This window comes from Coloeus monedula (genome assembly GCF_965178545.1).
Source record: "Coloeus monedula genome assembly, chromosome: 1".
NCBI lineage: Eukaryota > Metazoa > Chordata > Aves > Passeriformes > Corvidae > Coloeus > Coloeus monedula.
The window spans coordinates 104257231-104401409 of NC_138781.1; the positions used below are offsets into that span (position 1 = coordinate 104257231).

Here is a 144179-nt window from a genome sequence, read left to right on the forward strand (position 1 = left end):
CAAAATTAGATTTCTTAAAATTCTTGTTTGGGGAAATAAATTAATGAGCTCTTCATGTCTTTATTTCCTCCTAACCCAAATCTGCAGCTCTATACTCTCCAATTTTAATAAATTTTAGAAAGTAATACTAAATTGTGATTTATAGGTGGGTCACCAGAGAAGTCATCAATGTTCTTTAAGTATCTCTAGAGCTTCTAAAGACTTATGTGTTCAAGAGAGATTTGATTGCTTGGCAAAGATAATGATAAAAAGGAGTTGAAAAACTTGCAGAAAAATAAAGATCAAGGTATGAAAAAGGGAATTTGGTGTAAGACATCCCTGCTGCATTTTCTTCCTAGTTACAGTACCTTCAAAAGTATGAAGTTTCTATGTCTGTTGTGAAGAGAAAAGCACAAAAAAGATCAATAGTTTGTTAAGAAAATTCTTGGGATGTCAGTTAGCTTACAGAAGGATATTTCTTTATGAGGGATTTTGTGAATGACAGCTGTTCTTCTCACCAGTAACTGATGAAATGGTGGTGACCGCTCACAGAATAGCAATGGCAATATGAGGGGCAAAGGAAGAAATGTGACAAAATGTACAAGTAATACAATTATTGGCAATTAAAAGAAGAAAAAAGGGGTAAATATACTAATTATGGTTCAGATTTTATATTCTCATGTTACTTTATCAGCAAAATAAAGCAAAGTATTGAATTAAATACCGAGTAGAATTTCATTGAGCCATTCAAAACTTGATATAAAAATAAATTAAAAATTATCAAGGGTCATGAGGTTTTCAGAATAAACATTAAATTCACTACTGAACAGAGGCCTGTCCTCATCAAGTTCATTATAATTCATAGAAGCATAGATATCTTTAGGTTCAAACAGAACTCTGAAGTTTACTGAGCCGAGCCTTCTACTGAAAGCAGGGTTAAATTCAAACTGAGATCAAGTTGCTCATAATCTTGTCCACCTGAATTTTGAATAACTGTCAATAATCATAGCAGAGGGACTGGGAAATTCCAAACCTATAAACATGAATTTCAACAGCTTGAGCTAAAAACCAATCTTTTTGCAAGTCTTATGTACTTATATATATTCATATTTTTTGTGAATTGAGGAAGGTTGAGTGCTTAGCCCATATTCACCAGTCTGCTATACTGTAATTCATCTTTAAAAGAGATTAGGTTAGCTCCAGCCTGTACTGTGAAATAAAAAGTCTTGTGCTGTACAACTTGGGCTTGTAATGCTGAGAGTTATGCTGACGAGGGCAACTTTAAGTGTGTCTGTACCTGACAAAATATACAAAAGAAATAAAAGCCCGGCAGCATACCAGCTGATTGGACGAAATGCTCTGACTCAGAAGGAAATTTCAGAAATAAATTAAAGGAATCAAAGGAGAGCAGAAAGTAGTTTACATTTTAAAAGTGAGGAAGACCTGATGAGGCAGCAAATATCCACTAGAGAAAATTCATTGCTCAAACATCTCAACAAAAGCAAGACATAGAGGACAAGCTATTGCTAAGGAATGCTCCATATTCTGATCTCAACACAAGCATAACTTTAACATTAGCAGCTGGGAAAGATATTGTCTGTAGAAGGAAAAAAAAATATATCATTACTATTGAAAGTATTATTAAAAATAAAAGGCTCAATAGGGTCATTCTTTTCATGCTCCATGCATTTTTCCTCACCCTCCCTATAGCAGTTGTTAATGTTTCTTAGGTAAAAATCACTCTTCTTTTTTCTGCAGACCAAAACACCTTTCTTATTTCTCCCATACCTAACATTTTTTTCTGCTTGACAGAAATCAAGTCCAAAAGCCCTAAAAACAATAAACAGTAACAAAAGATAAATTCAGGATGCAATTTCATGTAGGTCTTTCCGTATTTGTTAGTTCCCAAGGATTGTCTTTATCCTGGATCATTTGCCTCATCTGGGATATACCAGTGGCTTACATGCATTTACTGTCACAGGTGAAACCCCCAGAAGTTGTATGAGGGACCACTCAGAAGGAAAAGCCAGGGACACAGGAAGCCAAGGGAAGGTGTATGAATGTTGACAGTCACTACCAGCCTCGCCATAGTCCGAATTCAGATGCAAAGAAGTGGGCTCAAAAGTTTACTTTTCACAAACACATTATTTTTTCTACATAAGAATATTAGTTGTCATTAAAGCCTTGTCTCACTTTCATCCACTAAGTGGTTTTTGTTTAGAATGTGCTGTGTTCTCGTCATACATTTTATTTTCAGAATAAATATTTTGATTTTCAGTTGCTAAAATCCTAGCTGGAAAACAGGAGAACTGAACAGTGGTTTCTGAAAGCAAGGAGGATAGATTTCTTTTATGGGTTTTTTTGCTTGTGTACTTGTAATAAGATAAAAATATGTTTGCTATCAAAACTTCATGAAATGCATCTTCCCAGAAAGCTTCTGCTTTTCTGTATGGGGCTTTTTTGGATGTGGGGATCCCAAGGCTGAGATGATGACCAAAAGCATCACTGTCCTTTTCTGTCTGCACCTGTCCCCACAGCCCTGCCTTGGGCTCCACCAAGATGGAGGTGTCCGATGCCAGGAGCTGGGGATGCCCCAGTGTCCTCCTGGCTGGGGGGTGGTGGGATGGGCCTGGCTGCCAGGCTCTGCTGTTTCATGACCCCCAAGCTGCCACAGAGCCCCGACACCCCTCTGCCAAGTAATCAGGAATGAAACTGCAGATCATTTTCAACATGTGTTCAGCCTGTGTATGAACCTGCTATAGTAGTGTTATAAAAATTAAATAAACACTGAACAGGAACAAGAAGATGAGAGGTCCTTAATTATTTTCAATTAATTTAAATTGCTGACATTTTAAGTAGCAATTTAGTTTCCTGAGTTCTTCCCTTCCCTCTCTCTGGATGACATTGTTACTTCTGCTAGTTTTTTATTGCTTTGGATTCCCTCAGTGCTGTTTAAAAAAGAAGAGCTTTAACAGGTGAAAAGTTTAAAATCCATTTTAGTCAAGTGACTACATGGAGACAAGATAGCTTTTGAAAGCTTAGCAGTTTATTCCAAGGAGGGAAAAGGGATAAAAGGAGGCAGCTCATCAGTAGTAGACTGAAAACCACCTTGCCAGTTTTGTGTATTTGTGTTATATATAGCCACTGCTGCCACAAACACATCATGCACTATACAAAAACAACCTTTGGAACCATTTGGACTAATAAAAAGAAAGAGGTTTCTCTGACATAAAAATGGGGTTGGTTGTTTTTTCTTCACTTTGGCTGGTGCTGCTGTTGTTAAAATAGGACAAACATTTTAAGGTAAATCTTATTAGACAAGATGGAAGAAGACCAGCAGCCCAAACTGACAATAAAAGGCATGTGGAATTTTAGATACCATAATCCATTTATAAGTATAGTTATTTTTCAGATGAATATTTCTTAAGATGCCACTTGCAAGCATTTGCAAAACTCCCTGCAGTTGTCAGCTAGATTTGTCCCACGTACTTTCTTATCCTTGACTGTGTAAAGGCTGACACCTTGCTCTTTTCTTAAATCCACAAGCCATTAATTTCTGACAACTTTCCTTCTGCCTCTGAGGTACCTTAGTGACTATAAGATCTATTCCAAGTTCAAAGTTAACCATCTTATGCTATGTCAGGGGTTTGCTGCTGCGGTTGTTTGCAGATAAATAATTGAAATGTTCCACCTATCTCATCTGAATCGATGTCTCTGTTTTATTCTACCTGTGCAGCTCCACACCACTGACAGACTTCTTGGTGCCAGTGTTTCCAGCATTATAGCCTCTATAGTCATTTATTATGCACATTAGCCATTATGATCGAAAACTTTGATAATCTGCTTGTTTCCTGTCAACACATACTGAAAAAAAAATCCCTCTGTAACCCTCATGGTCAAAAATCACTAAATGATCAGTGATGTGTTCCCTGAAAATGGGAATGAGTCAGATTGATTTTCCTGAAAGGCAGAATTTTTAAAATTATAAATAAATAATTAAAAATCCTATACCTTAATCCTACATTTTAACAATTAAAATATGCTTCCACCAAATGTCCATATTTATAGAAAATGGTTACATTTTGTACTTAGATAAAGGTACAGCTGGGTCTTTATGAGGCTTCAGTTTTCTATAAATATAGAAATTTGGTAATTATCACTGTTGTGCCATAGTAATAAGCACAGCTGGGGAATAGTCCTGCAGTTGTTTCTTTGGCTACAAAGCTAAATTTCAGACTTGCAGGTTGTCTCTGGTTTTCATCTGCTTTTTTATTCTACATGGAATAAAACAGCTTCAGCAAATCAGACTTAAATCTGTGCCTGGTCCTTACATCTGGTTGTCAATGACATGTTCCAAGAAGCAGTATGACTGCTTCTGTGCCTTTGGATCAAGCCACAGACATCATTCAGAACCGAATCACTGGCATGTATAAGCAAAAGATGAAACTGAAAACAACAGCACTTGACTCCCTCTGCACCCTCTCCTGTTGTAAATTTCCTAGTTGTTACAATAAAAAACTGGAATTATCTCTTAAGCCTTTCATGCTTTCTTCCTACTTTTGTCTCTCTCCTTTTCTCCTTCCCTCTTTTTTATTGAGTAATCAAATACGGGCAGTGTTTAAGCTAATGGGAAGTATGGAAGAATGCTAACTATGCAACGATAGACAGCTAAACTGATCTAATATTCAGGAGGCTCCAATTACTTTGAAATTATCCAGACACATAGGCACCTGTTGGCTAACATTCTGAATTGTCACCTGCTAATTAAATGTGAGACATTCATGTACAGACTTCATTTATAGCTTGGAGAGCTTGAACTACCTGACTTGGTAGAAATTGCAGTTGTTGTTTGGCTTTTTTAAGAAAAAAGGCATTTAATTGAGGTGTTTCTTTTTACTTCCTCTCACTTTGTATTCCCAGAACTAAAATGGATCTGTTGTCTTTCGTCTACTCCTTCCAGCATAAGAGGGTCAGACAGCCCTTTTTTGGAGTGCATCCTCCATGACCTGATATGATTTTTCTTAATATTAGAATTTACATTATCTATGCATCTTCCTTTGGAAACAAGATGTCCCCAAAAGCTGATTGGAAGAGTGTCCTTTGTTGCCCCTTTGCACTGGCCTTCCCAGCTGGCTGGCAACACAGAGGACAGCTGCATTTCATACTGTAAAAGCTATTGTAGATGTATTTCATTCCTTATCCTTTTCTGGTTTTACAACCAAGAAGTAAATATTACATCTTGAATCTGTGCCTTTGATACAGTTTAAATTTTTTGCGAACTACATTGATAGAGAAATCATGCAAAAACCATGTCAAACTAACCACTGAAACTTTACTGAATTCCACAGGATTTTCAAGAGTTCAAGGTCTATGAAGTACAAAAAGCCAGGCCAAACTGTACTGTCTTGACAGAAGGCATTTATTTAATTTCTGTTAAAGGAGATATTTTTGAAATTTGTTCATAGTCTGACTGTACTTCAGCTTTTGGCAATATTTCTTCTAAACCTCTATGGCTGTAAAGTACTGTCTGTGAAACAAATTTTAAGGACCACATCCTGATTAGCTATTTGGGTTTCTTGGCAGGGGGTTGTTTATTTTTTCTTGTTTTGTTTTCAGCTCACGCAGAAGGAGAATATGTGATAAAATAGAAAATAGAAACAAAATAAAAATAGAGAAGGTAGGAAGTAATGTCATAACTTAGTAGAAAAATTGTAGCGAAACTTAGTGCAGGCCCTGTAGGAGAAAAAGATTATTTTATTAAAAATGCAACGAAATGAAAATAAATAAACAAAAAACCCCAACCACATTAACTCACATTAACACCCATGCTCACATACTCACAGGCACCAAGATTTTTGTGGTTTAGCATCCTCTTCAGTGTGCAATGAGCAACAATCTTGTACAATAATGGGCCCAGGATGATACAATTTCCAAAGAACACCTCATTACCTCCTCAGTTTTTCTTAGGTGGGTGACTAGCTTGCCTGTTTTTCATGTGTCTGTTGGACTCTTCAGAGATTAATCTCTCCATTTTATTCAACCTCTACAGTCCTTCAGAATTTATTCAGTTATTTGTCTGTTGAATCAGATGTTTTGAAAATCAATGCATAAGTGTGAGTGTGTGTTGATGGTCAGCTGTTCATCTACATGCTATCAGGACATGTTATTCTCATAGGCTTAGTTTTCTGCTTTTTCTTCCATTACTTCTATAGCAGAAAAATACTGTTAATTATCCATTCACACCAATATTAATGATTTTACTGCAGTTCCATAGAAATGAAAGTTAGAGAATCAATTTCCCCTCAACTAATCATGTCACCTAATAGATTAAAGTCATCTCTCAAAATGCAATAACCTGTTTCTTGCATGGTTTGTAAGCAAACTGTGCCAATCAGTAAGTATTACTGCCTGGTCAGATGTGACAGCTGAGGAATTTTCATGAACTCATAATGGTCCTTGGTTCTCTGACTAGTAAACTGATCATTACCAAAGAATATGAAGTCTCTAAGTGAAGTATGTTTATACAGCAATGGGCAGATTTTTTTGAGAAAAACAAATAAATAATAAATAATAATAAATATCCCTGAGTGGGATAAAAGGCAGGAAGAACATATATGCCCAGAGATGTGAAAGCACTTTGCCTTCTCAGCTTTCATCTGGGTAGTACAGACTAGGACATACCATCTTCCTTGTGTCCTGGAAATACAATCCCCATCTCAAGCCTAGGAAAGTTTTTTTGAGGGCATTGCAGCACAGCCTCTACTTGCTATGTTTCCTCTAAACTAATTTTTCACTTTTGATTACGGGGCCTTTAGTCTGATTTATAGCCATTCTTAACATTTTGTGTCTATTAACTTTATATTATCTATGTCCTAACATAACAGAGTTTCAAGGTTTCCTTGAATGACATCATCCTCTTACCTAAAATGCTGATGCAGTATTAGAAATTATTCACATAAATATGTTGTCATTTCTCAAAATTACAGCAGAACCTGGATATTTTATATTTGCTGCAGTTTCATCCAAACTGCAGTTATTACCACATATGAGTAAGGCTGTGTGAAGGGGAAGGAGAACATAAATGATGGATGATTACTCTCCATTATAGTGCTGAAAAGCAGCCAGTCACATCTTTCTTAGCTGTAGATCTCTACTTTCAATCTGTGAATAAAAAATATAAGTATGAATGATCGCATCTTGTAAAAGATTTTGTGGGACCATATACAATAACAAGCACACAAATCCTGTTGCAATTGAAAATCTGTAGTCCTTCACTGTAAACCTCCCTTTGAGTACGTGACGAACTGATTAAGGTGCACCAAGATGTACTCAAAGACTATAAAAGACTAACAGGTAGATGTTTTATAGTCATTCCATGCATTGTTAGGTATTTTAGTCCCCTAGCACTCTGAAAAAAGTACTAAAGGTATATTACAGCACCCAAAAGTAATACAGAAGGAGTTTCGTTTTCTAAATATTTGCATTGGTTTTAAATAGGACTTCTGCAGACATGAGTAAGTAGGGTTTTATACAGGTATGCCACAAAAATGTAATTTTAAATGCATTTGAATGCATTGGTAATCCATTGGAAAATTTTATACAGTTTGAATATTTTAACACCTGTCTGAATTCATAATTAAAAAATGCTTAATGCTATTGCAAACACTGTGAAAAAAAAAAAAAAGGTGAATACTCATGAAAACTCATGTGTTACTTCTTATACTGTATTTTCTTACTTAAATATCGATCATAAGGAAAGAGTCCTCTTCCCTGTATTTCTTGGTCTGATTCCATACTGCCTTAGGTAATCACTATCTTGTGTGAGAAGAAGTGGGGGTATGATCAGAATAGTAGCATTTTACATGCAAACTGAAAAGCTACAAGAAATTACAGAGGCTTCAGGCAGTAAAAGATTGGATTCCCTGCCTATGTTGGATTGTACACTTCTGGCTAGTACCCAGTTTTGCAAAGGTAAAAGATGCACAGAAGATTTACAGACAGCTGTTCTGTCAGGCAGTGAAACTTTAACCCCGTACTTCCTCTTGCTCCTCCTGGTTTTCTTATCAACTTATTTTATTCTTGTTTTACAAACCACAGATCACCCTACAGTAAGCATATATAGAGATTGACAGAAGACTGCACTTATTTTCCTGGCAAACTTTTCCTAGTAATTATTAAAAAAACCTGTGTCAAGAAAAAATCACCTAAAATAACTAACTGCTGGTGTTAGAAATGTTATAGCTCGGAATGTCTTTCTGCACTGACTTATCCCTTGAAAGTTACACCTGCTTTGGGGAATTACTGTTCAGAAAGGCACATTGTGTTACCTCGGAAACAGCTGCGACTGCATGTGTATATTTAGATAGAAGGTATTTCACTTCCTTCACATTTCTGTCTGATATGCCATTTTCTTTGTATTTAAGCTGCTAATGCAGTCAGTCCTTAGCTGTCACATCTGCTCTCTTTTAGTCTTAAATCTCCCCAGCTGCAAAAGATGGTCCTGTAAGAATGCACGTCTGGTGACACTGCCACATTTCTGTTGTTTTCAAAATTTCTGCAGGAGAAAGAGTAAAACAATATTATTAACATATTTAGGACCAGAAAGATAAATTCTATGCACCATCTTTAGAGGATTCAATATTTCATTAAGACAGGTCATCTAATAAAATCACACAAGGTGACTTCATTTCCTTTCATTTCACTTCACAATTGAGAACAAGGGTACTTGTCTGTAAGACAGATGCTTGGCAGGAATGAGGTATAGCTAGGTACGAAGGAAACTAAAATTATGGAATCTTATTTTTGTTACTGGAATTGAATTGTTGTGTGGCCTTAGGTAGGTCATTTAAATTGTCAATGCCCCTATTCTTAGTTTCCCGTGTCAACAGAGTTTTGATGGTTGGCTAAATGCTACTGAGCTTCAAGAATACTTTGAATCCTTCACACACAGCACATAATATAAATCTGAATTTTTTCACTACCATTATTATTTTTATTCTGCACAGACCTTTCCCTAATTAGGGGAAACAGTTTCACTACTGATTTAAAGGCAGCATGTTTCTGCTGCGAGTGTATCTAATATTTCAAGTCATCCTACTTTCTGCATATGAATGGTACTTACTTCAAAAGTATGTATTTCATAAAGCTATTATGTAAAAATTAGTGCTTTAAAACAGACAACAAAAGAACTGAGAAGATATGTCCATCAATTTCCTGCTACTTTCTTGTCATAATAGACAAGAGAAAGCAGTGAAGAAGAAAAAGATTAAGAAGAAAAAACTATATATGGTCATACAAGTCTGTTTCCAAACTGGTCTACATTTATTTATTTTTTGCCTATAAAAATAGTAAAACTGTTGATTGAAATTATGCTTATTCCTTCAGTATTTGTGCTGGTTTGGCCAAATTTAGAAATATATCCTCTGAGAGAAGGCAGGCCACAAACCACCCCTCCCCCACCAGGTTCGGGAAGAAAAACTTTTTGCCTTGAAGGAAAGTGAAAGAGATAAAAACTATTTATTGAACAAACACACAGGAAAAGGATAATAATGCTAAATAATAAAACCTCTCACTCTGCTGAGAGAAACCTGGGAAAATTTCAGAGTCCTTCCATAGATCTCTCTCCTCCTCCTTGGAGCTGGGACGGGGCAGTGGGCACATCCTCCAGGGTGAAGGCCTTGGTGGATAGTCCTCCCAATGTATTCTGATGTTGAAACAGTCCAGCAGAGAAAAAAAGGAAAAACCCAAAATCCCAGGAAAACAAAAGTTCAACTCTCCGTCTCTCTATGGAGAAAGAAAATGGAGCTGAAAAAACTGGCCGAAAGCAAGCCGGGTGCCTTCCCCACTCCCCCTCTGCTGCCGCAGCTGAAAAAAAAGTCTCTATCTCTGTGTGACCTTGAATAAGCTGCAAACTGCTTTGAAGAACTTTTGCTCAGTTTTTCCTCCCCCCTCTCAGGCTCAATTTAACAGCACAGAAAGACACTAAATTAATTTCTGGGCATGGGGCAGCAATAGGGGATACACATCACAAAGTCACCCCAAGAAGCATTAAACATACCATTTTCTCCTTCCTTAATCTCAATTTACCTTTTTATTTTTATCTAACAAAATCTCTCTTTCTTTTTTCCTCATTTCTCTTTTAGAGTCCTGTGTAGAAAAATACTCCACGTCTTCTGAATTTCTTGCTCTTTTCTGCTCGGTGATATATATAGAGCAGAATCAGTTGTGATAACTCAGTGATGAAGATTCCTGCGTGCAAATATCATGAGGCTATTCCTGCTAGCCTGAGCTGTCTTTTCCCAATTAACTACTGGGAAAGTGGTCTTGAGTGACATACAGTATAGGAATGATAACAGGGAGTTTCAGATATTCAGCCAGAAATGAGAGAAACTGGAAAAGGTGAGATAAGTTTCAGTAAAGAGAAAAAAAAGAGAAGTCAGAGTAGCTTAACTAAAACCAGTGATTTTAGAGGTACATTTGCAGTGTTTAAGGCACTCTAACTTCTAGAATTTTGTTCCTTGCAATATCAAAATTGTAAATTTCAGACCCAGAATACTGCTTTAAGACCCCAACAAACAAGAATTACACAAAATGGGGTACTACTTCTGTTATCATGTAGGAAAAAGAAAGTCAATAACATAGCTTAAATGCATCAATAAATGCCAATAAATAAGGAAAAAGAGATTGCAAGAAAAAAAAGTTCTATGGCAATAGAGGTGGGCGCTCACCGGCTGTAGGTTGAATGCCTTGGATAAGCACTGGGAAACCTAAACTCACAAGTCACCATACAATGTTCTTTCAACAAATCAAAGATTTCAGTATTTCAACATCAGATCAAAAGCTGCAAAAATGCACAGAAATAAAGCTGAGTCCATCAAGGACATTGACAGTGTCCTAGATTACAGGAAGAATATGAGCATTTGTCAGATGAAACCATCTAGGTAAGAAAACTGAAAACAAATTAAAATAAATTTCCAATGTTTTCTGACAGTCAGTCTTTAATTACTTCCTGACTATCAATTTAATGATATGTGATGATAAGTTTTGTATCTAAGTATGAAATACCATGTAGGCACTTGAAAAATTATCAGTATTGCTAGAGCTACTTTTGAATCTGTACAGTAGTCAGTTATCAGTCTCCAAATGCTTTTTGGGAAGAAGAATGAAAGATGGAACACCAAAACAAGAGCAAATTTATTTGTCTAGGCAGTCTTGGTGACATGTAACTTCTGTGTAGTAACAAAAATCAGGGTTGTAATTTTTGACCAATGAAACATTTAATTCTAACAGTCTTTGAAAACTGAAATGAGTTGAATTCATACAATCTTTCATCGTGAGAATTAGGGTTTTTGTTTCATGTAATCTCTTTTTCTCTAATCTTTTAAACTTCAGTCTTAAATCCAAAATCAGTAGAAATGTGATCCCAGGACCTTTCTTAGAAACATTTTTCTGATTGTGATGACAACATTATTCATGAACATCTCATATCCCTACAGTCATGCATAAGCATTGTCTTCTAAAGCAAATCACTCTTGTCCTTATATTTTCACAAACAGAAAGTAATCTTCCTTCCTCCTTTGTTTTACTATCTCTTCTAACATGATTTCATAGGGATTTTTTCATTTTTACAGTCCTCCTTACCATCTTTTATGGTATCTAATTCAGGTAAATTTCATCATTATCAGCTGAGTAATATTGTATACAATATTTTGACTGAGATCCTGACAATATGTTACAAAATGGGAGCAATGTTTTCGTATCTGTAATGGGAGTTCCTTGTTTGATGCACTCCAGGATATTATTATTATTTTCACAGCCATGTCACAGTCATCTTATTATTTACCAATGTACTCAAATTTTCCTTTCCTTTCTTGCATACAATGAATGTAGTTTACATTTATAGGCTCCAATTCTCATTAATCATAAATTATTTATCTTTTAAATTTTTATTATTTTATTTTATTTCATTTCCATTGCTTTAGCTCCCAAGTTCATCCAAGTCTTCCACTTACTGATCAGGTCTGGATAATAATTTCCACTTTCTAACACTTCCACATTTCAGGGTGCCCACTTGCTTCCTGCATAAAATTCTCTAAAGAAAATATTAAACATATTTACCCCAAGAAAAATGACTGAAGGAAATCGTTATCTAATTTCTTCCCAGTCTGATCTGTTCAATGCAACTTTTGCCACATTCCTGTTGCCTATCTACTCCTAAGTTCTAATGAATGTAAGTCCACTCCTCTATAGGGAACTGTATGAAGTGTTTTGTAACTCTAAATAGATTGGAATGACTTGACTACATTGGTCTAATAGATCAGCGGTCATAAAATATGCATATATGTTTATTTCCAAAAAATATATATGGTGTGAATCTACTGTGCTAGAGAATAATTTTATAACTTACTCAAAGGTCCACAGATCTGCATGGATGTGGTAATTTTTTTCTCCAAAATATGTTCTAGGCCATTATACATCACTGAGGCCTGTTACATGCATATATCTGATGTACATACAGTGCTGTGTTTTCTTCATTCAGAGAGCTTTTCCATCATTCATTCATTCATTCATAGTACTGGACTTTCAATTTCAAATGATGATTCTTTTAAGGACTAGATTCTTCAAGACAGAGACTAAGGGATTATTCTGACTTTTTTATAATTTGAAATCTAAGTTTTGTTTACATTATAGATATCCTTACTTTTGCCATATACTTCTTTTTTTGTCATCGTTTTGTTGGTGTGGGGGTTTTTTATTACCATTGGTTACCATATTTTTTCTGTATAGCAGTTACATTTAAAAAAAGAAAATCTGAGGTAAAACTATTCCTTTGGCAACTGGAATAGATTAACCTTGATCTTTTCTCCTTTCTGAGCATGTATTAGTATCACTTTTCTTCTGTTTCCTATCCCTGCTGACCCTTTTCTATTTTTATCTTTGTCACTGACAGAGGTAATTTTCTTTAAAAGACTCAGCTTAACTGTATTTTGACTATTTTCACTTTGTTTCTGTACTTCCTTGCAACTTTGTCATAGGAAAATTTATTGGAGAGTCTTTTTCTATACTTTGTCATTGTTTTCCTAATAATTTTTTGGACATATATTATATTGTTTTGTGTCAGTTTTCTTTTCATTCAGTAAGGCTTGCACTTCTTCCATATGAGTGCCCTCCTGCTCAAATTTGCCCTTTTTACAGAAAATAATTCTTTGCTCATTCCATTCCAATACTTGTGTTCATCATTCAAGCCAATCAACATTGTCAATTAGAAGTAAGAAACTAAAAAGTCAGAGGCTAATTTTTGTCTTACATTTCAATATCTCAGATTACTTTCTGTGGCTAACTGTTTTATAAATATGCTTTCTGATCTAAAAGAATTTATTTCCCTGCTTCATTTCAGTATTTGGTAGAGATAACTGCCCTCTCCATGTGCAAGAATATTTTGTCCCTAAAGTTATTATGGTATCTATTTTAAAATATATGCCTAGAAAATTGTAGTGTTTCAGACTTATTTGAATTGTTACTTCCAGAATTTTACTGAGATTATTACATAGTGAACTTCTGCAATTTCTCGTAAGTGAAAGGGAAAAAAAAAGTGAGGAAAAAGGAAGAATTTGGAACTTTTTCAAGAACTGGATTTAAAGTCTGTCTAAACACATATATAATTTAATGATTACTTTTGACCTGATTTGAACATAACTGATAGAAGTTTTGAAAGTTGAGCACCGAAGGATGTTAAATATCAGAAAGGTTTTATGACTGACCTTAACTTGAATTATCTTTCCTTAGTCAACACTATTCTTTTGTTTCCAATGCTGTAAGAAAAATGCTGAATTAACAGTCCATTAACATCTAAAGCTTTCTTGTTCTTTCTCTGTTATGGCTAATACAGCTGATGTCACTTTAAAAAAAGGCCTGAAGGAAACATTTTGTAATCAGATGGACAGCAAAAGGGTATTTTACTCTGCGTGTTGTTTTAGTTCTTTTTGTCTTTATTGAGATTGCTGGAAAAGATGTTAAATTAATGGTCAGCAGTTATGTGAGGACTTACACTCTATGACCTAGTTTCAAAACACAATTCATTTGACATAGGCTCCCTGATTGCCACCTGAGTGTAATGTAATGTCTTTCAAATATTAAAGACTAGCAACTCCTTCTTACTCACAATTCACTTCATATAGGTATGAGGTTTTTCTTCCTGGTTCACTATTAACTTCCTGAGGCATGAAGTACCTTGTCTTACTCCATCCTTACTTTATACAGTGCCACAACTTCTTGAAAACTTTTCTTTTAGAATTCATAGAATACACATGCAGAAGAAAAAGACATAAGGCAGTCTATTGGTTTTATGTCTTTTGCCTGCCTTTTATAAAAAGAGGAAATATTCTGACCACATGTAAATAGCAGTAGAGAATTTTGTTGCAGATGGATCTAGAAGGCAACACTACCAAAAGCACTGATTACAAAATCCATTCCTTCAATCTAGTTTTGCAACTCAAATAGTGAGAGTGCCTGGTATATCTTGACCTTTTAGAGATTGAGATGTTGCATAACAAAACTGATTTATTAAAGGAGAAAATAAGTGAAGAGGAATAAGGAGAGGAGAACTAAAAGAAAATAGTGAAGGAGTAGGTTTTAACAGAAGTCTGTAAAATCATGTGAAAAGTCATTTATTTTTCAAGCTCCCAGTAAGGCTAACTTCCATAATACTGGTGTACTACCACTGCTAATTGACCTTTAAACTTTATGCTAATATTATATTTTATATAACTTTTAGAAATAGAAGAAGGTTAATTTTCTTGCAGACTTAATTTATACATCTATTCTTCCATGTTCAATTACATTTTCTGAAATGCTCTAAGTTTAATAATTCATGCTTAACAGCTCTCTGATGAATACACTCATTTGTAAACAAGATGCTCTTTTTCCAAGCTGGTTAAAGTTGCATCCTTTTAGTCTAACATAATGTCATCTTGTACACACTCACTCTTCTGCCTGTTAGGTGTAAATAACATGTCTCTGTGTCCTTGGACAACATGTATAACACCCGTTACATTTGCTGTCTGTCTTGTAATGCAGAAATCAGTAGGCTCTTACTTATAGAAAAAGCATTTAAAAAATAAAAACAATAAGTTGTTTCCAGAGCTATTACAGCTTTATCCTAAGCCCAGGTAATTTGCTAGTCTTCTAAACACAAGATACTCTGATTTATACTGCAGCTCATATTGTCAAAAAATTAGATTTTATAAAAGACTAAGTATTAAAAAGAAGAGCCTGATTGATGTATGGTTCTTCATCCAGCATGTGGAGTGCATTGGTTTAATGCTGTCTGGATTCCAGGTGCCCACCAAAGCCTCTCTATTACTCACCTCCAAAACTGGACAGAGGAGAGAAAATATAGGAAAAGGTTCATGAGTTAAGGACTGGGATTCGCTCACTGGTTACAGTCATGGGCAAAGCAGAATCGGCTTGGGGATATTAATGGAATTTATTACCAACAAAATCAGAGCAGGATAATGAGAAATAAAACAAATCTTAAACACACCTTTCCCACACCCCTCTTTCCTTCCCAGCTCTGCTTCCTCCCACCCAGGGGTGCAGGGAAACAGGGAATGGAGGTTATGGTCAGTTTATCAGTTTATCACATGTTGGTTTTGCCACTGCTTGGGGAGAGGAATTTTTCTCCATAAACTTGTCCAGTGTAAATCCTTCTCACAGGCTACAGTTCTTCATGAACTGATCAGGAGTGAGTCCCTTTCCACAGCCTGCAGGGCAAACTCCAGCACCTGGAGCACCTCCTTCCCCTCTTTCTCCAATGATCTCGGTGTCTACACAGTTGTTCCTCTCACATATTCTCAGCCTGTTCTCCTCTGGCCACAGTTACATCTGCACAATAACTTTTTTCCTTCTAAATATGTTATCACAGAGGCATCACCATTTCTGATTGGCTTGGCCTTAGGCAGTGGCACATCCATCTTGGAGCCAGCTGGCATTGGCTCTGACGGACATGGAAGAAGCTTCTGGCAGCTTCCCACAGAAGTAACCTCTGTAGGCCCCCTGCTACTAAAACCTGGCCAAGCAAACCCAATACATAGAGAAAGAAGGCATAGATAATCAGAAATTTTAAAAGACTTCCTTTTTAAATGCCAAAGATTCCCAAGAATAATTAAGGAGACTTTCTAAAGAATTAAGCTTACAGAATTTTAATGGGAATTGTGCAGATAAAGGTTCATACGATGCTTTGGTTATCTGTAGATAAAAGACTGGAAAGATCACTTTCAATACAATAAGAAAACACCGAAAGATGAAACTTATTTATGACTCTTTTTTTCTCCTATAGCTAGATTTCCTAAGGTAGAGACTTTTGTCACATTCCACTGTCTGAAGGATGTTGTCCTCAGACATCTGGTCTCTGGGGAATTTGGAAGATGAGGGTACAGCTCTGATCATCACCCTTAAGAGGTCTTTAGCTGCCACACTGTCATTGGTCATGTGCCTAAATACCTCTAAAATCCTGAACTGGCCTCATTCTCAGGCTGAATATGCTAAAAACCTTGTTGTCCTCTGAGTCAGTTCACTGCTGCTCTGGTACAAAATATAGTACCAAATAATTGTCACTATATTGCACAAATTCTGAGCTACTGGAAGGCAAATAAAACAACTACTGCAGTTACAAAAAATCCTCTTTGAGAACTTTGAACTCATGTCGTGCTTCTCTGTGTTTTGGTTTTCTTTTTCTCTAAAGCATGTTGAAAGCAAACAGTAGAACACATGTTCCACGAGATCTCATTTAGTTCAGAAAATAATTTTGCTGTCAGAATATTGGCATCCTTTATAATTCACTCAGAAAAAATATAAGCAGTCCAGATTTATTGGCCTGAATCTTGATGAATTATTTCACACATTAGTTTTGGACAGCATGGTCACCTTTAAATCTAATAATGTTTAAATTTTTTTCTGTATCAATTGGTTTATATAACTTCCATACACCAACAAATAACAGAGATAAAGTGATAGACAAAAACCGGTTTTTCTACTGAGGTTGATAAAAGCTTACCTGAACTGCCTCCACCTGGGTTTTCTAACAGAGCAGTGATTCTGGTTTCCTAACCTGATGATTCCTTAGGCACATGGCAGATTAATCTTAGAGATATCATTTGGCAAGGTAGTCTGTTCAAGGCCATTAGCTTTTCTCACACATTGCTTTGCCAATAAAACTTGTTAGTGAGAGAGCTTTTAATTTCTTTAATTTCTAGTTTCCAAAGAAAGGACAGACTTTCAAATTTACAAAGACATTGGGTTTTCTTATGATTGAATGGCAAGCAAGACAAATTAGTTATCCCTCCTCAGATGGAGCTTCAATGTCAATAAGGTTTTTATTTTTTAGTCTCATGTTAGTTAAACCATAAGGTTTTAAAGATAGATGTTTTACTTTAGGATTGGGTATTAACAAGCTTCAGCTGTTGAAGTAAGTTAGCTGAGGAGAAAATACATTCTCAAAACCTTTCTGGTTACTTGCAAGTATGTCTTCTTTCACATTAAAACATCAATAAAGTATTTGTCTTTGTCTCCTTGTATATACTCAATGGAAGGCTAGGAAGCTTCCTTTTACTTCAGTACAAAGTATACTAGGCCTCCAAAATATTTGCATGCCACTGTTTCATTGCAGATTTGAGAGAATGCTTACTTCAAAGACAGAATGGCTAAGAAAATTAATTTAATGTCTTTTTCTTTGAAACTATATGAATCATAAAATGTATGAAATTAAAGTATCGGAAGCCATTTTGTGGGTTTTGGCTTTTTTTCCTACAGCATTCCATCACACTGGTATGACTATCACATTTCATTTGTATGCCTTCTTAATGCCAACTAATTTTCAGGACTGCTTGTTGTTTTCTGAAGCTTCCTTGCCTTCCTACATACAGCATTGAAATGACATTGTTGCTGTCATTAGCTAGGGAATAGTTTACTCCAGATTTATGGCAGGAATGAAATAAACTAACAAAAACAAATCAAACTGTTACATGAACATCACCATATTATTTTCATTCTCCAAAGTATTGTTCCTGTTCCTCTTCAGGTCTTTTTATCAACAGATGACAAAGATGGATCAATCAGTGCCACAGATCAGATCACTGACAAACCTGGGCAGATAACTTGATATTCTGATTCCAAGACCAACAATGTCTGGTTTTGACAGTGTCACTGTGTTAGTAGTAAGAGTAACATTAGTATTGCTGTTCTGTTTTTAAGGTTTAATCAACATCTGTGATCAGTGGTATGAGTCCAGAGAAAATTCACTAAGTTACAACTCTCCTCTAGGAAATTCCAGCTAGAGAAAGCAATGAGCGGTGGAAGGATGAAGAGTGAGGCAGCAAGACATTGTCATTCATTGTAGGGAAAAGACTGAGGGTTAAAAATAAAGAAAACAGGGAAGTTATAACAGTGCGGAAATTATAGGGGGGAAAATGCAGTTGCTGTTCCTTGGATGGAATGTGGTCAACATGCCCAAGTTCCCACACACAATATATGCTAAAGGGGGGATGAAGCTGAGAGTGGAGCAGAGTGGAGAAACAATGACCAAGTTCTGTTGAAATCCTTGCAGAGGAGGGAACTCAGTGATACTTTTTAGCTGATAAGCCACATATTAGCTGCCTACCAAGGGAGATAAAAAGAGTTGTCTTGCTGTTGAACCAGAAACCAGGGTGAAATCACTCTCCTCAGATATAATACTGATGCCCATCCCCATCCCAAGGTTACCTCAGATGTAATACTGATCCACACCTCCATCCCAAAGCTACCTGCCTCCAAGGTATGGGCACCCTTCTCTGAGCATGACGTATGCCAAGAGTCACTCAAGCTCTACTAGACACAAGGAAGTATTATTATACAAGTAAGTTAAGAATGGGGAGAAGTTAGGGAAGACTCCATGATAACTTCGGGGATCAGTTGACAAGCTTAACATGTCTTCCCCCCATGGGGACATCTATCAGGTAAGAATCATACTCTATGCACACTGAATTATTATCTCTAGCTAACTTTTGCTAGGGATCAGAGCTTATCCATATATTGCTTTGAATAAGATTTTGCAGTTACTATCACCAGCAACCTTTGGACCTTAACCTGTCACAATTTTCTATTATACTAATAGTGTTATTCTGCAAATTGTTTGTGTGAGTCCTTCAAGGGTGCTGGCAGTCACCAGCAGTGGGTAACACACTCGACCACACACTGGGACCTGGGAGGGGGTCTCTCTTACACTATTGCTGTGTGTGCTTGAACAGTTGAACCGCCCTCCATTCCAGTGGACTGCTCCATGGAGAGTCCCCATAATGGGATACTGGCAAACTGATCGGGCACAAGTGTCTTGGCTTTCCTGAGGTCCTGACACACAAGTCAAGCACAAGGGGTTTAAGGAAATCTTCCCTTTCGTGTGACATTCAGCATGGCCTCCCCATACCATCAGTCTTATCTATATTTTAGGTGAGGCCAGACTGCCAGACAGCCAGTTGGCCACAGCTTTGGTCTGTATTTGCTTTACCTCTTCATGAATGCAAAATTGACCAGAAGGCAACGTAAACTTTTTCAGTTTCTGAAGTTGTGTTTTTTGTAGTACACCAAGCCCAAACTAAAGTAAGACAACTCTTAAAAGAGATGACGATAATTGGCTAAATTAGACTGATTAGAAAGAATGCCACTGACAGATGCCTCCTGTGCTTCTATCCTGCTTTCAGTAGTAGTCAATTGGATTTTCATGCATATTCACTACAGGTGTTAAATTTGAAGAGCTTGCCCTTTTGTCTTCTCTGAATATATCTATACATCCCCAGAAGGACAAGAATTATGGATTGTTGGTTACCTCTGCTTATTTCCAAGGAACAGTGGCTTTTGAATATTTAAATAACTCCACATTTCGTGGTAGCTATTTGAATTTAAATTTCTTCATGGGAGTGCTTTGTGCATGAGCCAAGTTGGCCTACATTAATCTCTGAGTCCCAATAAAGTATATTGACCTGTGCTAAGCTGCAGTAAAAAAAAATATGTCAAACATACTATATTAACCTATTTTTCATGATCAGCTGGTTTGAAGTATCAATTTTTCATATTATTTTATTATGTTATCATATACTAACTTACACTGAAAGATAAATCAAGTCACAAACTACTAGAAACGGAAGGGGAAAAAACATGAACAAATATCCAGACAGAATCAATAGCTGCATCAACAAGCTGTATGTCCTATGAGAGATCCATTCATGTGTTCCTCACATATAAAACAGGAAAACTTAATGTTTTGACTAACTGAAAATTTCTTATAAAGCTTATCACTTAGGTGTTTAATCTCTCCCCTTAATACCTCTTTCTTTTTATTTGAATGAGATGAGGCCAGGCTAAGCATTGCAGACTGTTGGAAGATATTGTTCCACAGGGTGGAAATATTATTAGCTCAGAGGAAATTGTATTCAGATAGCATCTGGTAAAACACTATTTTTCACATCATTAGATCATCTATGAAACACTAAAAACGCCAGAAAAAAGCTTGATACTTTTAACCTCTCTTTTTTTTGATACAGCCCTTTTCTATGTTAACAAAATCTCAAGAATCAACAAGACAACATATTTGAAAACAAGATTATAGTTAATTTGGATTGTACCTACAGTCATAGGAGTCAGTAAAGCTACATATGGTCCCACAGTCTGAGGAAAGTATAAGATATTTAATTTTGATAGCCTGGAAATTCTGAGTGTTTTTTATTTTAAGGAGAAACCGTTGTTTGTGTTTTGCTTTGGTTTTGGCTTCTTCTCCAGGCAGTATTTTACCATTGGTACTTCATCAAATGTAAACATTTCCTAACAGTCTCTCTATTTAGCATGTGGACAGAAATTATCTTTATAAGCAAGGGTACTATTCATTACAGCAAGATTATGTGTACTATGTTGATAGTAAGTAAGTAGCTTATGCCATTAAAAACATCCTATTAAGCTATTTACATTACCATTAAAAGAAAGAGATTGTGTCTTCCAAAATGGGAAAGTCAGTAGAAGAGATTGTGTAAAAAGAAAAGGTATCCAGCTCAAAGCAACAATCTCCCATCTTGATGTAAGTGATCGTTTATCTGTCTCCCCTACCAATCTATAAATCTTGACACCTCTTGAAAGCCATAGGGAGATCTGCCAAGTACTTCAACATGATCAAGATTTTGCCTAGCATTTTTTAGGTGAATCAGTAAACACTTCTTTTTCCATAAAATTTCAACACTCTGATGACAATAATAAAAAATGTTCTGATCATTAAGGAAATAGAAGGACATTAAAATTCAGACTGAATATTCTTGTTAGACTCAAAGGGTCTAATGTGGCTTGAATATCTGGCTCGAAATCACACTATCTTAATTTATCAGTAGTTAGCCTCAAAGAGAGGAAAAGCTATCAGCGTATGAGGAATACTAAGGCAGAGCAGTAATTAAAATGCTGCACTAAATGTCAGTGCACATAGGGGCATTTTGTACTTGGGCTGTTTTACTTCGTAATTTTTCCTTCTGTGCATCAAGATCATGATATAAATAATAATGACGAAACCTTGACAATTTTAAAATGTGATTTCATAAAATGTATAAAAATTGCTGATAGTAGTACCAGAACATTATAAAGATTTAAAATTAAATCAATGTCATGATTTGAATGGTGTTAATGGCAGCTCAACTATGCAATTTGTGAGCTTGTGTTTCAAGAAAATGACAGATTAGTTTCACTGCAGTCTGTTGATCCTATGTTTACCTTTTTCTTCATAGTTTCTTGACACCAAAGAGAGGGAACACCTCAGGACTTTCTATTGTGCTCTTAACAGTACAGAAAAAGGTGGGTTTGGAGTCAAAATAGAGGAAAAAGTCAGGATATACATGGCCAGTATGGTTTTGACCAAAGAAAAGGAAACCCAAAAAATTCAATGAAAAAGGTCAGCTCATTCAAACATAAGCAATTCAGCAAGAATACCAATTTTAACATTAACAAAAATATAAACAACCAAACCTCACCCCCACAAAACCCCCAAACCACATCAACTTCACAGGTCTCAGGTAGAATGACGTAGGCAGTCAAGACATTATCAGACAAAAATATTTGAATAGAATGACAAGGTAAATGGTCTTTTAGCCTATATGAAGAAGAGACAGGATTTAATTTCCTACTGTGTTCAGCTTAGACTCAGAATGATTTTACTTTGGTATACAATGAAAAGAGATTCTGACTTTGACCAAGATACTGGTGAATAGAAGGAGAAAGTAAAATCCTTGATTTTTTTTCAGTAGTGGTTCAGCATTCAGCTTGCTGTTATGCTGCACAAAAGGTTTATGACCTCAGTTAATCATCCAAATATTAAACTCAACTTTACACCATTTCTAGGAATAGGATTTCAATCTGATACCATCTCTTAAAAAAATTCATGGAAATCACAGTCCTTGCAACACTTCTAACAGCTTTTAAACTACTTTGGGTCAAAATATGAAACCAATTTGCTTTCATCATGGGGGCAATGTTAAAAGTTTTGCCTGAGCCTTAATTATATTTTTCTACCTCAGTCATTGATGGGGATAAACAAAGTTTTTGAGAGTAGGATTATTTTTTTCCAGATACCCTCTGATTAAATAAAGGTATTTTAAAAGAAATGGTTTAGGGGTGGAATGTTTAAATGTACATATAATTGTAGAAAATACATGTTCACATATGAGGACTGTATGCAACACACCACTGTGGCTTCAAAGGAGATTTTCTTCTGATTTCAGAAAATTTTTATGCTGATTTCTTCTTTCATTGTGTTTGATTAGATATATAAGGCTCCATATAAAGATTCCATTACAATCCTGTGTCATATAATGATGAGGTAAATCAAGTTTTTTCAACGAATATATTTCTGTATGCAATTGTGTGGTCTAATGTATGCAGATTTTATGTACCATAGGGAAAGATTTTTTATTTCTTTTGTGAGAAAATGTAAATTATAGTAACAAAGTATAGCCTATTATATGTAGATCTTTTTTTTCATTACCTTCTAGAAAATAGATCATATTGTATGCTGAGATTCCCCTAGTTCAAAGAACAACAGTTAAGGAAGAAATTTATAAAAATCAGTGAACAATTAAATACATTTTTAGCTGCATTAAAAATGAACTGAGAAAGAATTTTTGGTGTAGAAGAAATCATTCTAGGATGAAAATGTATCTTAGGATGTATCGGGCAAACTTAGATGTAGATCTGGTAAACTTAGGGATGCCATAGTTAAGACAGAAATTTGTAGAGCTCTTGGTGTCTTGTAGACTTTCCCATTTCTGTCAAACAAATAAAGCGAATTTCTATCTTTAGCAATTCACTTTTACAGTCAGAGACCAATAAAAATATAGTTGACCCCTTCTGTCACTAATGAGGTGAATACAATGATGTCTCAAAGCAGTATTACTCTACATAGATTCTAAAGTAGACAAAAATTCGATACATAAAAAATTAAAATCAGTTACATGACAGATTGCAATCAAGAATTTAATACTAGATTTGATATAGTTAATTGTGTTCACCTTTCAACTCTTTAAGGATCTTTAAAGTCAATGTAATTGTATGCTTTATAGTATATTTATTTCCTTTTCAGAATGACAAACTATGACTTTTCTTTATATCATACAAGAGTATTTGTCCATAAAAATAAGATGCTGCCATTTTATATTTCATAACGTGTTTTCATGCAGAATGTCTAAAAAGAAAAAAGGACAGGAAATATTTTTTATTAATTATTGCTAGCACCTGAAGGGTAAACAGGAAAAATAATTGAGAAGAGACCTTAACTGAAAAGGAACATTGTGATGAATCCTACCACTCACTTTCAAAACAACAAATAAAAGAAAGAGTAAAAACAAAGTTGGGGTTTTTTCTCTGTTAATTCTTAGAGAGTAGGAGAAGTTTGAGTTGGTAGCATCAAATTTCATGAGTCCTACAGTGACTATATTAAGCAGCTATCAGAACTAGAAGGCTTAGTAAGGCCTGTGCTATGTCTTAGTGGGAATATAACCTAAAGTACACTAAGTTTATTCATTTGAATAAGAAATGTAAGCCAGAATCTACATTGTTTGTTGAATTTAGTATATTTCATACTGGTCCAAACAGAGTAAAAAGTCTACCTTAAGTGTTCTTCAAACAGCTTAATTTTATGTAGGGGTATTTTAGTAGCACTCTTGAAGCTGAGCATTTTTCAAGATTCTTGGAAATCTCAATTTAAAATAAAACTATTCAACTGGCATATAGTGAAAGGAAAGACATGTTATTCCACTGCAAGATGGGAGTGATTGCAATGTTTGATATATTTTTTTATCTAGGATTTATGGCCTCTAGTTAGATACTGAAGCTTTTCAGAAAGTTAAATAAATAAATATGATTGGAAGTCTTTTTAAAGGGCTGTTTTAATTAATTTGCTCAAATAATTTCATTACCTTTCCAGGACAGAGAAAATATTTCTTACATTTAGTTAGTAGAATATACTTTATGCCATCTACCTATGCAACAAAAATAAGATTGAGAGAAAGAATTTGAATTAGATTACAAACTGCAAAACCTATAGTCGAGGTAATTTTTGGTGAGCATTATATAGTACATGTATTATGCACACCCTTATGCTATAGTAATGTCTGCCATCGAACCTAAGGGATTTCTACCTTTCCACCTTTCTTTCTTACTGCAAGCAGTAGGCAAGCAGGAGACAAGCATGTAGAGTGTAACAGCAAACTTCACTAAATTAGAACTGTGCAACAGAAAACATACATATGCAAGAGTTTCTATGGTAGCAGAATAAAGGATATTTTTTACCATAGAAAGCACACCAAAAAAGCCTCCACCGTAACATAGTTTCCGAATAGTGGAGCTTTTGGGGTTTTTTTACAGATACAGAAGGTGGAAAAGGAGTAATTTGGGCTGTTTACTCTAAACCACATTTAAATCTCCTGCGACTGTTATGTGCTAAAATCAGCATTTTTGACATCTTAATCCAGATGCATGAATTATCTTCCCACAAACAACAAGGAGATTAATGAAAAACTGTTCTCTCAGAACCTTGCTGATTTAATACCTGCTTAAATTCTGCAGCATATCTTGCTCTCATTAAACTGTATACACATGGCTCTTTTTTTTTGTATTTTTTAATTTTTATTGAAAATCTTACATGTATGACTAAAAGTCATGGACCATATCTTTCAGTTCCATTACAAAATCTGTCATATATATATATATGCCTATATATATATATTTAATACAACTAGAAGCAAATCTACTGAATTATGAAATAATGATTGTCTATTAAAATGTGACTCAAATTAAGTATGTTGTAGATGATTAAAATTATTTTTCTTCTCTGATGGAGCTGAAGGCCACTTTCACATAGTTAATTGATAATGCTGGGCTGCAAAAATTACGAAGCCTTAATGATAATTTCCCATCCCCCAGCCTCACATCAGTCATACACTAGGATTTCAGTACAAGGATCCTTCTCTCAGAAAGAAGTACTTTAAGAGTGAGCACCATCCTCTGTGGAGTACCTTCTGTTAACAAACAGCTCTGCAAACAATTCTGTGTACCTCTCAGTAAATGCAGGCAGGTCAAGTCATTTCAAGTTAAATACAAGCAAAAATTTTGCAGGAACAGACTCTAATTTAGAAACTCATCTACATTTTATCTAAAACAAACAAAAAAAAGTCTGAAATAATACTTAAATCCACTATTTTACTTGAATATATGCCTTATTATCTAGTAACAAATCATGAAAGATGAAGTATAAATATTGTCAGAATCATAAAAAAGTTGTCTTATTCTAAGAAATCCTACTTCAAAACCATACAGTATATTAACCAACAATAGTTGTCCTTCTGTTTTGGCACTCCTGAACCAGCATAGAAATTATGTGTAGTGAGTTAACACCTTGGGGAAAAAATACTTATGTGCAGCAAGATCTAAAGACGACTTCTGAAGTTAATAGTACTACATTGCTTAACACAAGAAAGAAATTTAAAAATCTTTTACTGTGATTCATCAGCAGCAAAAGAGAAGGGGAAGAAGAAAAGCAAGGTGTTTACAGTCTTTGAAGAATACAGCGTGTTTAACCTTGAAAACTAAATCTTGCCTTGAAGACACTCCTAGCTACCTCTGCAGTCTTCTTTCAAAAAATTCAATGTACAAATATTTTCTTTAAATGTCTCAGACTTTGTAATGGCTCAGAAGAACAACTGCACATCCTTGGAGCTGCTCTCCTTTCTGTGGGATGAATGGTGGGTGGCATTGTTTACTGTAATTTCTCCACTTCCATGCTTCATTTCCTACATTTATCTGAGAATGGAGAAAAATCAGCATGTTCTGACAAGTCTAAAACCATGAGGCAGTAAAATGGACCTGAATTTAGTGGAGATTGGAGCTCCAAAATAAATATACTTTATGTCAAACAATAATAAAAAAGGATAAATTCTCCTGTACAAATCAGAAGAGAGAATAAAAAAATAGCAAATAGATAGCAACACCTTTTCTATACCTACATGGGCATCACAAAACTTCCCAGGCATAAGACTACACCTCCGTATTTCTCATTTTATGTGGATTTTAAGCTACTTCATAAGTTGATGACAAACACTGTGGAATTTCTCAGTATAAACAATAATTTCTCAAAAACTACTCAGAAAATTACAGGCTTCTAATTAAATAGCTCTGAGAACAAATGGAGAAACACATAAAAAATACTTCCTGGATTTCTCTTGGTTTTCATCAGTCCTTCTGCTTTTGTTCTAGTAAGCTGTATGCCCACTGTAAAGAAAATTTGCTAAAAAAACCCTTGCATGTGTAAATACCATGTATTGTAATATTGTGTTGAGTTATATACTTGAAAGTTTATTTCTTCTTAAACAAGAGACTCTGTATTCTCAATATAGCAAAACTGTGAAGGCATCTACAGAGTATCACCAGCTCTCTGAAGTGACTGCACACTCTTAAAAGTGAGTTGCCTCTGCAGGTATTTGAGGGTTGCTATCTATTTGAACGTGGCTGAGCATTTCATTTTATCAAAAATGCCACCAAATGCTCATATTTTGTGTGGTCAGTGCAGTCCCTAGGACAAGTCTAATGAAGATATGTTCCACCAAGGCAAAAAAAAAACCAACCTAAAATTTTAAAAATGGAGAAATATTTACAACTTTCCTCAGTCTGTAAGGTTGAGTTTTCTGTTTTAATATTCTTCAGTGCATTTTCAGAGAAAGGTTCCAAGGCTAGGAGTATAAGCAGTCTGGTCCAGTCCCATACATATCTGCAAGCCTTTTAAAACGAGGGCCCCAGTCACTGAGGTAATCGTAGTTCTGGTCAGAGTTTGAGCTGATGGAATCTAAAGAACTGAGCGACTCTGCCACCGAGCCGTTCCCCTCAAATGCGTATGTCTGCAGGGAGTCGTAGGGTGGCGCGCAGGGGTCCACGTCAGCTTCCTTTAGTCTTTCCCAGATAAATTCCCTAAAAATGACATTATCTGGGATACTTTTAAAAGTTGGTCTGCTCAAGAACTGAATCTCAGGTGTCACATCCCTTCTGGTCTTGGTGTCTCGCATGATGTTGAGGTTCCTCAAGGCAGCCATATCAAAAGCCTCTGTGTCTTCTTCTCCACCACCCTCATCATCGTACCTGACAATGTTTTCTCTGATATCTCTCTCTTCATCAAAAATGAGGGGCTCTTTTTTCCGTCGCCTCATGGTGACAATCAGCAAGACAAGAACTGGAACAAAGAAAAGCTAGAGTTTTAGCTGTGCTGAAGTTTTCTCATATTCTTCCTAATATTGGAAGTACTCATTAATTTATATGGCAAATATATATGGAAATAGCAAGAAATTTATGCAGTTTGATGTGAAACCTAGCAGGTTCTGAAATAACTTTTAAACTGTAAGCTTTTTAGACCCTAAAGAATCTATTTCCCTAATCATTCAGGATTAGCATCTTCATCTCTAATTCTATAACCCACAATGTCTGCTAAACATAAATTTCAATACTGGTTCAGTCTGATTATGACAATCTAACAGCCAAGAAATGATAATAATAATAAAAAAATAAAGACCTTTTCCTGAACTCTTAAATGCCCAAGTGATAAAAGCACATTCGTAAATTAACGGAATAGAATTCAAAAACTATGGTTTGGGAAGTGACTGAATTAAAATGTATGACCAATACCTGCTGAACAAAAATAAAGTTAAAAAATTATAGATTGGAGAACAACAAATTGTTAAGCAATGTGTAAAATCAGACTGTTAGTTCATGGAATAAAACCACCCTTATATAAGATCTCTCTTTCCTGAAAAGTGCAAAGTACTACAGATTTATGACTTACATCTAATGAGAACTGCTAGGGCTGGAGTTTACTGGATGAACCAGTACTAGAAATGTAACTGGTTATTTAATTTTAGTCCTTAAAGTTTTTTTCCACTTGAAAGCTAATACTAAACTGCAGTGACAGTCAAAAGCACTGCAAGAAAGTAGCTCAAGGGTCCTCTTGCTCTAATACAATTTGGTAGAGAAACATCATTGCTGACAGAAAAAATATGGAACCAATACTATGGATATTGCATCCATCTGTGGGACATGATGGAGTCTGAATCATCCTCCTAGAAAATGTTTAATACTATATTGTAGCATCTGGATAACATTTGCTGAGTTAATGATACTCTTAGGAAATAACAGACATTCAATATGACTGTAAAAATAACAGTACTTTGAAAAGTGACATTCTACATTTAATTAATCTCTTCTGATTTTATGATTATTTTTAATGTTAAGAATATGTGAATATATGCATTCATAAGGTTTTCAATCTTTAATTACAATGCCAATTAAATGTTGTAGAAACATATGGAAAAGCAAAAGCTAAAAGGTGATATAGATAATATTAAGCTTGAGGTTCGCTAGGTAGTCTCAAAAGTGGCCTCCAAAAATTGCATGATGTAGGACTACTTTTCTTGAAAGCCTTTCTTTTCATGGAGGAATCTTAAAATCAGTATCAATCTAGCCATTGTGAGGAATGGTTTAATATTAGGATTTCTTGGCTAGAATAAACCATTAATTTGTACATGCAACAAAGCTGCATGTGTCTACAGATATTATGGCACTATTTGGAACTAAATAAAGCAGGACATGCATTTCTGCACAATTGTTATTTCCCTTTGGAGCCACACATGCCTAAAAATAAAACTGCACCTAGGTTTTTTTTTCCCCTAAACTTTTTGACAAATATATTAGGCAACAATTCTTTCCTCTTTTCTCAGTAGCTACCAAGCACACATCCAATAATCCATCTACTAATAGATGTCTCATGACTATATTACTTCGTAATCAGCATCACCCTTTCATGTTTTTTGCCCCTGGCATCTACCTGATTCATGCTTTATGTATTGAATTCAGAAGCCATTAGTTTGGGGCATTTTGCTTCAAACAATATTTACATAAGCAGTTTAATAATATGAAATATTGACCTTTAAAGTGACATTTGTGGAATTCCAAAACATTCTGATATTTGTATAATACAAATTAAGCTGTAAATTATACGGCAGAGAACATAAAATTGTCATCAGCGACAATTGCACTCCATTCTTAATGTTTTTCCTCATTGTAAAAGATATTTTAAAGTGAAAGGCAAATTAGCTTGCTGACAATACGAATATATATTTAAACCAAGATTTCTATTGACATAATTTTTTTAACTATTATTTTTAACATTTGCTGCCACATTTTTTTATTGCCATATAAGTAAGCAGATAATCATTTACTTTACACAAGTGTAAATGCATTTTCACTCTACTGTCCTTTTTAACATACTTCATGTTGAAAGTTAAAGACCTGCTAATAAGTGTAAAATACGAAGCTTAGTAGGAAGGTCTGCCTAAAGGTACAATAAAAATCAAGATACAATGAATGTTTTATATAGTGTTCTTTCTACCTCTCACACTTGCTTGAAGCCAAGAAAAATATGGAGCCTTTCTAAAGGTTAAATATTTTAGCATTTAGATGACTTTATAAGATTATTAATTTCTAGCCTTTCCAACAGCCATGAACAATAAAGTTTAACCTCTAAATGAACAAAGCTTTAGCTACATTGCAGCTGCAGAGATGAATACAAGCCCTAAACAACTTCCACTGATATCTAAATCAAATGCAAATTATTTCAAAGTTTTTTCATTTCTCATTAAGTCACGGCGGGCTTTTATTTCCTACATTTATGACAAAAGCAGAGATTAAGTTAGTAATTAGGGACTGGCCAAACTTCTAAAAACCTAATTTCATGATTCTTAGAAAAGAAATAATACGGTGGAAAACCTTTAGGCACATATGTATTGCACATTGAGGGCACTAGATTGGCTCCATGCTGATACACCCAACTCATACTAAAGAGATGAAGTGACAATGCAGATTTCATATGTGATGTAACAAATAAAGAAATCAATCAATATTTTAAGCAACTGATTATAAAGACTTAACAACCAGAATTAACAAAGACAGATTTAAACTAACCTTTTAATTCTTCTGATTTACCTGCATTGTTGGAAACATTGATTTCCTTTAATAGGTACAACAGCCGAGAAAAAAATTTTGTTTGTCTTTATATTAGCTGAGGTAATACACAGTTTAATCCTTGTGTCAGTATAGATTTAACACTAATGTTCATAGTTTCAGTATACCCAAATCAGTCTTTAAACAAACACCTTTGAATGCAAGAGTGGATTTTTGCTTTGCCATTTTGCAGTGCTCTTTCTAGAATTACCAGGAAATTTCCATTTTGGTATGATCTGGTAAAAAGTCAGGTTTAGGTCACCTGAACATATTTCCCTGGTTTAGTACTAATTTTTCCTTTTGTACTCAAGGCAATTGCAACATAATTGTAAGGAAGTCATAAAAGTTATGAGACACCCTGAGAGAGAAGACAACATGCAGAGCTATACAGTGAGGCACAGAGCTATACAGTAGGTCTCAGAGCTAAATCACAAGCATTACCATGCTTTGTATACACTACACCCCTAAGCCAGGAATTTACTATAGCAATAAGCCACATCAGCTGCAAGCAGATCAGCACACTGGTTTATGCCTTAGGTGTGTCATGATTCATAAAGCTGATGATTGGAGATCCTCAGCCATCTAAACAGCACACTAATAGCCTATTTAGTTATACCTACAGGTATAGGCAGTACAGGCAGATAAATTTTGGGGATTATAGAGGCCAAGACTCAAGAAACTCGAATTTAATTCCCACTTATACCTTCACTTAAACCTGTTGTTTAATCAGTTTGGACTGATATTTGCAAAGTGATGGTGACCTTTAAATGCTCACACTGAGTGACCCTAATCAGGTCCCTAACTTTCAGAAAACAGCTGCTGCATTTCTTATTCAACTACTTTCTGGAAGTGTTGTTAATCCCAGTTAAATGTTTTCCTCCAGTTACACATTTATCACTTTTAAAACTGCAAAGCCAAACTCCACACATATTACATAGTCACATTCTGTACACGTTATACCTATTTAGAGAATTAGATTCTTATGACTTGAACTGTTTCTTCTTGTTTACAAATCACAGTTATGTGTTCTGATTTAATTTGGGTTTTCCGGGTATTGTGATAATGATAAAAAATTTGCTGTCTTTCAACTGAAAAAATAATTATTTAAAGCTGTATTTTGAAGTTTTATCAATGTATTACTAATTTGTAAACTCTAGTGCCACACCAATAGGAAGCTTTCTTCAGTCTTTCCAAGAAAATAGGTGACACTAATAGATTACATTCAGAAGCATGAAAGACAAAAATCATGAGAAAGTATTGTTCCAATCTAACTTTCCATTGAATCAATACAAAGAAAATACTTAAGCTCTCAAATGCAATTAGGTTATCTACAGGTGAATATTCTGTGTGTGTGATTTTATGTAAACATTTTATGCTAAACAGTTGTTACAAAAGCAATTACTGTGTCTGGAAGATGCTAACTGAAAAACAAATTACCTTGAATTAAATTACCATATAATTTTCAGAACAGTTAAAAAATTCCTGCTTACTTTCCTCAAAATTATGTGCAATCCCAAATTAATCCAATTACTACTACTTTCATATGCTTTTTATGATTTTTTTAGATTTTTTTTTCTTTCTGTAAAACTTAGCCTTACTGCATAATTGGAAAGCCGTATTGAGTAATTAACAAAGTACTGGAACTTTCTTTTGAAATAAAATTTACCATTTAATCTCCATCAGTCAGTATGAAGATAGAAAGAGATTTTGTTTTTAAATGTTTTTAACTTCTAAAATTATTTTAGTTTGAAAAAGAAGTGTATACCATGTTATATGCAATTATCACAAAATAATATGATTTAGTAATGTTCTTCCTTTGTAGGGTCTGTGAAAATATTGTGCTTATCTAAAATTGATTGGTTGCTTAAGTAAAAGTAATAAGAAATCCCACTGAGACAATCTGGGCCTTGGTAGAGACAAATTGTTATATATAAGACAAAGGGATGTATGGGGAAAGAACATAGAGTATATCATACTAACCTTAAGAAAAGGAGAGCTAGTTGAGAATTCAAGACACTGGTGCCAGAACATATGTATTCATTCAATTTATGCAAATTTCATGCCTTTTCTGCTTTACAACTGGCACCCATATTAAAATGACATTGATCAATGTGACTGCATTTACACTGGATGGTAATCTTGGGTCAGAAAAAGATATTGATCCACCTCTTTTCACTGATAAAAGTCTTACACAAAAATGTGCATCCCTTGTCCCAGTTCACTTGCCAACAGCTGAAGCCTGTTTTTATGCAGTACTAGTGGATCTTCAGCATTTTTCTCAGGAATTAATGCAAAGAGCAAAAGGGAAAAAGTAAATTCCTAGCAATACCACCATGCAGTTGGGCCCAGAAAATATGTTCTAAGAACAAACGAGAGAAGAAAGGCTCTGGGACCAGACAAGCTGTAACAGTTGGCTGGGGTTCACTGGGCATCAGTGATGCTTAGGTACTTCTTCCTTGTGGACACTGGCATGTGGCTGACAATAAAACAGAACACAGTACTAAAATGCAGCACTCAAAGCCAGGGCTATCATATAAATGCAGTCTAACCTGTTCCTGCAGCTCTGAAATGTACTCAAAAGGAACAGCTTAGACTGGAAGTGATGATGGCCCATACAAATGTCTTTTTGGATAAACAATGTTGATGCCTTCAAACAGATGACTTCAGAAACCCAAAGTCTTTGTCAAATAAAATCAATGGTAATGTGGTAATATGCAAGATTTTTTACCAAACCCTTGTTCAGAACACTTTAAAAATGACTGGAATAAAAGCTCAAGTTTCTTGATCTACTGGTTGCATTTGAACCCTGGTGTACTGAGTAGAATAATCAAGTTATGTGGTGCCAACATGCTGTGTCTCCACTCAATGATCGACTTGAAATCATACAGCTTCTATTTAAGAAAAGTTTACGGCAAGACCAGGCTGTATGGTACCTACAGCAGTTTCCTATGTAATCTTCAGAGGCTCCTTTCTCACGTACAACAGAAATGGTGACATTTCATTTTGGGATCAAATGAATTGCTATGGTTACAGAAATTTTGTTCCTAAGTATATTGGACTAAAGTTTAAAACAGGTGTTTTTTCGCTGATACTAATGCCAGTTGATAAAAGAGAATATTTTTATATCTTTTTGAACTCTAACATTTAGCTTCTTGTCCAGATAAAGTTCACTTGTGTACATAAATTGGCTAGAAATGCTACTAGAAAAATGGTATTTAAAAATGTTCATTAAAACTTTTGGCAATAATTCCCTTTCATTTCATAAACCTAGGCCTACCATGTGTTGAGTGAGAATAAAGGCTTATGGTGTTAGATTTTTTTTATGTCACGGAGATGGAAAACTTTAGAAATGCCACCTCCTATATATATATATATATAGCTACTGAGTAAGTTGGTTCAGTTCATTGCAGAGGTAATGATTTTTATTACTCTGTAAAAAAAGTATGCAACAGGTTTTTCATTTTGGAGTCCTTTAGAAATATTTTAGCAGAAGGAACATTTCCTTCTAATGGTTTCCAGTGACCCGAATCAAGAGTGCTAATGAAGATGTATCTATACATGGTAGAAATATTGTCATGAACAGAAGTTTGGACACAAGTCTCTTGATTTGACCTATCTAAATTACTTTGGCAACAGTGACAGATAGAACATCACTGAGATTATACCAACATAAGACTGTGGCCTTCTACCTTTCCTTAGACTGGTACGTCCAGACAGGGAATAGAAAAATCTCTTAATTGATAACAACACTGATGAAAGTTCTTGTGTGCTGAACCCCGGGTACCCTTGTTACCATATGAATTTTCAGACAATAGGCAAAACCTCACTTTTGCTCACCTGATCCTTTATCTTTATTTCTTGATTTGACCCTTTACTGTTTAATGACTAGGTATTACATGAGAAATGCTAGGCAAACTAGGATGTTGACACTATTCCACTCTTTTCCACTGCCTTTTATCTAGTTGCAGTTTCACTGCTCAACATAAAATCCAACTGTGTTATCAAAGTAACAAAAGATCACTCTGTAGATTATGTCAATCAGTTATGATTCTCATCAGTAAATTACATCTGTTGCATTTTCTGAATATCTTTTTTCTATGCAAATCAATAGAAGTTTAAAAACACTTATTCCTGTGGAAAAGGAACACACTGATACTGGTTATATGGTGAGTATGCTAAACCAAATGCTTCCATAAACGGAATTGTCTATCTTTTAAATATTGAATTTGAGGAAAGTAATATTTTTTTCTTTTACTGTTATTTCTTATATCTGTCTGGAGGCAGTTTAATATAGAAACAAAGTATGCAAATTGATAATCCCAGTCTAAAGGTTTTCTTGTGTTCATGATACAAAATGCTGCTCTTCCTTGAATACTATCTGTGCGTGTTTACAGAAATTAGGGTGAAGGGGAATGTTGAAGCTTATATGCATATATCTTCTGCTACTATGTGTTGAATGGAAAATAAGGGTAACAGAAAAAAGACATACCTAGCAGTGTCAAGACACAAGCCAATATTGCTATCAGGGCTCCAGTGCTAAGTCCTGCAGGCAAGATATATGCTTCTGCATTGCACGTCTGAGCAATACCATCTGCATCACAATCACAGACCCTGATGGTGAGAGTATTAGTGCTACTAAGTGAAGGTGATCCACTGTCCACTATGAATATTGGCAAGTAGAAAACAGACTGTTCCTGTCTCCGAAACCCGTTTCTTTTGGTTAATACTGTTGCAGTATTATCTAGATAAAGGAATAAAAAGACAAATTATAAAACGTGACTTTTCTAAAACATAAGTCTATAAATACTATAGCCTTCTACTTAATCACTTCATAAAAACATTCATATTACTTCAACAAGTTTAACTTTCCCAGTCATATATTTTTGAAGTTGCAGAGGTAAGATCAACTGAGAAATCACACCCAACTAAACAAGAAGATTTCTATTTTTAACAAAAGATTATTTCAAAATTGCAGAGGTCCATTTCATTTTAGCTAAGCTCACAGTTTCACACTCTTGATACACAGTTGACGATGACATCATTACAAAAAAGAAAAAAAATTACCCGTCAGTGATCAGATTAAGTATCTATATTTCCAGTTAATTTGCAAGCATCTATTTCAATTATTTACAGATACAGGTATCCTATTAATGGACGCAATGACCATATTAATAGGATAATAGGTTCTGAAGATCAATGAAATATTTTTTGAATGCAAAAATAATCCAGTCAGTGCACAAATGCAGGTAATTGTGCATGCTACAGAGACATGCAGTTGTTTTCAGATTCTTCTGAGATTCAAGATGGCTATTATAATCAGTCTAAGATGTATAGTTTGACAGTGCTCTGAGCTGTGTGACTAAAAAGCCCATGTGTTCAAGAAGATATGGGCAAAACTCACTGTGTTCAACACAGATTGAGAGCTTCTGAGAGGCAGGGAGCTACATCCCCCAGGATGTATAGATAGAAATGTTCATTCAGTTGGTCTGTCTATCTATTTATATGTACTTACCTATCTATTTATAGACAGGTAGTCAGTAAAGTTATCGTGTCATCTATTATGACCTATCTTATGATAGATTAACCTCTAGATATTAATAGATTAGATCATATTATGATCAATCTAGGTCATAATAGACCTATGAGGTTATATCAAGCAAACACCTTGATATAACCTCACATTAAATATGCATTAAATTAACGAATAATCTTGAATGAGGCAACTGCTGCTTTGTCTTGTAACTCCACTGATTTTACAGGCATTACAAAAGTCTGTTATTATTTTTATCACATTGTAAGTTCTTTAGAGGAGGGCCTCTGTTTTCATTATGTACTTTGTAGTACTCATGATGTCAGATTTCTGAACAGTCATATTCTAATGCACTTTTATTATTTTGATCATTGCTGCTATTAGTCTTCTATATTCTATTAGTTTCAAATCGCAAGCTGTTCATATGAAGAAAATTAAGCTTTTCATTAATTACATGTAAAGTAAGGCAATGAAGACCTGTGTGAAAGACTTTTATTAGGTCACACATTACACTTACTGAATATTATTCAAAGTCTGCCTGTACAAACAGTGGCCTTCAGTGTCCATATGTCTGGTTTTTTGCTTTTCTAATAAGATGACTTTGTAGCTTTGGCTTAGTACAGATCCATAAAAGAGCAACACAGAGCAATACAGTGTCGATTTAGTTCTGTTTGTTTCAACTAATAAATAAACTGCCTGACTCGTGCCCAGCTGCTATACTGTGCAGTGCAACTAATGAGGGCAGTAATTAGAGTGTGTTCTCAGATACTTTAACTAAGAGAAATGTGATGTCAATGGGAGTCTTTGAGGAAAACGTCATAAGAAGTCTGTACAAATATTATAGGCAGCTTTCATTATCAAAAGCATTCTTCAAAAGGGGATATACTTAGTTACTGAAAAGATATGTCTTTCTAAAAGAAAAAAAAACAAATTCCTCACAAATCACAAAACATCTCTGTTAACCGTGCACTCATTTTAAATGCCCTGAGTTTATACTAATAAGACATGAATTCCTGGACATTATTCAGTCACTGCCTCAAGGTAAAATCTAATTTAGATAAAAACCTATAAATACAGGGAAAAAAATGTGAAGAGTGACTGATGGGAAAAAAAAAAATAAAGGATTTAAAGATTTGATGCTGCTCTGTTTGGCTCAAGGCTTTAAATGACTCAAACAACAGCTTAATTCCTTTGACAAATAGTCTACAGATAAAAATATTTTGCAGGCTGATTGTAGTTTATGTTCTCACCAGAACAGAAGTTTATGTAGGTCATAATAAGCATGCTTCATTGAAAATGAAAGCTTCTAGTGGTGAATATTTACCAAATCAAAATTTTCTTACCTTTGTTGTCCTGCAATGTAAAATTGTGGTTATTTGCTGCCTCTGCTGTTAAACTGAAATAGAACTGATGGCCGTTTGGTGGATCATCCTTATCAATTGCACTAATTTTTTGGATCACCTGTTTTGAGATACATCAGGGTTTAATTGAAGCATATGTGCATGTACATTACATAACCTCCCTGTTACCCATCAAAATATTAACACTCCCTTGAGTTCTAATCATCTTGCATTTTGATTTTCTAATCTCCTAAGCATGTAGAGACACTGTTAAAGAGTGACTCAATTCTTTACCTGTACCAAATTTATTGGCCAAAGCAATGCTCTTCAGTGCCTGGGAGAAAGTTAGGTCCTGTCATTCACAAGAGCTTGGAGTAATAAAGTACATCGCAGTGAAAGAAGTGTATCTTCTGGATGGCTCTTAGTGTAGTTATCAGTGGTTACAAGCAATGTTTTAAGCCTTCACAAGGAAACTGTGATGCTTTTGAGCATTAGAATTCATGTTTGGTTTGGTTTGGTTTTTGTTTTTTTTTTTTTTTTAATATAATGAAAACCAGAAAGGCACAGCATAAGCATATTAATATTTTCTGGAATTTCATTACTATTTTTTTTAAGTTTCATTTGCTAAAATTCTATCAAAATCTACCTCTAAAGAAAGTGCCACCACTGCTTAATATCCACAAAAATTGGAAACTTCAATTCTCTGGTCCTCTTCTGACCAGAGCACAGGGAAAACAGACAGGTGCAACAATAAGAGTATGCCGAGTCTGTGTTTCTCATGAACACAAGCTGATAATCATAGTGGTTTTGTTCAGAATTTAAATTATGAGGTGATTTTGAAATGTGCAGTAAACAAGATCTACCACAGGAATCACAATACACTGGGAGAAGTCACAAAAGTGCAAAGTGTTCCAGGGACTGTGTGGGATCTATGCAGGTGCAACATCTACTAGTTTTCTGGAAGTGGGAGGAGAGACTGATACAAAGTACATGAATTTTGTGAGGTCTTCCACAGAGAGTAAAAGGCCAAATATGATGGACACCAAGGACAAACAACAGGAGATGGATTTAGTTGAGTCTAGGACTACTTGGAAGATATTTGGGTAGTTGAAAATACAGGAATAAAAAATAGGGACATAATTCCCTTGTGAAACTGTGTCCTTAAGGTCCATGCTTCCTAGGGGGAATAAAAGTGTGTACTCATTTCTGCAGTGGCAGGCCTTTAGTCTCAGAATAACTTTTATGTTACTCCTTCCCACTTCCCACCACAATTAGGAGGAAGTATGTATTTTTAGTATTATCCAAAATTAGATGAGTTAAGCAAAATGTATCAGTTATACCAGTAAGAAAGAGACTTTAACGCTACTTTCAACTAGTAATTTTTATACTTGCATCTTTCTTACTGTTTGCTTGTACTGTTCACCAAAGCTTCATTTTTACTCTTATGTTTTTTCTTTATCTTAAATCTGGAAGGCTTTCATAAGGAATGATTGCCTATCTGGTAAAAATAAACATAAAACCTATCAAGACATACCTGACCAGGCTGAGCATTTTCACAGACAGTTGTCTCATACTCCATGGCAAACTCAGGGGCATTGTCATTGATGTCAAGGATAGTGATGGCTACATAGCCTCTCCCAATCTGTGCTGGATTCTCTACAGGAAAAAGTCCAACAAAACAATTTAGAGAAGATCCCTGAAAGTTATTCTAAAGGTCATTATCTTTTTCATTTGCATTCTTCTTTTGGATATGCATGTCAAATCAATTATAATCCCTCCCTCAAATACATACGAAGCTCTTGTCTTGATCTTCTGGACCTCCAGCTGCTTCAATTAAACTAAGATTTTACTCTCAGGATAAACTGGAAATCTAACTCACTAATCACAGCATTGAATCACATCACATGGAAGGATAAGAGCAAGATGATGTAAAATCATCACCAAGCTATCCAGAACATCACTGCTCATACTGGGAATAGCATGATTATTATGGGTGCAATGTTTGGGGTTTTTTTCTGAAATTCAGATGGGTCTGTCTGTTAAAAGTCAAAACCAGAATTTTATCAGCTGTATATAAGTGAAAAAAAAACTGCACTCTGAAGCAAATCCCAAAGTATTTGAAGTGCACACGCAACTATTTCAATACTGTCATTTGTGGTGGCCAGTGAACATACATTACAAGAGACAGAGAGTTTTCAGTAAGACAAGTCCCTAGTACTTCAAGAACCTCCTGAAATTAAGGTGAACATACAGGCTTCTCCCAGGATGCATTGTTCTGTTATGGTAATCTATTCCAGTTTGGATTCCCCGGTTGGCTGTCCGCCTCTACTCCTTGTCACTCCCCCAGAGCTTCCCCATTGGTCCCCGTTCCCTAGTCCCGCCTTTTCCCCACCCCCTGATAAAACTATGAGCTTCAAGACCGTATTGGTATTTGTCTCTGCACGCTTTAACAGTGTAGTAGCAAAAAGTGCTCCTGGCAGAACGCACGCAAATGCCCTCCTCAGCTCTCTGCTACCGACTGTAATACTGAACCCACCCGTGCGTCTGTGGGGGCACACGGGACCCCACGGAGCTGGGCAAGGACAGTATTAGTCATTAACATGTTGAACACTTTAAGTATGAATCACATCCTTAAACTGATACATATCTCTAGCTAAAATATGAGTATGTTCAGGGTCCAATAGCTTAATTTAACCTTAAACAGTAACTATATTTTGGACTAAGCATAGTAATATCAGTGAGTGCAATACTTATTTTGTTTCTCTTTGGAGCAGGGAAAAGAGATGTTATAATCCTTTTTTACCCCAAACAGTGATGTTAGTGTTACAGCAGGACAAAATGAAAAACCACAAAACTGCAAATACGTGTCTGTCTTTTTATAGTGTATTGCAACCAAGTTTTAATAAATATTTTAAGCACCCAAATGTAAATCACAAAGTTTTTTTGGTTTCTTTTTTCATTCCACATGTGAAATACCAGAGAAGTAAGCAATTTTGACGCCAAATTTTTCTTTTACCGCACTAAGTCTATTGAAAACCAAGCAGGTATGAACATAAATTAAAGCAGTACAAGGTTTTGCTTATGCTCCTAGACTCTCATTTGTTTCAGGTATGCCCTTTGTCTACCTCATCAGTTTTGTTACTACCCAGGAAAATTTTTGGTTTCCATTTTGGGTTTTTAGACCAATGACTTGTGATAACACAAGATAAATTCATAGAGACACTAAATGATAAATGTTAACATTCAGGTTAAATGTTATATTAAGCTCACAGAAATCAAGAAGTGTTGATTTTTACAACAGCAAGCCAGAGAACTGATAACTCTTTTACTCTCACAGCTCAAAAGAGAAGTATTAAGGATGAAATTTGAAGAAATAAATTCTTCAAATATAAAAGCAAAAATATATTGTTTTTCACAGAACGCATACAAAGCTGAACAAGTTTAGGTTTGAAATGGCATTAGAAGAATTCTTGTACCCTCTTGAAGCATTACATTTTTAAACACTTCATTTTACATTGGAATAAGATACCAAATACAAAATAACTTCTCCAGTGGTACCTTAAAGTCAGGAAAATGAAACCACATTAGCATTCACATCCTCTTTTCTTCATACCTTCTGAGAATGCTGTGGTTCACCAACAGCAATCAACTCTGAGTGCCCTCACTTGGATGGGGTAACCAGTCTCCCCATACCTTCCACATCACTTTTCCTCTATTGACACTTGGTAGGAGACTGCTGACTTAACATATTTCAACTCCCTTTGTACTTGTCTTTCAGAAGACAAAAGAATATGCAAGGTATGAAGCAAATGAAAGAGCAAACACCTAAACTGTTGTATTTTTAAATTTTTATTATATAGATTTCTTTTGCATTAAGTAATAAGTTATTTTTGTCTGCCACGGTTTGCAACTGCCACAATTTCTCTGAATGAAGCTTATCACAACCAAGCCTAAAGCTTTATGCACAAACTGTTGATAAAAATCTTGCTATGGGTACTTACGACTTTCCATGGCCAAAACTGTGATATTATGAACAGCATTCGTTTCCCTGTCCAAAGATTTGGCAGTTGTAATGACTCCACTGTTGGCATCAATATTGAAATACCTCTCCAGGTCTGTGTTTCGATCTATCGAATACCTAGGTAAAGGATGAAAGAAAACTTCTCATTTATTACAGCTTTGTAAAAATATTTCATTGATTTCTTATTAGAGGGAAAGTGTTTCCACTGTTTCCTTAGTTTGAGCATTGTTCAGTCCAGTTTCTGTGGGGCATTAAGAGACGCAAAGCCTCATGCAAAGGTGAGAGAATTACACAGTGACTTGTGCTGACAGTGGTGGGCTCCACTTCTACAGTGTCCTCTTAAGTGAGGTTATAGGTATTCCACTGTCTTTTCTTTCTTCCTCTCTGCTGTAAGTCAAACTCAGGAATTAATCAAATAGCATCCTCCTGAGAGCCAGCTAAGGAGAAGGTGAGTTGGAATTTGCTACAAGCCAGGCAGTGATCCCATGGGGGCTGGCAGCCTGAGCACAAAGCTTTCTATTACCAGCAGAAGAGCCCCTGAGTCACCCAGAGCTGAAGGGGAAGGGAGAAAAAAGGAAGATGATGCAGACTAGGGTCAAGGGATTGCATGTCATCACTGTCAGCTCCAGATGCTTTACTGTCATTAGACAAACACAGGCTCATGCCCTTAACTCTTTGGCTTAACATATCTTTACCTCCCAATTTGTTTTAGGAAAGGGAAATGAGCTCCTTAGCAAACTGAAAATAGCATAAGAGAAAAGGTCAAAATGTCTGTGGGTGATTTGCTTATATCCCTTTTGAGAGAAAGGGACAGTTGATTAGGCAAATTTAGATTTACAACTGGAATATTCTCAACATTAGATTTATTATTGGGTCAGATTCTTGCACTCTCATTCAGGTCAAGTATATACTCCAGAGCACTTTCCTGTACTCAGGATGAATTAAAATGTCTGAATCAGATCAAGTGTGATCATTGCAATTACTGTCACACTGATAATATATTAAATTATTGATATAACACAAACCAAATCCCTTGAACAACATAAAAAGAAAGAATTATGGAAGACAATTAAAAAATGGGACTTCCTAGACACAATCTTATCAAACGATTTGTTTGTTCTGTGTTGCAATACACCATCTTCTTCTTTACTGTATTACTGTTTTTTGAACTATCCCTCTTAGCTCTATAATCCAAGTGCAGAGACTTGTTACATAGATAGAATTGTTTTGCTGCATTATGTCACAGCGAGAGAGAGACTAACGAGTTGTAATAACAACAGTAACAGCAGTTTTCATGGATTACTGCTTTCCCTCCTTCACTTTTTCTTTTCTTCTTTCATTTTGTGTTAACAGTAGGCCATTTTTCACTTTATTTCTTGCCAGCACTGATGTTTATTTGGTCAGTGCTCTACAGCTGCTTTGTGGCTGGCAAGTTTCCCCATGAGACGATACCTGTCACCTCTGCTGTGTAGTCAATCTTGGCAGGCCTCATAGCTAAGATTCAATCTCCTGCCAGATTTCCCTTAGAAATCCTTAGATTTCTAAATTATTAAGACTATCACTATGCAACTTGAAGAGTCAAAGGAGAAGGAGGAGAAAGATAAGGAGAAGGAGAAGGGAAAAGGAGAAGGAGAAGATGGAGATGGAGAGGTGAGAAAGATGAAAAGGAAGAAAGCAGAAAAGGAGGGAGACAAGGAGGGAGACAGGGAGGGAGGGAGGAAAAGAAAACAAGTTACATAAATTGAATGACAGATTCTTATGAAACAAGGAGAAAAATAATTTTATGCATAGGAAGCAAGCAGTTTCCCTTATTTACGAGCATTGTATCCATACTCAAATTCTAAAAGAAAATATTTTAAATACTTTTAATCCTTTAATTCCTCACAGCCATTAATACTTGAAAATCTTTGAGCTGCAGGAGTTTAAATCCTTTATTTAAGCTAGTTCAAACACCAATAGTTCTCTGGACCTTATGAGATAACCTCTTATTTTCAAAACATTTCTATTTTCCCTAGTCAAGGTTTTGTGTCTGATCTTGTAATTTCAACATTTTCTGAATTGTAACAAATCAGTTTTTAATCAGTATCAATATAATCCAATGTTTGGAAGTTGGAATACTTATTATAGATTAATAATTTAAACTTCTTAAACAGATCATGGAAAGTTTTATGCATTAATCCTCCTCACATTCCAATTTTAGGTGAATCTGTCTCCGATATATCAAGCATATGCAGAACAGCTTTAAATTATGTGATCTTTCAGTACCTTCGACAATATACATAGCAGGTTTGCAAGGATATAGATAAATCCTCACTACTTTTCCTTTTTGCTCTCCCTCAAATTCCAAACAACTTTGAAGCAGAAGGAATCTTCAAGATGTTAGTTGGTGATATAACTAATTTTTATGCCGGAATTGTAAAAATTAACAAGATCAAGGCAAATAAACTCACCTCTATGTTTACACAGGACTCAAAAGTACTATGACCATGGCCTGCATTAATGGAACTGTGTTTAAGCCTATTCTAAATGATTCTGCTAAACCAGATATTATACACCAGATGCTAGCATCAGTGCCAGAAAATACTGCCACAGCAAAGAAAGAGCTCAGCAAAGATAAATTTCACAAGTAAATCCATGCCAAACATTCATCCAGGACTTGTTTATACATGATAGGAATCAGCTATTTTGAATATGTTGCAAATATATAACGAAAGAGATAGAACACTTGCATCACCTCTAGGAGTGAAACATATGCTTTACTTTTTCAATATAAGATCACTGCTTTAGAAACACACTATGTTCCCAAGCTCATTTTCAATGCATGAAAGGAAAGACTTAACATCACCAAAACAAATGACATCCAAACAAGTACCTGCAATGGTCTTTCCTATTTATGCCCTAAGTGAGCAATAAAAACAAATGAAACTAAGCACTGTGTTTTGTGTATGTGCTCCTCCTCCTGCAAGTGTTTAAATTCACAGAGTTCCTAAGTCATAACCATTACTTGTTAAATCCTTTGCATGTTCATTTGAGAATTAATATTCTGCATAAGAAAAATAACAAGTAGTTAATTATTGGTTTAGCTAAGGTGGTGAGTCTTTGCCATTCAGCTCTAACCTTAGATACAGGCAAACATAAGATTGAGAATTTGTGTTCTCTTATGGTTTCTTAAAGATCTTGGACATTATATTGTGGAAGACTTGCAGGTTTTTCAGACACTGAAGACAAAGGAAGAGGGGCTTGACAGCTTATGAATCTCCAGTGATCATATCTCTTCCTGTTCAAATGGAAGATATTTGGCTGCAGAAAAATTTACAAAACCAAAAGCCTTTAACCATCCCGACTAGAACAGGATACATCTCAGCCTGTCCGCTTCTCTCATGTAAAGAGTTTTACTAATGTTTCCTGCTGTGGGACCTCAGCTCTGGTTTACCATGTGGGGATTTATGTCCTGTTCTATTCTGATTCCTAGTGCACACAGACTGTGAAACATTATTCAAGCATACACATATATTATAAATATAATTTTTGATCCTGGTTGATTTAAGAGAACATAACTTGCTATAGATAATAATAGGCTCTTCCTAAGCTTAGAAAGTAATAAACATGAGTGATATTTTTAGGTGATATTTTCTTTTGGGGTTCTGAAACTGTATCTTCTTTGTTTCACAAAGATTTCAATATATATTTTTTTTTCAGAGGTTCAGGTTATAACGGGTTTTTTCAGAGGTTTTTTCAGAGTTCAGGTTATAAAAGTCAAGCCATGCAAACTCATACAACATCTGAATCTCCCCTCTGTAAGGGAATAAAGCTTATTAATTACTTTCAGTGTAACCAAAACCCCTCCCACCACAAGATGAACAACTTCAATGCAAAGGCTGAAAAAATAATTAAGACCTCTTAGAATTACCTGACAGGACTATTTGAGGCATCTGGATCATGGGCGGCTACGGTTCCAATGATAGTGCCAACCTTTGCTGCTTCAGACACCACCATGGAGTACAAACGTGAAGTAAACACAGGTGGCTCATCAACATCTTCTACAATTATCTTCACTGTTGTCATATCACTGAAGGGTCCCAGACTCAGGAAACGAGGGTCAACATGCATATTGGCTGCTTCTATCCTCAAGGTATAGCTTGTCTTAGCTTCAAAATCCAGCTCCTATATGGGCAAGGTTATTAGGAAATGTTATTATTCAGCAACGTTGACGCAAAACTGTTTCGCTTAAAACTTTCAGTAAATACAAAATTACCTTTGCCATTTGTATACAACCAGCACCTTTGACTGAGAGACCATATTTGATGTTTTTTAGCTTTCTCAAAACACTATTTGCAGTGTCTCACTAGGTGAATATTCTGCAATGACTTTAAAAATAAAGATAGTTCTACCTCGTGAGTGAAACAAATTTATGAGACAATGGCAAAACTTTCTGTAACTTCTGTGAGGACCAAATTCTCACGTATTATTTCACCACTGTGAATTAATACTTATTTTTGTCTTATTAATATTTTATCTAAGATAATGGCAAATGCAGTGGGACATACTACACAGACATAAGAACTTGATCTTTTCAGGTTACTTATAGGTGAAAACACCTCATTCAGAAAATTGTGGGTGGGATTTTTTTATTTTAAATTTCCTTGGAATTTACTGGTTTTTCATAGTATTTGGATTGACTAAACAATTCTTTCTCCAAGCTTTTATAAAATTGCATAGAAAATGTGGCAATTGCTTAAATGACACTGCTTATATGGCAGTATTTTGTACTGCAATGAAGCCTGGAGATTGTTTTGTTTTGTTTTGCTTATTAAGCAAAATCCACTTTTTTTTTTTATACTTTCCTTCTGCTTAAATTTTCTTTGATGGAAGTACAGTTTCTTTTCAAATAAATACTGCATTAGAATCAAAAATTACCTGCCACAATAAATGAGATATCTGTGATCTGGAGGACAGTCCAAAAAGAAGAAAATTATTTTTGAGGGAAAAAAAATCATTTTAGCTCACAGACCATTACTGAAAGAAAGCATCAAGTTAATATTAGAACCATTTACCTTGTATCTATAGTCTTACTTTGTCAGCTTGCACCAAACATCCAGCTAACTATTCCTTTGTAATTCCAAGTTTAATCATCAAAAACAGCAGCAAAATACCCAAGCACTTCTAAAGCTGCAGTCTGGTTACTCAACCATATCTTCAAACTCTAATTCCAAGTGTATAAAATAGATTAAAAATGTTTTTCTGTAGTTCTGCTACTGAATACATCATAGGGATCTGAGAAGTGCTTGCAAATTAATCCTCCAGCATCTGCGAAACATTCCAGTATTCACTCAGAGGAGCAGCAGAGGTGAAACACACATCTGTTGACCTGCAAGGGCCTAAGTTCTCCATCTAGTTACAGTGGGATAAATCCCAAATGAGCATCTTAAAGTCAGCGATTATGCTGATGCTATAATACAGCTGCAAACAGTCTAGATTTAAATATGAAAAATGAACGTCAGCACAGCACACTCAGAAAGGCACTGAACTTTTACAAACTCTGTGTGGCAGCAAAAGGCTTCTCCGACTGGGATTACATGTGATCCTCACATTATGCAAGCACTTACTTCTTGCATTGAATCAGAGTTGCAGTACCCATAGCTCTAGGAAAACAGATATGCTGAAATATAAAGGTTGTCTGGATACTTGCCACTCTACTGGATACAACTGGTCAGTATTCATTAGGAAAGCATGTTTATTATTTTTTATTTTCATTTTGGTTTCATATTTAAGTACAATATATGTGTTATGAAACAACCTCACAGCCATAATGCAAATGCAGTGTGATACTGGAAAGATGAAAAATGCCTCAGAAACTTCATTCTGTGGTGATAACAATTAGGCAAGTGATATGACCATGAGCAGCAAGGTTAAAGAGAAGACAAACAAGCACACAAATATCTTAAAGCATCACATTATCTAATAAAAGCAAACTATTAATTAAAAAAATTATAACCTGAAAAACCAGCATACTAAATAAAGAAATGTAACCTGAAAAATGTCAAAGACAAAAGGCTAATATTTGTTGAACTTAAAAAAAAAAAAACAAACCCAAACCAAAACTCCCCCTCAATAAACAAAAACACTGACCCTTTAGCAAACAGTATATTTTCAGTCAAAATGTACAAAAGTATTTAGTGGAGAAAGGAAAGCTAATTTGTCCTCATTAATGAGATCTGTTGAAATTGGGTGACTTAGATTACAGAGATATCAAACACATGGAAATATATCATGAAACTGCAGACAAGATTGCTTCTTCTGCTATATTAATGTCAACAGCACAGTCCTTCTAAGTAGAAAAGATTATGAAATCTCTGATTTAATAGACACAATACATACAGCACAGTATATGTAATTGAACAAATTAGATACATTTTAATTTTAATAGACTAGCACAACAAAAAAGAAATACTATTTAGATTAATTTTAAGACACCCCCAAGTTTCTGTATTAAAGAAGACTAAGTTAGAACTTTATTAACTGAAATCATAAAAATGTGTTTTTTCATGTGAATGTTTATCATGAGGGAGTGTTAGACTAGTAGGGAGTTCACCAAAAATACACTTTCATTAGAAAAGTATTTCCTCATAGAAAAGGATGAAAAATAACAGTGGTGTAGATGCATATTCTAAACAGTCTTTCTTACTAAGAGCATGTTCAACCTTCTCTAACGTAGCCATGTACATCTAAGAAAATCACCATATGGTGTTTAGAGTGATTGTAGCAAAATTCTTCCAGGAAAGAAATCAGCTGGTCTAGTTGTGAATGCCTGTTTTTCACCAGTCACTAGTAAGGGAGTCTCAATAACTGAAAGAAGTAAACATCTGCTCTCAGCAACATGAATCCTTCCCTAGGATTCCCTCAGATATCTTTGGGTACCCAATGCTGCTGACAGTATCCAAAATATATAAGAATCCTTGTTAACAAAAAATAAATAAATAAATTTTAAAAATCTAATCTATGTACAGATACAGTGGAGAAAAGTTGATGTTTAGAAGAGGGTAAGTATGGATTGGCAAAGGGACTTTACAATATCAAGTATTATTGTGTTATGCAGTGGAAGTAAGGTTTTATTTAAGCTCTTTCTAGTAGAACCTGGCTCCTGTGGGGTGCAGCAATGCCTACAAAAGCTACAGTCATTGTCCTCAATCTGTTGCTCTAAGATACACAACCTTAGCTCCTGTGAGGAATACAGAGGTATCAATCAGGGTTTGAAGCAGAATATAATCTAGGAAAAACAAACGGGATATCTAAGGTATGATTAATATGCAAGGGCTCTTGACCTGGCATAAATATTTCAACATTTCTTAGCTAATATAATGAAGAAATTAGATGCTACACACACTAATGAAAGACAGAAAGTGAACTGAAAATATTTTCCTTTTTTTATTTCTTCTTATCTAATTATCACTGGTGTCTGTTATACAGAGAGCATTATTTAAATGGCCTTCGGATTGTGCCTTCGTTATTTCCTGTGATGGAACACCAAGTTAGCAGACTGCAAATCACTACATCAGTGGTGAAGGTTAAACGGACAATGTATACTTCAGTCCTTCAGTACAGTGAATAGCACTTGACAGCTTCATTAATATCTCTGCATTAGTATTAGCTGATTAGATCTTGTGCAGGATCCATTAATCTTTCCTTTTTTTGAGGTCTGTCTTTTTTTTTTCTTCTTTTACTTTTAAGGGTTAAGAATTTTATCCTCTCTGAAGGAAATTACAAAACAAGTCTTCTATTTTAGAGAGGCTGGATATGAAGTTATAACTCAAGGAAAGCCCATTTTTATAATGTTCATTTTTACTGTATGGTAACTTTGTAATAATGTACTTTTCAGAGGTGAAAATCCCATTTTTAAGCCCAGTTGAGGTTTTATATTGAAAACTGCAGTACATCAAACAAATGCACACAATCTCTCAAAGGAACCATGGAAGCCTCAAGTTCTTACATTGTAAACTCTGATATAGAATTGAAAGAAAAATTTCTAGAAAAAAAAAATAAAAAAAAAAATTAAGAAATGTTAACAGTAATGGAAAGATAGCTTTTCACTCAAAAGCTCATGCATAAACCCTCTCCTCCCCCCACCCCCATTTTATAATTGCCAGTATTGCTTTTCGAATGAACTCAGGTTTTAAAATAATCTCTTAGCAGTCAATTTCTATGCGAAAGTGCTTTGCAACATTATTTTTCCTTTGGCATTCAAACTGGTTGGTGATATTTGTGGTAGAGTTGTGTATTGAGGGTAGAAATGAAGGCAAAGTGAGCAAGAACTCTACCATGGGAAATCTTAATGCTTGTCACTTTCTGCAGTAAGACATTGCAACCCTAAGTCTACAGAGTGTTTAGGGGTTTTTTGGTCTTTTTTTCCCCCCTTAAGTCAACTAAAATCTCTCCATAGACTTCTGAATGGCTTGAATCACATTTCATAACATTTCAAAAAGTCGCAAAAATAAAAATATACCTTGCAGCCTTTCTTTATTATTAAATTACCATAACTACTTTAAGTAAAAAATATTTGATAAAAGTGTAGGTGGATACAGAGCATCTGTTTTAATCTTTAGATATTTTACTACTAAGATATTAATATTACTGAAGTCTAACTTTAGCCTGCAACTTCGTGAATAAAGTGAAATCTGTACTTATATGATGCCTTTTTTAGTACACTATTTCTATGAAAAGTGCTTTGGAAACCACAAAAAATAAGGGTTTGTGTATGTATTTTGCTTAGAAAGTGAAGCCGAGTAAAGCCAAGACTCCATTAATATGTATTACAATCAGGATTCTGAATCAAGATGTGAAAAATCAACATGAATTCACTTCAAAATTGTACATAGGTTTGCATGGACACTTCAGAATCTGTTGTATTAAATGACTGAATCATCATGCACTTCCATAATTGTTTCTTCAATTCTAAGATTTCTACTGCAGAGAAAAATCTGACACATTTTTTAAAACTCCAATATATGCAAAAAAAATTACACTTTTTCTCCAAACACCCTCACCGCTGTGAAATTGAGCTATGCAAATGATCTCAGTCCTTACGAACGGAGCACTGATAGCAGTATGTAAATTACAAATGAAACCACAGGAAGGAATTGATCCTACTCTACAGATGGAGAACTGAGTCACGGTGTGAACGAAGAAAAAATTTTGAAATACGTCTAAGAAATATAAATGCCCGATTCCTTTTCATAAACTGTACAACACTTCTTTTTTTTTCTGAAAAGATCACACAAGATGAATGTTTTCCTAAATCCAGCTTAAACGTAAGTTACACATCTAGTTTAGTTTTACTTTGGAATTGGCAGCCCATGACTTCAACAGGTGCACTCTTCACTGGGTTAAAAACTGGCTGGCTGGCTGGCTGGCTGGCCAGGCTCAGAGAGTTGGTAGTGAATGGAGTTACACCCAGTTGCCAGCCAGTCACCAGTGGTGTTTCCCAGGGCTCAGTGTTCAGTCCAGTCCTGTTTAATATCTATCAAAAATTTGGATAAGGGGATTGAGTGCACCTCAGTAACTTTGCAGACAACAGTAAGTTGGGTGGGAGTGTTGATCTGCTGGAGGGCAGGAAGGCTCTGCAGTAGCATCTGGAGAGGCTGGATCAACGGGCTGAGGCCAGTTGTGTGAGGTTCAACAAGAAAAGTGCAGGGTTCTGCACCTGGATGACAACAACCCCTGCAGTGCTTCAGGCTGGGGGCAGAGTGGCTGGAAAGCTGCCCATCAGAAAAAGAACCTGGGGGTGCTGATCATGAGCCAGCGTGTGCCCAGGTGCCTCAGAAGGCCCATGGCGTCCTGGCTTGTAGCAAAAGCAGTGTGTCTGTAAGGACCAGGGCAGTGACTGCCCCCCTTGTACTTGGCACAGCTGAGACCACACCTTGAGTCCTGTGTCCAGTTTTGGGCTCCCCACTCAGGAGGTGTTGGAGTGTAGAGAGAAGGGCAATGGAGCTCATGAAGGGTCTAGAGACTAAAGTCATATAAGGAGTGGCTGAAGGAATCACGGTTGTTTAGCCTGGAGGAAAGGAGGCTCAGAGGGAACGTTATTCTCTAGAACTACCTAAATGGAGATTGTAGTGAGGTGGGGGTCAGCCTCTTCTCCCAGGTAACTAGGGATAGGACGAGGCAACACTACCACAAGTTGTGCCAGGAAAATGTTCAGGCTGGACATCATGATGACTTTTTCCAGTGAAAGGGTACTTAAGCATTGAAACAGAGAGCACAGGGGATCATCATCCCTGGAAGTGTTCAAGAAATGACTGGATGAGGCACTACAGTCTAATTGACATGGTGGTGTTCAGTCAAAGATTGGAATTGATGAACTTGAAGGTCTCGTCCAACCTTAATGATACTATCCTATCTATTTTAGTATATAGATAGTATTTAAAATACTATCTATTTTATTCTATTCTGTTCTGTTCTATGATTTACTACAGAGACTGTGCTATGGTGTAGAGATTAGCCAAACTCACATTATTTGCAACATCAGAATTGTAGCATGAACTGCTCTGAACAGGATAAAAATAAAAAAGATTTCTTCTGTTTCATTTGACAAGTGAGAACTTTTCATTTATTTGTTAGTATTATTTAACAAAAGAGAAAGTAAGTAAATAAAGGAGTGGGAATATTTCCACAGGGACTTGTAGCTACTAGGCAACAAATTGTATGAATATAGTAGGTTACAGGAAAAGACCCTTATTAGCTTTCCTAACAGTTTCCCACCCTCCCTTTAAGCTGAGAATATTACTTATGGGTCTCATTCACGTTTTTTATAACAAATTCTGAAGAAAGAGGAAAAACAAAGAAAAAGAATCAGTTTGTCTTCAAGAATTTTTCGTATCCTATTTCACATTATGACGTAGCTGAAAATAGCCTAAAAATTACTTACACAGTTTTATATACCATTGTAGATGAATGCGGGATACGTTTTTTGCATATGAATTCAGTTGACGTATTGCAGAAGAGAGCAGATTTTGTTTATTAGTGCCAATAACCAAGTAAATGGTGCAGCACTGTTTTACTAGCTTCTGTCATTAGATGAACTTTTAGCTTCTCTAATCTTACAAAACCCAATACTACCCAGACATAACAGGTTGTTATTATGTGAGCCATAACTCCATGAACAAAATTAGTCCTTGACCTAAATATTTAAAAAACGTTGTGTGGGGGGTTTTTCATTTATTTGTTTTTGTTTGATTGGTTTGTTTTGGTTTGGGTTCTTTTGGTGGGGGCTGGGGGGTTTTTATTTAGAATGAAATTAAGCAACTTCCTGTAATACGTGAACTTCACATCTCATTCATTTAATCCTGATTCAAATATCCTAACTGGGACAAAATAAAATAAGGTGTGATGAGTATGTGAAAATCCATATGGCTGCAAAAACTGTACAGTGATACACATGCTTCCTAGTTGTGCTGCATAAGGTAGTACAATCCTACTCTTTACTCTTTCAAAAGATAAAGACCAAGTGGATAGAAACACAGAGAAAGCTTTCTTCTCTTGTCTGATTCCATTTGGTCAAGGAAGTTATTGCAAGAGTCCCAGACTATTGTCAAAATGTTATTTTGAGCTGAGGTTTAGTCTGGTAGCTGATCTACACTGACATTAGGCACTAGGTAGCAACAGTACTAGCATGTTCAGGAACTTGTAATCCCTTGTCTTTCCGTGGCTATAAGAACTATGAGCAGAAATACCACTACTATTCAGAAAACAGCACTGTTCTCTAAATGTTTAGAGAAAAATACATCCTGAATAAACTGTGCAAGCCAAAGAGATATCTGGGTTTATAGCAATGCAGAAGAGCTATAAAGAAAGGAAGAATACACTCCATATATTTCAATGAATATCACTGTTAAGAGTAAAACCATATTTTTTTTTTTCCACTGACTTTGGATGTTTTGAAGTCTCTGTGTTACAGGGTGCAGAGAAGAAATATGTTCAAACATGTATGGAAAACAATCCAAAAAAACCAAAAATTAAACACACACAAATCTTATTCACCAGTAATCTTGAGATACACCTAACCACGTAACACTTTTCTCTTTCTAATATTGTGGTATTTGGTATGTCTCTGTTTCAAACCGGATCATTTTCCTGCATGTTTTGCTCATCCTTGGGCAATTTCTTTAATACTCCATAAAATGAATATTGTGGAATAAAAGTAAAAAAGAACATAAAAATCTTGCTTTGCTCAGTGAATTCTTAAATCTCACTTCCCACAGTTTTCTTTTCTTTCTTACAAAAACTCTTTCTTTTTTAATTTAATGCTTCTCATGTGTTAAAAGAAGTGTTAGTTTTGAGTGAAGAAGTCAACTTTCAAAATTGTCTTAAAGTATCTTATCCTTCTAAAAACAGAATGCAAAATCCTCAGCTTGTGTGTGGAACTCGGATAACCAGGTGCCAAACTTTCTCCACAACACCCAGCACAAAAATGAATGGAGAAGTGCCTTCAGCTGCTCAGAGTTACTGCCGGTGATTTTCATGCCCAGCCTGCTGAGCTTTATGTACGATTGCAGCAGAAGTATGCAAAACTAAAGCACCCATTTGCATTTAGAACCAAAGTGTGCCTTTTCATAAGTCTTTGCCTTGGCGTTTTACTGCCAAGGCAAAGACTGTGTACACAGACATGTCATCCGAGCATATCAATACTCACAAGTTGAAAAGGATAGGCATGCATTTTGAGGCTGAGCTGTTTCTCAATACCTCAGCTGGTTTTAGGGCATGAAAAAGAGCAAGGTAATTGCACTCAGAGAAGTACAGAACGTCATGTGCCCAACAGTAAAATGTTTAGGCAGATTCCAGGCTACATACTTATTTTCTTCCCTGATTTCTAACTAACAAGCACACATTAACATGCAGGGATAACCTGACTGATCCAGCAGGTAAGGCTCATGATTAAAGCCACTTAATCTGCATACACAGTTATGAATGAACTTCAATTCAATTTATTATCCAGAAGAAAGCGCATTTGCCTGATAGCTACTGTGGTTCAGCTCTTCACTTCTATCCTAGACAATATTCTCTGCAGGGTTGGCAGGGAGGGTCTTTCAGCACTGGGCAAAGCACATGGTTCCCTGGAATCAAAATGAAAAGCTAAGGACATCTGGAGGTTTGGGAGGTGCCCCTCAGAATGGGGAATCGCCTTTGGGTATGTCAGAGTATGTCAGGTTTGGGTGAAGGGCAGTCAATTTTCTCCACAGCAGACCAGTGCTGTGCTTTGCATTGGTAGCTGGAAAGGTGTTGACAACACACCAGTTTTATGGCTACCGCCAAGCAGTGCTGGCACAGCATCAGTGCTGTCACTCCAACATTCCCCACACTCACCAGTAGGCTGGTGGGCAAGATCTTGGGAGGAGACGTAGGCATAACAGCTGATCCAAACTCACCAAAGAGATATTTCATGCCATAGGATGTCTGCTCAGATATAAAAGCTAAGACAAAGGCAGAGGGATGAAGTGGGGGGTGGACATTCATTATTTACAACCTTTGCCTTCTGAAGCAACTGCTACTTGAACTGAAGCCCTGCTTCCCAGGACGTGGCCAGACACCTCCATAAGGAATAAAATCTTCTGGTTTTTCACTTTGCTTGGCGTGCATGTGACCTTCAGTTTTGCTTTTGTGAACTGCTCTTATCTTGAACCACAAGGTTTTCTCTATCTTATTTTCTCACCCCATCCTGCTGAAGAGGGGATGATAGACTGGCTTGGTGGGCACCTGGCACTAGCCAAGGACTACCTACCATACAGAGGAAAGTCAAAAATAGTAGGAGAATTAGAGAAAAGGTCTACTGCTGCAGAGAAAAATGTCTGAATACTTGTGTCAAAACATGGCAATATGTAGGTATAAAAATTATTAACAGATTAGACCATTTGATCAGGTCAGCAATTTTTAATGTAGTCCAACAGCTATTTCACAGAGCACTTCTTAGGCAAATATTCAGTAGTTAAAAGTCCAGTTCAGTTCCCTAGCTAAAATGATTACAGAAGTAATTAATGTCAATTATTTGGTCCACTGTATAGCACTGAAATCAGGATACTCCAGGAGCAAATACCATGACTACAAAACCATACTAAAAATGGAAGTGAACTCACCAGTTCTCAGATAACTGAAGACCTTGACTGATTAAGTATTGCTCATTGTGGTACTCGTAAATGTTCTACCTCTAGGATAGGCACATTTCTCCCACATCTTTGCCCAAAAACTTTAAATGAGCAAACTGAAGGAGCCACATTGAATTTGGCTGTTGAACAAAAAGACTACCAACTTTTCAACACTTGTATTTCAAACATGCTAAGCAGAAGTACATTTTGCAAGAAGCCCAAGATGAGTGTTTTTTCCTTGAAAAGAGATGATTCACATTACACATATTATGATCTTTCAAGGGTGACATCTCTGGATGACTACCAGCTCTCAACAGGTGTTAAGGGCACCAGGGAATTAGCCCATTGCTTTGCAACATCATTCAGTCAACTTCTTTCAAAAGGGAAACAGAACTGAAGCTTTATATTGTTTTAAGAAGAAATCTATGCACCGGAGAAGGGAAAAAAATACCAACACAATAAGACAAAAAACCCCCTCCACCAATAGGTGAAGGTTCCAAAGATTAAAGAAAGTATAGGGAAGAAAAACCTGTTATGGAACCATATTAAGTATATAGGTCCTTGTTCAGAAACATAGTTACATGTATTCGAAAATGCCAAGTCATTCCCACATTTTAGGGGTATTAAGTTGTTGAGGAATCCATTCAGTGTAGGTAGCTGGGTGAGCAGCTGCAGTGGGAGCTGCAGATTGGGCTCTGGGTGGGAACTCTAGGCTGTGAAATGATGACCTTTTGCATAATAAAGGTCACAGGGACCTTGCCAAGCATTCACCCATTAAGAGTAGGAAATAGAGATTTTTCTAAGGTGTTGTATGACTATTACTGTTAAAAAAAATTTAATTTCCTTGAAAATTATTTCAGCACATTTTTACTTTTCAAAAGGATAGTCTAAAAATATGTTGCAGCAATGTAAGCAAGCTTAGTTTTAATATTTTTATATAAACATGATTTTTCAATTTTATAATGTTTTCTAACTGCACACATAGAAAGCTATGAAGAAAAATACTTATTTAAATTTTACATTTTTTTAAAACAATATTTTTAATAATACATGATCTTGTAAACCTACTACTTTTAGTGTTACATAATTTTAACTTAAAAATATGTGCTTTCTGAATAGTACCACCTCAGCCAAAGACATTATTTTTAAAATTAATTTCAGGATCCATTTTTTATTTGGAACTTACATTTTTACTGCAAGATATATTTTCACATTTCCTACTATTTAATACAAAGCCAAATGAGACTAAAGTTTAGATTCCCATTCAAACACGGCCCTTTAAAACATCCTCCTCATAACAGTACAGGTCTTGTCAAAGAAAATGCAGAATATTTTTCAGCACAAATCATTAAAAACCTCAAAATCACACAATGAAGTCAAGATGAAATATACCAACGGAAGCCTTTACAGCAGACAAGGCTCTTAGAAACAAAAGCTCATACTCTCATTACCTGTCCCCATTTTGAAGAGTTCCAAATACAGTCAGTGGGTAAAATCAGACTCACCTTCTGAATGGTTATGATTCCCTCCTGGGTGTCTTTGTCAACAGAAATTTTGAATACTCCCAAACCATCACCATCCACAATCTTGTACTCCATTTCTGCATTAGGTCCAACATCTGCGTCTGCAGCTTTTATTCTGGCTACCACAGAAGCCACTGGCAAAGACTCTGGGACATTATACTGATATGATCCTGCAAAATTATAAAATTTAATGAATTCAGAGCCTTCTGGGACTGAAAGCCAAAAAAAAATAAATCTAGTGTTCTTAAATCTACCTTCCTTTAAGTCATGTGCCTGAACATTTACTCAGGCTACAAGAATCTATTCTTCATTTTTGAAATAGAATTGCCATTTTTGCTAGGTTTTCTTTGTGATAGACTCTCAGTACAACAGGCATAACTTCTTCATGTGACGAGAAGTATAAGGAAAAGATGCAAAAATATAACTCAAAACTTAACTGCAAATCATGATGTGAATCCCTGATAATGCAGAGACTCTTTTACTTTGTTTTTCAGAAAAGAGGAAAGAAAAGCAAGTAAAATAATATTAATATAAAATCTTATTATTTTATAGCTGTATATCTTGATTAGGCAGTTCATAATCTGAATATCACTAAAAACTAATATATATTCATTTCTTTAACAGTAAGTGCACCATCTTGAAAATTCTAGCTTTTTTATTCAAGTACAAAATGATATATATGCTGTCAAAAGGATATCAGAGTGCATTCTGTAACCAATAACACCCTCAGCTTCAAAAACAGCTTCAGTTATTCTATTATTATTTCAAGCAGTTGGTGGCTTGAAATAACAGGAAATCTATTATGTCCAGATCTATTTTTTCCATCATTGGAGGTGAGGCTGGAGCTGACATGAATATATACTTCACATTATTTTAATTCTATGTTACCAAGTATTTTTTTTTTTTTTATTATTAAGACAGAATGTTATGAATAAACTGAGCTCTTCAGGTTTGAACATAGAGCTGTGTGCTCCTTTCTTTGGTTTGGATGAGAGCCACCTTGGTCAAAGAAATCAAATGGAGGGAAGGTGACTTTCCATCTCTTTTGTGATTAACTCTTTAGGAAACACTGTAAGCATGTGGAAATGCCAAAGGAATATGAGGGATTAAGGGTCAAGTTAAAGAATCTGGAAGTTGAACTGGCAAGACCTAAGTATCTATTAGGATATATTTTTTTGTCTATTTATTCATAGAGAGGAAGTAAAATACATTAATAAATGACCCTTCTGTACACCATTTCATTTCAACTGATCTGGTATGCATGAGGTAACGAAAAACAATGCTTACTAAATAATAATAATAAAAATAACTCGCAGTCAGTGTTTATCAAATTACTTAACATGGGCAATAAGCACTTTTTGTTTAGAAATAGCGCAGTGTGTAAAGAAAATAGCAGTGTTTAGGAATAACATTACAAGTCATGTATTTACAAAGTAACTTACTGCGTGGAAAGCGGGGTGGGTTGTCGTTAACATCAGTCAGGGTGACAGTCACAGATGTAGTCCCTGATAATCCACCATTCTGCCCAACCATGTCCTTTGCTTGGATAACTAAGAGGTACTGGTCTTTGGCTTCTCTGTCCATATTCGGAAGAGCAGTCTTGATAACACCTGCAGAAAGACAAGGATTGCACAAGCAAAAATACGCTACTGTGAAAGATCAGTTTGCCTTTGAAAGGTAAAAGCAGATCAGTGGTTGCAGCAAGAGTGGAATGAATTAATTCCAACACTAACATCACAGGTTTTGACTAGGAATTGCACTGACATACCATAAGCTTTTTTTAAATAGTCACCAAAACCCACCAATTTTTATTTATTCCTAGATTCACTGGGTAATGCTGTGCATGACTGTTTTCCAAATACCTTCTCCCTGAACTAGACTTCATAGTGTCTTGGGTAACACTCCCTTCCCTGGAAGATGTAATCTTCTCTATTTGTTTTCCTACTCTTTTAGAGCTAGGAAGAACAGAATATTCTGCTCTCATTTTTAAGATTCTAAGATCAAGATTCATTTCACTATCTTTTGAATACACATTCAACACATTAACTCCTACCCATACTGATAACATGCCACACTTTGCAGATATATGAAATTGTCTTATTTTACCATATATTGAACAATATCCCCTTCTAAATCATTGGCATAATTAAGAGGGCTTTTTTGTTTTTAAATGAAATACTTAAATATCTGAAGTAGCTTTTGTTGTGTCCATTTGATGACCTGCATAATTAATTAACTGATGTGAAATGAAAACTAGAAGAAAATTCAGTGTTCCATCCTTTCAGCTATGCTGATATACATCAAAAAATAAATATGCCTTCTCAAAATATGATGATTTTATGAATATTTCATGCTCAGAACATAGTACAGCTGCTAACCCTGATTTCCAGAGAGGCAGCCGTTTACTCCACCAGCACGTAGTGTCAGCAGTAAAAGAAACATAAACAAGCTAAATAAAGAAGAGGCACATTGGGACACATATCTCTTCATCTGCTATTTGTTGAATGTTTGCTTAGAGTTTTATTTCTTTTTTCCCTTATGAATGCTGGACTTGCCATTAATCATCTCTGGGTTGAAACATTTATTTCACAGACTGCCTGGCACTATTTCACCCATTTTACAAGACATGTTAAAATACAATACACAATTTCATAGTGTTATTGTTTCTACCTTGTTTTTCTTGGCCTGCTTGTTTTCTGTCATGGTTAAATTACCAGGCGAAGTTATCCAATCATTTGGAAGCAAACTGTCATGCACACAGGAAATTTGAGTATCACATCAAAGTGATGAAAATGTATGCAAACATTTCAGTCTGAATTCTTAAAGATTTTGATTTAGCAGAAACTACCATATAGTTCAAGGGCTGTCTGCAGTCATTATGACAACATACATGGTACATAAACACACATGGAAAGGGAGAAAGAGAAACAGAGAGAAAACCACTATAAATCATACTCATTGGAGGGAAAAGTGCTATATATCCCTGCTGAGCATGGATCTGTTGCAATATGAAGAGAATTATAGAACTTATTTCTGCAAATTTTGATGTTGCTAAACATCTTCTGTTCATAGCATTGGGACTCAGTTCTGATTCACATCACAGATTTTATACCATAAAAAGGGTAAATATATTTTTTTTCTTTTCTCTCAGCTTGGATATGTCCAAAATGAAAATTATAACTCTTCTCCTTGTAGGTGTAAGTGAAGGCTCAAGCACTAAACTGAAATGAGCAGAGCAAGAACCTACTTTCCTGCTTTATGAAATGATACAGCAGAATGGGAAATATTTATTAAACCAACAGAGGATTAAAGGTTGCATTTGGTTGTGGCTTAAAAATATTCACACAATTTCAAGAAAATTGTAAAAACAAAGTTTCACCAGTAATATGCCTTGAAAGTGGCAGCAAAATGCTACCTCTGATAAGCATAGGAAGCACAGTGTTTTCTTCTTCAAATTAATAAAGAAAGTATTCATTTCCCACAAAAAAACTTCAGTTTGAAAAGTAGAATGGAGAGTAATTGTGCCTTAAATCTATTCTTATGGAATCTGGCTATGTGACATACAGATATTTCTGAAATCTGCAAAAAAATGCTCAAAGTATTTTGAAATTTTAACTGATAAGACAGATAACAACAGATAGCAGACCAAGCAGCTGGTAGATTAAAAAGACAAGAATTTCTATTCCAGCAAAGTCTGTTTATTACATAGCTCAGATGTGTGGTTTTCATAATGTATTCTGAAGAATAAGAGATTAAAAGACCAACAAAACTCGAATATATTCAATTAACTGAGAGGTCACATTAATAAGTCCCTAGCAAGTTTTAATGCACATTTTCCTTTTTTTCTTAGCATTACTGCAAAGGGTTTATGTAAAGTTACCTGTTTTGGGCTCCACAGAGAAGTAAGGCTGTCCTTGCAATATGCTGTAAACCACTCGAGCACTGTTGCCGTAAGTAGGATCATCCGCATCAGTGGCTGTCACTTGAACCACAGAAGTACCTGTAAAATGTTTGAGGCACTATTGTACATGAAAGACACAAAAATCTGAACTACACTTGCTCAAGATGCTGTGCCAGTATATATCTGGAACAGTGTGAGGTGGCTTTTTCACAGGCATTCATCATTTCCATGCTGACTCTGTTTAGTGTATCAGGTTCTACTTGTAAACTAGTATTATCAGCTGTTACAGAATTCTGTCTTCCCAAATAGTCACAGGCTTTGACTCACAGCAGTAAAAACCATCTAACTCAGTAGCTTCTACTCTCTATCTCTGCCTTTGCTTGGTGAAGGATGTGTGCGCAAAATTTCTGTAATGATGGTGAAGCCTGAAATCTGTTTAAGTACAAAATATAGTAGTAGTATTTCTTTTAAGAGAAGTCTGCATGCTGAAATTGTAATGACTCATTAGAAATTTGAACATACAAACATATATAGGTTTTACAAATTTTCATAAACCTACACAGAATTATTGTTGGCCTATAAAATTATTTACTGCTTCATAAAAGACATGGCTGACGAGTTTCTTTTTCAGCTCAGAGAAAACCTGGTGAAAGCTGTCTCCATATTCCTTTAAAAAGTACTAATTTCCTTCAATAATCTGCAATATCAGTTGTGGTAATCTATTTCATAAAGATTCCTTGATCAAGAAATGTCTCTATGTTGACAGGAATAAGAAAGCAAAACTTCTAACTGGCTAGCAAGAAGGGTATAATTTGTGCGGAGCTCATTCTGCATCCAGCTCCTATTCATTATGTCCTGCATGTCAGTTCCCCTTTGTTTGGTTCTATACAACAGCTTCCAGGGTGTGTGCTGGGAGCAGAATAAAATAACACTCAAGAGCCAGGGCCTTGGCCCTGGTCACCACCCTTTGACAGAAAGGAAGAATCATTTTTTCTCACTGGCAGATTGTCTGGAACATTCAGACCTTCCATTCAACTGCCCAGGGATCCATTTGGAGGTGAGATTGCAAATTAATATTGCAGCAATTTGGCAGATGCCCAGTAAAGGTCTTCAAAAGAGAGGATCAGATTGCTTCACAGACTGGATTTAGACACATGATTAGAGAAAAGCATTTGTTAAACACAGTGTTCATTTTCTGAAAGAACACGTTTTTGACATGTGAAAATAAGACCAGCAAGTCTTGAAAACACTTCTTAAGAACAAACTGCAATAGCAAGTGTCCAGGGTGAACATAACATCAATCGTATTCTGGTCAGTTTCACTTGTATTTTTCAGGAAATGAGAGAAAGTTCTGAAATTCTTTCTATCTGAAATACTACATCTCCCATCCATTTTCCTCATCTTTTCCATTCTCAGTTAAGTAGAACACCATAAATGGAGCCTGGAACTAGGATGAAAGTTTGGAGAGAAGATTAAGTGCAGCCCTCCACAAAATGGAACAGATTGCAAAGGATGGGTCCTGCTTGTAAGAATTCTGACCAGATATGATCATTCATAAGATAAATTTATTCACTTAGGTTATGGCCTAGCTAGCCCACATTCCTGATCTCTATTCCTGAAGTATCCATGGCAAAGTAGTATGATTGCAGTTCTATTTAAATGCAATTTTTCGCTCTTTGTGACCTGTCTAATATTTCTGGGGAGGGAAAAGGTTCTTTCCAACCTGAAATTTCACATGCAACTATTAAGTAGATGGAAAGTTTAAAAAGAAAATTGGTAGTTAATCCAAGAAGTCATTTATCAGTTATGGGACTTACAATACAACCATTTTCTGTTCACCAGTAACTAAGAGCTTTGATTCAGTATGTCAAACTGATTTTACAGATTACTCTATAATATAATATCATACAGGGACCTATTTTAGACTTGCCAAAGTCTATCTAGCTTTTGAGAACAAGGGTATCAAAATGATTGTTTGACATCCTGTGTTCTTTGTGAAAGCCAGGATTACCACATTTACAAAGTCACTAAGCCCTGCCAATGAAGCTTACAATGTCTGCAAATATTGGCAAGAGTGCTTATAAACCTCACACACAGTTACGTCTTTGCCCCCTGCTCTTGCTGCTTTCAAGGGCTCCAGACCAATACAAGATCAAAGAAATTACAAGCTCTGCAATCGTAGCACAGTCATTTTCAAAATGCTGCAAGTTTAGAAGCGCTTGTTTGCTGTAAAAATCTATTGATGAAGCAAACAAACCCTCTACATTCCATGAGATGAATAAAGTCATTATCTGAATCTAATTGTCCCTCTCCTGAAACACACAGATCCTTCAGAAAAGGATGGGTTTTAAGTAGAAATTCTAACATCAAATCTTTCTGCGATAATCCCATCTAAATGTAATCAGTAACTAAAAAACAATGATACTTTTCCAGTCCCTCTGTGCTAATCAACTTCTTCTAAACATCAATGGGAGAAAGATCTGAAACCCCTGCTATTGTCATTATTTCTTTACTAATTGCACACAAAAAATATTGAGCTTCTGAAGTCCCATGCTAAAAGGGAGATTTCTGTACAACTTTTTTTAAGAATATGGAAGATAACAGAAGGTATTCTAACTATGTGAAAAGTCCTATGTGTAGGAAATCTGTTCCAAGGAAGCATAATGTACAGAAAGATCTGTATTTGAGGATTTCCAGAGATTTTTCCAGAAGAAGCAGATTGCTCTTGAAGAACAGGTATTCCTTCAGAGTATGATAATTGCCGCGTATTGCTGTCCTAATCTTTCTGCAATGGATTGATGTCAAATTAAAATATGTAATTCCCTTTAAAAAAAAACCCCAAAACATAAAACTGTTGGGATACTCATGGATAGCAAATAAATCTAAAGGGTGAGGAAAAATGGTTAGTTGCATCATAGTTCCAAGTACATCATCTTAGCAGAATTTGTGTTCCTGCACTGAAATTAAGTCTTCCTTGTATTCCTAAAAGCTCTGCCTTACCTTCTGATACAGACAGTCAGCTGTCATACATGCATCCAAGATTAGGACTTACAGGTGACATGGACAATCAACAAATGATACCACACCTTTACTCCATCCAACAAAATGAGTGTTCCAATAAATCCTGTTTAGTTGCCATTGTTCAGAGCCCGGGAGCACAAGTGTAGACAGGACACTGACCCTACCCCAAACTTTCATTAGTGACTTTATATAAACTGCAGCTTCACAACTACAACTTGACATATTTCTTCCAGTTTGTGTATTTGATATGGGTTGAAAAAATAAATATGGGTTATTTATTTAAAAAATATCTTTCTCTTTTAGATATGGATTCATCTACAATTATTTTTCTCTACAGTTATGTCTTTTTAACAAAGTTTAGATATCAGTTCATTTAAAAGAATTCTACAGGTAGGAATTTCATATACTTTTTCAGCAATTGTAGCAAGTACTGAGAAAAAATCTGTGCTGCTTATCAAAGTGTTCCACGTATTTCTTTTTTTGGTAGTAGTTAGTAACAGCCTTAATTCTGTGTGATTGGCACAGATTTCTGGTTTTATTTTCCAGAAAGTTTAAGATAATTTTTAACATAATCTTTAATATATATTGGTAGAGATTACAAAATTACAGTAATCTTAGAACTTGACCTATTTATACTGATATTAATGTAAAAGGACGGGAGGATCTTTGCAGAGAAGACCTTGAATTTAGAATGTTATTTGTACTTAAATTTGCCCAAGTCAAGACTCAACAATGTTCCTGACATGCTGTAGAGATTAACCTTTTCTGTGATGGGAAGAGAAAAAGTTAAACTGGTTGCTGAAATTTATTTTGAGTTTATTTTGAAGGGATCCATTTTGAATCTCCCAGTGTATTATTTTAGAAACCTCTACAGAGATTTTTAGAAAGCTTGCTCGTAACTTGCAGTATATTTTACCCAAAATCTGAAATAATGTTTTATGAGAAATTATTCTGTGACTTCTGTTTTAATATTGGTGAGGTCATTCAAAAGAAAACTGGTTTCTAAAACCAGATTAATGTAACAAATGCCTGATTTTGAAACTGCACAAACTCTTATCAGTTGAATTTCAGCCAAATTAACAAATTAAAAATAGAGCTTTAAGGCAGTCAGTTATTAAAATTATTAATTGGTATCAGTTAACAATGGGTACTATGTCTAACACACAAAACAAATCCATGATGGCATCACATTTCTACATGGTGTCAGCTGCTGTGAAAAACATTAAACACCTTTACTATCAAGTTGTCCATAATTCCTGCTTAATCCTTATGAGCAAAAATCCAGACTAGTTCTGCTCAGAACAATCTGGTATTTCTGTGCTTCGGCCACTGGCCCTTACCCACAGCAATGCCTCCACAGCCTTTCCCCTCCAGGAGTGTGAAGGGGGAGAGTCAGAAGCCTCTTCACCTTCTCCTCCCCTCCCACAGCCTCGTTATGTTGCCTTTACTTGGGGACAAAACTCAAAACTGGTCCCAGCTAAGCAGCAAGGTCAGATAAAGGGAAGCAGAGGTGGCTTGTGCCTGGAGAGGGACACTTCCCCTTCATTCAGGTTCTCAAAACCCACTACACGCTGTATCAAAGATTTAAGCATGATACAATGCTTTTGCTTTCTTTGTTATAGAATCCAGATATTTCTATCCATCTCAATCAGGGGTAATAAACATGGCAAGAGAGATATTTGTTGTGGTGGGTAACAACCAAAGCTGTTGATGTGGCTAGAGATCAGAGAAGATTAAAAAACCAATACTGTGTTGGGCATTGGAATTCTCATTCCCACTCCCTTGGCTATGACTCAAACAGACCAGTATGTTTTTATTTGAAATATAATTCCACTCAATTTTTAAGTACCAGACATACTTTAAAAAAATATGACAAAAACAAACCCTTATGATTTTCAGATAAGCCATATCTTTGGGGGTTTTGCCATGAATAGATTTACAAGCCATCAAGATATTTACCCTGTTCAGGATAATCAATATAATTGGGCCTGACCCAAATATAATTTGAACCTGACCCGAAGTCATTTCAAATAAAAGAAGAGACTGACTTCAATTAGCCTTAGATAATGTCCAAAAATATTTGTCAAATAAAATACAGAACCATTATACTTGCATAACCAGCCTGTAGGTTAAAGGTTATAGTTTTCCTAGCCTTATAGTTAATTTGGATTTATAATCCTATGATCTCTTTCATTTCTTTTAATATCCAATTAAAAATCCTTGTCATGGATATAATTTTAAACAAAATAGGAGAGAGATACTTTGTATCTCCTTAATATTTCATGGATGCTCCAGGTGATTAATTAAAAATTATGTTATATGAATAAAGTATGAATTGCTGTAACTGTGTAAGACAAAGTGCGACAAAGTGTGACAAAGGAATTTCATGGTAATCCTTAACTCTGTAACAATGCAGTAGGTGTGGAATACTAACCATGAAGACATTTAAAATGTGCAGTTTCAGGAAGTTCATTAATCTGAAACCACCCTTAGTTGACACAAACCTCAGAGAGTGCACAAGTCTCAGTTAATAATTTTGCATAATACTTCACCTGATTTGAAAATACATTTGGTGTTGTATGGTCCATATGGGAGAGAATTTCTTTTACTCATTCATGAGGTAAAGATTCAACACAATATGCAAAAGCAGCTAATTTTGAAAAACAGTCCTTGTATTCTCCACTGCACACATTGCACTCCCCATAGATTGATTTCCAATATATTTTTGGAACAAATGGAGCAGAGGTAGGAGTAGAGGCATGGATTTGTAAGTGTAGGTAAACCTCATATATCTGTAGTAGTTGTCTGTACATCAATATGCCAGTGCAAGAAAAGACAGAGGTAATAAATGCAAAAGAGAAATATGGAGACAATTTCTTTTCAGTTCATAGGCAAAAGTGAAAAAAACCCCTCATAGTTGCTGCAAGCTACATCTTACTTAAATAATCTCATTCTAAAACAAAAGGGCAACTTAATTTAAAAAAATATATATTTTAGCACAACGTATTTTTTGAAGTGGATGATTTAGGTTTTATAGTCTTAGATTATCTGTTGTCTAGATTTTTTCAAAGTTTGGAAGTAATACATTCTCAGCAATGTATCACAACTTCATCTCCTTCCTGTTACTCCGCAAAAGCTGTGGTGTCTGTCTTTCTTCCAAGGCTAATATTGCCTCCTCAGTCATCCACATAGTGCTTGAGTGACAATGAACAAATGCCAAGTATCAATGAGAAATAGTGTATATGCCCACTGCTTAGTAAAATAAATGTATAGAAAATGCATTAGCAATGTTTTTACTTATCTTCTATTGACTCCTAAGCTGAGTTTCAACTATATCAGCAATGCTTGCTACTGATTGCTGCAGGGCACTTAGGTAGGGAAGATTCTTTTTCTCTCTCTAGCTCCAGTTTAGATGCATTGTTTAACATTCAAAAACACAGGAAATCATATTGAGGAAACCATAGCAAATTTTATGTGCAGTCTTACTCTAAGAGTACCACATTTTAATATGGTTTAAAATCAGTCAAGCAAAGATAATATTTATTTCAATGACCAGAGAACTCTCTCAAGGTGAAGTGAGCCTTCCCATATACATATTTCTAGTAAATTAAATTAAGTTCTTGTGCTTTTTTTTTTTTGTTTGTTTGCATTTATAATTTCATCTTAGATTTTACCAAAACATCTCTGGGCAAAGTCTTAATTTGGTCTGAAAGAGTCAGCTCTCAGAGGTACCTGACAATGGATGAGCATTTTGTCTCTTTAAAATGAGGAGATAGTGGATTTGATTTTGAAATTCTTCCCTAATTCAAACTCAGGAAAAATAAGCATTTCTTCATTTCCAACAAAGGGTCTCTAAAATCCATTCTTCTCTGATTCCACTAGAACTTTGAGCTATGTCAAATTGTATCCCAGTTCCTGCTGCTTGCGTATATTCCACAGAAAATGGGATTTCAGTGTTAGAAAAAATATCCAATAAACTATTACTAAAATGTGCAAAACTTAGAAACAAAAATATGCTATTCACTAGCAGGAAATTTGAAGAGTTTTTTGTGAACAGACGCTATCTGAATGAAATTATAAATTATCATCTCTGAGTACCATAACATAGGTGTGAAACTTATTTCTGTTAATGGGAATTATAAAACAAAGCCTCTGGGCACTGGAATGAGAAATACACCATGAAATGGTTATCTGAATCCTTGCATAGCTATTTGAGTTTCACAACATTTTTGAAAGGGTAAATACTTAATCTAGCATGTTATTTCCAGTTAAGTCTTGAAATATCTAACTGTTGCAGGTGCCTCATAGATAATTAAGTAGCTTAGTGTGAAACAGTAAAAAATAATGAAACTTTTAAAAAGGCAATAGGAACAAATTTCCCACGACACCCACAGTGTATTTTTCACTTACCCACAGGAGACATCTCAGGAACTCCAGCAGTGTAGGGACCATCCAGAAATTTTGGCTCATTGTCATTGATGTCCTGAATCTTAATGACGAACTCAGACTCTGGCTCCACGGGTTTATTAGTCAGCCTATCTAGTGCTTGTGCTCGGAGCGTGTAGTAGGCCTGCTCTTCTCGATCCAGCCTCTTTGTAGCATGAATATCCCCCGTGTTCTCATCAATAATGAAAATGGAACTCGCCCCTTCGCCTGACAAGATGTATTTGATGGAACCATCGCCTTTATCAACATCAGAGTGAAGCTGGTGAAAAATTGATGAGAGATGAGATTAACTTACAAGAGAGTCAGTGGCATGGAGATATGTAAAAATAATTCCTATGTTGAGCAGGAGTATATGAAATTTTATTGTTCCTGGAAAGATAAGCTGAATGTTTATCACACACAGCATGTGAGGGACCATTCGAATCTGTAAACTTGCTCCTTTAAGCAAGGAAACTTCATTCTTTCCTGCAAACAATCTCACTCTTCTCATGCTAGATTTTTTTACATAGGCAAACACATGTACCCATATGATCATAACCGTCACTTTATTCCTACCTGAATTTAACTACATTGTTCACTTCACCTTATCATCCTACTGAAGGGTGAGACTTCAAACAAATGTCAGTATAAACTTAAGGTCAGTGTGCATTTGCTCCTGTGTGTATTCACATATTTTCTCAGTGTTTACCGTGGAGAGAAGTAAAACAGTCAAATGTTCCTCATGAGGGAAAGTAGCAGGGCAGATACTGATCTCTTCACTCTCATGACTAGTGACAGAATTCAAGAGAATGCCATGAAGCTGAGTCAGGGGATGTTTAGGTTGGATATCAGGAAAGTTTTTCACCCAGAGGGTGGTTGGGCACTGGAACAGGCTCCCCAGGGAAGTGGTCACAGCACCAAGATTGACAGAGCTCAAGAAGCATTTAGACGAAGCTCTCAGGCACTCTTGGGGTTTCCTGTGCAGGGCCAGGGGTTGGACGTGATTATCCTGATGGGTCCCTTCCAGCTCAGCATATCCTATGATTCTACAAAATGAGGTAAAATGTACTGGTTGATAAATTGCTCAGTACTATCTGATGGACCTGTAACTTCAATTCTTCACTTCCATATCTTGCTTTCCATTATCTAATTCCAGAAAAATGCAGACTCTGAGAAAGATCAAGGTGTCCTGGCAATTTTGGAAGTACACAGCATTGAAAGCCAGGGCCAGTTTCCCTGGGACTACTTGTAGCAGGCACACAAGAAACATACTTTGGTAGGTCCAAATGTGTCTTCCATTAGAATGCCAAGATAGATTTACAGAAAAAAGTTTTTTCCTTGTCACTCAAGCTATTTTAACTTACAGAGCAAGATTCCACATGTTTTCTAGCTCTTTTATGTCCTTCGAGTTTCATATTCCTGTTACAGAACACAATACTTACATACTTCTCAAACTTGTATCAAGAATGTAATTGATCTGGATATCATGTTATAGTAACACATAAATGTAATATATTTAATACTGTACAAGTGGGAAGAGTATCAGTAAAATTTAAAGTACTTTCTTGTTTGTTAAAAGTGGATTCATACTTGTAAATAGCTGAAGACAATGTTAAATATGCTTGGATTTTTCTATCTCATATCTTCTTTGTAGCTGTCCTAACTCCATGTCATCCCAAGTTTGGAGGTAAGTCCACTGCCATCAATATCATCACAATTTCCATCACTAACTTCTTTTTCTCTCTGTTAGAAGTATCACTGTGACAGTATTCACTTCCAGAATACATGCAGAAAATTGTTATCTTGGGCATAACTTAGCACAGCTGCAAAATCTTTTCCTATTTCAGTAGGGAAGTATTCATGCTCAGTTTTGAATTTTTCAGCTGAATAAAAGGCTGCCTATTTCTTACACATTGTTTCACTTACACTGTTTGGATATCTCATACTTATGCAATTACAGTGCACTCCTCTCTTTTAAGACAGAAATGGCATCTGGAGCTTTGGGCTGGATTAGAAAAACAGAACTAGGGTATCTAAATCAGATTAGCTAAATTATTTCAAATTATTTCAAAATATGGTTTTTCCTTATTCTGCTGCTACCTAAATCCAGAGACACCTAAATAAGCCTGAGATTTCTTTGGTGGAGTTCCCCGAATATTTAAAGCTCTACTTCTCTGCATACTCAGGCATAAACAACGCTGACACTGTGAGCAGGTAAAAATGTATCTCACATTTGGGCTCGTTCAAGATCCACAGCACTGCATATTCCTCAGACCCAATAGCTGGGCTTTATGGAACCAGCCATACCTCTGTTTAACTCACACATCTGGCAGCTGGGACTCTCAATGCTTTGTCAAACTTGACTGGAAGAAGTATCCATCTTCCCTACAGAGGAGCAGTTGACTGTGCAAGTAATAATCTGTTTAACTTGTCCTTGATTTTGTTTCATGGTTTTTTTCTTTCCTCTTTTCTTTCTCTAATACCTACTTCGGGGTGCATAAGTCTCCTGTGTGCCACAGAGGCACTGTGTGGGTTTCCCTACATAGCCAGAATCCTATAGTCTAAACTGAAATGCTGAACACCACTACACAAGGACTGAGGTTATGGGATACAGAGATTCCATGCCTTCGTCTTTCTTAAGTGATTCTGTTTTCTCCATAGCTCATATTCCAGCTGGTCTTTCTGTGGTGGCTGAGACTCTCACATTCTCCCTGTAAAGGCTGTTCCACCTCTTCTGGCATACTTAAGGATGTGCTGGGTGAGAGAAAAGCAGAGGACACTATCATACTGAGCAGTTCATTGGGCAGAGCAGTTTTCTGAATGTTAGAGATTTACAAGTAGATCTCTTCAAGCAGAGGAAGGAAATTTTCCATATCTCAATTGCTGAGAGCAGCAGAGCACTGCCCATGGAGGATGGAGCTGAGCCCATCAGCACATACAGTGGTCTCAAGCTGCAGGGCTGCACAGCCTACCTTTCACCTTGTATCTACATCCAGCCCTATCCTGAGTAACTAACCAGCACTGTTTTGAGAAAAAAGTAGACCTTCAGGGAAGAGGCCAGTAAATCCTTGAAGATGCACTGAACAAGGCTTTCACATCGCAGGGAAAGAAGAAATTCTGTAGCTTCAGCATTTCCCATTTGCTCATTCAGTGGCTTGCTGATTAACAGCACATTGTTCTTTAAGGAGTTCCACTCTGAGGTCCATAAATCTCCTCACGGATTACACTACAGTGGCTGGTGACCTGCAGTGAAATGCTGAACAGAAGCTACTTTTTGGAACGATGCCTTGGTAAGAAAACTGCTACTGCATGGATTAGTAAAGTGATTAGTGAGGACCTTTGTTATTCCAAGGTTAAGGCTCTGGAACTTCAAACTTCTTTGTATCTTTTATTAAAACTTTGTTTCACTAAGCATTTAAAAACTATTCTGGCCCATGCTCAAATTAGTAATGCATCATTCTCTACCTACACCCCAGGAAGGTGATATAGCTCAAGATTTAGTTTATCTTTGGCACTATAGAACAATCAATTCAGTGGGAAGCACTCTAAAGAGCTTTTTGAACATTTTCATATGCATTTTAGAGGAGATCTGAGATAACTTAAAAGTACAGTACAAGAGAACAATGCAAAAAAAAAGTACCTTGCTGAAAATATTGAGAAGTTTGGTGCAGTTTTCATGTCATCTCTGTTCCAGTTTCACACAATATAATTCTTCCATACAGTGATCTTCAAAATCTTCAAAATCATTAATGAAGTGGCATCAATGCTTTGCAACTATGAACAAAATTTTTGAATGTCCTGTACCATATTCACAGCTCTGCCACTACCAAACATGACTGCAAGCTGCCTGTGCTTCCAGCTATTTAATTTAACATCATAGGAAGTGAGAAGTACAATTTTCCGTATAATGTTGGCTTTGGAAAACACTTTGCACATTTTTTGTCGTTGTCGGGTTTTCTTGTTTGGTTTTGTTGTTGTTTTGGGGGGTTTTTGCCCCCTTTTTACTAGAAGAAATGCATTAAGTAATAAGACCTGAGATATTTATTTGTTCTTGTTATTAATTTGGCAACAATTATATAGAATTATATTAGTCCTCAGGACAGTTGTACTTTACAGGAAGGTTCCAGAAAGCATCTATGATAGTGCCATCTGCTAGCTTGTGTTTCACTCCTCCCACTTTCTACAGGGCCATTCATGTAGGAGACAGAACTGCAGCTCAGTCTGTAGCTGCCCATGGGGACTATGACTTTAGAAGTAGAGAAGATCAAGGCAAAGTTAGTCTCAAATTCTTGTTTCAAGAGACATGGAGGATTCAAGGATTCATTGGGTAAATCTCATCTCATACCATTCTGAGTCATCCCAGACAATTTTTCTTTCTGAATCAGTTTGCCACAGATACTGTAAATAAAAACCTGTGTTTTCAGAAAGAGGAATGATAGAGACAGTTTTATGTTTCCAATTACTTTCATCCATTGTCACCTCCACACAATATCCATGATGGTGACTCTCCCATTTCCTTGGCTATCAATTAGGCTTGTTTAAAGTATAAGATTCATGATCCAGTTCTTATATACTGACCCTATAGCTTTTTTGTTACATTCCACATACATTTAACATGAAGATTCTGAGAGTTCTGGATTTGGGTAATCCCTGCATGTACAAGAGTACACAAGAACAGGAAAGGGAAGCAACAATCCTCTAGAGAGAGATGATGCTTTTTTTACCAGGAGGATAACTTTTGATGTGCTAGGAAAATTAGCAGACAGTAAACTGATCTAACAATAAAAGCTACATAAGCCTTGTTGAGGCAGAGGGACAATGTACATAAGAACTGCACTTTTTTTTTGTTTTTTAGAAGATAATTTATTGAGTGCCCTCTGTTGACTGTGAATTCAACCTAAAAAAGAGGGCACTTAATCTTTTTAGGCTTTCAGTTTGAGAAAATACCTGTTTGTCTATATGTAAGAGAAGGAAGCAATCAGCTTCACTAAATAGCAAAGGTGTTATTACCCTAACTGTTCTAATAAACCCAAATTTTTTCTTTTTTTTGGCCCTACAGCAAAATAGCTTAATCTAGGGTCTCCCCTAACTCATTTATGTCTATGTGGACCTTTAGGGTGGTGATTATCTAGGGAAACCTAAATAAAACATTTCTAAATTCCTAATAGTCAATAGTTTCTGGATATTGCCTACTTGTACCTTAAGATCTGTACAACCAAAGATGACATCATTTTGTATCACTTACCATTAAAGTATGCTAACATGGTATTCCAACAGAGAAGGACACTTATTTTTCTCAGTAAGGAGAGATACTGCACTGCATTAATAAAAGCATTTAGAGTATTAAAAGCAAATTATCTGGCCACTACTGATCTCTTATATGTCTGAATGGGAGGTTTGGTCTTTTTCTGATTTTCAGTTCAGGCTCCTTTAAAGCAGGCACAGTGTTCACATGCCTCTCTTCTCTGATTTCTCTTTCTTAAAGACCTATCTTTGCTTTTGTTTCTCCCTATGCCAGCATAATTAATGATTCATTGCAGAGTTTATAGACTATTGGTGAAGAAGCAAATTGAAGGGAGAACATGAGGAGCTGATGGTTTTTTGACACCAGCAGGATCACAGAAGTAATGGAGAGAAAGCGATGTACAGGGAAAACATTAGATGCTTCAGTACAATCTAGCTTCATAGCTCCCTGAGCCCAGAGGAAATGTGCCCTCCTTTGCTGAACAACTGAAAAGTTTTCTCAAGGAGCAGTTGCTTTGTCTGCATCCCTTCCTTTCTCTCTACAAAAGTAACTAGAAAGGGAGAAGAGGAATGAAAACTGCCTCCTCCTCACGCCCTGTGCAGGCATCCATAGTTATTGGTGATATGGAACCTTTATTCCTGCCTCCTTACAAAAAGCAAGGAGGCACTAAGAATCAAAAACAACCACAAAAAAAGAAAAAAATAACTCCAAGCCAGAAGGAATCTTCTTGTCCATTTTATAACTACAATTTACTATCACAAAACAACTGAGAACAGATTGTGGGAAGAAGACACTCTTTTCTTCATGCCACCTTCTCCCCCTCCTACTTTCTGGGAAGACTTAAAAAGTGTATATAAAGATTAAACATGCAATTTCTAAAAGATTAAAGAAAGCTGGTGGTTTGAAACAAAAATGCAGTTTGGCCATTTCTATTAAATTTTGTTCGTCAAAACAGCCAGGTTCTTAACATTACTATTCTTGGATTTTCTTGGAATCCATATTTATTATGGTATTGTGGTTGCACATACAAAGTTTTGAAATCCCCTTTCCCCTTAGATTATCACTGTATGTGTTTTGTGATGACTCAAAAAGTACTAGAGATTTATAGGGGTTTTTTCTTCTTTTTTTTTTTCTTATTTTTTAAACAACTACATTTCTCAACTATCAGGATAACTAAGGGTTCAGTGCTGATGATTTGAAACAATTTCAATGCAAATAATAACTAATATTTAAAATTCAACATAGACAAAGGAGTTAAAATTTCTGTAAAATCTAATGTGCACACATCCCACATTTCTGCAATGTCTAAGGGTTTCACAAACACATTAGCTACTAATAGGATCATTGTTTTCAGAGGGAGCCATGAAATTATCATTCTTGTAAACTGAAACCATATTTCAGTATCAACAGCCAAAGACATCTTTTTAAATTTAGCTTTCAGTCTCATTACAGAGGTCATGTGGGAAAGAAAAAGATTCCTCAACATTTTATTGATGTCAGCAAAGGCTTGTGATTCATATAATTGACTTCATACCCAGGCACCAGTGAAAGTATTATTCAGCAGGTAATGATTTTCTTATAAAAGTCTATTCTCCAAGAAATGTTGAGAAAGTGATAAAGGAGCTCCTGGAGGGCTTTTGTTTGCTTTTGGTTTTATTAATTTATGTAAAACTATAGTACAGGCCTAGGCTCAGAAGAAATATACTGGTCTACATTCTGTGCTTTCAGAATAACAGGTAATACCAAGGACAAGAGATCAAGTCAATATAAACGGCCAAGACTTTTAATTAGAGTTTGAAGAGAAGGAATATGCTTGTAATGCTGCCAGAGTTTCCTTGTCTCAGCAGTGTTGTCGGTATAGTAGGGAACCAGCACAGACAAGTGTGTCACTGTGGCACAGTTTGCCGTGTTGACGTACTGGCAGTTTCATGTACTGTTTTGTTGCCTTCAGACTTGCTCTTTGTCAGGGAAGTGCAGAGATAGTCATGTGGGAATACAACAAGGTCTCATGCTGCAGACCACAGTATAACCATGTTATATTTACCTAACACAAGCAGTTGGTGAGCAGGGTTACTAAAAGCAGGGTTACTAAAAATGCAGTCAGCCTAGACAAGACTTCTCTTCTGTGCTGATTTAAAATATCCAAAATAGTTTCTGGAGTGCTCAGAGCTGACCAAAGACCTAAGAGCTTCTGAGACAATTGAGGTCCAGGACATTTCAGAGATCTCTTCACATTCAGCACTGACCTTACAGGCTGCCTGAACTCAGACTGCCTCTGAATCATATTTTGTTTTGACACAGGTAATACTAGAGCCCTATGAATGACCATAAGGCAGATATATATCTGCCCAGGATCACCACAAATGTGATGAGGTAATCAGAAGTTACCTATCAAATGAGCGCATTTCACATTCAAGGTAAACCAACGCACATCCCTTTGGGAGTATCAGTTGTCATGCCACAGATTGTCCTTAATAATCCTCCTGCAGTCAAATGTATGACATTTGGTGTAATTTGAACCTCCAAGACCTTCATATTCAACAGCATGTAAAGCCAGTGAGAATAAAGCTCCATCTACAACCGAGGTATTCAGGCATTATTAAGAAAGCATAGGATGAGGTAAAATAAATAATTTTTTTAACAGAGAAGAAAAACATTAAAAAAAAAAAAAGTTAGTAAAAATATTAACAAACCAAAAGCCAAAGTGAATGAGAACATGGATAGCTCTGAAGTGCAAGAATAGTACTTGAGAGTAATGTTGTATAACTTTATCAGCCTCTTTTTTTCATACTCTGCTTAATGCAACAGGAATTTAAAAAGATAATTACCTGAATCTGGTCAAGTGTCATTTTACCGAGGGTGTGTAATACTACTACTCCAAGTGTACCAAAAAAAAACCAACCTACTCTGGAGGTGAAAAAAAAAAAAAAAAAGACATTGCAATTTAAATTGCCATTGATTTTAAAGTCCTGAAACCAGAGGAGCAAACAAAATAAACATGACTAATGGGCAGGGAGAGTAGCATAACTGTCAGCTTACTTTGAATGAACTAGGCATTTTTCTTTAAAAAAATCCCAAACAGTCCTTTTCTTCCCCTGTTAATGCAGTTTTTGAACTCCTTATTTTCTGTTAAAGAATGCATGTTTCTGCACCTAAAAAATTAAAATAGTAAGAATCTTTATTATTTACTTATTCTCCCCCATCACCAAACTTGGAATAAGAAGTTAGGTTTTACTATTCACTCTTTCCTCAGTGTTGTTTCCCCAATAAAATGCTAAGAAATATTGGTGGAAGAGTTTAGTGAAAGCCTTTATGCAGCCCTTATACTTTTGAGTGGTGCATCAGTGCTTCAGAAGGATAATAACCTTATCACCTCAGCCACATGAATGAAGTGAATACTTAATTTTGCCAACCTTTTGAAAATGGGGGTTAAACAGGAAAGAGAACAGTGAAACTTTTTTATTTCCTTGGTGGTTATTATTCAAACAAAATTCAAATTAGAAGTACTAAAATTCTAAAACTTTCACTTCATAATATTCCAGTTAGTATCTAAGTAAGCCCTCAAGGCTTCTAGGTTGAAGACAAAGTTCAGATGAAAAGTTCCTCTAGGAATAACTGATACTGTCTTCTAAAGGCTAGTGAGTTGAATAATTAATAAGAAATACTGAAAACTTGGTGCAATAAAAGCATCCATGCCACATTTTGATGATATTTTTTTCCTCTTAATAATACTTAATATTGTCTGTAGTGTTCTCTTTTCCTGTTTACTTATATAATGTAGCTCTTTATAGAGACAGTGATTTTATACATACATATAGATTTAAGTGCACACATACATGTGTGTGCGCACACACACACACACACACACGTGTACCCTTCCTTTTCTGTCCTCTTCTTTTCCAGTCTCTGCAGCTGCTGTACTCACAAATCTGTGCCTTCTCCACTCCCCAGTTTTAACAAGAACACAAAATGCCCTGTGGCGACAGGGAATTGTGCAGCCAGCCCATTAAGTTTACTGCAGCTATAGGAGGAACTCAGAAGCAGCTGCCGCTGTGGATGGAGCTGAGTGGGCATATGTAGCTGGCTGAGTATTCTTGAGGAGTTTTAATGGGCCATCATCATGACATGTCACTCTCCAAAATGACTATTTGTCACTCACTCTCTTAAAAAGACAGTTTGGCAGCTTTGGGAGGTAAAAACCATCTGTATACTGTGCCTCATCATGTACTAATTGCGTAATATTTATGGGGGGTGGGGGGACAGCAATACTGTATTGTAGCACCACCAAGAGCCTATAGACAATATAACATGTTCATAACAGGAACTGGAAAAAAAGAGACCTGCTTACCCCCCCAGGCACAGACTTCAAACTTTTCAGAAATCAGCTTCCTAGAATGGAAACAGACCACACTCTTTGCAAACAACACACACATTGGAATCCTTATAGAGCTTTTAAATATTCACTTTTGCGTGAGGTTTTTCGGTTGTTTTTTGGGGTTTTTTTTGGTGGTGGTGTGGTTTGTTTTTTTCCCTACACTACTGTCAGTCTATGAGTGTTTACTACTTAGAGTACTCATTCTGAGTATCTCAGTAACAAAATAGCATCATTGACAAACCAAGCCATAGAACAGATTTTCCATCTGACTTTTTATACAAAAACTGCTTGGTTTTACTCAAATAGATTTAATTTTTGATTAAAGAAGCCAGTGACTCAAACTCCATTTATAGAAGTTGAAAAAACAATTAAATCATGTGAAAATACCACTGCAGTGAAACTCTATTTACAAATTCCTGAATGTTTATTCTTACTAGCTCTATTTTGGGTCTTACTTCTTCTCCAGGAAAGGGCCTAAGTCTCCTTCCATACATGCCAACAGCATTTCACATGATCCATATCTATTCATAATGCACCATACAACTTGGCATTATATACTAAACCAACGTATTTGCTGGTCCAGTGGCTTGATTTATTTTGTTTCCAAGAATCACTGAAGCTGTAAGACAAAATTCTCTTAAAGACACTACACTCTATTTCAGCAGCACAATAAACTTGTGTTAAGGATGCTTTCTCCCTGCATTCCCCACATATGGCTTCTACAAAAGTGTTCAGGCTTAAAAAATGTAGCATGGCAAACAAACACCTCAGACCCCAGCATACGTCATAGAAGAATATCTCTGAGCTAGCAGATGTCCACGTGCTTGAAAAGTTTATGTATGTGTAGCAGCTCACAGAAACAGAATCTTCAAGAAACTTCACTACTTCTTCTTCTCAAATTACTTCATCATTACACATGAAACAATCTCTGCTTGCACAATATTAACACACATACAATAAAGAACTGTTCCTTGAGCATGTATTTTTCTTGAATGAAACACATACATAGATGTGCAAATATATATATCTATAGTAATGATTTTTTTTCTTCTTATACCACTGTATATACTTCTATTAATTGTTATTTCAGTATAGTTAGTTTATTTTTTAGTTAGTTACTATGACCAGACAATGCATGAATGTACTATCCCTTTTATCACAGAAAGAAGGGAAAGAGGGTAAATGAAACAAGGAAAGCAGTAACAGAATTTATGTACCTTCAATAATGAAAAATTAATGCTTTTACTTTTTTATCTGTTCTTGAAAACAGAAATAAGAAATTAGAATACAAATATGGTGATTGGAAAGCTGTTTCTCCCATAATGCTTTTTCTACTCAGCCATAATAATTTGGGCCTAGGATTTCAACCATGGAAAATGAGAGCACATTAGAGGATCTATTTTTTCATCTCTAATTCTGTAATCTATAGAATTGTCTGTAACAGCACTGCACAGGAAAAATAATCATGCACATTTCTTGTTTGACTACCATATCAATAATACCAAATTTACAAACAAAAATGAATTTGGTATTAAGGTATTTTCTGAGATAAGATACATACTTATATTGAATGTATTTATTTTAGACTGGAAATTATACCTCTCATATTGTCTCTTTGTCAAACTACTGATCTATAGTTTAGAGTGATTATCCTCTTTCTGCTTCAACTATTCAAAATAGCTTTCAGCATTGCTTGGCTGATAATGATTTTTCTCATAGGAACCTGCTTCCAAAGAACATTAGTACCAAGGAATAGATACCCAGAGGGTGTAGAGCTTTTTTCGTATGTTTTTGTTTTAGTTTTATGTTGTATCAATTCCTCACATTTAACTTGCTTTTGAAAGTTTACTGCTACCAGAGATCAAGTCATAATCTTACCTTGTGTGTTAGTGGGAAGTGCTGAAACCTGACAGACTGGAAGACAATGGTAAAATACTTAACTGTAAAGCAGTGTTAGTAATTAGGGTTATGTGTTCGTATAAGCATATAAAGTACTGGACTACAGAAGAGAGCATGATCTGATCATTTTAATGATTAAAGATTTGCAATACAGAAAAAATGCAGTTAACTGGGTCCACATACTCACTAACCTATTATTTCCTAAAACAATAATGGACTTGTTAATTAATATTTACAAAAATGTCGGAACAAAACAGAATTCACATGTTGTTCTAAATACTAATTTTAATTTTTAACAAAAATGATAATACAGATGTCAGGATAACAGTGTTACTGTGTTTTGCTTCTTAAAAACTAAATTACTATTGTCTTTCTCTATAAAATTCTATATGTTTTAAAAAAAGCAATACTTGATGCTGATTTTTGTGAAAGATATATAGGCAACTTTAAATTTTCCACATGAAAAAATTGGTTATATGTTATAAAATATTTCACACCACCCAGCTATTTCCCAAAGCATTTTCAAAAATCTAATCCCATAAGTCTTCTCACCGAGATCAGTGAGACTACTCCTATACCTAAAGTGCAAAATGAGGATTTTGATACAATGCCCACATCAGACATAACTAGTACCTTGGAAGGCATGTGGTGGAGAAAGTCACAACTGCCCAGAGCTGACAGTGGGCCATGGAAATAAGTCAAGAACAGAGAATTTGAACACAAAATTTTACTATAGCATTTTGAAATGAGTAATTTATTTCATATGAAAATGGCAGCAATGAATATCTATAGTAAAGCATTATAGTTTCATTGCTACTATGACCAAATAAAGTGGAGTATTAAATACCTTCCTGTAGACATTTATCTCATGTCTTAAAATGAGTTCAGGTAAAAAAGAGCAAAAGAATCCCTTGGTTAATTTATTAACATAAAACACAGGTTAGTGTTGCTAGTGTGTTTACATTCATTTAGAATCTCTTAGAGTCTGGGCTTGACCAAACACCCTAACATTTCTGTAGTGCTTTCCCTTAACTACTATGACCCATTTCTAACACTGCAGTAAAGGTAAAAGTAAAGTTAAAACACTGAATGACAAATAACACACCCTTTTTTTCAGTAGACTATAGGACAATTTTTATTTTCTTTCCCCTACTATTATATATTTCACTGAAGGTAGTTTATCATATTGATTTTTACCCAAAAGTGTTTCTCAAGTCCATCCATCCACCCATATATATTGGCTAGTTAATCCACAGCCCATTGTTCAAAATTCACTTCAAAACCTAGGGAAATTTGACCCGGTGCTACATCAAATTATACCTGTTTTAGAATTTCCTAACTAGGAAATCATCCTTATCCATGTGCATCATGTCAGGACTTTCTTAACAGTCATGAAAGCTGGTACTAAGCATATGCCTAAGTACCTTCCTGAAATAAAGCCTTAACCCCTGTTCAAAGACGAAGGTTGCTTTAATGAACGTGTGCCACATATGCCTAATTATAAGAAGCAGCACTGAAAGATTAAGTGATTCTATTACATAAATTCACACTGTAGCTGTTCAGTATTCAGAACAAGCTGAAGCAGGGTATGCACAGTTAGTATGGACACTTGAAAGTCTGCTTGAAATTGTTTAGATCATTTAAAGTGATCCTTTGTCAATAGATACGTTAAGAGGTTTGATTTCTCCCTAGGTTTTTTTTTTAACCATTCAAACTTGCAGGCCTGCAAGGACTTTCTGATATAACCAGGCTGATCTCAAGATAGTAATTCATATCTTGATAGGCATTTAAACTCCATAGGACTAAGGTCTAGGAAATAAATGTGTTTAATGCCCATGTTTTCTGCTTGTTTTCAGAAAATATTTGAGGGGGAGGATAATCCATATTTCAAACCCATAAAAAACTGCCTTAACATGAACAATACTAGGTTAATTGTAAATTCTCCCAGTTTAGAAGGATTTTAACAGTTCTACGTAAAGGGCAGTGCTCTCTTAGTGCCTTTTTCTGTGATGGTGGGTTTCATTTAACAAAGAAAATCTCATCAAATTCCTATGCAATCATTATACCTTGTTTCCTTAAATCATATTTTGACATTTCAAATGATATGAGAAGATATTTATGAGTTAAGATTGAAATTCACTTGTATTTAAAAAAAAAACCCAGCATGGATATGAGATTTGCTATGTACAATGCTGATGCCAATCCAAGATTTTTTCATCTGTTATTCATGTTTTCACCCTATTTTTGTTGTATTTGTTACTCATTGCCATTGAATGATGGTGATACAGTCAATGCATGTGCCATTGATAAACAAATTTTGAGAAAATAGTGAAATGGAAGGTATTATTTTACACTGGTCATATACTTACTGAATCGACATTAAAATTCAAATTGTGCACACCTGTTTCTAATTCTGTAAGCTATCTGGATTCTACTGAAAATTTTAATGTCTTCTTTCAAAACTTATTTCTGAAGGTTGCAGTACTTCACATATATTGAGAATTTTCAATTTCCAAAGAGACCCCTCTGATTATCTGAAACAGCATGTCCTTTTGACACTATAAAGGACAGTGAAAAGGATAAAAGGATACATAATTTAAATTCTTAGGTGGTCTCTAATGAAATTACACCACTCTTACCTAATGACCATTTTCTTGTTGAACCCCTTCTTAGTGATCTTTGGTTCAATGAATATAGTGCACACAGTGAGCTACTTATGAGAACACTCCCTACTTCTGAAACATTGTGGTGAACATGAAGGCACAGGAGTTACTAGAATTGTGCATTCTGTAAGCTGCAAACAAGATCAGTCATCTGAATTTAATCTACCTCAAATGTTCCAGCTTAAACGACTGCTACTAATTTGTCTGTCATACTTCTGGTGTACCATCAAACATCTCCTTAAGGGATCTTTTATTATAGTATCTGATTGTTTTATTATAGCATCTGATCCATTTTATAACTAAATCTGAAAACAATGAATTACTTTTGGAGATTAGAGTTTAAATCACTTGCCCCCAGCATCCAAGACTGATCTTTGCTAAGTTTCACTTGACACAGCATGTAAACTTCTCTACCAGATTGTCTGAGCACTCTCAAAGCTTAATTGATCCAATTTGCATGTCACATCCTGGCAGAACTGTGCATCATTTCTATCCTCTTGGACTAAGTGATCACCATCTAATCACTTTGTATACAAAGCAGATGGAAAGTTTCCAGCTCCTTTGCTATCCCCTTGCATGCATCCATATTAAAGCAATTCTAATTCAACAAACAATCTGATCTTTCTGTATTTTTATAGGATTACTCTCTCATTGATAGGCCTTCTGTCACCAATTGAAATGTTCAGAACATTATACTCAAGGCATTTTCACTTTTGTCTCACACCTTCTGTGTGGTCCCTTAAAATTATCATTTCATTTAACAAAGTCCCCTTAGGGAAGTTCTATGCAGCTTGGTGTAAATCAGCACAACTCTGTGCACTGAAAGAAAGGTACAATTTCTAATTATTCAGGATCCTGTAGTTCTAAGGGAAAACAAATAATTAATTATATCCCTATTCATAAAGCTCTGAGCCTTGTACATTAATAGACAGTGCCAAAACTTTTATATCTGTTAAAAGGAAAATGTTCCTCTAAACTCAGTAAATATTTTTCTGACAGTAACTGCTTCTGCACATGAAACTAAAATCTCTTATTTATGTTATTTTGCTGTACATTTTCCCTACAAAATTGTGCAAGCTGTCATTTAAACACAATGACAGTTTAGTAAATAGCTATTTTGTTCACAAATACATGAAAGATACTTTGTTAAAATAACAAATAGGAGATTCTGCAAAGAAAAGTCACAAGCAGATTAGTCAAATTAATGAAGGATCTACACATTTCAAATCACTAAATTCAAACTTCATGAAGTGAACAGAAAGTTCTACTTCCTAATCTCACTAGTGATTCACTGATGGAATTTATATTCTCCACCTGTCTCTAGTTTATATACAACTTCAAACGTTGTTATTTGTCTTCAGCCATACTCTTTCCACACATTCCTACCTGTTGAATCCATTGCTCTTCTGGGAGTTTGTGGCAGGCTTATTTTTTTCCTACATACATCCTTTTCATCACTTCTTCCACTTTTGTTCTCTCCATTAATCTCTATTCATATTTGCTCAATAAAATTTATGAGAAAGCAAAGAAATTGTTCAGGGATTTTTGAAATTTGTTTTCAGTGAAGAATACATGAGAAACTCTAAAGTGTGTTGTTCACAGAAGTCATCAATCACTGGTGGTCAGTGTTCACGACAGCTCAAGATAAGGGATACCCTTCAGTTTGCTCTGCAGCTACTTTTAAAACTTGTGGAAGATTAGAAGGTAAAACCAGTGCATACATAAGAGAGTAAAGGAACCAGAATACACTATTAAATTGTGAAATAATTTTTGCCAAAGGTAAAGTATGCCAGTTCACTTATAAAACCATGCTTTTGTGTCCATATATACACAAAATAGTGTCACAGATGGAAGGATAGTAGTTGTTCAATGGCAAACCTAGCAAATTCAATGTTAACAGGTAAAGAAGAAAATTAATTAACCAAGTAAGCCAATTTAATCATAAAAATACGCATTAGGACAGTAAATAGACTTTCTATTAGTATGCAGCACAATGAAAAGTGGTAGCATAAAACCAGCAATGCTTTTCTTTGACTTGTACTTCAGACTCAGTGGACAAGTCATATGTAAGCTGTTCATATTGCAACCCTGGTTGAGTCTTATGCCTCTGGTTATACAAGCAAGTAAAACCCCTGATATCTTCAGATTCTGTTGTCATTTTAAAAATGCAGGGTCCCATAGCTTACAACGGGGTTTTGCAGGTGTAAGTCAGTGGAACATAACAAACAAGTCTGTGGATGACACTCAGTTTGCTGTCTCACAGCTGAGCTGTGTTAGCTCAGCAGGGCTAATGGCAATAATATGGGGGAAAAAATTATCACCGGTACAGGCAGGTGTGACTCACACATAGAATTCATCTACTGAGCAACACAGTATAATTTTATACAGTCACTTTTAAGAGCAAATTTTCTGCTAGTCTGTAAACAATCAGACACCTATTAAACCATCATATTGTTTTTAATGAAGACGCCCAGAGTTTCTAAGCCAATGTGAAGATTCAGGGCCCTGAGAGGCCTTTCCCATGTGACAACCTGCTGCTTCTTCTGACACTCCATCCTGAAGGTATTTAAATATTGAGATAAAAAATGTAACAGTATTAAATGCTTTTGTTGAGCCCAAACTTACAGGGCTCAACAAAAGGGAAGGTCTTTTGATTACTGAGACACACAACTTCAGGAATATATACATAATAACTCTTAACTTGCCTTGCAAGACATCATTTATAAAGTAATTTTATCCTCTGCCAAACATTGTTAAATAGTGCCTTGATGTTTAAGAAAATCTATCTTATGTTCTTGCACTACTTCTCTTGCCACCAGCGAAACCAAAGATGCACTTTGATTTTGAGAATACTCTGAATGTACCATTCATCCTCAGTTGTATCCATATTTTCACCAGATACAAGTTACTATGGAAGCAAAAAAAAAAAAAATCTGGTTTCACTCCATGATTCTCTACAATGGCACTCCTATTAATTTCTGTTGAAATTGTCTTATCAGTAAAGGTTATTTGCAGGTACAGGAATGTTTGACTCCAGGAAAATTTGAGATATTGAAGATCATTTTGTTCACTGCAATAAACGTAACTCTTCTAACCTTGATGGTGAATCTGCAGCGTGTCTCCCCTTTAGCTTGCTAATTATTTTACAGAGTAATTTTCCAAAAATTTAATCTGAGACACAAATTGTTAGCACATCCTGCTACAGCCCCAAACTGTGTTCCAAAACGATATTTGCATTTTAAGTATAGAATAAAGCATGCATTAAACGATCAGAACTGGAAGGTGGCTCACTATGTAAAACACAGATGATAACATAATTTCAGAAGCAAAGGTAAATATCTTCCATTTCTAATATAGTATACAGATACAGACCCTTATATCTTTAAATCAGAAGGATCTGTCATCAAGGTGGATATCTTAATTTTTCCGTCTTCCTCACAGTCTCATTTTCTGCTTGGCAGGTATTTTGGAGGCCTGACAAGGCACCTGGGCCCTCAGTCTGTATCATCCCACACGAAAAGCAGCCATTGACTTCACTTTGTGCTACTAGAAGTAAAATTGCCAAAAAAAAAAAAAATCCAGAAAGATGATTTTGTCATCAGACTAGAAGAATGGACCATCATCGTCTACCCATCTCTGCTTACTAAAATAATAGATTAATGGTAATTGTTGAATGTGATACTGTGACTTATATAGTATGGAACAGCATCTAATTTTGACAGGACACTGAAATTAGTCTGCATGAAAAAATTCTCACGCAGCCTAGAAACAGATGGGAGGAAATATAGTTACATGAAATGATCAATGTCAAAATACCAGTCTAGAAAGAAAGGTGTCTACTAAAGTTCTGGAAACCATGGGTGTCATTATTTCATCCCTTTAACACCCAAGAAAAATTTGCTTTGTAAGGTGCAAGCTACCTTCTTTAGTGGTAGACCAGAGAACTCATCATTTCAATTTTTGGCTCTTAATTTGGAAACAGTCTGGACACAGTCCAGTTACTCCCCTGACAGTTACACATATTTGAATCGTTCCATCCATCTGCTGAGACCTTGGACTTGCTTGGACTCCTCCAGGTCTTCATGTTGTGTTTTTATTTATCCACACTTTTTCTTGACCCAGTAATTCTTGGAACCTCTGTATGGAATGCTATTCTCTCTTGTCCTGTGTTGTTTGGTACTCTGTTGCTCAAGTTTTAGGCTTATTGAACAAATTCCAAATTCTCTAGCCCTATCCAGTAATGTTTTATAAGAAATATTTACATCCTTCATTTTCTATTCATTGCTTCTTTACTCTCATTAAAGAAGCATAAAACCTAGTTCTACTAGTTTTTCTCTTGATGGTATTTGCTTTTGATGTCTTGTGTCACAGATTACCTTGCTGCACATGGCATTTTCCTCTTTTAATTAAAAATGAACTTTACCTACCTTTTTGTCTCTTTCAAATGCATCTGCTAGTTAACAGACCTACTCCCCTGCATATTTCTCAAGCCTGGATGTTACTGGATCTGTGGTTACCTGCCCTCCTTTTCCATCTGTGCTAGTCAGGCCTTCTTTCCAGAACCTGTGCGGTGGATTGATGCGACATAAACCAATGTGTGACCCATATAGATGCATATAGCTTCTTTAGCAAAGGGTGTGGGGAATCAAGACCCATACATTGAGCCTCGCCTCAATCCCTGGCCTCATTAAAAAGATCATTTCTATCCATGTGGATGATGAGAAGGTGATCAGGTGTAGTAAGCATGGATTCACTAATGGTAAATCACATTGGACCAACCTGATTGCCTTCTGCGATGAAACAGCTATCAGGATGGATAACAGCAGCAGATATTATCAACTTTGACCTCAGCAAGGCTTTCAACACTGTCTCTCACAACATCTTCATAGGCAAATTCAGGAAGTGTGGGTTGAATGAGTGAACAGTGAGGTGGATTGAGATTGAGATTGAGACCTGGCTGAACCAGAAGGTTGTAATCAGTGGCACAGGGTGTAGTTGGAGACTTGTTACTAGTGGTGTTTCCCAAGGTTCTAAACTGCATCCAGTATTTAACTTATTCATCAATGACTTGGATGAAAAGGCAGATGCCTCCTCAGCAAGTTCCCTGATGACACAAAGCTGGGAGGAGTGGCCAATATCCCAGAAGGCTGGGCACCCCTTCTGAGGGACCTCAAAAGGTTGAAGAGATGGATAGAAAGGAACTGTCTGAAATTCAACAAAGGCAATTAATTGCAGGGTTCTGCCCCTGAGGAAGAATAACCCCATGGACCAGGACAGACCAGACGTGACCTTCTGGAAAGCAGCTCTTTGGAGAAGGACCTGGAGGCCCTGGCAGAGAACACGCTGTGCATGGGCCAGTGTATTCTTGTGGCCAAGAAGGCCAGTGGTATCCTGGCCTGCATTAGGAATAGCACTGCCAGCAGGTCAAGGGAGGCGATCCTGCCCATATACTCAGCCCAGGTGAGGCCACATCTGGAGTGCTCTGTCCAGTTCTGGACTCCTCAGTACAAGAGAGAGATCCTGGAGCTCCATGGAGCTCCTGGAACAGGTCAAAGAGAAGACAACAAAGATGACTAGGGGATTAGAGCATCTCTCTTACAAGGACAGCCTGAGGGAGCTGAGTCTATTCAGCCTTGAGAAAAGACAACTAAAAGGGGACCTCACCTTTGCCTATAAGTGTCTGAAGGGAGGGTGCAAAGAAGATGGAGCCAGACTCTTCAAAGTGGTGCCAAGCAATATGACAAGAGGCAACAGGCAGAGACTGATGTACAGGAAGTTACACCTGAATACAAGGAAGAATGTTTTTATTGTGCAGGTGACCACATACTGGAACAGGCTACCCAGAGAAGTTGTGGAGTCTCCCTCACTGAAAATATTCAAGAGCTGTCTGGACACAATCCTATGCCACATGCTCTGGGATGACCCTGCTTGAACAGGGAGGTTGGACCAGACAACCCACTGTGGTTCCTTCTAACCTGACCCATTCTGTGATTAGATTGTTATACCTTAATCTAAATTTATTTTCTCATTGTTTGCTTTGGTATGTTGCTTTCAGTTTTACATCAGGCTCCAGAGTGAGTAAAACAAAGCAAAATGCTTTATCATGTTCCTTCACTTCTCACACTTACTCTTTGGGATACTTTTTCTTCCCTTTAACATTTTCAATCTCTATTTTCCTGAACTAAAACCATTAAGACTAGAATTTTCACATTTTCTTTGAATCTTATGACAAATCTGACTTAAAAAAATGTGTCAGTACAAGCAGGAATTATTCCTCAATGTGAGGTCCCTCCATTATTTCCTAGACTTATATACAGATTTGTGTATATGCTTCATCACTGCTATCATTCTAATTCCTGCATGTTTGCTACATAAAACCTTGTTTTACATGGCTTCACTTGGTTGGTCAGTCAAATAAATGGAAACAACATTTCAAACAACTAATATTTCCTTTGATTTGGAACTGATATGCACTCAGAAGTACACTTGATTCAGCATAAAGAAAAAAACCAGAAAAGCAATAATGCTTTCAGATCCTCAGCATGGTGGTGGACATGAACTTGCAAAGAAAGAAACAAACATGAATAGTGCAATTTGAATCTTAAAATGAGAAAGGAAGTAACAGTTTCACTTGGCTTATTTCCTGTTTAGATGAAGCTACAATAGAGTGCTTTTGTTCACGGCTTTTCACTGTCAAGAAGATATTCAAAAAAAGGAGAGGATGAATAAAAGAGCAGTATGGATGAAGACAGGACTACAGTGCTGACTCAAAAGGAAAACCTTTTAAAAGTATTGCTTGGCTAAGCAACAGTTAAGTGGTAAAGGGTGAAAGATGGGTGGGAAGGATAACAGTCTACATATGCATGAAGATTACGAACATCCAGGAGCAAGTGGAATTATTTAAACAGTTTTTAATATATAGACTATGTAGCACTATAGCCCTGCCAGTTAAAAAAGAAACATAAAAATATGCCAAGCACTTTTCCAAATGCCTACTCTGCCCATAGAGTGTGTATAAATTGTGTAAGAAAGGCAAGTTAAGTATTTTGCTAATTTACGGCATTACGTTTATACCATGATTATGGAAACTTAAGAAATGACCATCTGCTTTTCCCAGCTGTGTCTGAAAACTTTTCATTGTTACAGGATAACAAGCTAAACTTTGCCTAATACAGCACCTGCCTACCTTGTAAGGAAAATCAATTGCCTGATTGCCTCGTCAGCAGGGTTACAATTTGGTACCTCAGTATGAAGTGTTTAAGCAGCTTATCATCCTTACACATGTACCATCCAAGTACCAAATTTTCCATATTTTGGAAGCATTTCAAATGAAAAATAATTTTTTTGCGTTCAATTCTTCTCACACATACTCCACAGCAACAGAATTGCATGTCTCTCTAATCCTTGAGGTATTTTCTTATGATTTACAGAAGCAGGAAAACTAAATGAAACAGTATGACTCTGGCAACATTTTGTGGAATTCATGCAGCAAAATCTCCTTATATCACCTGGAAAATAACCTTAAATTTCTTTCTTTCTATTCAGAGGCGGCCTAAGAATTTCCTGTGATGTAGGTAGAATATTATGTCAGACAGTCCTTAGCTGTTCTTAATATACACCCTTTCATCCACATAAGCCACAATGCAGCCCTTCGGTGCTTTAGGAATATTAAAGGACTATATGAAAGGAAGGCACTGTTTCTTCACCATCAAAATGTGGAACATGTTGATATCTGTTGCAAATCAGACCTCACTATTCCTCTTTTACTAATCTACAAAATAAAATATCAGTTAAAAATTCAATTTTGAAATGACCAGACAATTGTATTGCAACATTAATATTCTCAAGTGGTCTCCTAGGGTCAATAAAACTGATCTGAAGATTCTGGACTAAATCTTCAGTTATTCTATGAACAGCGTAACTTAATTATCAAAACATACTAAAAAACTTTTTGCCTTCTTCTTGAATGTTTAGAATTATCTTCTTCTCCCAGGGGAGAATTCTGAAAAAGACAGCTTGAGACTAAGTCAGTAAGGCATATTTTTTGTTTGCTGGTACATGAGTAATTGCACGTGAACTACTGTATGCAGAAGAGCTACGTTTGTCTCAGTATTCCTATTTATCTGAAGAAAAAACAACGCTTATTCTTTGCTACATTTATGACTTGTAGAGTGCTACTACCATACTATGTGCCTTACACCTACATAAACAAAAATATTACTTTTGCAAGAGCACAGGGCTGTAACATCAGCAAATATTTGTATATTGACAGAACTGTTAACGGTAGTAGTTTTTTTCAAGAACATCTGCAAGAAATAATCCTAAATATATTCTTCAATTTTATGAACCTATTTATTGATTTTGGAGATCAGTGTCTATTGTCAATGAGCTTCCTCACTGGCTAAGCTTTACACTTGCCAGGGAAGATTAGAGGGGTTCCTGTTTATACACTGAGTTCAAGAGATGTATGGTTTGGTGTTCACAACATTTATTTATATTAATAAATATAAATCTATTTATTTATTTATATTTTATTTATATATTTTTAACTGGCTAATCCTCCTTCTTATAACCTTGAAATGATGAAAGATTGAGCATTATGACATCCTCAAACTTCTGCTCTTGGTATAGGCTGGTACTCGTACCATGACCATGGTTTGGACAGTTGGGACAGAATTAGAGTTCTTCTAGAGCACACACTCCACAGCCTTTTCTAAGAGTTACTTATCTCTAATTTACATGACAGTAAGTGTCTCTTCCAGTGGAAAAGTGGCAGAGAAAATGCTGGTAGCATAAGGTAGCTAATAGTTATCCTAAAAGAAGAGAGCAACCTAATGTATTAACATCTTTCTTCTCTCAGCAGTTCCACCATTAGCACTTAGCTCAGCTATCTTCTCCAAGGAAATGCATAATGCTGAGAGAAAAAGATTATACTGAAGAGATTTTCCAGTACTTATCACCAGTATATTTATGTAAAAGCCAGCTTATTGCACACAAAGGAACAATTCTCTGATTTTTTTCATGATCTTTAAATATGTTTTCCCATGTCCTCTCTTTAACTGGTTAAAGTTAGCACTGAAACATTGACATATGTACAGGGGTGCTATTTTATTAAGTGATTACTGAAAAAAAGAAAAGGACAAAGGAATTTCAGAAATCCAGTATAATATTTAAAAAAAAAAAAATGTAGAGCAAAGAAGAAATTCAGCAGAATAATTATGACAAGGCAGCAACAGTCCTGGCAGCACTTTTAGACTGTGACACATGGAAAATACTTAATACATGAAATGAATGCCCAATGAGTCTGTAGACAGACACTTATGGCTAACAGAAGATGTATAAGAAAAAAAAAGCAACATGAAAAAGGTAGTGTGACAGCAGGCTACAAGATGTAAAACTATAAAGCATATGCAGTTTGATATTTTGAAAGCAATTGGAAAACATCCTTTATCTTTACAGGTCTGAAAGAAGATGTAGCCTTGTACTAACATGGATATTAAATAGGTCTGCACTTAGTTTCAACCAGCTAGTCATCCATAAATGCTGGGAAGGCAGGAAAGAACTTTCTATTATATGTTCATAATGTTTTAAAATGTTGCATGATTCTCATTTTCAGAAAAAAATAGTATTCTATCTTCATAGCAAACAACACTAGTGACCCACTGTTCTCAAACTATTTTCAGATGTTGACTAACACTATATTCCTCTGAATTCTGTCATTGCCTCTTAGTCTGCTATTGCTTCTTGCCTTATAAGACCACTGCCTCAGAGCAGGGGTTGTATTTGCTTGCATTTTGGCTAGCCCAATAATTCATGAACGGACCTCCTTAGTCTTAGAATAATGCAAATACTCAAAGTTCCTGATAGCCAAAGTTTTACAATGCTGTATTTCCAATGCCATTAACACAGAATTGTGAGATAAGAGGATGGACATAAGACTGGATGCTGGATGACAGCCAATAACAAGAACTAAGGGACCAAGAACAACCTCAGAAGATGAAAAGGAGAAGGAATGTCAGAACATCACAAAAAATGTCAGTTGGAAGCAGCATCAGCTTGACTGACATCAGAACTTTAATTCTCATGTTCTCCTGAAAATAAGGCATTTTCTGATAACCAGCCAAGCATACAGGAGCCTCTCATCTACATATATTGCAAAATCAACTTTTACTCTTGCTTTTCTATTTTCTCAGAGACTCATACAATTTAGTTTTAAACAATGCCCAAAAGACATTCAGAGAAGAGCACTGCAGGTAGAGACTCAGTCTCATGAAATACAGAACTGGTATTACAGGATTACATAAATAGCATGGCTGTGCCATTGAATATGAGGGCTGCTTAATTTACTGATATTGTCATCACCTTCACTAACCTTCCTCTTCTGTAATGGCACATGTTAAGGATCAATGTTCTATATTATACTGAGAGATCAAAAAGCTACATGTTCTGGTTCAGTATCCAACCATAAGTCTCTCAACTCTATTATCACTTCTAATAATGAAATTACATACAAATTGTCTTTTAGTGCTTGGGCATGTGAAATTGTCATCACTTTAAATCCCTGGCATAAAACCTTCTCCTGTATTCATTCAGCTATGAGAGAAGAAGACTTCCTGTAAAGAGAGAAAAAGGAAATTACACTATATCTGTGCAGGCTGATGAAATCAACCAGGAAAAGGCAGTAGATTTTAGGTTATTCTTTAGGATAACTCTTCCTGTGTGTCTTAATCTCACCCTTCTCCCCAGAGACACTTTCGTCCTGCACACTAAGGAGGAAACATTTGGATTGTCAGTCAGATCTCAGTTATTCAGGGTAATCCACATGAAGTATAGCATGGAATAACACAAAGCCCACAGTGACTATCCAGTGAAGAAAAATGTGTGATACTGGGACTGGATAGAACAAGATGAGATGGTAAAATCATACCTGTGCAGTACAACTGAAGCATCGTTTCCCCAAGACCTATTCAATACATAAAGCAAGGAAGCAGGACTCAACTATTTTGTCTGTTCACTTGTTTCATTTGCAGCATTTGTGGTAGGAAAATACTTAACAGGAATGGCATGTCCCATTTTACTTAAAAGGTCAACTGTTATCAATTTTCATAGCACAGAAAAGCAAAGAGTTCCTGAGATGGATAAATATCAGAAATACAGCAGATTTGCTTTTTCCTTTTTATAAATGGCCTGCTGGGAGTATATAAAACAACAGAGCTTCAAAGATTATGATAAAAGTAAAGATAACACAAATAGAAAAGGAGAAAAAGATATAACAGAGGGGAAATTTCTTTCTGAGTTATTATGCCATCTTTGTTTTCCACATACAGGCCACAAAGACAGATGAAAAATAGTTGGTCTGAATTTGGTTTGTTTGAATGTTTTTTTCCAAAACTACTTGTGGTAGAAAATGAAAAAAAATCTGCAGAGCTGTGGGTACTCTCAGCCAGGAGCTTACTTGCAGAGCAGACATGAACATTTACCTTGCACAGGATGCTTGGAGGGAAAAAAACCCAGGCGGAAGCTGAGCAGAGAGCCCTAGTCCCTGTGGGTGCCTCTAGAAGCAGTAGGAGGATCAGATCCCTGCAGGGAATTGCACCTGACTCACCTCCTTCTTCACTATGTGCAAGTGAGGCAGCCCAGTCCTTTTTACCTATATTTAGCCTTTGTAATATCACCCCATCTCCTCTCCATTTCCCAAAATGCCAGTAATATTCCCACAGCTCTGTCTGAATTTGACTGAGCGGCCAGCACTTCCAGAGTACTCACTGCCTTAAAGTATTTTAGCAAAGACACTCATTATCCAAGTCAGTCAAAATTCATCAGCCACATCTGAAATTGTCAGGCTGTGATTCTATGAAAAGAGCCCCAGTGCTGACTGGATCTGTATGGCTTGACACAAGGTCACATCACAGATAAATACAGTATGTGAATAATTCTGTCACCTTATGGAAACATTCACCAACACCTTTGAAAAACAAAGCATTAACTCAAAACCCCAGTATCCTCCCCTATCCTGCCTCCTTCCCTCCAAAATGAGGAGACTGGAAAAAAACTACCCACTCTCTATGCTAATAATAACATAAACTTGTTATCTGGCTGCTGTAAAAACCCTTTCCTCACCCTGCCTGTAAGTTCTCTTAAAACTTGTAAAACCAGCAAATTCTCTTAAATGACCTAATTTTATGCGAAAAGCAGCTTGTTTGCTGCATTTTTTTCATGTTTCCCTCATTCTGCACTACTCCAGAAAATAATAATGCAAATATTAGCACTTATGCACTTTCGTCCACATTTGAAAATTGAATACGACAGGTTAATTCACCTTAAACAGTCAGAAGAAAAATAAAAAGGCAGGTAAAATTGTATTGGAAGGCAATGAATCTGAGCTCTAGGAAAATATTTGCTCTTAGTTCACTTATTTAACCTTTTTTCTTGATTTTAAAATGCAGGTTAGGACTTACACTTGTTCTTACATTATAAATAAAAACAACACTCAGAGTATCTTACGAGTTCCAAGTGTTATTTTGAGAATTACCAGTGAGCTTTTCAAAGTTACATATGACCTTCTTGGGTTCGTGCTCAGTCATAAGTCCCTGTCTTTTATTTTCAGTCCTTCACATGTTAGTGAGATCTCAAGGGAAAAGAAGAGTTCAACTCAGCAAAAAGCTTGAAACTGTCCTGTAAATATACTTAAATTTAGAGCCATTGGAAAAGGAGAGTTGGTTTGGATTCAAAAGAAAACATTGAAGCTAGCCATCAATCAGCATCTTACATGGAGTTCACAGACTTGTTTCGCTTCTTCAGGTTTATTTGTGTTTTCTTTTGTTTGTTTGTTTTTTTAAACTTTTAAATAAGAAAAATGAAAGTATTACTGGCAGAGATTTTGTGTCATTATAATGCTTTTGATGTGACTGACACTCTTGCAGCAGAAGACGTTAAAAGACATTAAAAAAAAAAACCAAACCACCACACCAAAAAAACCCTAAATCCTGGATGTCAGATAGTTATGTGACAAAACAAAAAAAGTATCAACAAAATGTTCAAGTTCTACTTCAACTGCATCCTCTTGTGCCAATGTGTACCCATGGAAACTTCAATTACAGGACCATATACAGCTTTTCAAATACTCAACATAATAGCATACACTTTTTCCTAATTTTAGGTGTTTATGTTTTGAATAATTTAAAATTGCTCTAGACTATTATTTTTTCCACCCAAACAGATTCCATTAACATCATTTATATGGAAAATACAGAGTAAGGCATTTCACAAAAACATATTACCAAGCAATAGTAAACATTTTCCAGAAAACAGAAGCCAACTATGCTTCTAGCTCAGTTAGCATCACAGTTAGCTGCCTCATCTCCTGCATGGCATGTCTGGAAGAGAACAGTGTCTATCCAAACAGTTTTGTGGGTTAAACAGTTAAATGCTTCAGCCCTCCAAGTGAACATAGCACATGCTGTGCTGACCGACAGAAGAGAATCGTATATGGTTCAGTCCACAATCTGATTACATGTTAAGCACTTCCCAAGAGGTGCTCAGAATTACATCCAAGATGATTAAAATTCATACCACAGAGAGGAAAAACTTGCATTAAAAAAAAAAAAAAAACAAGAATAAAAAAAGGCACCAAACTTCTGTCACCTCTGACTCATATTAGAGTAAAACTAATGGAACTGCTCCCGAGGTTTCTCTAGAGTCACATGAGAAATAGGCCCTGCTGCCTTAAAAAAAACATACACATGCATTTAGGAAAACAAGAAAAGGATGTTCAGAAGGAAGGCTGCAGTATACCTCAGGTATAGATCTGAAGCCTCATTAAACAAACACGAAAACACTGAAAAATTAAGGAAAAGGCTTGTTTTACTCAGGTGAATAGGAATCCTGCTACATTATTTACAAGGAATAGGATTTTACCCTGCATGATCATGCAATTAAAGTGTCAGAATGCAGACACCCAGGAGGACAGAGCTAGTGCTGAACATGAAATTAACATTGGTATTTCACAACTCTTGAATGATTTGCCATATAACCCTAACAACCCCCAAATGCTGCCTTACAACCGGAATTGCCCAGGGCTTAGTACAATTGAATAGTGACAGGGAGACAGTATTCCCCATTGCAGCTCCATTTGCTTGAGTGTTTCTGAAGCCTTTTTATCTCACAGCCCTTAAAAACTGGAGGAAGGTCCCTCCTTCCTGGATGTGCAGTTAGATTGGCACCCTGCAAACCATCCTGAATGCAAGGCAATGCAGGACTGGACTCCCCAGAAGCAGAGCACTTGGCACAGTCTGGTTGGTGCTTTCACTTCATTTGATGAGAAAAGTGAATTATGCCAGCTTTTTGCTTGCTGTAGCTTCCTCACCAAGGGGGGAAAAAAAAAAAGAAGAAGAAAAGAGGGAAAAAAACCCCAACCTTCCTATCCAAATCTTGGTCTTCTCTGTCCCTATCTGCCTGCAAAGGATTTGAAACAAGAACCACTATGTTTCTAAGGGAAGAAGAGGGGAAGGAAGGTGACTGCTGCTCACTTCAGAGTGGTGCTGCACATAATATGTTAAGACACAGAAAGAAAATCACTTCTTCACCTTTTTGCTCCCCTGCGTGGGAATGCAGCTTTGGTCATGATTGCACCTCAGGAGCCACACAGTGAACAGCCTCTGCAGTGAGAAGGTTAGGAGCTGGGCACGTTGTATCTTACAACATGCTCAGCAAGGACTCTGTTTCCAGGAAGATGGCCTTCCTTTTGTACATGAAAAATTTTATCTGCTTTTCCTACAAAATGGATTGCTGGTACAAATTCCTGAGCCAACAATTCATACTGCTGATACAAAAGCAGGATGGGCACAGACTGTTTCAGAAAAAGAAAAGGTTGTGTTTTGGAAGATATCGGCTTGTGAATGCTAGGACTCTTGTAAAGGACAGGAAAGAGCAGACTGTGAAGCTAAAAATAACCACATACATGCAAATATCATGTACTATACCACTACCACAGTATTTTTGGCCATAATATAGCAATCGACTGAATATGAGAATTACTATGAATCAAAACTAGTCTTCACTCGAGTATTTCAAGACGCTTCTTTTCCAGGAGAGAAATTCAAATTCGCAAGCCACACTTCTTTTTTTATCAGCAGGAAAGAATGCCAAATAGGCCATTTCCAGAGGCACAAGAGAAACTCCAGCCTGGGAACAAATTTGCCTAAAAGACAAACTCACACAGACAACCAACTGCTGCATGGCATCAGAATGGATACTGCTACATAACATCAAACTTCACCAAAACTTTCAAGACCACTGTGATAGAAGATGACATTTCTGATTCTAGCACACCTTTCTTAAGGGTTCAATTATGCAAAGTACCAGTCCCAATTCAGAAAAGCACCTAAACACAACCATAGCTGCAATCATGAAAGCAGTTCCCTATTTAACTTGATTATTCAGTTGGCATGATTAAATTCTAAGTGCTTAACTGTATTAACACAAACATCAAGGTTTTGCCTCAGTAGGATAAATTAAGTAAGCTGAAATTCATTGCACTGGTATATCTGAAGCAGTGGATTTCAGATTACTTCATCTCTTTTTCTGTAAGCATGCTGTTGTGCTAAAAGCTGTCACTCCCTTGTTTTCTATGCATTTGCTGTATTTTAATGAGAAACTCTATTTATTGATTCTGATATTACTGAGAAAATGGGTTTTCCTTTCAATAAGATGATTACACATAAATGTTACAGAGAAACACAAGAGGGGGTTTTGTTTTGTGGGCTTTTTTTTCCCTTCATAATTGCTGAAGGCAGCGTATTACCCACTAGCACAAGGCAGTAAATGAGCTAAGTCCCGGATTCACAGCTGTGCTCAGCGTGCTCCATGTGCAGTGACGGGCACGCAGAACGAACCATTTGGGATGCCCTGATGTAAAAGGGCTGGCTCTGTACTGGACCTGTGCCCATCGCAGGCGAGGTAAAGCCACAAGGCTGTGCTGTGCATGGAGGACAGCGAGGCCCCCAGGTGCCAATCTGCCAGCCAGGCAATGTCAAAGAAAAGCAGTAATGCAGACATGCCCTCCTTTCCATTCATCACACCCACAGATGCCTGATTCTTTCTCTCTTGCTTTCAGTAGTGCTGAGTTTTAGGGAGCAAACAATGTAATACAAGAGTTCTTTTTTTCTGGGACTAGCTGTTAACTCTTAAAAAAAATATTCATCATTATGTTCCCCTATTTTAAAATCTAGTGTAAGTAATAAATATTTCCTTTCTATCAATGGTGGCAAAACACTTTTACTGTACTGCATTAAACAAGCAGTGCTAATATGTAGAGCTCTTAAAGAAAATTACAACAGGAACCTTGCATTCTTGCAAGAAATGTGTTGCTGATCTGAAGTATTAAAGATTATTTCCTTTTCAAACTATGCAACTTTGTTCACTTAAGTCAACTAGGCTGACCGAATGACAGTTTTTAGGTTGCACCATATGAACAGATGAAAAAGCAAGCATCTGCACCCTCCAAAGTTTATTTAAATCCCCTACCTTTCCTACATAGAGTGGGTCTGTACCCATGTATTCTTCCAGCACAAAGAATTGATTCCACACCCAGCTGCGTTTGGTTCTTGTCCTCCCTGATTGAAAATAGGGCTTTGACCTGGACCTTGTGAGCTCTGCTTGATTCATCCCAGAAAGACACAGGAAAAGAGCTAGTATCTGAAGAAAATGGCAAAACTCCACTTTGCCCAACTTCATCTTTTCTGGGTTTTTTTCCTCGGTGAAAGAAAAAACCTTGACCAATGCAGGCACAATTCCAGTTGTCTCAGTAGCTCTAGCCTCCGGCAGGGTGTCAGCTGGGAGTCCAGAGATAATAATTTGCAGAGTGGTCAATTGGAAGATGTCAGCACTGCTGAATAGCCTTCACCAAAGAAATGGTGTAATGGGTACCTATCCGGGAAGAAGAAAAGAATTGTTGTCAGAATTTTAATTTTTTTTTAAGAATGCAAATTCTTTGCAGCTTTCACATCATGCATCAAAACTATTTATTTATTAATTTTCTCCTCATCAATACCAATGGGTTTACATAAATCTCTGAGAGTTTATAGCAAACTCCTTGCATGATACTGCTGATACGACTGTATTTATAGTCATAAAGTTTTCTCCTGACTGTTCTCCTAATACACCATTTTTTCCAATAAAAATTAGACAATTGTTTCTCTTTAAAATAATCAGAGTAAGTGTAGTTATTTTCAGTAATTTGGTTTGATTTTTTCTCTTCTGTCTGTTATGGTCTGCTTTAGTTGCCATTATTATGATATAATTACCAGCCAGCTACAGGCAGAAAGTTGTATTAATGGCAGGGACATACCCTAGCTTAACTCTCTCCCATATAACTCAGAACTAAAATGAAGGAGCATAAGATGAATCAGAACAATTTGATTGATTCTTAGTCACAGTACACCAGATGCTATGATTTGTTCTGATCTGAACCTGACCTGGTAAAAAGCCCTGAGTCTCCCCACTCAATTTCACTACATTCCTAAAGCAAATGTCAGGCACCATAAGAAACATGTTAGACTACTTTATATATTTATACAGAAATATGCCCAGAAAGATCAGAAGATGATGTCATTTTGTGTTTTCAATGAAACCTTGATTTAATAACAAATGATTTTTCAGCACTAACACATACAAATTTTATCTTTTTGTGTATGTTTTTATTTCAAAATTTAATCATTTAATAACTCATAGAAGTAACTTAAAAAAATTATTTTTTTTAGAAACACAAACTTCAGTACTTGAACAAGACTCTTTTTCTGCCTTTTACTACTGTGAGCCTTCTCTGCCCATGAAAAAATGCATACTTAGTATAATGTTTTTAAAAGTATAAATTCTGTCAGTCAGAGCTGAACAGAGCTTTGCCTTTTGGGGGAATCACCAGGTAAGCAAAGCTGTCTCTTAAATAGATATCCTCCTTGTCTGAGTGAGCACTGAGGCACAGGAGCATTTATGAAGTGCTAAACATGAAGTGGAAATAAGGGTGAAATTAAAATAGATAACAGGGTATTAATTTGGAGTGAACTGCTGCTACTTAGGAAGCCATGGTAGAAAGAAGATTTCATCCTTTCTACATTTAATTAATCTAAAAAGGCTAGACATTAAATCACGTACACATTAAACACTCTGGACTGATTATCATATTCCTACCCATCACTACTAAAACTGAGTGAAATGTGATATCCACTATCTGTTTTCAGTATGTCAGGCTCTTTCAGCAGCAGAATGCCTATGCATTGTGCTGCCAAAGGTACCTAGAGGGCAGAAACATGAAACAAATAAAAAGCTCTTCTGATTACAGACTGTATTTAAAGCCTTTTTGTAGTAATCCCTTCTGTGGTACTGCCCTGCACCAGAAAGGCTTTGCTTAGAGGCTGGTGGGATAAAACCACAAACCCACTGAGCATGTTTGCTAAGCAGCAGCAATTTGAAAGCTTCCATATGGGCAAATCCAGTGTCTCCCTACAGGCAAAATGAAGAGAATAGGCAAGTCTTACCCAAAGACCCTAATTTTGTAAACATGATGCTACAGTTATAAAAGATATCACTATAACATGGACCAAAATTCTTCTCACGGCAGGATTAACAAGCAGGTGTCATCCTCGTTAGAAGAGGATAGTTTGAAATGATTAATCCCAACTAGTCATAGCTCAGTTTTAATCTGGTCCTTTGAGTGAATCATGACCATATGACAGTAATTACTGACAGGGCTGCCAATGAGTGTTAAGGAAGTAGCTGTGCTTTCCCTGTGATATGTTGACTTCCTACTGCTCTGTTCAACTACGGTAAGTGTTGTTTGTAGTACAGGCTGTTTATGCATCCTTGATTTCCCTCTCTGTGTCTAAGTTGCATCATGTTAAAGACATCTGATATTGATAAACTGTCAGTTTATTTCAAAGAGGCAGCAGATTGTTATTTAACAGAGATAAAAATACAAAATGGATTTTCTTAAGAAATGTCAGTAAAACATTTACAATATGTTAGAGTCTTTTCACTAAGCAGTTTGAAATGTCTTGTTCTTGCTCTGAACAGACATTTCAAACCTAGAATTGCTCTAACCTTTATCTCGAACAGTGTTCTCTTATATCCTTTCTTTTACACCTGCAGGAAAGTATGAAAGCCACCATATGGAGTGCCATGGTCCCCAGCCACACGCCACAGCACAGAACTGAAAAATGCACCCAAAATACCAACTGAAAAACAGTCCATATGCTAGACAGCACAATCTGATGAAAAGCAGAATACTCACACCTCCTGGAAAAAAAAAACGTTGTTGTGGTTTACTCATTCTCAAATACTTTCACCACACAGACCCAAAATTCCAATTATTTTTATTCAGCTGTGTGGCAGCACTTTCTGCTCAGAAACACTCTTCCCTCCCTTTTTCCTCTTCTTCGGGATAAGTCTTCCTATTCCTCTTAGGGCCCTTTTTTTAGGTTTCTATTTACAGTTCTTCCAGCATACTGCCTTTTATATGTGATACCTCCAAAAGCAGAAGTCTCTGGTATTTAAAAATCACTTTTGTTTTGATAATAATTCTTTATTAAATTGCATTCCATTACCTTTCTTACTGAGATAGATAGATAGATAGATGATAGATAGATAGATAGATACATTTTTACAGATTTTTTTATTAATTTTGTCCAAGCATAACTAGCACTTCAACATCACCTGTTCTATGAAGTCTGTAAGTGTCAAGTCCATAAGCAATGTCACAGCATTCATAAAACTGAAAACTAAGAGACAGTATTGATGGTTTTTTCCCCATTAAGGCATAACTTGAGTGTTCAGGGTTGCATTTGCAACAGTAGATAAAACTAACCCTGACAGCAACAGAGGGTATTCAGTGCTCTGATTCCAGTGTCTTCACTGTCATCTGTGTTTACTGACTTGAGTGTGATGGCAAAACTGACCTGCAACCATTTTGTACTTTTTGTTTAAAGATGCTCTTTTATAAAATGCTATCTTTTCTGCACAAACAAGATTCAGAGTATACAAAACTGAGAACTATTTACACTTGTAATTGACACCATTAACTACCTAGAAAAAAAGTGAATCTTTACATCTTGTTTCTGACCTCCAAAATGCTACTCCCCTCCCCAAAAAGGGGCAAAACACAATCATATCTCCTCATTCACAGTTTGCCAACATAAAAAGTAACTTAGGCCTTTAAAAACAAAATTGTCTACTAGTGTATTTAAAGCATTAAGCTCTAGCTTTCACATCTAAGCTTGTATTCCCTATTTGCTTTATGGGTAGTCCTGGCAATCACAAATATGAAAAATACAAAGTAAAAGAACCGGTGTGTAATTTGGAGAGCGTTATGTGATCTGGACAGTGCACATAGCATGTCTTAGCTGAGCATTAACATGCTGTCCAAGTGAACAGCTGTAAGAATCAGAAAAAAAAATAAACCCAAAACCCAAAAAAAGGAAACATAAAAAATATCCACTAGATATCCAAACTCGCATGCTTATGTCCTTAAATAGCTGGCTGATACATAAAACCTCAGACTGAAGAATATACATTTGAAAAAAATAATAACCACTTCATTCAATATACATGATAAACCTTACATTTGCTCCCATCTGCTGTACAAAAATTAAACTATATTTAAGTCACAGTGTTCTGGTGTACAGTGCTAATCTGAAAAATGTTACTACTCTACTTCGCCGAAACAATCTGCTAGTGTCAAAAAGACACTATTATGCACTGTCTCCAAGGGGCAATCTTGATTTGTTGAAAACATTCAGATCGTGAATAAGATCCTCAGCTTAAAAGTCCCCCTCACTGAAAGCAATTAAGGGTAATTTACACCCACTGAAAATCTCTCTGAATATTTTGCTTCACTCCGTAATTTCTAAAACAACACATCAAGTCTAGTGTTTGCTGTTTGTGTGTCACAATGAGCACCAGTAGATAAGGACAAGTTTTCAGTCTCAGAGATATTGTCCTGGAAGCCCTCCTTCTCCATGTCTGAGATTTCCCCAGCCCTGTAGGGCAGTTTGCTGAAAGCTCTTGAGATCAGCTTTGCACCACCTAACCTTTGCAGCCAAAATGCAAATTCCTGCAGACTTCTGCTCACACATTGCTACCAGTGTCACAGTGCCAGCTTAATCTATGAACCATATCATTTTCCTGTCAACCTCTTCAACCCAACAAAGAATTTTGTCCTTCAGCATATTTTGTCCTAAAGTGTTTCTAATGCGTACAGTGCTTCAGGAAGACGTGGAAACCCAAACCCTTTTCCATTACTAAACTCCACCAGTCTGGACTACATTACTTTAGTTTGAAATCTCGCTGCCAGCCACTCACTGAAGTTGTATCTGAAGAGTTTACCACTCCTATTTCATTGTCTTCTCTTCCCTCATCTTCCCCCCTGCCCCATTATTCTCCTCTCACCAAACTGCTTCCATTTTTGATAGTATTGCAAATACTAGTACTGCACAAATATGGACCTCACTGACTCTGAGCAGCCGCCACCTGCTAGTAAATCTTGTTTTAGCTTGGCCAACAATGCACAGTTATCCCATGCTTGTTTTGTTTTTTCTCTACTTTATTCATTCAGTAAACTCAGACACAGGGTATTGAAATAATTCCAAGGGTGACTATTGCCACTGGATCTTGAACCATGATCCCTTAAACAAAGTAGAACCAGCAGGTGAGCCCCCTGACAGTGGGACTGCCCTCACTGAAATATTTATGCTTTGACATTCAATTTTACAATGCCCATTGGAAAGGGTGTTACCTTTAGTGGCAGAGAAAATTCCCCTTGGCTACAAGCCTGCAGCTCCTCCATGTCATACATCCTAAATATTACAGGAGACTCCTTCACAGGCACAGGCACAGGCACAGGAATGTGATCCTTGAGACAAAAAGGTTTTGAGAAGATAACATGTCTAATTATGGTGTCAATTGCAATGTCTGGTTATCACTCTTTTCATGGAAAGAAAAAAATAAAGGAGTGTGCCTTGGAGCAAGTGAGGTGGGGACCCTGCAATGAAATGAAGCTCTATGAGTCAAGGCAGTATGATGAAACCTATTAACTCCCTGTGCCAGATGACATTACAACTACAGACCACAACCTCCTGCCGCTAACTGGCCTAAATATTCACATGGGAGATCTGTAAATGTAGTGCACATCCTGCAGTCTGCATCTGGTTATCAAGCAAAAAACTATCACTGTTCCAAACATATGGCACTGTTACACTAAACTGACTCCAATACTCTCTGACTCAGGTGAAAGGACCTGATGAGATGACAAAAAAAATTAGGCACACTGCAATAAATTATACGGCTTAAAAAAATGCATAAAGAAAACCAGGCAACAGCTTTTGGTCTTTTACACTGCTCTGCAGTTGCTCATAAGATTGCACATGTCTAGAGTGCTAAATTTTTTGGGTTGTTGGTAGGTTTGTTTTGTTCCCCAAGCAAAATTAACAAAAGAAAGAATTTTTTTTTTCCTAATATCATGTGAAAGAGCTGTATTGGTTTTTCACCTTGCCATGGTGCATTTGAAAGATCTAAGTTGCTGGGAAGGATTATGCTAATTTGATCTGTTATTGAAAAGAAACACCAGCAGTATTTGTGGATCTGGGACCAATCAAGGCAAATATTTAAATTTCCACAAGCTCAATTTCTGCAGCCTCATTTCAGCTGAAGAACGTCACATAATGCCTAGGGATGACTTTCTTGCAGAACTGCTGAATTCCCAGAGGAGGCACTCCTGCATTACTGCTTAGAGTTAAGCCTGGTTTGACAGGAAGAACCGAAGTAACCATCTATTTTATGCACCCTTCCTCAGCTAGAATTTAATGATTTTCATTGCCACAGGAAAACAATACCCAGAAGTAGCATGAAAGCATACATGAAAAAAAAGTGTGCGATAAACTAAAGGAAAAGGAATGGCTCAAGAAAGGCCTCCATTGAAGAACCGCTGAACACATCAGACACTGAAGCCAATAGACTAAAAACACACACAAAAACTTACTAGACAGCCCAACACTAGGACTGACTCCCAAGCAGTATATTCATCTGTAAACCATTTGAAGTTTAAAATATTTTCTATTTTCATCACATATCGGACTCAATTTGTGAGCTGAATCCCTTTGAGAAAAGGCTTAGCCAGGTTTATAGCAAAGTAGGAATTTAAGTTGGAGTAGAACCATATAAGGTCTTGCATTAGTAATGATTTTCTTCAGTCAAGTCTCTGACTGCTGAAGAAACATAGAAAAATGTGGGCACAACGTGTATGCACACACAGTCATACGTGAAAAGGATAGGCGAAAATCTACATGGATGCTGTATACATTCTTCTCATCAGAAAATTCACAGTCAATCTGCAGTTGTACAAATGCTGCACAATTACCCTTTTACATGAAAAAATAAGAATACTTTGCTATTAAATCAATAGCAAATAATCAATAGTACTTTGCTATTAAATCAATGAAAGTAGACTTAAGAGAGTTGTGAGGCTGTCATCTGACTTTTAACACAATTCTAATGACCTACATCAGCCTTTAATTACAGTAAAGTCTCCCATTATAAGGGTGAAATGTTCCTTGATTAAACCTGCAATCTTTAATGGCTTTTTGCAAGAAAATAGGCTATATTACTGAAGTTTGTATTTTCACTCACACTAACTGACACGCATTTCTAACATGCAGTCGTAGCTCAGATTATTACCTTTGATATTTTCCTAATATTCCTGTTAGTTTTAAATCTTTATCAAGTACTCAAACCCTAGATATTGCACATACTTAATATCAAAAGCTGTCAGAGCTAGGCCTTCCCTTACAGTGGATTTTATTTCAATTGTTTTTAAATCTTACTTAGCCTTTCTTCATGACCCTGAAAAAAAAGTGTGTCTAGATGTCTAGATTAGATCCCCTGGTAGTTGCAGGCTGAAAAGCTATAAAATTGTGTACAAGGACTTTAAAAAGGATAGCACATTTGGTCCCTGGATAGTTTTTTGTGTTTGTTAAGTGGGTTTTGTGTTCTTTTTTTCCTCCAAAGATGGTAACACACCGGTTGCACTGAACTAGCTCTAATGAGGCACAATCGCACGGTTTCCAAACATCCTCACTTCACCTCTGCATCGTTAAAACTGTTATTATATTGCTGAAAGAAAATCAGCATCACTTTACAACTGATCTTTATCTGTTGACCTGTTGTACCTTCAGAAGCTGCATGGTAAGCAAACTTAATTTAGTTATGCAACTTTCATGCTACTGCCCATCTGAACAGCTCTGCACCTGAGACTGTGTAGACCGACCTTTCTCAGAAACAAAGTACCTAGCTTTCACCAGTAACAATTCCCTGCAAACTCAAATAATGGAACAGATAAACAATTAGTAGATATAATAAAGGTAGGAAAGTAAAGTCATGCATTAGTGCCAAGGAGAGACTGTTTCAGAAACTGGCATGCACAAGAGTTTGGCTCTTCTATGTATTTATTTATTTGTCCTGGAAAAGCTATTTATTTTCTGCAAAGCTGCACCATCACCTATGTTTCAGCTGAAAAATGGCAAGTCAGTATGTCTTGTTAGAGAGACTATGAAGTATACTCTGCCCTTTAAAGTCTCTGGTTTGACTTGAGCAAGTTATCTATCAGAACATAAGATTTTATCCTTGCAATGGGAAAAGATTAAAGTATCAGCATTTCAGTTCCCAGAATCAGAGCATATCACTAGTATCCATCTCCCATCCTTTCCTAAATCCCAGGGAAGACATCGTTTGTAGAATCTTGGCTCACCTGAACTACTTCACCTTTTGAAAGCAGTATAAGGCTAAATCGTATCTCAAAAAGGGATATTTTTTTCCTCCATTAGCAACTAGAAGCCTGAGGATCCAGATGACAAACCTCTTGCTACTGGTGTACACAGCCTGTTGTAGGAAAGCAGGACATGCCCGTGCGTGGATATGTGGATGGATTGGGGGACAGGGCGGAGGGGGAAGGGTCAGTATCAGCCAAGCACTGCAGAGCTAGCCTTACCAGCTGAATACTAATCAAAGAAATAGCTCCCATAATTTCAGTGTTTGCAAACTCTAGAACATCCTTGACACAGAAGGACGAAAGCTCCGGGAAATAACTCAGGAAATTTCCTTGTCTCTAATCTTTTGCACTGTAGCATCACTGCAAGACTTCGAGCCCAAGCAAGACAGCCGCTTTGGCTTGGCAGAAAGGACTGAGACAGGACTTTGGGCTGCCTGTATTTTGCACAAGTCTGTGGCCCTCCCTTCCCCCACCCCACTTCTCCGCTTGTCTGTGAGACTTCTCCAAAGAGTCAAGAGTGATGCTATTGTTCTCGTATTTCTCAGAAGGTGCACAAGCGCCTACAGTCCCAGTGCTCTCACTTTCCACGGTTTCCCCACCACACCTGGTGCTGGGTGCTCCCGCGGCCGGTCCCAGCCGCGCTGCCCGGGCCGTCCCCAGCCCGAGGAACGGGAAACTTACGGCCGCGGCCGCACCGCCTCCGGCGGCTCCGCAGAGCTGCGGCCCCGCTCCGGGCAGGAGCTGCTCCAGAGCGAGCGGGTGCGGGGGAACAGCACACAACCCTCTCCTGCAACTGCTCCGACCGCCCTCTGCCTACATGGGAGGGGAAGGGGAAGGAAGGCAAGGAAAGGCACAGGTGCAGCCAGCACTTACCTGCTCCCCCTCTCCCTCGGCTGCCAGCGCGGTGAGTGCTTTAATCCCAAGGGCCGACGGTGCCTCCGCGGCGAAGTGCTGGCGGGATGCTCCCCGGCGGGGGGGGGCGGGCTGCAGGCGGCGGGGCGCCCACCGGGCATGGGGGCTGTGCGCCCGCCCGCGCACTCGCCCGCACCCGCGGAGATGGGAGCGCTGCCGCTGCTCCGCTCCTCCTCCTCCACGGCACGGCGCGGCACAGCACCGCCAGCCGCTGGGCACACGATGGGAGAAGTGGGTGCCGGTGCCAAGCCCAGCTCCGACTGGGTGCGGATCGTGGCTGCGGGAGGAGGAGGAGGAAGAGGAGGGAGGGAAGGAGCGCGGAGGGAGGGAGAAGGCAGAGGAGGTGGAGATGCTGCTCTGGGCAGGGGATATCACGGCTCGGTGGCTGGAGCCGGCTGCCAGCTCCGTCCGAGGGCGCGCGGAGGCGGCACAGGGACTCTTTGTACCTCCCGAAGACCCAGCGGTGGCTATTGAAGAGGGATCCAGGGAGCAGGCAGCCTGCCCGGCCCCACTACCCCCCCGCCTCTTCTCCTCCTCCTCCTCCTTGACAGGATATACAGATGGAGTCCTTTGGATAAAAATCAGGAGCCGGGCTAGGGGGTGGGGCGGGAACCAATCTCTCTCCCTATTTGCATTTGAAATGGTGAGTTGAAGGAGAGACTTCAAGATTTTTTTTTGATTTTTTTTTATTTATTTTTTTATTTCTCCCCCCACAACCCACCACGCAATTTGTCCTACAAGCTGCGACTGAGGTTTCGAGGCGTAAAGACAAAGTCACTAAACTGAACTTGCGGAGTCCCCGCTTTAAAGCTTTGCCCTTTCAGCCTGCCCAGCCTGCCACTTGTGAAACCCACACTCCCTGTCCCGGCCCGTCCGCCTGCCTGGCTCGGAGCAGCCGCGGGCACCGACCCGGGCTGGGCCGGGGTCCCCCCTCCTGGTCCCTGGGCAGGGCACGGAGCCACCACCGACCTTCTCAGGGGACTTAAACCTCGCAGCCCTGCTGCCTTCTGTCTCCCTAGAGCTGCTGTCACGCCTCCCCGACCACTGTTTATACCGCGGGCTGGTGGTGAGCGGGGAGAAGAGGATTAAAGAAATAAAAAATACGCCGAATAACTAAACCAGGTGCTTTCACAGAATAAAGCGTGGAGAGAGCGGAGTGTGAGCACCGGCAGCGGGAGAAGGCTCAGTGTCGCGCTGGGGCTGGTGCCCGGCAGCACCCACGCACAGCCCCGCAACCCCGGAGCTGCTCGGGGCAGCCGCTCAGGGAAATGAGTACCTGCTTTGTCTGGACGTGGTCCAGCTGGGAAAGCGGCAGCACAAACTTTCTGCCTCATTTCAGCACTGCTGAAGCCGTTTGGGTCTCCAGAACGAAACACATCTACAACTGAAACGTGATCAGCCAGGAGTCAGCACACCTCCTGAAAAAAAAGAGGCAGAGGTTCCAAATGTTGGCAGAGCTGCTGAACTGACATTTTCCATGGACAAAAATATTTTTAACACGTACTGTTTTTAGAACAATGGATTGTACCAAGGTCAACTGTAAGATGTGCACCTTGGCCAATGTCTTTTGATTTATATTTACCAGAAAAGCACTTTCAACATGGTACAAACAAACTAATAATGTGCATATATAATTAATTTTCATTCCTACTATGCATTATACTATAAAGTGTGTTGTCAACACTAATAAAGTAATGTGCAGATAAAGTCACTTCATAAGAAAAAAACAGCAACAAAACAATTGGTTTGGTTCACAAAGGTCTTCTTAAAAATAATTTTAATTTCTGAATTTGTTTGTAGCCTTTGAATACACAAATGCAGCATCCATGACTATTTTAATAAATGTAATATGTAACTGCTATGTGTTCTTTGTCTTTAAGCTTCACTTTCAGACTTGATTTCCAATGTCACCCTTCTCATCAGAGGGAGGCAATTCAACATCATGGCATTTGTGAACTGAAGACGTGGTTTAAAGAGAGCAACTAGAAGCAATCTTCATTCTCCAGTTGTGGAGTGTCTGAGTGCATGGTTACAACTTAATAAGATGTATTCAGGCAAGAAAATCCTGAAACATGATTGCACACAGTTGCTTAAGATTGTAATTAAGGATTCGCCTTTCCTTTGTTCTCCTTCCCCCAATCCCTAATTCATCTTTTACAAGTTAATCAAAATAAGACTCTTTGCACTGATCCTTAGAGGACAAGGTTCAAGGGCAGATAATCTTTTTTTTCATAATGAAATATCACAAACACCTCTGCTTTATCTTCTTTCAAATTCATTCAGATATGTTACCATGAAAATTTATCTTTTACTACTTAATTCAGTAGCTATGACTTCAATGATGAAAATAGAACAGTAAAAAACAGAGAAAAAAAACCTTTTTTGCAAATAGGATGATATAAAAAAAGAATCTACAAGAGGTCATGAGCTTCATAAACTTCAGCTAAGATCCTCAAAATTTTTCTTTGCTCTTTAGGTTCAAAATCGGGACTAAATAGTCAGTTAAATCATTATAAAGGAAGGAGTCTTTCTTATTAATTTTGATTCTGATCCAGATATTACTAATGTAGAAATGGAATAGTCAATTATCACCCAATTAAAAAGCTTTTATGTGTAGACCTTCACAGAGTATTTCATGATGTTCTTCCTAGCTTAACAGACCTCTCTCAAGGATGTGCTTTATGTTCCAAAAATCTAGTCTCTCAAGCAAAACCTTTCATTAAACCATGTGTCAGTGAAAACATTGGAACTTATTTTTACTCTGTTGAAAATAGGATAGATATTTTTGTCTTATTATTTTTCTAAATGCTTATGTTGTCGTATCAAAATAAAACGTATGAAACCCTTTGACTTTCATGGGAGCGAAACAGTGACTCCAAGCAAAATGTGTGACTAAGCAGACCAATTTAATTTCATTGCATAGGCAGAATAAAATATAAAGAAGTAATTATTCTTAGTCACTTTTGGCAATCTACCGTGTTTAGTAACATAAGAAAATGTATATTTTTTTAATACAATTTGTTCTTGACTATCTTGATTGTGGATTCTTGCCAATGAGTCAGTCCTTTCCAATGCATTGACTGGATCATTTTGGCAGGAATTCATACCTACAGCACTGTTGTATTTCTTTCTAATATGTTTTGTAGTGCATTTACTCATCCTGAGAGGTATGGGTGTACCACTTCCGGAGTAAAGTCTATGGTTTATACAAACAAACCTTGGACCATGCTAGATTCTCTCTTATGTAGGTGCTGTGGAGGCATAACTGCAGGCATCAGAGTGCATTGGTTCTGCCACCTTTCCCATCTTTTGACTTCTGAAACGGTCTGGGATGCTTCTTCACAGTACAAGTTACATTGCTGTTCTGTATAGTGGATCCATAGGTAGATTTAGGACCACAAAACCTGAAACCACATTTCCTGAAGCATGCTATTAAATGCTTCTTAGACAATGAGAGCTTTAGTGGCCACTGCTTATGGAGGATTTTGAGCTGAAGCGCAAAATGAAAATGTTTAATGGTTGTATTCAGTCCCCTGAGCCTCTGACTGTCTCTCGATATTAACATTTCTGTCTGTACACTCATACACATTCTGAAAAAGAGCAATGTCAGGTAACTGCTACCTGGGTCCTGGTAATTCACTGTGTAGGAAGAAACAACTTCCATTATGCGCTCAGCAATAGCTTGTAGAGCTCCTTCAATATGAAAATGTATTATGCTCAGAGGCAAAATGCTAACTTTTCTTAAAAATTTATGTGGATATCAGTCTTTCATAAAGCAAGCAGGAGAGCTTTCAGTTTAGTGTCTTTTTTAAAGAAAAACACTTCTCAACACCATTATCACATGGTTTCCCTATAAAGGTACTAATGGCTCTGTATGTTACTCTTAGCCAGGGGCTTCAGCTGTCCAGAAATAATTCTTACAAGTGGCTACAATTCTGACGTGAATACCTTACTTTCTGTATCACAGGGAAAGTCACTGTCCTTTGCTGTGGTTACACTAGCTCTGATTCCAGTCTAGAACTGAGCATTGTTTTTCTTCAGTCTTCTTTTTTTCTCATTTCTACAAATAGCAGAAGGCCAAAAAAAAAAGCCTATTGAAATTGAAGACATTCACGGACTTTAACAAGATACTCAGCAGAGGGATGGCTCTGCCTTTTTGTGTCCTCACAGTTATGGTTTAATTCCCTATTTAAACTTTGAGATTTTTGAGACAATTACATTGTTGTCTATATTCCAAGAGTTTTTTTCACCCAGTGTAGAACCACAGTAATTATGGGCACCTGCCTAACAATAACAAGTTCAACAACCTATTCTTTAGAATATATTTTGCAGAATATCCTCTAAAGATATGTCAGCCAAAATTACATAATATATGAACTAAATTATAATAGTGGTGATTCAGCTGGGGAATTTATGAGGTCTCTTCATGTATACACAACCACCCATTCTGCTTAGGAAGTGTTACCTTATCAATTCAACATTACCACCATGGCTCCACTCCATCTGTCCCTCTTTGGTTCCTCTCTATCTTCCCTTGAGTTTCCACAATCTTTTGATGACATATTTGGTCCACATAAACTGGCAAATCTGAGTAACTGATATATTTGCAAGAGTGGTATTCTTCAAAAGTAAATCTAGTTAATCTAAGGCAATGTAACTCTAAAAGTAATAAGAAGTTACAGTTGCCTGAGGTAATAAAAGTGAATGCAGTTAAAAATGGAGTTTATGTTGTCAGGAAGAACAGAGAAAAGCAACAGAGGGAGTTGTAGAAAAGGAACTTGTAAAGTTAAGGAACTTTAAATTGAAAGTGGGCTTGTTTAATCATAAGGAAGCTGCAAAATTAAAAGATTCTACCATTGAGGGTAATTTATTAGTCACACACCAGTAAGAATAGCACAAGAATAAATCAACTGAAAAACAACAACACAGAAAGAATTTTGAAAATGTCACAGGACGATGGTGGCAAATGGAAGGTAGGCTGTCAGAAGACTGAAAAGAGAAATGGAGAATTTCATTATGGCCACACAGGAATGGGCTATTTGTACAAGCAAGGATAGATGGCTTTAAAAATCCTTAAGACCAGAATGGAGGCTGTGTGGCTAGGCTCCAGATGCTATTCATCATATTATAAGTGGATGTACCAAGCTGGCCAGCACTGAGATATAATACAGAGTGACAAAGCTGGCAGTGTGGTGCAGTGAGTGCTCTGCAAGAAGTATGGATTACCAATAAAGGAATAAAAAATAATCAGCAGCAGACCAAAAACAATGCTGATAATAAAAATATTAAAATTATTTTACAACATTAGAATTAAATAAAAAAAAAGGGGGCCTAGGAATAAGAGATAGGAAATGAGATATTATAAGAGGATTAAAAGGGAGGCAGAATCATTAAAAAACTCTTTTTTCTGTTTCATTCAAGAATGTTGTCTAAACAAAAAATGATCAAAAATGCAGTCAGGGAAGGAGCACAGGAGAATCCAGTTTCTGAGAAGAGCATGCAAAATGCCAACTACTTGTATATCCTTGGACCTGCACTAACATTGCAATGGTGCTAAGTCAAACAGTAACTCTCTATCAGATGTCACATAGCTGCTTTTATGAGCATCTCTTGATGAACACGATCATTCAGATTGTGTTCGAAAAAGCACATGGGTCTTAGATTGATGCTTCATGCCAGCAAGATCCTGCTGGTGGAGAAGAAGCGTCACAGTCATAATCAGCAATCCTCTTTTTTGATGTATGCTAAAAAAAAAAAAAAAAAAAAAGAGGTTAGATGCATTTCTGCTGAATATTAAGATAAATTCTGTCAGGCATTCATACTGTGGCACAACTGATGTAATTTTTTCAGAGGAACCGTGATAGAGAATGAAAACATTTGTCTGATCCAATGAAAAGCTATACACAGGAAGTCCAATTGACTTCAGGGTGTTTTGCATGCTTCAGGGAGAGTGCCACTGTGTAGCATCCACCCGAAAATCTGCAGCTACGTTACTCGTGAAAAATGGCAACATATACACAGTTAAACCAGTAACTGCCCATACGTAGCAGGATGTCTATCTTCAGGTCAGACCCTAAACTCTGCATCAACTACACAAAATTAATATGAATAACACCTCCACTGACCTCTAAACCCAAACCAGATTTCATTATTCCAGTGTAATTTGTCAAGACAAGCTTGAACATTTGCACAAACAAAATCGGCGATTACAGCAGCAATTTTAGAAGTCTTTTCTGAATAAATGGCCCAAATTATGTATACTTCTGTATCATAACTGGTATTCAAGATGCTTATAACCTTCCCTGTGTGAAAACTTAATTAAGTAAGCAACTTTCTTATTATCATTTGTAGGTTTTTCCCCTGACCACAGCAAAAATTAGACAAGCACTCTCTCTTTCAGAAAAACCCCCCCAAAACTGAAGACAAAAGCAAGGCAAAAAATCCCCAACAATTCCAAAACACATTTTCAAAACATACAATCTGAGTATTATAAACACAAGGAACACTACAAGCAAGGAGCATGCTGGTGACCCTTCCTTTTCCCCTTCAAGCAATCCAACTTTTCAAGTCTCGATGTTAAACAAAATGCTAATCTCCTATACCTGAATATTTATGGAGAAAGAATTCTATACCAGCATGTAAGCAGTTGTATATGAAGCAGATGGAAATGTCTTCTGAGTTAGAGAAAAAATGTCTCTATCTTCATCATTCTGAACTGCCCACTCTCAAAATTATCTGGTGTGAGTGCTGAAGGAGACATAATTTCATATGTCAATTTCCCACCCAGCCAATGTATCCATCAAATTTTTTATTCCGTAGGAATGACAACTTAGACATTACTTTTATAGTTAAAATATTAAAAACCTTATAAATCCCTTAATCCTATCCAGCTTCTACCTTTTCTTGGGGTAGAGTCTGCATTCATTAAAATCAGTGGGAAAACATTGTTTAGTCAATGAGAAAAAAATAAGTTTTATGAGAAACCTAAGTTATTGTTGGTTTGAAAACTAGCTCAGAACGTGAAGCACAGCATTTTGTCCCACTCCTACAGAAGGTGATGGAAATCTTTGCAACTCCCAAATGGTGGAAATGAAGATGCACGTCCCAACACATTACACCAATCGTTATGCTGCAAGAATAAAACCAGAGCTTGAGCAGTCCTTATTTTCTTCTACTTCTACCCATGGCTGTATGCATAAGGGGAAAAAAAGGGCCGAGGGCAGATGAAAGAAAACAGCAGTTCTGTGGAACTGGCTTCCTCCCACACTTAGCAAGTTAATAATGCCCTAGCACCAGAAGTACTTCATTCAATCTCCTTCACTCTTTTATTGTATTTCCTCCAATCTGGCGTTTGGAGACATCAGCGCTGGTCCCTGGAATGTTGTGTCTAATCACTCAGCAACACTGACCTTGGTGTTACCAGCCCTGCAAGCCTTGGTTTTACAAAAGTACGGCTTTTGTTTTCCTCTGACTCACTGAAGTTTGTCATTTCTGTTGGGAACTTTCTGGGACAATGGGGTTTTTAGGTCAATCATGGGACACAGAGCACAAGCACCCTGATCTCAGTGTGAAGTACTACCATACAGATATATTCTAATAATTTACTATACACGTGAATATAACACACAATGAGTCAGTTACTTTAAGGCATCCCATGTCAGGAAGCTTGTGTTCATCCATAGATATTCATCGTGCTTTGAACTTAATGATTGTGATCTGATCAAAACAAAATTCAGTAAAACTGGAGGTTCCATGGGATTTCTTGTTGAGGATTCTAGCAATATCTTTTGTCTCTACAGATGTATACTTTTATCAAGCTTTATTGCTAATATATGTAATTCAATAACTCTACTACACTTCCTCTGAGTAGCTTTTATTTAATTTACTGTGATTATCCTCAAAATAGGGGAAGGCTGATAAGAATGACTCCATGTATGGGATGCAATATACATCCTCTGTCTCAAGGCCAACAAAAGAATAGGTGCCTTTTGAGCAGCAGACGCCTGCAGGAGGATAATATACCCACCAGTTACTCAGCTGCTTCATCTGTCATTTTTATGAAGGCATGTCATGGTTGGACAGAGCAAAATTGCCTGTGAAAAGCTATGTGAGGAAAAAAGGGGGAGAGAAACAGGTAACTGCCTCTTCCTAAGTGCTGGATGAAATTAATGTTTATGGGGGAGGGGGGGAGAGCACACAGGAAAACAAACATAAGAAATAAGTTTGTAAAATATATCTTCATACAATATCAGTCATCTCAATAGTGCTAAAATGCTGCAGTTGCTCCACTGCTATTACTAGTTACTTAAAAAGATAAACTGATGTGAAAATTAGAAAGTAACAGATGTGAAGCAATCTTAAGCATAAATTCCTTCACACTTCTTATTAACTGTGGTTAAGATTTTAGTTGTCAAAAACCCTTTAATTCAGACAATAAAAGCAAAGAAAGGAAAAATTAACTGTTCTTCAGTGTTGTAAGCCCACTGAACTCTAATTTGCTGAAGATTTGTTTTCTGACACTTTCACCAGAAAAGGCGAGAGTGGGGGAGGGAGTGGAGAAGTATTTCTCCAAAAGCATTCTGACCCACAAAAAGACCCAACTGTATGTGTTGGGAAACATGTCCAAACACTTCTCTATTTAAGTCTTTCTTCTCTTTCAGTAAAGTGTCAGTAGTTCTTTGAATAGCTATTGGCCTTGGCCAAGACCCTAGTGAAAGGCAACAGATGTTGCTAAGATTGTACCCAGGCTATCCTCTATCCTGTTTCATTTCTGAAAGAGAAAAAGAGAGAAAGGGAGAAGAAAACTTGCTTTAAATCACTGGACCATTTTGTACTTCAGCAAATCTGTTTGCACATGCTCGACTGGCCTCACAGAAAAGGCTGAGCCTTTTGCATTCAGCCTGAGGTCAGTCCTAATGCTCTCTTCAGTGGTCCACACTCCTTTCACATGGAGCAGCTGCCTCTGATTGCTAGAACAAATTGAGGTGATTCAGGCCACCAGCAGGGCCACGGTACAAGTGCTTTTCACCAGAAAGGGAGGGAAAGCCTTAGAACAGGACCAACTGGGGCTGCCCACAATAAACCGTAGGATTAATTTGATACAGTCAATATTAAGACATGCTCTTGCTGAAAAGTGGGCCATAGTGACATAAACTACAAGACAGTTGGATTGAAAGAAGAGGGAAGAAAGTGGTGTTTGAACATTTATTAAGTTACACCTAATTATTTAATTGGGAGACATTTAAAATGGTAACACTGACAGTTCAGGCTTGGGAACATCTTGCTGTTTAATATGTTAATGGCAGAATATTCTTGATGTAAGTGGGATTCAAGATCAGTTGGATCATCATCCCCCTCACAATATTGTTTGAAACATTGACTGCAAATTCCCTAAATTATTTCTGTGATCAGTTTATAGAGAAGAATAATCAACAGCACCATTTCCTACCATATTTATCAACCTGTTTCAGTGACTGGAAGTGGCTACGTAGCTGTTACCCAAGAAAAAAAAAAAGGAAAAAAAAAGGGAAAAAAATAAAGATTTGGTGTTTACTTCTTTTTAAATTCCTTCCCATCTATGAAAAGAGATAAGAGAACAGAGCAGGCACTAGAAGGGAAAAATGAAGTCAAAACTCTCCCCCTTTCCCTGGTGCAGCCAAGCTCCAGCATTACTTGCTTCAGTCCAGCTATCAGGTCACAGCATTTTCTGCTGTGTGAAGGATCAGGCCAACAGCTTTATGAGTCTGAGGCTGAACAAAACAATACAGTACTGCATTAAGGCACGATACCAAGCACTTACCACTTCAAAAGGAAGCACACTTTGATGCCTCTGAAAGGAAAGAAAAATCTCTACAGATAGATGGGTAATTTTACCAGACTGGTCAAAAAATGAGTGCTAATGTTAATTCATAAAACTGTGGATTTAAGGTCAGGGGAAATTAGGAATTACAGCATTTAGTCTGGCTCTGCATTTAGATGGAACAGCTGAGTATAACACATGGCCTTTGAAGTAGAGTTATCCAAGAGGTAGCTTAGTAAGCTGAAGAAGAAAGGAGAAAGATCCTTCTATTTACTGAATTAGCAGGTATGGAAACAGAATTTAAGGGAAAATGTATGCGAAAACCTTCCTGTTAACTCAGAAAAATTGAGATGTAGAAAAGTGTCCAAATAGCATCCTAGAATCTGTGATACATGACTTCACAAAAACAAAAACAAAAATAAAAATATCTTTTAACTCCTTGAATTATGGACAGTAAACTGAAGTACATCTCAGTCTTCCTTTTTCAGCATTTCATCCTATACTTGCCACTGTTTTCACATAGAAAAATAGAAAAAAATAAAAGCTGCATGTTCAAAGAAAAGTTTAAAAAGAAGACCAGGAGGAGTTGCATTTTCAACAGAAAATTCACTTTTTTATTCTCCTTAAAAACAATAAGTAAGTAAATATACAGATCATGAAATCTTCATACCACTTCTTAAAACTTTCTTTTCTTTAAGGCATTGCATATAATAAGTGTATGAGCTTTGAATAGCCGCGTCTGAAAACTCACTCCCAATTGTAATATGTGGTTTTCATCTAGATAAGGGTTGGAATTGTTTGTTTCAGTGCCACTGACAACAAAGCCAGCTGAGACATTCCTCTTCTCCTTCCTTCCTACCCCCAGGGCTGGCACTCACTCTCTGTTTAGCTGGGGTGGCATCCCGTGTGTGAGCGTACATTGTGAAATAGATCAGTTCAATGATTCAAGTTAAACCAAGCAATAAGAAAAGAGAAGTTTTCAATTAATTTTGTTTAACATGTATTGCTTTCCTGATCAACTTCACAGCATGAGTCCATATGTAACTATACTGAACAAAGAGTAGGGATGAGGGCAGAAGCAAGCAAATTAAACTTACACTTTCAGTTTCCTTCAAAAACTTTCCTTTCCCTTCTTTGGGAAGCTTAATGTGAAAGGTATTTGGGCATATCTTCTGTTCCACTACCTGGATTTGATCTCATTCTGCTAGTTGGGTATATGCTCTTCTGGTCTTCTCTTCTGGTCTTTTTCCAAGTCTCTGCCAAGTCATAGTTTCCTGAGGTACAGATATCGAATGAGAAAGGGGAAGGAACTGAACCTTACTAAGGCCTTCAGTGGCAAGTTCTGGAGATGGAAATGGAGCCTTCTGGGATTAATCTGACAAGAAAGATCAGAGTCACTTCAGCATGCTTCTGCCTACACTTGCCAGATTTATACAGCATGTAAGCAGGAATGTATGACTGACAGTGTCAAACACCGCTGAGGAGAACAGTAGAAAGAGTATGGGCATGAGTTGTCAGTCTGATGTGATACAGGCTTTAATAAGATAGGCACCAGGGTATAGAAATGGACTGAATTCATGTTTGGTAGAAGCAAATTATTATTTTGGCTTCTACACAGTTTCTTCTTGTGCATAGAAGAAAATAAAATAATAGTAAGTGTGCAACAGCTTGTGCCTTGCTGGATAGCACATCCTATTTTAAAAAATAACATCAGTTCCCATACATTCATTTTGAGGGTACAGGGCTCAATATATGGGTGTGCACATTGTTTTGGTGATATAAAAAAAAAAATATATATATATATATATGTGTGCATATGTATATGCTTCTGCAGAATGTAGCCTAAACCCCACATACTCAAGGCCTCAGAATTTAAGTAGGTAAGCTACTAGAGAAAAGAAATTTTAAAAACCTCCTCATTAGAGAGAATTCATGGATGGTTATTGCTATGCCACATTTTAATAAAGGTGCCATCCATATCATATTACTTGTGCTCCAGGCACTTTCAATACTAAAAGGAACAGGCAAGAACCCTACAGATCTAAGTCTGAGCTCCAGTATGCGTATGCCTCCTAATTGGTAGCACTGACCAAAGGTCTATAAGAATCTCTGATGAGTACAACATGAAAAGGAAAAAAACTACAAAGCTTATTGTTACAGAGATTTTTACATTCTTAAAGCGTTAGTACAACTTGGGGTAGTTAACAAAATACATAATAGAAGCAGGCAATATAACTGATTTAGAATTTCAAGAGCCTTTTGAAAGATTTCTTCTTTTGAGGATATTAAGCAATGAGAGGGGATGATGCACAGTCATGTCATGGATTAAAAACTAATTAGGAGACAGAACACAGAGTAGGAATGTATTCCAGCTCACAACCCAGAAGTGAGTGATTGTTTTTACACAGCAGTGCCAGACCAAGCCTTATTTGCACAAAACTGCACTCATTGCTCTCCAGTATCCTTACATATTAAAGAAAAAGTAAATTAAAACACTACTTCAAAATTTCCTCCTTTCCTTTTTCACTAAAACTGGTATAGAGTGATCTTCAACATCCAAAGGATACCATGAATTTTAGTTTTGTTCTTGACTTGTTACCTGGAAGAAAGAAGTAATAAGGAAATTTCAAGGTTAGTATAGCATTTCTTTGTCTACCTGAAGCAAGCAGATGAAAACTGAAGGGGAGTTTTGAGTTCTGAAGTGGCTTCTTTCTCTGCAGAGAACTACACCTGTGGTAGTTGGTATGCAGGATGATCACTTGAATAATTTCTTGTTTACATGAGGTACCTACATTTGGCATGTTGGCACTTCCAGGATTGCCAAGAAGACTAGACAGCAATTCAGAGACTTAGCCCACTAGGGATCCACAGGAACACTGCAGGGCAAATTATGCCCATTTTATCCCTTTCTAATCCTTCATGGAGCTCCCTTCAGCAATGATTATTTTCTAACCAGGACCTCTGGCACCCATTAGCATATGGCTATGCTGAAGGGATGGGTGATCCTCGTAACGCCACACTGGCTGCAGAGGGTACCCCAGTGAGAACTCATTATCTCAGTTTAGTTCACAAACCTCACTCTGGTCCTCCAGGCCACAAACTGCAGATAGTCTCCTAATGAAGTTAGGAGCCTTAGGTAAGGAACTTCTCTACAAAGTAAAAAGCTTTTTACTGCACAGGGATCTGCTATCCTCCTTTTTAAAACTGAACAGTGAATATAGACTAAAATGCCAACAAATTAGGAATGTAATCAAGGATTTACTGTCGACTTCAGGCATGTTTTCACTAAAAAGGGACTTCACTTACTCCCGCTTGTGCAGTATCATTTTAGTCTTTGGCCAGTATCTTTAAGTTCTATCAAAAATTATCCAAATGAAAGACAAACCAAAAGATTATGAAGGATTTTGATCTTGATATAGTTTTAAACCCAGAATAAAGAAATGATTTATGGGTGAGAGGATTAGCATATACAAAAAGTTACACTGCACTATAATCCCCTGATAGAGAAATAAAACATCAGAGAAGTAGAATCAGAACCATGGATGCAAAAAATTTGTCTGAAAATGAGATCATGGATAACAGAGGCAATGAAGGTTTTAGGAGGTGAAAAGGAGCTAAGGGTTGGAGTTTGTTTGCACACAGCATTTTTCTTTGAGAAACTCTTGCACAATTGTAAGAGTTAGGGCAGCCCACTGGTTCACTCAATTGCTTCCCTGTACAACTGCCAAAAACTTTTCTTCACCCACATCTACTTGGAGAACTTTGCTTTTTTTGCACACAATACATAAAGTACTATATTTTTGTACACAGAGACATATTGAAGTGCTTCATGATTCAGGGTTGAATATGGTTGCAACCAAAAAAATATCAAAAGTGGAGGCAGACTATGTGATATCAAGTGCCTGTGGAGAGGCCTCCATGACTTCAATGCATCTGACACTGGCCACTTTCTCAGACAGTGATCCTGCTCAGGATAGACTTTGGATCTGAATCAATATCACAATTCCTGCGTAATAATAGCATTCTGCGGTCACAGAACTAGTCACAGTTCTGCAGGAACACTTCTAAGTATATAGTGTGAAGACAGCTTCCCATCTTTACCCTTCTAGAACAATTCAATGATGTGCTCTTTCACATAAGTTTTACCCAAGAAGGAAGGCTGTATCTATTAGTGAACAGATATAAATGATGTATCGTGAAAGTGGGAAATAGCTAAAAGAGTTGCATGATATTATGGTAAAAATAAGTCTTCCTTTATGTAATGCCCTGCTTCCTCAAAGCACTTTATAACCATGAACTAACTAATACTTATTACTAGAGTAAACATTAACATTATTACATTATTTTTCATTTAGGAATTACCCTTAACTATTTTACTTGAACAGACAAGAAAACGCAATGCTAATAATTTCTCATAAAACCCTTTTAATGTCTTCACCTTCCTTTTTGCTGGAATTAAATCACCGGCATCTTGAAATAAAAGCATTTCACTGTTGTTGAATTTAAATATAATTCTTACTTGGCAGCCAAAATGGTACCCTCACCAGTTCTAAAATCTGGCAGTCATGTTATTTTTAATTTTTTCGTTATCCTTCTTCTTTCTTATTTATCATATATTGAGATTTGCCTAATCCATACTTACAGTTCCATATGTATGGTTTTGCATCTATGTGTATATGTGCATGTGTGTATACATATATATATGAATAGTTCCTTCACTACTTCATTAGACAAAGCTCTCACTGAAGTAAAAAATAATTTTATTTGCCATACAGTGAAGATTTAGGATTCAGATTTCTCCCCAAGACAAAGTGTTCCATAAAGTAATATTCCTCAACTCCTCCAGGCTACATAGGCTTGAAAGTACATCAATGAGTTGAATATCACAAAAAATCCCCCCAAGAACAAGCTCCTTTCCAGTCCAGAAGTTTTCATTAATACACTAATTTACATTCAGTATATTTTCACTTCCCTCCGTACCTTATGAAGTACCTTTTGGTACTTTGTTTGGTGTTGTTCAGGTAAAAAAAAAAAAAAAAAAAGGGAGTAAGTAACAAAAACCCCATAAAAAGCTGTAAAAAGCTGTAGGATAATGTGAGACTAAGTCATCCCAAGAGAACACACTTCTTAAAATACTTGAACTGTTGTTTTGGACTTCTTTTGCTATTTTCAGTTCAGAGTAAAACACTGCTCTCAGTTTGACCAGACTTAAAGTATAATTTGGATGTTTTTCTATTAGGAGGCAATTACAAAGGTGATTACAAGCTTAGAAGCCTCCAAACCATTTTATGCTCTTACCTAGGATATACAAAAGTGTTTGAATGTTGTTTCAAATGACAAATTAATAAAGAAATTCCACTTTAAAAGACAACTCCCAAAAAAACCTCTACAGTGCAAGGTATATGAAATATTATGTTAATTAATTAATATATCAGCTACTCTGATTTAAAAAAAAAAAAAAGGATAATTTTTTTCACTTTCGAATTTTGCCACCGTAGAATAGCTGAGGGTTATACAGGTTAACTGACCTTATCATCAGACACAGTGACAACACTCACAGAGTAACTGCAGAAGAAATCTGCTATAGATTCCTATCCAAATATATTCAGCCCTTAGCAGTTCAATTATTTTGTCCAGCAGCAGTCCTTATATTTTGGGGGGAAAAAAAAAAAAAGAAGAACAGGAATAAGTCATAGTTTAATTATGCTACAGTCTGTTAAAAGTCTTAAAATATAAAGCATAAGCCATGAAAACTTGCATGTCCAATTAAATACATTTAAAGTGAGTTTTGGGTTTCTTTTCCTGAAACTGAATTCTGAATTTAGCTTTGGTCACCCAATTAATATTTATGAACATCCTGAAATCTTTACACAGAGAGAGTTTAAGAAGATTTATTTGTATGAAATGGAGGCAGAGATATAAAATATTTTCACAGTTTTTTAACTTCAGTTGTTATTTTCAATTGATTAAAAAATCCCCCTTAAAGAACCTAAACAGTGTATTTCTAGTCATTTTATGCTCAGTAAATACAGCAGTCTTAACACAGAAATAGACCCAAAGAGCATACCAACTAAATTTATTCTTAAGAAATATCCTGGCTACACAGAGTCACTTTGTCCCAAGTATGATCTGTAATTAGAGAGATTATAGCAAAGGGCATTCCACTAGTGCTTGCTACAAGGCCCTTCAAAAAAATAAATATTTTAAAAGTGCATTTATTCTCAAACGAAAAGAAGAATGATGCAAAAAAACCTGATGTCTGGTGAGGTTACTGCTTTCTTAGAGGCATGAAGGAATTGAACTGGATAAAAAATACTTTCTATGCTTCCAAAAATCATAGTCATTTATCAGACACTGAAATGTATAAAAAACAATTAAAGCACTAATCTATTTTACTGTAATGTGGAATGAAGAAACCATGAGTAAAAATCCATAGTACTACCTTTAAGAGAGGAAAGAATATTTTAATGCAGTATACAAACAGCCAAAAGAAATCTGTGTTTGTAAGAAGAAAAACATTGATTAAAAAAAAAAAAAAAGACAGAAAGAAAAGGCAATCTGAAGGAATGATTCTCTATTTATTATGTAGAAATAAAGCCCTTTAATATCTACTGTGAATTTTTAATTCTCTGGATATAAAGTAATAATCATTGTAAACAGTGAATATGTAGACCTCTCAGCCTCATGGCTGGCTGGAATGAGCATTACAGCTGAAAATGTGGGCTACGACCATGATTTCTAAAACTAATTTTAACTATGTGGAACACTGGACTGATTTGTTAAACCTGGACATAACTCTATCCCAGCAAAGCTGTTCATACTTAGAAGAGATCACTGACAGTAAGAATGTCAACACTGTAAGATTTACAGGTTCATGAAGATGTAGATGGTACTTCATTTCTTAAAAATACCTTGTTCATTCTACATTTAGTTCTTACAGTAGATTCTATATATCTGGGGAATATATTGAGAACATTGCTACGAGAGTCTGGAATGTAAATACACACTGAAAATTAGGAGCGTAAGAGTATGAAAAATTCAGTTAGTTGCTTGGTTCATCACCAGTAGTTCTGAGATGTAATCAGATAATAAAATGTAAAGTCACTTTTCAAGTCAATTTACTTAGTTTAGAAGAAAAAATGCATCAAACTGTTCTGCTGGGATGTTACAAGTTAAATCAATAACCCTACACTTTAGAATTAATGTAGATGCTGAATCAACACAAGGCCTATTAAAATGAGTGGAAAAAGGGTTAAATTGCAATTCACTGTATATATCTAAATGCATTCACTAGTCTGCACATATAGCTTCTCAAATGAATGAGTGGTATGCAATTTGTATACTGAAACAACTCTGCAAATAATGCAAGTCCTCTGAAATCGTACTATTTTTAATTGTAGGGCATCTAAATTTAAACACTGAATGTTTCAAATTTCTTTTTATATTTTGAAACACTAGCTTCTCTTTCCTGTCTAGAGAGACCCTCTACTTCACTCTGGGTAGTTGTTCGTATAACTGATGAACAATCTCTCAAAACATAAAATGTTCTTCTGGGCAGAGATCCCAGGTAAGGAATCACAGGAACTGAAGGATCCAATGACTAATAGAACTGTGTTTCAAGTCATCCATGGGGTCAGTTGTCTGTGGCACAGTACCGAAGATTGATATGAATAAAATGTATTCTCCACTCAGCTCTCATTTGCTTGAGCCTGAGAATCAGGATTTCAGCTCCATAAATTTATTGAATCTCCTCTTCAAAAAGAATTACATAAGCTGCATTTAACCTGGCCTTGGTTTTCTTCAGAGATTGCTCAATAACTGATTTGCCTTCCACTTTTGTTTTGACCTCTATTTCATGTTGATTTGGGGGCATTCTGCTGACAAATTCACAGCAACACTTTCTTTGCAGCAGCTTGCCCTGCAGCTGAACTCTGTGGAGTGACAGAACAAGGTATAGGGCTGATATTCTTGCTCTTTTAAAGTGCGTGTAAATGGCTTTGAAATAGATGTAAAATCCTTGCCACAATTTCTTGGACACCTTAACCAGGACCACCCTTGCTTTATGTGAAATATAAATGGCAACAAAAAGAAGTGTCAAAAAACAGAACATCCCATTTGCCTCCCAAAAAAGTGACAAGAAAATCTCCCCAAGAAATATTAGCTTGGGTAGAATATTACTTACCTTAGTTTCCACTATACCCTCAAAAGAGATTCCTGGAGCAAGAGATGTTGCATCACTGGGTACAACGCAGGTGTATTGGGTTTGAATGGCCAGGTTTTGGTAGTGGGGGGCTACAGGGTGGCATCTGTGAGAAGCTGCCAGAAGCTTCCTCCATGTCCAGCAGGGGCAATGCCAGCCGGCTTCAAGATGGATGTGCCACTGGCCAAGGCTGGGACAATTAGAAATTACGGTAATGCCTCCATGATAACAGATTTCAGAAAAAGAAAAGAATAAAAAAGTTATTGTGCAGATCTAACTGTGGCCAGAGAAGAGCGGAGTAAGAATATGTGAAAGGAACAACTGTGTAGACACCAAGGTCGGTGTAGAAGGAAGGGCAGGAGCTGAGATTCCCCTGCAGCTTGTGTGACAGACCATGGTGAAGCAGCTGAGCCCCTGCAGCCCTTGGAGGACCATGGGGATGCAGAGATCCACCTGTAGTCCCTGAAGGAGACCCATGCCGGAGCAGTGGAAGCCTGAGAGGAGGCTGTGAATCCGTGGGAGGCCTGTGTTGGAGCAGGCTCCTGGCAGGGACCTGCAGACCCATGGAAAGAGAGAAGAGCCCACACTGGAGAAGGTTTCCTGATGTAATTGTGACCCTCTGGAGGACCCACACTGGATCAGGCTGTGCCTGAAGGACTGAACTCCGTGGAAGAGTGACTTACATTGCAGTAGTTCAGGAAGAACTCTTGCCCATGGAATAAAATCTTGTTGGAATTCATGGAAAACTATATCCCATGGGAGGGACCCCACGCTGGAGCAGTGGAAAGATTCCTCTCACTGAGCAGAGGCAGAAACTATGTCTCATGAACTGACTATAATTCCCATTTCCTGTCTCCCTCCACTGCTGGGGGAAGAGATAGAGCTGGGAAGAAAGGAGGGGTGGGGGAAAGGTGGTCTTAAGGTCTTATTTTACTTCTCATTAGCTTGCTCTGATTTTGTTAGTAATAAATTCAATTAATAGCTCTAATTTGAGTCTGTTTTGCCCATGGTATTTGGTGAGTGATCTCTTCCAGTTCTTATCTCAATCTCTGAACCCTCTGTTAAATTTCCTCTCCCCTCTCCACTTACAGAGGGGAATGATAGAGAAAGTTTGGTGGGTGCCTGGCATTTGCCAGGGTGAACCCCCTGCAGCAGGGAAAGCCCAACTGTGTGTCAATAGTTATTTCTGAAGTTCATTATGTTCCTCTGGTTTGTTATGCCTTTAGACCAGTCTGGCTGTCGTTTAGGTCTCGTTTTCTTGAAAGTTTTACCAAAGAAAAGTTTTAGGAAATAATATCTAAAGAAGCCTGAGCAACTTTCTCCACATCATCAAAATCAAATCGGTTTTACTGTGTTGGTCTAGGAATGAGATATTGATGCAATCCTTTATTCCAGAGAAAAAATTTCAACCTAGAAAATGTCCTTCATCTAAAGTTTGTATTTTAGCAAGTTTGTTTAAAATCAAGAGTATACCTGAGGGTTTGTCTTCTCTGGGCTGTCAAACATGTTGTTACATTTCTCCCTTAAAAACATTTTTTATTGAATATGTGATCAAACCTAGAAACTTCAGTCAGTGTCTCTCTAAGTCATCTAAATATTAAAAGGATGACTACCCTTTTTTCCACAAGTGTTCTTTTTGAGATACAGTGGCTACAGTCTTGTCAGAGGGGACCCTCTTTAAGAGTGATCATTAGTCATTTAACAAAATACTTGAAAATCAGTACTGATTTAAAAACCAAAAAAAGCTGTGCTTAATATTAATTATGAATATTAACATGATTTCATTAAGTAATTCCTCCCACATAAAAATTTCTAGAATTCAATTAGCTGTACTTGAAGAACACAACTTTCTCAATAGAATTTGTCTTATGTACGACCATGTGAACTAGAATTGCTTTTCACAAGCTTGCTCTGAGCTGCAGAATCATTTATAGACTTCAGCAAATAAAAAGATGCTTTCCACTTGTGTGAAACTTTCTACCTGAGGCTCAGAAACTGCTTCCTGACACTTTTATTTCACAGTACTTTCAATACAGAATAGCACCATTATAATCCTACAAATAGGGAAATTTAGGGAAAAAAAATCTCAGATGACTTATATGCTAGAAGTCCTTAGCAGAAATATACACTGGAAAATGGAGTAGATTATTAATATATATAAGATAGGTGGCCATACAAGTAGATTTCCATGTAGTTATTAACAAAACTTACAGGTTTTTTATGCTTGTCAGAAAAATTTAGAAATATCTTTGAGCATACAAAAAATACTTATCTGATACATCCTGGACCCAGTGTTACAGCTAATATTACACAATATTTCTCTCTTCATCTTCCCAGACAGAGACACAGCAACCAGGGCAGGGTCCCAGGAGGGCCAGTGGTCATCTCCTGGGAGTTCCCACTTATTTTGGATCCAAGAAATGGCTAGCTAGGGCATTGATCGCTTAGTTGTCAGCTCTTGTTGTTTAGAGCATGTTGCGGTCAAGCTGTGCTGAAGCTTAGTAAGAAACCAGAGAAGGAAAAGATATCTCAGGCTGCATTTTCACTTATTGTGTTCAGAGGATTGCATGCTGAGCCATAGTGGATCAGAGCAGGCTAACATGTGTGGCATGATCCAGACACCTAGTTGCGTGGGTTAAAATGTAAATTTGGACGTTATTTTAAAACACGTGTCCTAGATCGATGGATTAACAGATTGTGAAATGTTTTCTTTATTTTGCCTCAAGGAAGAAAAATACTGCAGTGAAGGCATGCCAAAGGAGGGAACTTTGTGCTAACATAAGATTTCAAACATGTTGGTGTCTATTCAGGAAAATTCCAGTGAAGTCAATAACATTATCCAGCTTTCACACAATCTAATTGAATCCAGTGTTATTCTTGAATTTCTCTGGTATCACCCCAAACAAAAGAAAGCTGAAAATATTTGGCAGTGTTCTTTAAGGGAAATATACTACAATGTATTTTCCCTACTACAGAAAGGACTAATTCACATGCAATGCACCAGCACGCTATATTTCACATTCCCACTCAGAAATATACACATGTACTCACTCTCACAAGAGTATACAGTAGCTGCAGTCAGATTTATGTCTCTGTGGAGCAATTTGAAAGAGTGTGATCCAGAAACTAAACTGAACATTAAGCCTGGAGGAGCTGTTAAGCAACAAGGCTTTGCTGATTAAAACATGAACTTTATTTTAGTTTATTTAATTCGTTTTGCATTTGGCTGTTTTATGTTAATTAACTCTTATGCAATTTTTATTAAATTTATTTTAGGCCCTAAATGAATATTTCAAGTTGCTATTGATAATTGTTTATTGACTATGGAGCCCACATTTAATGTATTGCCACATTTAATTCCCAACACATTTGTGAAAAAGAAGGGTTTCTCAGTGGTCAAAGACAAGGATAGAAATTCAGGCGGTATAAATATAAATGGAAATCTGCAGTGTACTCTCTGCTAGGCTGGAAAGCTACAACTACTTTAGACAGGGATGATGACTGATTTTTGGAAGAGTAGCAAGTCATAACCTTTCAATGCTTGGAAGAAGATACCTTGGAAGACCTAGTTAGAGTATGCTCAAGCCAATAGTAGGCCCCCAAAATAAAATAATTTGAAAGACTCTGCTTTGCAGTGTAGTGGAGGATAGGGAGAGTTACCTGGAGGAAAAGCCAAAACTTGTATTTCAATCTCCTCCTTTGTATTTGGTCATGGTTGCCTGCATGTTTGAAGTGCTTCAAATGTTATAATGCCTTACAAAACAGATTCAGTTCTGGTATAAGCAGATACAGTTTGACTGGCAGTTGTACTACAACACTGGGTAATCTTTTAAGTAATAAGTACTATCAGTAATGACATTATTAAAAAGCATTACTATCTTAGCTTTGCAGTGAAAGGCAGAGTGGAAAGATGATCTTGTTGTTACAGGACAGAAGTTATGAGTTTGATATCCAATATCCAGGTTTATTATACACTTGCTTAGCAAGCCAGGGGTAGTGTCTTCACATTTCAGTAAATGCCCTTTCTGCAAAACTACATAAATTGTTGAGATATTTTTTTTTCTGTTTCTATGTTTAGCACCCCAACAGGACAATTAAAAGGTATTCTGAGACATTATCAGAGGTTTTTTGCTTGCCCTGAGATAGTCTAAGATATCTCTGAGATAGTCTAAGCAGTTTAAGCAGTGTTATCTATGACTATGCTTGCTTTCCCTCAAGTTATTTTTTAATATTTTGAAAAATGTCAAGCTGGCAACAATGGACAATAAAATTCATTTATCCACAGGCCAGGAACCTTAAGAAAGTGATGTGCATTAGACCCTTTCGAATGTGGAAATTTCTGCAAGGTAGTTCAGCTCTTCAGTGTCTTCTCTCTTAAAGCTACTTAAAGTTCCTAACATCTGCTCTAATGCTTTTTGCTGATTGGTATGGTTGATGAACAGGAAATGGGCTGAAATCAGCTGTTTGTTTGTAGGCCAAGCACTGCAAGTAGAAATATGTCCAGGCAGTCAGCTTCTCTAAAAAGAATCAGGTGAAATGGTCCTCTCCAGGGGCAGAAGGACTTGCAGCCCTAGCAGATGGCTGCTTTACTCACAGGAAGTAGCTCTAACTGGGATGTTTGTAGAAAGATGTGAGCTCAATGAAATATGGTGCCAGCCATTGAGTTAAATGACTGAGGATGTATAATGGCTTTTATCGCCTTGCTTCAGTCCTTGTGCTAAAAATAAGAGATGGTGTTCTTTTCTCCCTGCAGAAAATGGTACTGTATTATAAGCTGTCCTGTCCACTGACCCTATGATAACAGTTGATAACAGTTACTGAGTTCATAAATGTGAGAGTTATAGATGGATACAGCCATGAAAATGTAGGAACATAAAAAGGAAAAAAAATAAATGTGTTTTTATGGCCTTCTCTACAGACATCCAATATTCCATCTTGGAGTCAGTGCTTCAACATCTACATGCGGAACAGTTCTTTTGGCTAATTTAGAAAATGGCAGTAGTGTTACAAAGACAATGGGGATTCTTTTGTTATTTGTTTTCTGACCACTCTTCAGGAACACACCTAGGAAAAATTTTTTAGAAAAGTCTGTAATACTTCCTCCCTTCTTCCTTATGTCTTCCTTTTTTAGGGGCTTGCTGAAATCAAGCCAACAGTTTTGCTTCCAACAGAAAAATATGAAAAGAATAGTAGTGCTACAGGAAGAAACCTCTTCAAGGACCTTTAGCAGAGCAATTACATTATGGCAGAAAACAGATGGCAGATCTGAGTACTGGTAAAAGGATATACAAGAAGTTAAGCTCATACACAGTGTGATTTTTTTCACTCAGCTACTGGCTTCTCTCCTGTGTTTCTGGTACACTGCCTGAACATGGGTGACTGATGACATGGATAACCTGAGTTCCCTTCCCTCATTAGTGTTGCGAACTGCAAGAGGAAAAAATGCTGGTTTGTGCTAAAATCATGTTAATCATTAAAAATTTGTAAATTTTTTTATATGATCTCAAGCTACTAACTGAGAAATAGGACACATGCAATTTGTTAAAGAATCACACTCAGTGAAAAATAGTGCTAAATTCCTACTTAACATTATTATCTGATAAGGTTTCCTCATCTGACTATGCCGCACAAAGGCAAAAGATAAACATCATGTACTTTAGATGCTTGCATCTTTCTCTGGAAGAAAGGGCCTTTGCTATTATACAGTAGGGCTTTAAATGTTTATTTTATGTATGAGTGTAAATCCCCCCTGGAAAAAGCACTGGGGATGATGGAAGATTATAGGGTGCGATTTACTCACATCCATATCCAGAGACACAAAATGCATTGAAATGGTCCCCCGTGTAATCTGATGTAAATTATCATGGAAGTAATAAAGTAATGAAGAATATGTACTGTTTCATATGTAGATACTGTGAGTTCGCATATTTGAGAACCTACTGGCAAAAAAACACCGTGTTTTGATTGCACTGTTATTTCCGACCAATCATCCACGGGTTTTTTGTTTTGGTTTGGGGTTTTTCTGTTGTTGCTTTTTGTTTGTTTGTTTTTAATGATGTGCACTTTTGCCCCACCCAGTGGCCTTTACCTAAATTGCCAGCTCGGCTTGTTTTTTAGAGGTGTTTTCTCCCCTCCGCCCCAGTCTGCAGGGTGGATCTGCCACTGAAAACTGAACAAAAGCAGCATCTGTCCCCTGTTGCTACCCTGAGTATATTAGGCTATCATTATCTGCAATGACACTACCATCTGTAATGTGCTCTGGGGCAAACACAGGCACTGCCAGTAGCTTCAGCACCACAGGCAGATGCTTCATCATGCAAGAAGACACATGAAGCCAAAATATGCTGTACATGAATTCAAGTACTTGAGAAGAGAGAGAGAGAAGGAGAGGAAAGCCAGGAAATAAATGCTCTTCATGTGTCTCATCAACAAAAACAGAAAAAAGGAAGCATAGGTTAGGCCAGGTACATTACTCAATCTAAAGAAATAACAGGTATAAAAAAGAGACTCATTTTATTGCACTAGGAAATCTGAGAGTCTATAACTTTTTATGGACTTTCATGTCTTCCCCTTTTTCACAAAGAACTTACCAAAAATTGGTTTCAAATTTAAGTAATAAATAGAAGTTTGGGGTTTTTTTCCTCAAAATTCCTGCCTTCACTCATCTGCAACAGAAAACAAAACACACATATTGAGATACAAAATAAAGACACAGAAAGGACTTTCTCTATTTTTTTTTTCTTGTATTTTTGTAATTTTCTTCTCTCTAAATCTCAGAACTTTTATGTAGGACTCCATCTTCCTCTCTCTGAACCAATGATTCTGTCATTAAGTTCTCAAGGAAACAACTCTCTCCCTGGACCTCATCACATATGAAGGCACAAGTGCTAAACAGAGAAAAATAAATCTTTTCAGAAGCCACAAACATTCTGGCCAACACTCTTTTATACTGTCTTTTTAGACTGGAATGCAAAACCATGTATTTGAACCAATCTCCTGATTTGTCTACCTGCAAGACAAACATTCAAAGAACACAGTTCTCTTTTGGTTATAAACTAGATGCTTACTGAATATGTGCATTGTATGTCTATTACAACACTTGCTAGGTCTCTTGGCCAATACTTTGCCTTCAGCATCATCTATCTTGTATTCATACAGCAAAAGAGACTCACTATCAATAAAAAAATGCACTTTCCTTCCAGAATGAAATGCCTCTATAAAAGCCACTCCAGTACTCTGTAAAGATGTTAACAAAATCAATTTCCAGAAGTCCTCTAATACATGAGGAGCATCAGATCTGCATTTTGGTATCATTTTGTTCCTCCCTCTCTGTCTCCCTTCCCCCATGTGTGGTCTCAGGAATTTACTCTGGACATTCCAGAAATGGACTGCATTGCTGCAGGCAAAAATCCATCTCCTGAAATATGCAAAGTGCACACACTCTTACATGACTGTACACAGCACATATATAAATCAGCAATGTTTTCCCCACTATTTCATCTGCTCCATTAAAAAAAAAAAAATTAGTCATTAAGGGCTGCACTATTTTCACAGAAGTAGAGAAAAATATTTTTCTATTAATATGTTGAATTACACAACCAGCTTTAATCACAGTTAGGTATGGAAGAGAGGATTGTGATAATTCAGTGTTGAATAGGAAAAAAAGCCTGAAGGATTCTGGCTTCCTAATCCACAAATTGTTGTACATCACCCTCCAGTCACTCTTTTATTGAAGCACAAGGACACCATCTCGTTGCAGGAGGGAAGGTATGAAACGTTGCCTTTGTATGAGGTGGTCCAGTGCTGCCTCTATCAAGATTAAGTAGGTCATTTATAAGAGCCCAAGCACACACCGTATTTTGCAGTAGGAGTTTGGAGTTTAACAGACATGCAGCCATCCAGGCAGTAGCAGTGATCACATTGTATATGAGACAATATTTTTTCTCAGAGGCTCTGCTTCCAAATGAGAACGAAGTATCTTTAACATGTCTAGACGGAAGATGGTGCTTTCACTATGTTTTCTCCTGTGCTAAATGTTCTGTAGGCACTGTTTACACATCATCACAAGAAATCTATTTTCTGGGCATTTTTACAGGCTTGTTATAGTATTCCACACATTGTTGTTTCTTTTCTAAAAAGACCCTATGTAAAAATACAGTCCTAAAGAGTTAAACCAATTGAAGCTATTCTAAACTTGCCACATTTGTCTAGGGGAAGTTTCAGGGGGTTTGTCAATTTTAATTAGAAATGGCAAATGATTATGCACAATGCAGCAGATTATCAGGGCTACTTGTTAAATTATAAAAGGCTGGCTAAGCTTCAGAGTGAAGCTAGTGTCCAAATTAGCAAATCTGATAGTTTATAGTTTATGCTCACAAAAATAATTGCTTTTTCCTCCTTTCTTCTGCAGATTGTGTTCTTTGTCTGAGAAAAAAACAAGCTTATAGATCTCTAGCCAATTTCTGTGAATTAAACCTGTGTTCACAACAATAAAACCAAGTAAAATGCCATGCCCTTTCATAAGCCCTATCTGTTTTTACATTTCTTATTTTTTATGTTAAACCCATAATACACTCTTTGCTGGAGTGTAGCATTTTTTCACCTCAGAAGGTCATTTATTGTGAATTCTGGAAACACATTGAACTAAAACACCCCCAAAACTCTATGTCTAAGAGATGACATGCAAGGATGGAAAGAGAGTGAGGAATAGTACACCACACACCTTTTCTGTTAGGACTGTCTTACATGAAAGACAGCTCCTCCTGCTCCAGCACTGAGGCAGAAGCCATGTCTTCCTCTACCAATGCGGCCTGAAGAAAACTAACCTGGCACTGGGCACACACAGAGTTGAAACTTGGGCTTCTGCATCATCCCCCATCATCCCTGGATGATTTGCAGTGTTGTTTGCACTTGACTTGTGGGACAATTCTAATTTCATCCCCAGGGTAATAGGCTGATTTTCTTTCCTGCAGAGCTAACTCTGGAGACAATACAAAGTCATGAAAGTTAACCAAAAGAAAGATAGGGATCAAATTCTCCAATTATAAAAGTCTCAAATGTTAATCCATGACACACCAGCCATTTAATACCACTGCGGGTGGTCACTGGAAAGTTATAAGACAGTTCTTCTTTTAATCTTCAAACATCAGCTTATGTTCAAACACACTTAAGAAAACAGGAAAAGTGGGAAGTAAACTATATTTGCAAATAAACCAAAATAGATTTCAGGGAAATCTATCAGAAATGTATGATCTGAAGCTTGACTAGAAGTAGTTCTTAGGTGTTGTAAGCAGTTATGACTACCCAAAATCTTGGATTCATAAATTTATTTTTTGTTGCTTATGAAACAAAGGTTTTCTTCGTTGCATAATTGCATGTAACCTCAAGCTCAATAGATAGTGATCTATTAAAAAAAAAGCCATGAAAGAAGTTCCAAGTCCAATACTCTGAAAAGACAAGTGAACCAACGACACTCTGATTCTGAAAAAAAAAAAAAAAATTCTCAAGGATAAAATGGGAACAGGAGCTAAAGTCCAATTTCTCTGTATCGAGTCCAGCCTCTCTGCTGATTATCGGAGTTCATTGACACCTGAAGGGCACAATAACACAGCTCAAAAATGTACCAACCATACATCTTCCCTCTTTGCAATCACATAGTCATCTTCCCTCTATCACATGATCAACAACCAGATGGTTTGCTGAGGTCAAATGATTCCCAGGACATGTCAAGGGGGTCAGAGAAAGGTGTGGTGAAGAGCTCCTTTTTAATTCTCTCCCTGTTTTCCTCCCTCCCTCCTTCCTGCCTTCTTTTCTCCTGCTCTCTCTCTTTCTCATAGAGTGTGCTGACTGTCAAAACAGCATATCTGCACTAATATATTCCATCTAGAAATAATCTCTTACAAAGTACCTTATTAAAGAGTAAACCCATATAATGATTAATTTCATTAAGCAACATTCTTCCCTGAAGGCTCCTGTTTGTAATGAAATCTTCAGACAATCACCACCTAGGGAAGCAATATGTCTGCTAAGAGCATTGCAAAATAATTATCAAACAACAAAATATGACATACCAACCTTTTTAGATGATTGAGTAATAATACTCTAAAGAACACCACCCCACCTCCTCACCCTCCTTTTTTTTATCTACATTCAATCTGTTTACACTGCATAGTGCAAAATGACTGCTAACTTAACTAAAACTTTACAATACCAAACCTCTCTCACTACAGCACACTGACAACATGCAGAACAAACACAGTGAACTAGAGAATCCTTTATTTTAAAATATTGCCACACATTGTATATCCCAGAACTGAGTATGTTCAGTGGGGATATTTATTTACTGTATTTCTGTATGTCACAGTAATTTAATGAAAACCAGAACTTTTTGCTTAAAGATTTTACCAAATGTAGGAAATATGAAAACTGCCCAACACACACAAAAAATAGGATTTTCTTAAAGCCATAATTTAGAGACCTGATTAAAGCTCTTTGTGGAATCTGTAATAAGGAGTTTGTTTATACATATTTATTGAATTAAAACATATTGATGCCAAGACTATAGAAATACTTGTTTCAAATTAGAATAAGCTTCATTTTGGAGCAAGAGATTAAGTTTACAGTGGACAACGTGTTTTTCCTTTTCTCTACACAGACAGCTATCTTGCATTGACAATGAGCTATACTGAAGAGGCCTCGCTCTGAAGGAATAAAGAATATCTGTATTGTGCACACATTCTTGTGCTGAATATTTACATTTGCCTACAAGAGTTTAGACTCCAGTAAATAAGGATTATGCAGTGGATCTGCCCTTACAAAGGTTTGCTTACTGTGTGAAAAAGCTAGCTTCCTCTATTGCTCCCTTTATTGCTGATTTTCTTTTCAGTCAAGAATTCAGAGATAAAACGTTTTGAACCCTTTTTCGATAAAGTTGCCTCATGCACAATTCACCCTGTATCTCAACCTCTGCATTTTGCTAGTTTGCTCTAATTTATTTAAATGTAAGCGTCTTTCAGCAAAGCTTTGTTCTGTTCTCTATTAAAATGATTGCGAAGATATTAAATTTTCACAATAGTGTATTAGCTCAGACTACAGAATGGGCATTCTAGTAGAAAAATTCTGATTATTCAGCAATGCAACTCATACTTTTAGTGTTCTGCACAGAACAGATGATGTAATCCCAATTGCCTTACTGTTGCAACTATTTGAGCTAGGAGTTGAAGAAAAGGAAGAAGATAAGCAGGAGGAAAGTGTGTCTATCATGATATGTTTTTTTCCAATTATCTTGTTTCATGTTTTAAATAAAATTATCAACTTCAGGAAAGTACTAGTTTTCATTATTTTTTAATGGTTTTGAGAAAACAGAATTCTTTTTTCTTAGTAGATAGCAGTTTTTGAGCATTTAAAAAGTTGCAAAGTGTTTGCAAATTACTGTCTATGATATGCAACGTAATTTATTCAGTAATTAAAATGCAGTCCTTTCCATTATGGGTTCAATATTTGCTCACAATTGCTGCACATTGATATCAGAAACAATTTGAAATTACACTTTCCTTACCATGGGAAGGTATGGCCTCATTCATATCCCATGCAGAGCACTGCATTAACCACCACTGACACTCTCATTAACTCCTGGATCTTTAGAGCTATATTTGGTATGCTCTGTAGGATCATCTTTCATGCGTACTCTCACCATTCTGTGCAGATACATTCATCTTTTACCTTTCATTTCCCCTTTTTCATCATCTCCAAATGATGGGGCTAAATGGAAGCCATTTCAATGAAGAATACAGTTACCGCTCCTTAGCACTGCCTCAAGTGCCTGAGATTTTCACGTGATTTCTGCAATCCTTGGGTGGATACAGAACAGATCTGTTTCCCGGTTCGTACTCCTGCCATAACAGCAGAGAGAGCACTTAATTGCTAAGGTAATTTATTTCCTCACTTTTAGCATACAGCAAAGTATTCCAATCAAATGGTTAGCACCAAAACTGAAATCCTTCCCTAACCTGTTTCAGGCACTATTTTCTGCTTTGAAATCTGTCTTGCATGTGTCCTGCCCAGGGATTCAGAGGTCTGTCAGTTGTTGGTGATGACCCCACTCCAGCATAGGCCAGACCCCTGGGGTGGGAAGACCCTGGAATAGGCTGGACTTGCAGAACCTGCAGCAGCCTCAGGTTCTGTAGCATAGGGAGGGTGTGGGCTTGCTTGGGCTTCTGATCAAAACTGCAGTGCAGCAGCATGGGGAACAAGAGGTGGTCTTACAAGCAGGTCTTTTTCCTAACTTTCTAAGGAAAGAGGTAGTCAAAACAACTTTTGTTAAAACTGTGTGTACTGAGTTTGCATGGCAAGATTTTGGTTATTGGCATTGGGGTGCTACTACAGTGGTGGCTTCCATGAGAAATCTGCTAGAAGCTTCCCTCATGACAATTGCCTCAGAGCCAATGCCAGCGGGATCCACTGGCCAAAGCCAAGCCCATCAGCGACGATGGTAGCGCCTGTGGGATAACATAGTTAAGAGGGGAGAAAAAAACACTTCAATAATTTCATTCAGAAGGAGGAGTGAGAATATGAGAGAAAGACACAAAGGCCAGTGAAGAAGTAGAGGGAGGAGGTGCTGTATCTTGAAAGTAAAGTATAAAAATTGCAGTAGTCTGAACTGAGCATGGAAGGAGAAACCCAGCTCCCTGAATGTGAGTCCTGCTGCAAACAGCATCACTCCACACCCCAAACCCACTGTGACTGTGCTGTCCCTGCCCACTCACTCTCCTCTCTGCTCCATTAAATTCAATTTCAGCCTATTAAGCTCAAGAGTAAAGAAAAAGAACTTTAAAGAAAGTTACTTAATATTAATTTGAACTCCAAAGTATTCCAGTAAAGGAAAAAAAAAATCAATGTTGTTAAGATGTGCAATATTTTACATAATAGGGCTGCAGGAATAATGAAAAAAAGTTCAATATCTTACTTTGAAAACCTGTAAAATCTATTAAATGAACCACTTGGTAAATATATTCATAGCTCTTCCAACCAAGCCCACAAAATAATGTATTCAAGATGCTTTAAAATACTGTATACAAAATGTGAGAAAATATATTACATTTATAATTTGATGAACAGTATAATGCGACATCAACAGAAGCTACTGTTCTTCTTGCACACTGAGAGTTATGGTGTATGAATGGGTTGTTACTAATTAGATTTCATGGTTACATGGTTACATGATTACACGGTTAATGTAGAGTTTATCTCCTTTGCATACTACTAAGTGCAACTTCACAACTTCTTGTTTTTCAAGGAATTTAAGAAGGAGAAGAGTTATTTAACTTTCTTTGAACTTGATGAACTCTGGCATCAAAATAATAAAAAAAATCTTTTAGTAAACTCTATTTAGAGATGATAAATTTGGCCCATCAAAATTATTAAATTTTATTCTTCCTGCTGCATTTTTTTAAAATTACAACTTGCTCATATGAAAGTTCATATAATTTTAAGATATATGATTAAAGTATGATCAGGATTGGTTGGATCCTTTGAACTTAATATTAATGTGTCAAGACTGCTCTTCTCCATGTTAGATGCTGGGGTTTTTGATAAACTTAGCACCTAGCAAGTGCATTCACCATAGAAATGTATGAGAAATTCCATAGCCAAATTATCCACTAAAGCATCAGGTTATACCAGGAGAAAATTAGACTTGTCAAGTATAGTGTAATTAATCTTAGACTCAGTGTGTCAAGGGCAGAAATCACTGAATGTGATCCAAAGAATTCTGTGGTGGTGTTTTTCTCATCAACACCTTTCCCAGACCGTTAGAGGTTTCAGAATATCACTTACAACTAGGGAATAATTCCAACTCTTTGAATGATGTATGTAGTCAAACAGTATAGAGTGGGGAAGACAGAATTGTTTCAGTATACTTGAATGAAGTATTCATGGAATCATAGAATCATTTAGGTTGGAAAAGGCCTCTAAGATCGAGTCCAGTTGTGATGGACTCAATTCAGTGGATTAAGGCCTTTTTCTGTGTTACAAATCAGTGGGAAAACAATCCTCATTATTATTCTTGAAAGAGAAAGCAAAATTTTTTCCAATACTCTAGTTTTCCACACTACCTACCCATATCATGGAGTAGTTGAGACTGGAATCCCAGTCTGCTGGTTCATTATTTGGCTGGTATTTCTCTAGCACTGGATCTTTGTAATGCCAAGGTTACAAATAAAGCTGCCTGAGAAGCAGGTTGTTTTCTATGTAAAATAATTGAGTTACAAAATCACTTAATTTTTTCAATAATAGTTTCAACTTTTAGCAAACAGATATATTTCCCCCCTGGGAGATTAAAACTCAGTACATTAAAAAAATAGTCATGTTACATGTTGGCCAAAAGTGCATCAAGGGGAAAAATCTTTGCTAATGAACCAAACCTATTGAGAGTAGTGTCATGAGACTTCTGAATGCCCATGGGGCATTATTATCAGCAGATGTAAATAAAATGTTTCAGCTGAATATTTTTGACATTCAGGTATTTTAGTTTTGTTGAACAGATGCAATTTTCTGCAGAGGGGAGAGACATCATTCTAATTTTTATTTTAGTCAAAATCTATTAAATATGCTTTAAGAAAATATTTTCATGAAGTGCTTGTGTATATGCATCTCTTTCTTCTACCCTGCAGCCTACCACAAAACCAAGAATTATTTCATTACCGTTGGATTTGTTTTGCTTACTTGCTCTCAGAGAGAGAGCGTGCTTGAGAGAGATCTTTTCAAACAGAATATTCACTTTGATATTAACAAAAATAGTAAGAAAATAGAATAAAAACAAAAATGTAATTGCTTTTGCTGCATGACTGATTGCGTCCACAATACAATTAAGCAGAAGGGAAAAATTATTGCATCTTTGGCAGTAATTCAGGGTGTAGCACAGCACTAGTCCTCAGAGAACTTATTTTTCTGCCAAAACTAAAGAAAGTATACTAAAAAAATATCTAATCCCCAGAAAAGGTGATTCAAGCAATTGTTTCTAGGTTTTCAGGCCAGCGCTGCTTAACGTCTTTGTCAGCGACAGGAATAGTGGGATAGAGTGCACTCCCAGCAAGTTTCCCAATGACACCAAGCTGTGTGGTGCAATTGACATGCTGGAGGTAAGGGATGTCATCCAAAGGGACCTTGACAGGCTTGAGAAATGGTATCTAAGAAATTCATGAGGTTCAACAAGGCCAAGTGCAAGGTCCTACACATGGGTTAGGGCAATCTCAAGTACAAATACCGACTGGGAGGAGAATGGCTTGAGAACAACCCTGAGGAGAAGGACTTAAGGGTGTTGCCTGATAAGAAGCTCAGCATGACCCAGCAATTCTTGCAGCCCAGAAAGCCAATTGTGTCCTGGGCTGCATTAAAAGCAGCGTGGGCAGCAGGGTGAGGGAGGGGATTCTGCCCCTCTGCTCTGCTCTCATGAGACTCCACCTGGAACACTGCATCCAGCTATGGGTCCCAGCACAGGAAGGACATGGACCTGTTGGAGTGAGTGCAGATAAGGACTATGAAACTGATCAGAGGGGTGGAGCATGTCTTCCATGAAGACAGGCTGAAACAGCTGGGCTTATTGAGTGGGGAAGAGACTGCTCCAGGGCCGCCGTATTACTTCCTTCCAATACCTAAAAGGAGCCTGCAAGAAAACTGAGAGGAGTTTTTACAAGGGCATGTAGTGATAGGACATGGGGGAATGGCTTCAAACTGAAAGAGGGCAGATTTAGCTTAGATATTAGGAAGAAACACAGTACTTTGAGTGTGTGTGGCACTGGAACAGGTTGTCCAGAGAAATTGTGGAGGCCCCATCCCTGGAAATGTTCAAGGTCAGGTTGGATAGGGTTTTGAGCAACCTGGTGTAGTGGAAGGTGTCCCTATCCATAGTGGGGATTGGAATTTGAACTACAGGATCTTTAAGGTCCCTTCCCACCCAAACCATTTTATGATTCCATGATTCTGTGAAGAAAATTAGGCTGCAAATCATAAACCAGTATTAGACCACAAACACTGTTTTAACTAAAGTCATCCCTGCCTTGAATTGAAGGGCTTTACTGTTCTGCCTTCAACAGAGATTTTCCTGCTAAACCATCATTAATCATGGCACAAAACATTTTTTCTTTAATGTTGTGGAAGAATAGCTTTGACAGATCTAAATATTTAAGAGAAAAGAATGGTATTGGGTTTATAAAAGGGGGAAACTCATCTATATGATAAAAGAATATCTATATTTTCATATATTTATATATATATATACAGGTAAGTTTACACACATACTTACCTATATATATATGTATGTATATATATACACATATAAGGTCATTTCGCTCATGCCAATCTACTGTTGCTCTTTAGGTGGCAACAGTTTTATTCACCTATGAACGCAGTATTACCTAGGTGCAGTCCATAGTAATTTTACTCACAATTTAAAGGTTTTCTAACACATTTTTGAGGCACAAAACAGCATCAGATGATGGTGATATTTTAATGGATTAATGCTGACATTTTTACTTCAGTCAGTCTCCTTTTTTTGACTTGAAATTATGTGATCTGTTTCAGTAGCACATGGTTAAGGTTTGTGCTCTCTCTAAAAGAAGTAATTTTCCTTTTAGTTTTGTTTGCTTTAGATTTGTAGACATTTATAAACAGCGTGATATGTCACTTTAACAAATCTGTTTAATAGTAGTAGTAGCAGTAGTAGTAGTAGAGGAAGGAGAAGTAATAATAATCATAATGATAGTAATTGTAAAGTCTTGCAAAATCTGCTTCCCCCAGGTAGCAGAGGTGAAATCAAATTGGCATTTCTGTATGCTCAGAACAATAAGATTTTTGTGAGTGTTCTGATATTTCTGTTATCTTATCCTCTTATCATATCTTATTTTGTTATAAAAATATCAATTTTAAAGCCATTTGCAGTTATAAGCGAGGAAAACCATGCACTTCTGCAGGTCAAGCCCCAGCTCTGCAACTATAAGTGCAGTGGAAAAAGTCTGAGACACTGAGTAGAGCAAATATGTAATTACTGCTTGGTTGAAAAACCTTATTTATTTATGGTTAATGCAGGCTTTTGAAAGCAAGTGCTTTGTGTGTTCATTTATTTCTCTATCTAATTCACAGTTACTTATAGCAGTCTGGCAGCAGATACTTGAGCAATTTATAAAGGCATTATAACTGGCTCACCTGTTCTGTCCTGTAGTTCTTTTGATAAAGGAGAAAATACTAATTCAACCTCAAAAATGTGCCTGTCTTCTATGTTTCCTGACAATGCACACATCCTTCCAGTAACTGTGTCAGGCTCCGAGACTCTTCTTAATAAGAAAATTACTCATAGCACACTTTTTTCCTAAACTATAATAATAACTAGTATTAAGTCAATTTTTTTTTCAATTCTCTCCATGGATTCAGTTGGAGACAAGTTTTGAAAGTATTTTTGCAGTCTTCTGTCTGAGGAGCCACTTTACCATAGCAAGAGAAGAAAGAATGCTGCAGGATCTTAATCACTCCTCTTAAATACAATGTGAGAGAAAAAGAACAAGAATAGAAAATGTATCCAGCTGTCTTCTCTCTGTTCTTTTTTTCTAGTATGTGCTTGTTATCCAAAGAAAAAAGTGCCTAAGCTTTGACTGTACCTAAAAAATTCCCAAACAAGTAGTTTTGTATAAAACTTTGTCTCAGTGAAAAAAGAATTCTGATGCAGTTGCCAAATAAGAGAACTCCATTATTAAAATTTTGGCTTTTTTAAAACAATTATATCAATAAGAGATTTAGTTGACATTTTATGTTGAGAATTTAT

General features: G+C 36.7%; 1 protein-coding gene across 1 annotated transcript; it reads right to left on the reverse strand.

The window, feature by feature from the left end:
- Positions 1-27257: 27257 nt before the first annotated feature.
- On the reverse strand, positions 27258-99379 carry CDH7 (cadherin 7; the record flags this gene model as incomplete). The annotated part of the gene is made up of 11 exons (XM_082303179.1): positions 27258-27751; positions 35060-35311; positions 37444-37561; positions 38975-39096; positions 41442-41578; positions 45372-45625; positions 57099-57286; positions 58559-58726; positions 60997-61116; positions 68449-68743; positions 99170-99379. 11 exons carry the CDS (start codon positions 99377-99379, stop codon positions 27258-27260), a joined length of 2358 nt encoding a protein of 785 aa, XP_082159305.1.
- Positions 99380-144179: the final 44800 nt, after the last annotated feature.